This window comes from Oncorhynchus gorbuscha, linkage group LG01 (assembly GCF_021184085.1).
Source record: "Oncorhynchus gorbuscha isolate QuinsamMale2020 ecotype Even-year linkage group LG01, OgorEven_v1.0, whole genome shotgun sequence".
Classification (NCBI taxonomy): domain Eukaryota; kingdom Metazoa; phylum Chordata; class Actinopteri; order Salmoniformes; family Salmonidae; genus Oncorhynchus; species Oncorhynchus gorbuscha.
Window position 1 is genome coordinate 81,549,761 of NC_060173.1, and position 133,556 is coordinate 81,683,316.

Here is a 133,556-nt window from a genome sequence, read left to right on the forward strand (position 1 = left end):
TTTTATTTTACCTTTATTTAACCAGGCAAGTCAGTTAAGAACAAATTATTTTTTTTCAATGACGGCCTAGGAACAGTGGGTTAACTGCCTGTTCAGGGGCAGAACGGCAGATTTGTACCTTGTCAGCTCGGGGGTTTGAACTTGCAACCTTCCGGTTACTAGTCCAACGCTCTAACCACTAGGCTACGCTGCCGCCCCATTTTCTGTAAATGTACAGGATATTTTTTACACTGCAGGTTCTATCTTGGAGGCTGAAAATCTATCCAGGTCACCTGGGACATATTCTGTTGTTTAACTCATCAACACTGAAATAAGAAGACTTCCTAAGCTCGTTTGAAGTTAGTCATGAAAATAATTACACTTCCCCAAGGACATTTCTTTGATTGAATGATGGATGCTTTTCTTCCTTTAATAAAAATGTCAAATTTTCAATTGACAGTTCGAACAAAACTTTCTTGTCTCAAAGTAATGCATTTAAAAAAAAGTTATTTAACTAGGCAAGTCAGTTAAGAACCAATTCTTATTTATAATTACAGCCTACCCCGGCCAAACCCAGACGACGCTGGGCCAATTGTGCGCCGCCCTATGAGACTCCCAATCACGGCCGGATGTGATACAGCCTGGATTTGAACCAGGGACTGTAGTGACGCCTCTTGCACTGAGATGCAGTGCCTTAGACCGCTGTGCAACCCAAAAATCCCAAAATGAGTAGACTACGCATTGTGAACGGTACATACTGTATTTATTGGAACATAAAGCAACTGAAGTACTGGAAATGTACTTTAGCCATACAGGCATTAACTGATGATACAAGTCAAGGGCTGTGTCCAGCATCATTTGTATGGCATTGAAATAAATCTGTATCTTTATGTTAAATATCACTGGTGCTTTTCCCTTGCATGAAAAGAGGATTGTTCTTAATACCACTGGGGATTGAGTGTGCCAAGCATCCTTGTGGTTTTCCATATTAACACTAAGTAAGAATGAACTATGGCATAAATAATGTGATTACAAACATGATTACATAATTTGATTAGCAAATGATTTTGTCTAAACTAGCACAATATACTTGTTGCACACAATCTGTTTGCCATCATAATGGACCTTGCTTAGACGCATATTGATTCATTTTATACTATAAGCCATCATAAGTAACAAACAACATTATAATTGTTTGTTTATACACCTTATATATCATTTCACATGCTATATACAGTGCCTTCAGAAAGTATTCATACCACTTGACTTATTCCACACGTTGATGTGTTACAGTGTGAATTCAAAATGGATTACATTTATTTTTCTGTCATCCATCTACAACCCTGTAATGACGAAGTGAAAACATGTTTTCAGAAAATGTTGCACATTTATATAGAAATGTCTCTTTACATACGTTTTCACACGCTTGAGTCAACACGTTAGACTCATAGTGTATTCGGAAAGTATTCAGACCCCTTGAGATTTTCCACATTTTGTTACATTACAGACTTATTTTAAAATGGATTAAATAGTCCCCCCCCTCATCAAACGACACAATACCTCAATAAAACAAAGCAATATTTTTTTTGCAAATGTATTAAAAATAAAAACTGGAAATATAACATTTACATAAGTATTCAGACCTTTCACTCAGTACTTTGTTGAAGCACCTGTGGCAGCGATTACAGCCTCAAGTCTTCTTGGGTATGATGCTACAAGCTTGGCGCAACTGTATTTAGGGAGTTTTTCCCATTCTTCTCTGCAGATCCTCTCAAACTCTGTCAGGTTGGATGGGAAGCTTTGCTGCACAGCTGTTTTCAGGTCTCTCCAGAGATGTTTGATCGGGTTCAAGTCCGGGCTCTGGCTGGCCCACTCAAGGACATTTAGAGACTTGTCACGAAGCCAATCCTGTCTTGTATTGGCTGTGTGCTTAGAGTTGTTGTCCTGTTAGAAGGTGAACCTTCGCCCCAGTCTGAGGTCCTGAGCGCACTGGAGCAAGTTTTCATCAAGGATATCTCTATACATTGCTCTGTTCATCTTTGCCTCGATCCTGACTAGCCTCCCAGTCCCTACTGCTGAAAAACATTCCCACAGCAGGACATTTTACTTCTAACCAATCAGTTTCCACTGCTAAAATCACAACCTCCTAACCATTGCCTGGATTGTTCCATCAATCAAATTGCAGGAAGTATCTCCCTACATGAGCAAGAGAGGATGAGGTAAATGAAATGAAAGATCCACTTGAAAGTAATCCTTGAAAGTAATCGTCCCTTTTATCAGTGTTTATCCATTTGTTGTTGTTGTGAAAAGGCATGACAGTTTGCTTATCATGTGAAATATAATTGTACATATCAGACAAACTTCAGACAGACACTATTGCGTTCGCTAGCTGGCCTCTGACATTCATCCTAGCTTTAATATCAACTGGCTGGCTTTATCAGGCAGCTTTAGGTGTGAGGGGAAAACAAATATATTTGCTAGTTAGTTAACCATCTGATTGATGAAGTTCATTATGCCATTAGCTAGCTAGATAGCTAAATTGAAACTGCTAGGGGAAAGCTAGCTAGCTAACTCCCACCATCATCACTGCAGTGTAGCTAATGTTTGCTAGGTTTCTATTAAATAAAGAAAATATATGTTAAAGACTTGTTTCTGACTTTTGAACACTTGTCAAACTATTTAATTCCACTGCCTGTTTATTGATTAATTGGTGACTGAAAAGTTGCAAAGAAAAATGCCCCTCCCAATTTCACTGCAAATAGACTATTAGGCTGGTTGGGTATCACTTGGCTGATGTGCACATTTAGTGTTTAATTAGCCTAGTTAGCCAAGTTACTGATTAAAATGATTGTTATTCATGTTTTTGTTGTTATTGCATTTCAGGTGGAGAGGGAGTAAGATCACTAGAAAGGAGGATGCTGGCAGACCACCAAAGGACCCTAGAGGTATTACAGTCAACTGGATATTGTATCTGAATTGCCCATATATTTCACTGACACTGAGAAAATGGTTGGATTGTTCAGCAACGTGCAGTAAATGCTAACACGGCGTTGGTGGTGAAACGTACATCATGTATTTATCAGGCCACTGCATGCTGAGACAAGGGCCTGGATGGTGACACACATCTTGTTACTGACTTTAGAACACTTGTCAAACTGCATTCCACTGCTTGTTTATTGATTAATTGGTGACTGAAAAGGTTGTCTAGAAGAATGCCCCCCCTTCAATTTCAATGCAAATAGATTAGCTAGCTAAAGGTAAACTAGTGACAACTTGATGAAGCTTATGAAAACGTAAAACTTTTTACAAAATTATGGCACATTAGTTCAAGGTAGTTGGGGTTCTCAGCAACTTCAATCAGCACTGAAATTTGAGCAGTGAGGTTAATTTCTTCCCCCTCTACTCTTTTCCTCAGTTTGAAGCACGTCCCCAACACCCAGACAGATCTAAAGAACTTGGGAACTGCCCAACCACCAGGAACATCTTGTGTTCTTGGTGTTCATTCACAAGGTTAGATAGAAACAGATTCACACATGTTATTCTCTATCATGTAGGATTGTAACTTGGGAAGCTCATTCAATAATAGAGATGTGGGCGATTTCTGTCCCAGAGGACTGAACATTGTGCACGTTTTTGTTAAATTCAGGCCACAATTAGTGGAATGAGGCGTTAGTGAAGTGTAAAGTACCTACGGCTGTCATGACTTCAAATAACTAAATATAGTTACCATTTGTAAGATGGCGCCGGAGAAGAAGGCAGACGTTTTACTTGCCACCAGCCGATTGTGTTTTTTTGTTTGTTTATTTGCGTTGTTTGTAACTTATTATTTTACTTATTTTGTACATAATGTTGCCGAAACCATCTCTTATGACCGAAAATAACTTATAGACAACAGTACTGTGATTACTCACCATGGACAAGCAGAATCATTTTTTTCCTTTCATGACTCTGACAAGCCTATTGCTTCCTCGGGAACAGGCCCTGATCTCCGTGATCTGCGTGAAGAGGAGGCGGAGAAAGAGGGGTGGGCTGCCTCCTGAGATATCGTAGGCGATCGAATAAACCCCCCATTTCCCTCCTTTCTGCTCGCAAATGTGAAATCCTTGGAGAATAGAATTGGTGAGTTACGCTGAGATTAAACTACCAACGGGACATTAAAAACTAACATCTTCTGCTTCATAGAGTCGTGGCTGAACGACGACAATATCAACATACAGCTCGCTGGTTATACGATGTACCGGCAGGATAGACCAGCGGTGTCTGGTAAGACAAGGGGCGGCGGACTATGTATTTGTGTAAATAACAGCTGGTGCACGATATCTAAGGAAGTCTAGAGCTTTTGCTCGCCTGAGGTAGAGTATCTCATAATAAGCTGTAGACCACACTACCTACCGAGAGAGTTTTCATCTGTATTTTTTTTTAGCTGTTTACATTACATACCACCACAGTCAGAGGCTGACACTAAGACAGCATTGAATGAGCTGTATTCCACCATAAGCACACAAGAACACGCTCACCCAGAGGTGGTGTTCCTAGTAGCCAGTGACTTTAATGCAGGGACACTTAAATCCTTTTTACCAAATTTCTAACAGCATATTAAATGTGCAAGGCGAGGAAAAAGGATTCTGAAGCACCTACACTCCACACACAGAGATGCATACAAAGCTGTCCCTCGCCATCCATTTGGCAAATCTGACCATAATTCTATCCTAACGACTCCTGCTTACAAGCAAAAATTAAAGCAGGAAGCACCAGTGATTCAGTCTATAAAAAAGTGGTCAGATGAAGTAGATGCTAAACTACAGGACAAGCACAGACTAGCACAGACTGGAATATGTTCCCGGGATTCCCCCGATGGCATTGAGGAGTACACCACATTAGTCATTGGCTTCATCAATAAGTGCATCGATGACGTCATCCCCAAAGTGACTGTACGTACATACCCCAACCAGAAGCCATGGATTACAGGCAGCATCCGCAATGAGCTAAAGGGTAGAGCTGCCACTTTCAATGAGCGGGACTCTAACCTGGAAGCTTATAATAAATCCCGCTACGCCTTCCAATGAACCAACAAACAGGCAAAGCGTCAATACAGGCCTAAGATCGAATCGTACTACACCAGCTCTGACGCACGTCGGATGTGGCAGGGTTTGCAAACCATTACAGGTTACAAAGGGAAGCACAGTCTAGAGCTGCTCAGTGACACGAGCCTACCAGACGAGCTAAACTGCTTTTGTTGTCACTTTGAGGCAAATAACACTGAAACATGCATGAGAGCACCAGCTGCTCCGGATGACTGTGTGATCACGATCTCCGCAACCGATGTAAGACATTTAAACAGGTCAACATTCACAAGGCGGCAGGGCCAGACAGATTACCAGGACGTGTACTGCGAGCATGAGCTGGCCAACTGGCAAGTGTCTTCACTGACATTTTCAACCTCTCCCTCTCAGAGTCTGTAATACCAACATATTTTAATCAGACCACCATAGTGCCTGTGCCCAAGAACACTAAGGTAACCTGCCTAAATGACTACCGACTGGTAGCACTCACATCTTTAGCCATGAAGTGCTTTGAAATGCTGGTCATGGCTCACATCAACACCATTATCCCAGAAACCGTAGACCCACTCCAATTTGCATACCGCAACAACAGATCCACAGATGACGTAACCTCTATTGCACTCCACACTGCCATTTCCCAGCGGGACAAAAGGAACACCTATGTGAGAATGCTCATCACTAAGCTAAGGACCCTGGGACTAAACACCTCCCTCTGCAACTGGATCCTGGACTTCCTGACCGGCCGCCCCAATGTGGTAAGGGTAGGTAACAAGACATCCGCCACGCTGATCCTCAACACAGGGGCCAATCAGGGGTAAGTGTCCATTCCCCTCCTGTACTCCCTGTTCACTCATGACTGCACGGCCAGGGACGACTCCAACACGTCATTAAATTTGCCGATGACACAACAGTGTCACAACCTGATCACCGGCAACGACGAGACAGCCTATAGGGAGGAGGTTAGAGACCAGACCGTGTGTTGCCAGGACAACAACCTCTCCATCAACGTGATCAAGAGGAGATGATTGTCGACTACAGGAAAAAGAGGACCGAGCACGCCCCCATTCTCATCGACGGGGCTGCAGTGAGGCAGGTTGAGAGCTTCAAGTTCCTTGGAGTCCACATCACCAACAAACTAACACGGTCAAAGCACACCAAGACAGTAGTGTTCACCACAAAACCTATTTCCCCTCAGGAGACTGAAAAGATTTGGCATGGGTCCTCAGATCATCAAAAGGTTCTACAGCTGCACCATTGAGAGCATTCTGACTGGTTGCATCACTGCCTGGTATGGCAACTGCTGGGACTCCGACTGCAGGGCACTACAGAGGGTAGTGCGAACGGCCCAGTACATCACTGGTGCCAAGCTCACTGACATCCAGGACCTCTATACCAGGCGGTGTCATAGGAAGGCCCTAAAATTGTCAAAGACTCCAGCCACCCTAGTCATAGATTGTTCTCTCCGCTATCGCACGACACGCGTTAAAGTCTAGGTCCAAGAGGCTTCTAAACAGCTTCTACCACCAAGCCATGACTCCTGAACATCTGGTCAAATAGCTACCCAGACTATTTGCATTGCCCCCCCCCCCCCCTCTTTACACCTCTGCTACTCTCTGTTGTCATCTATGCAGGAGTCACTTTAATAACTCTTCCTACATGTACATACTACCTCAACGAATCAGTTCCCCTGCACATTGACTCTGTATCGGTACCCCCCTGTATATAGTCTCGCTATTGTTATTTTCCTGCTGCTCTTTAATTACGTGTTACTTTTATCTCTCATTATTATCCATATTGTTTTGAAACTGCGTTGGTTAGGGGTTCATAAGTAAGCATTTCATTTCACTATTAGACGCATGTGACTTATACATTTTTATTTTATTTTCATATATATGCAGATTTGATATCTGATTTCCAGGAGCCTAGTGGAGATGGCAGGACATGGAGTATGGTTGCTACCCATAGGAACATGGAGCAGGAACATGGAGCTCTCCATGTCAGTGTCTGTAAGTCATGAATACTTTTGACGTATATAGCCCTATGCACTGTAAAAATGTCTACTCCTGGAGTAACTCCCTGTCAGAGACACTGATTATAGGGTTTTGCCAAAGGCTCTGGGCCAATGAGAGGTCAGTGATGGGGGCTTAGGAGTCAGAGGGAGTGAGAGATGAGAGATATGAAGATACAACTTGAACTGCAGAATAAGGCTACCTTCAAACCAAAATGCATGAAACACATGTCCAACACAGCTGTTTGGTGGGGAAACACGCCCCCCTCCAACACACTCCTCCTATTGAAAACCATTGAGTTGCTGTGTCTTTTACTCAACCATTTGACTGATTGGACAGCACCCTTATTGTCCTCAATAATCAACAAAGTAAATGTTAACTCTCTTGTTCTCTCTCTCTCTTTCAAGAGTATTCAGTACATTATCCATTTCTCTACAGGTGCTACAGAGAATATTCCAAGGACCCCCAGAGGCTTCAGATCAACTACTCTCCAGAGCACAAAGAAGTAAGCTCCGCTGGTGGTATATACTTTATGCACTACGTTAACCTCCTTCGCTATGGTTGTCTTTCTGTGTGATGACATATAGCATATTATCCAGGGCCACTAGTTGGATTGGATTTACTGTACTCACTCAAAATCATGCTCTCCCATCCCTCTATTCCCAGGTGAGCATGCTGGGCCATGAAACTCTAGAGCAGAACATAAAAAACCTGGCAACATGTCAGCTATTGACAGTTCCCTGAGGAAGGATGCAGCTATCAAGGCTTTAAATGGTCAAATTTGGGGGATGACCACCAAATGTAATACATTTCTGTATAAACTACTCATTCATTTTTTATAGGTTACAAAACAATAACGGTTTCTTAGCCTGTTCTCATTTTTACTAACTATTACGGTAACTTAAACATCTGACAACATTCAGACTTTCTCCATCAAAACAACACCTAGCGCTTATGATTAAAAAAGGTCTAAAATCAATGCAAGTCTCATATCCAGGGTGAATACATTTTTATTCATGCATAAAGGACATCACACAGGTGTGCCAACTAAAATATACAGTACCAGTCAAACATTTGGACACACCTACTCATTAAATGTTTAAAAAACTATTTTCTACATTGTAGAATAATAGTGAAGACATCAAAACTATGAAATAACAGATATAGAATCATGGAGGAACCAAAAAAAGTGTTAAACAAATCAAAATGTATTGTATATTTGAGATTCTTCAAAGTAGCCACCCTTTGCCTTGATGACAGCTTTGCACACTCTTGGCATTCTCTCAACCAGCTTTATGAGTTAGTCACCTGGAATGCATTTCAATTGACAGGTGTGCCTTGTTAATTTGTGGAATTTCTTTCCATCTTCATGCGTTTGAGTCATTCAGTTTTGTTGTGACAAGGTAGAGGTGGTATACAGAAAATAGCGCTATTTGGTGAAAGACCAAGTCGATATTATGGCAAGAACAGCTCAAATAAGAAAAGAGAAATGACATTCTATCATTAGTTTAAGACATGAAGGTCAGTTAATTCGAAAAATTTCAAGAACTTTGGAAGTTTCTTCGAGTGCAGTCACAAAAAACATGAAGTGCTATGATGAAACTGGCTATCATGAGGACCGGCACAGGAAGGGAAGACCCGGAGGTACCTTTGCTGCAAAGGATAAGTTCATTAGAGTTAGCAGCCTCAAAAATGCAGCCCAAATAAATGCTTCACAGAGTTCAAGTAACATACACATCTCAACATCAACTGTTCAGAGGGGACTGTGTGAATCAGGCCTTCATGGTCGAATTGCTGCAAAGAAACCACCGCTAAAGGACACCAATGAGAAGAATAGCCTTGCTTGGGCCAAGAAACCAGAGCAATGGATATTAGACTGGTGGAAATCTGTCCTTTGGTCTAATGAGTTAAAATTTGAGATTTTAGGTTCCAACCACTGCGTCTTTGTGAGAAGTAGAGTAGGTGAACGGATGATCTCTGCATGTGTAGTTCCCACCGCGAAGCATGGAGGAGTAGGTGTGATGGTGTGGGGGTGCTTTGCTGGTGACACTGTCTGTGATATATTTTGAATTCAAGGCAAACTTAACCAGCATGGCTACCACAGCATTCTGCAGCGATACGCCATCCCAGCCGGTTTGCACTTAGTCCCACTATCATTTGTGTTGTAAACAGGACAATGACCCAACACACCTCCAGGCTGTGTAAAGGCTATTTGACCAAGACGAAAAGTGATGGAGTGCTGCATCATATAACCTGGCCTCCACAATCACCCGACATCAACCCAATTGAAATGGTTTGGGATGAGTTGGACTGAAGAGCGAAGGAAAAGCAGCCAACAAGTGCTCAGCACATGTGGGAACTTCTTCTAGACTGTTGGAAAAGCATTCCAGGTGAAACTGGTTGAGAGAATGCCAAGAGTGTGCAAAGCTGTCATCAAGGCAAAGGGTGGCTACTTTGAAGAATCTAAAATATAACATATATTTTGATTTGTTTAACACTTATATAGTTACTACCTGATTCCATATGTGTTATGTCATAGTTTTGATGTCTTCACTATTATTCGATAATGTAGAAAATAGTAAAAAAAACAAAAAAAACAAACACTGAATGGGTAGGTGTATTGACTGGTACTGTATATCCCAGACAAGACTGAAGTATTGGACAAATAGGCTATGTTTAGATAGGCTGCCCAAGTCTGATCTTTTTTTCACAAATTGGTCTTTTGCCAATCAGATCAGCTCTGAAAAAGAACAGTTGTGAAAAGATCTGATGTGATTGGTCAAAAGACCAATTAGTGGAAAAAAGATCAGAATTGGATTGCCTGTCTAAAAGCAGCCAGGGTCAAGAAAATATAAGTCAGTTCTTGTGTTCGTATCAGTTTCTATGAATCTAAGTGCTTACATACAGTACATGTTAAATGGCTACGAAACAGGGATAAGGAGACTCTTTCTGTAATAATTAAAAAAATATATGTAACTAGGAAAGTCAGTTAAGAACAAATTCTTATTTACAATGACAGCCTAAGAAAAGTGGGTTTAACTGCCTTGTTCAGGGGCAGAACGACAGATTTTTACCTTGTCAGCTCAGGGATTTGATTTAGCAGCCTTTCGGTTACTGGCCCAACACTCTAAGTACTAGGCTACCTGCTGACCCACCAAAAGGAAGGTACCACTGAAGGCAGGCAGCTTAAAGAAGATGTGTGTCACTATCCAGGCCCCTGTCACAGCATGCAGTGGCCTGATAGGGAGAAATGCATTTTGTACGTTTCACCACCAAAGTCGTGTTAGCATTTACTGAACGTAGCTGAACAATCCAACCATTTTGTTAGTGTCAATGACATACAAGTGCAATTCAAATACAATATCCAGTTCATTAGCATTGACTGTAATACCTCAAGGATTATTTGGTGGTCTGGAAGCATGCTGATCTTACTCCCTTACTTCCTCTCCACCTGAAATGCAATAACAACAAAAACATGAATAACATTAATTCTATTCAGGCAGTAACTTGGCTAACTAGGCTAATTAAACACTCATGTAAATGTGCACATCAGCCAAGTGATACCCAAACAGCCTATTTGCAGTGAAATTGGGAGGGGCATTTTTCTTGCCAACTTTTTCACTCCCCAATTAATCAAGAAACAGGCAGTGGAATTAAGTAGTTTGACAAGTGTTCAAAAGATAGTAACACGTCTTTAAAATATAGCTTCAAATACAGTAAATATGTTTTATTTTCGAGAAACATAGCTACCATCTCGCTAGCTTTTCCCCAGCAGTTTAAATTTAGCTATCTAGCTAGCTAATGGCATTTATAATCAACTTAATCAACTAACTAGCAAATATATTTGTTTTCCCTTTGCATCTAAATATGCCTGATAAAGCTAGCCCATTGATAGTAAAGCTAGGATGAATGTCAGAGGCCAGCTAGTTGACACAATAGCGGCTGTCAATGCAATGGCTGGTCTGGAGTTCGTCTGAAATGTACCATTATATTTCACATAATAAGTAAACTACTATCATGCCTTTTCACAACAACAAACAAAAAAAATTGATGAACATAGATAAATTAGTTGATTACTTTCAAGTAAATTATTTTTGTTTTATTTACCTTATCCTCTCTTGCTCATGTGGGGAGATTATTCCTGAGATTTGATTGATGGAGCAATCCAGCCAATGTTTAGGTGATTGTGGTTTTGGCAGAGGGAACTGATTGGTCAGGAGTAAAAGATCCTGCCCCTTGCAAATCTCTTTCTACAAATGTACAAACATTTGTACAGGTTTACACCATACCCAGACCGTACACGCACGTGAGCCATCTTGCGCAAATATATTTTTTCCCCCCACACCGAACACAAAACGCAGGTTGAAAATCAAAACAAACCCTGAACAAATTATAATAATTTGGGGACAGCTTGAAAAGCATTAAACATTTATGGCAATTTAGCTAGCTAGCTTGCAGTTTTCTTCTTTGGAATTTATATGGTGATTGGCATCTAACTTTCATAGTATTACCACGTCAACCGACCGACCTCAGTTCATAATTAAACCCCCACATGGGTATAACCAATGAGGAGATGCCACATTGGTATCTGCTTCTATAAACCAATGAGGAGATGGTAGAGGCAGGACTTGCACCTCGTTCAGCGTCACAAATAGAACTGACTTCTATTTTAGCGCTTGGCAACACAGACGCTTGTTGGCGCACGAGAGCAGTGTGGGGGCAATGACTGAATAACATGTATATGTACATTTATTTTGCAATACTCGCGCACGCGACCCGAGCAGTGTGGTCAGCATGTAACGAATGTCTTGGTAACATGACAGCAGTGACAGAACTACGAGCACACGCAGATTCAAAATCTGCAAGTGTGTTTTTGATTCACAGCAGTATATTCATACTCCTAAATGGTAATAATTCTGAAAATACCTTATACTTGCAAATCTTATTGAATGTATTCAAATGTCAATTCACAAGTTTGTGACCATCTTTCACACATCATGATACAAGCTTGCAAAATGTAACTACACATTTGCGAATCGTTCCTGCGACCATGAAATTCAAAATCCAAAATCATGTAGTTCTGTCATCATTATAATCCCATATGATTACAGCTGTGAGTCTTTTTGGGTAAAGAGTTTGCACATTTTCCTTTTTCAAATTATTCAAACTCTGTCGTGTTGGTTGTTGATCATTGCTAGACAGCCATTTTCAAGTCTTGCCATAGTTTTTCAAGCTGATTTAAGTCAAAACTGTAAGTAGGCCACTCAGGAACATTCAATGTCGTCTTGGTATGAGTATATTTGGCCTTGTGTTTAAGGCATTTGTCTTGCTGAAAGATGAATTTGTCTTCCATTGTCTGTTGGAAAGCAGATTGAACCAGGTTTTGCTCTAGGAATTTGTCTGTGCTTAGCTCTATTCTGTTTCTTTTTATTCTAAAACAAACTCCCTAGACCTTGCTGATTACAAGCATACCCATAACATGATGCAGCCATCACCATGCTTGAAAATATGAAGAATGGTACTCATTGATGTGTTGTGTTGGATTTGTCCCAAACATAATGCTTTATATTCAGGACATAAAGTTAATTTCTTTGCCACAATTTTTGCAGTTTTACTTTAGTGCCTTGTTGCAAACAGGATGTATGTTTTGGAATATTTTTATTCTGTAGAGGCTTACTTCTTTTCACGCTGTCATTTAGGCTAGTATTGTGGAGTAACTACAATGTTGTTGATCCATTCTCAGTTTTCACCTATCACAGCCCTTAAACTATTTAACTGTTTTAAAGTCACCATTGGCCTCATGGTGAAATCCCTGAGCGGTTTCCTTCTTCTCCGGCAACTGAGTTAGGCGTTCTTCCCATCTTTGTAGTGACTAGGTGTATTGACATACCATCCAAAATGTAATTATTAATTTCACCATGCTCAAATGGATATTCAGTGTCTACTTTTTTTGTTTTTACCCATCTACCTCTCTCGTCTTTGTGGTGTTAAAACCTTTTGAAATTCTCTACTCGACTGAGGGATCTTACAGATAATTGCATGTGTGGGGTACATAGATGAGGTAGTCATTAAAAAAATCATGTTAAACACTATTGCAAACATAATGAGTCCATGAAACTTATTAAGTGACTTGCCAAGCACATTTTTCCTCCTGAACATATTTAGGCCATAACAAAATGGTTGAACACCTATTGACACAAGGCATTTCAGCTTTTCATGTTTTATTAATTTGTAAAAATTTGTACAAACATATTTCCACTTTGACATTATGGCGGTAACACAAGGAAATGTGGAAAAAGTCAAGGGGTGTAAATACTCTGAAGGCACTATATATATATATATGGGTTAATGGGAAAGTCAAGCCCAGTGGGTAAAGAGAGAAAAGTCATGCTAAACAAGATGACAGGGAAAGGGTCTTATCTCATAAACAATTATGCACAGACTGTATCTCTCATTGTTTTAATATTGTGTTTACTCATAAAACAAACACCAATGTTTTTACCAATGTTCACACTATAAGAATATCAATATATACACAACTTACATCTTCACAATTGAATCAAAGAACATATACATCAGCTGTTTTCATTATGCATCAAGTCGCTTTCCTTTTCATACATGAAATGTCCATATGTCTATCAGTTTGACCAGTATCTGTAAAATCTAGTGAATACTGCAGTATCTATAAATAACCATCTGTATATTTACTTGGCAGTTTGTTTAAAAAATGGTGGCAACTTCAGATAAGGTTGCCACTGTAGTAATATCTTGGTTGTGCTCCTGAATTTCAGCAAGTCCGGCAGCAGATTGTCTCGTTCGATGGGCGAAGTAAGAGGGGAGTGTACCTGTGTGATGAGAGAACGTCTGCATGGTGTTTCTTGCTTTGGGAATGCTGGTGCTGTAGCCAAAGTCTTTCCAGGAGTGGGGATAGGCATGGGGATTGTTGTAGACCGGTGCTTGGGAAAAGCCAATTGTGTATGCATTGTCTAGTGGGGCCTGGAAGCTTTGGGTTGGTATTACACAGTAAGTGCCTTGACAATCCACAGTGAGGGTGTTAGCGGCGTGGAAGGAACCTGAAATGGAACACACACACACACACACACACACACACACACATACCGAATTACATTCCAAGCCCAAGGAGTAAAGAATGATAGTGACAGAGTCATTCATTGTTGCCGTGCTACATAGCCAGGTGGGTTTTACACTGGTGGTGGAAGGGGTGAGTAATCCCCACACAATGTAATCCGCTGCAGTTTGAGTGCTATAAAAATGCCAACTGTTATCTTCATCATTCTGCTATGAGGAACTCTAAAATCTCAGTATGAAATTGTGACTGTAGTAAACTCACTTTTGGCCCAGGGCTGGAAGGTGCTGAGGTTCCTCTTGCCTCCATCCCCACTGATGTCAGAGTCACTGTCATTGAAGTCACTGTCTCCCTTGCCACTGTCCTTTACGCTCTGCTGGTCAATGCCACTGCGAATAGAATCAAACATTAGCCACTGCACCGCTGTATCTGATTATTGATGTGTGCTTTTTCCCCCCTCTTATGAAGCCTTCCACCACGCAGCCCCTCTCTCCGGACAACCACCGCAATAACGTGTAAAGATACAGGATCTTAATTTGAGCCAGTTTAATACAGCAGGAAAATTATCCTGCAACAGGAAATGTGAATTATAATGTGGATTATAATTAATGACCTGATGATGATATAACTTGGATTGATATGTTCTTCTGTCCTGCACCGGATTAGTTGGATGTGCATATTTTTTATATTTTTTTATATTAGAATGAATTGATATTTTTTTTGTAGGTGTTGATAAATTTCTTGTTAGGGCAAATCAAGTCTGACATTTTAAAGTGGAAATTACACACTTCAGAAGCCTTTTTAAACCTTGAATGCACAATATACGTTTGCATGTCCTGCTGAGCAGGAAAATTCTAAGAGTGATTCAATTAAAATCCTACATCTGCTGTATGCATGTGGAATGTTAAGCACCTTCCAGTGTAAATGATTATGGTTATGTAAATGATTTCTCATGTAAAATAATAATTGTGATAAAAGAGCACATCATGCCAAGTAGGATCAATGTGGTGGTATTCTCACCTCATTTGCAGGCAGTATTTTTCCCCTTGCCACATAGATGTTGGTAGGAAAGGCTTAGGAGGCAGGAACATCTAAAGAGCAAACACAAGAGAAGAGGATGGGAAATGATTTCAGCTACTTGGATCAGGAGTAGTGCTACACTTGAATGTGTACAGTTGTATTTAAACACAACTGAAACCGAATGAAATATTTCACTCACCTGTGACTCCAAGTCTCCATTTTTCTCCTCATACAGGCTGGACTCATCGAGAGATGAAGAGGTCCTTTCATTGAGGAAACCCCTTGGTCCACCGTACATGTTGGGTTCTGCAGAGTTGAGCCTGGGATGATGCTTGGAGTCAAACAGGACGTGAGACACGTCTCTCTTGGAGTCTTGATCCTTCCCTCCTTGATTCAACTTGCATGTGATAACAACAATCACTATGGCAATCAGCAGCAGAGCACAACCCCCGCCGAGCATTATGATAACTACTACTGAAACATCCAAGCCTGCGTCTTCCTCATCAGTTGAACGTAGTACAATGACAACTTGGTCGTCTGAGAGCTGCGAATCTGTGACAACAAAGCGAATGGTGGCACTGCTGGAAAGGGGGGATCTCCCATTGTCACTCACTGCAATTTTGATTTCCAAAACATTTCCAATCGCAGAGGCCAGCCCCTGTTTTAGAGCTATTTCTCCAGTGTCTTTATTGATTGAAAATAGGTTAGAGTCACCTTGTACGATTCTGAAGCTGAGCTCACCATTCATGCCCTCATCCTCATCCTGGCCCTTGACCCATAGGGCCAGGTACCCCAGTGGTGCATTGACAGGAAGAGGAACTTCAGCAGAGTCATTCAGCATAACAGGAAAGGTGAAATAGGGATAGTTGTCGTTCTGATCAACGACTTTGATTCTGATCATGGATGTGGTTGACAGCTGAGGTGATCCCTTGTCATCAGCCTGGATGGTTAATTCAATCTGTTGGACGGTTTCAAAATCAAAAGATCTCAGACTATACAATGACCCTGACATTGGGTCTATAGACACATAAGTCAAAATGGAGGCCTCACCCACAACATCTGAATCAATTAGTTTGTATGATACTTTGGCATTTTTACCCATGTCAAGGTCACGTGCTACAACAGTAGTTATATATGACCCAGGGATATTATTTTCCAGGACAGAAACTTCATAAATGGATTTACTGAAGAGGGGGGCGTTGTCGTTCTCGTCGGTCACTCTGATGGTATACTGCTTCACTGTTTTGAAAGGTGGTGTTCCGAGGTCTTCAGCCACCACAGTGAGGTTATACTCTGGTATCTTCTCTCTATCTAAAGTGGTGGTTGTTACAATCATAAAAGTGTCCCCGTAGGCCTGTTGCAACTTGAAATGATCGTGGCCGTGTAGGCTGCTGCGCACGTAACCGTTCGAGCCAGAGTCACTGTCCGAGGTGCTGATCAGCGCAACAAAACTTTCCTCGGCTGCGGCCTCCGTGATGTAAGCTACACCATCACTAGTCGAGGTCATTGGCTTGATGGTGATTGCTGGTGCGTTATCATTTACATCTACAACATCAACAACAACTTTGCAGGTCGATGGAATAGAATTTCTGCCTAAATCGGATGCTTTAATGTTCAATTCATAAGACCTCTGCTTCTCATAATCAACCAATGTTTTTAAAGTCACAGCACCGGAAATTCGGTCTACATTAAAAATGCGCACTGCTTCAGATGACGTGTCTTCTACAAATCCATACACTACCTCGCCATTGATGCCAGCATCTGGGTCAAACGCATGCACGTTCAGCACTTGGTAACCTATGGGTGAATCCTCATAAAGTTCAACTTTTAGTGAGTTGTGCTCAAACTTTGGGCTGTTGTCATTAAAATCCAGCACTTTGATATGAACAGTCATTGATCCGGATCTGGGTGGCTCTCCCCCATCTGTTGCCGTCACTTCAATTGTGTAGGAATCTTCAACCTCTCTGTCCATTGCTTTCACAAGCACAAGTTCAGCATACTTCACTCCATCCTCCCTGCTACGCACATCAACTATGAAATGGCTGGAGGGAGAGATATGGTAACGTTGGATGTAGTTATTGCCGACATCATGGTCAACAGCGATGTCCAACGGGAATCGTGAGTCCACCTGCACATTCTCGGATATCTCAAGGGTCGTCTCTTTGTGAAGGAAGTGGGGTGAGTTATCATTGATGTCCTTTACCTCGATCTCCACGTGGATGAGCTGAAACTTTTCTTTTGAGAAGGCAACTATGTCGAAAGTGACAAAGCATCGCGGGGACCTTGGGCAGAGATGCTCTCGGTCAATCGTTTCCCCAACTGCTAAAAGTCCATCAATCTCCCTCATTTGAATCACAGACGAATTGGTCTCCTGCATGAAGCGGAAAGATGTTCCAGGGTCCTCTGCTGGGTCTATCTTTAAATCCTGAGACAGATTTCCAATCTCTGTCCCGGGCGCATCCTCTTCATAAGTGTAGTACCTCGTAGTTGTAGACTGAACCGAGTAGAACAGAACAGCAATCACCACGCACTCTCCAACTCCTCGAATCCAGCAGAATCCCATTTTAAAGGTCAATGAAGATGACGAAATAAAACGTAATAAAGAAAACGAGCTGGAAGTAAACTTGTTGTGATGTTGAGCTCGCTTGCCACGACCAACTAGATTGGATACAGTCCAAAGAGAGCATTGACCTATAAACCTTGATTTATGCAAATGAGTTGCCTAATAGACCAATGGCATTCAACTGGCTAGCCAAATGGGGCATGTTTGGTTTCCGGCTGGTGCCAATTACTGCAGCCCCTCTCATTGACTCTGTGCAAATGGTCTTTTTAAATACAATGGTAATGGAATTCTATAATGACAAGGAAAAACAGCCTCACATTGAAGTATACATATTGTCATATTGTTAATAGACTATTAATCCAGTTTGACTTTTTCTATCTGAACAAATTACTTTAATTCACAGGTTATTTGAGGCTGATGTGTTATTTGAGACTGATGTGTTGGTCTGTTTATGAATACAGAAAAACTATAATCACCAACACTGTTGAACAAAAATATACATGTACCATGCATTCACTATAAATACTGTGAACACTTTATTAACCATGTATTAACCATCCAATGATATTATGGCATTTAAGTACTTGTGAATGAATGAACCATGAACAAATTGTCACCAATTGTAGTATTTAAAGGCAAATTCCATCACTTTTCAACCTAAAATCCTTTATCTCCAGCACCACACCAGTGTCTCTATATGTGAAAATGAAATTTAGCGTTAAAAAGTAATGATGTAACTAAAAGTAAAAGCATTTTAAAAACAGTGATTTTCAAACACTATGAGACTCATGGGGATTTGGGGAGAAGGAACATGCCCTCTCCCTGCAGGTTTTGAAAATGTTTTTTCTTCTTCATGTAATCCTACTTGATTTTGAGCATTTCTTCTTATCGTTTTAACCAGAAGAACATATAAATACACAATGTTCACATATGTAGACACTTGTGCGGTGCTGGAGCTGAATTCATATGAGGTTCAAAATTGGTCAAATTGTCCTTTACACAACTTTGAAATGACCTTTGCTCAACCTTTTGTGCAGGCTTCGACTACATTTTGGTCAACATGCAAAAGTCACATGGTTACACTAGCCAACAACAGTGCTTGGGGGTGTAGCCTACTGGTACTACTCGAGTGTGTGTGTCCACCAGATTTAAGTTTGACACAAAATAACATGTGTACTAGCTTTTGGCAAACATATGGGTATTAGTGTGTGTTGATTAAAAATACAGTTTTGGGCTTCAAAGGGCTCAGGTCTGACTGACACCTTTCACAAGTTGGAGCTAAATCGGTTTGAGCCTCTGATAGAGCAAGCACAGGAAGGCGTTAAAAACGACACACTTAAAAATAGTCACTGGGGCACTAAGCATTTGTTGGTCTACTGACTCTGGTAAAAAAAGAAGTAAAAATAATTTAACATAAGGTATTCCACAATAGAGAATGTGATAGCTTGAGTCTGGTTTTAGCTGTGCCAAGAACAGTGCACCATCAATGAATTATAACTGTCTGGAATTCAATCAAACATGAACCTGCCATTCCAATGATTACAGCAGTGTCTTTGTTCACAAACCAGATCCACGATGAGAAGGTCCTAGCTAGTGTATCCCTCTGTCTTTCAACTCTTGTTGCTTGTAGATGTCCGGCTTATCAGGTCCCAGGCTCCCGTGACTATTATGATGATTTATTTACAAGTTCATTAGAATTAGCTTTTTGCTTTAGCGCCATCTGTACCTGATAGAGCAGATCTTGTCTCACATGCGGAAATAAGCCGTCTGGCGTGAAAGATTTATTGGGAGGGAGACTAGAGCAGATTCCGAAGTTCTGACTGGATGCACATTTGAGCGCACCAGGACGGTCCATTTACTTTTTGCTGTTATAATTTATGCTATGAAATCCTGCGATTTCATTGGGGCAGTTCACTCTCATAGCAAATAGTTGGCAAGACAATCCAAGCAATGTCCATCTTGAGACGCTGTACACCAGTATACACTTCCTCAAAATAGCCATAATTAATCTAAGATTAACTCAAGAAATCTGTCATTCATTTTGACGTTTTTGTCGAGAAGATCTTAGTGGCTAAATTTGACATCTAACTAACATGTTTGGTGCAGTATTTCACAAGTACAAAAATGTGGATGAAAACGAGTCATCTCTCGTTGAATGACAACACACATTTCATTGAAGAAACCCTACTGTTGACCAATCACCGACGAGGTGGTGTAGATTTCGACTACCGAACTTCGGCTTGCCTCGAGAAAAAGGTTGTGTGTACCTAACTGCTGGAAAAAACCTTGCCAAAGACCAAAACTAACTAAAACGTCACAAAATGTCATCATAATATATGCACAAACTGTTTCGGATGGGAAGCATGCCGATGTCTTAACACTCTTACTTCAACAAGTTCATAAAAATTATCCATCAATATTATAACCTGCCTTTTGCAAAGCTTTCCATTATATATATTGATCTATTACTTACATTAAACACACAGTCTTAGTCCAACAGCATCTTCTCGCAAGAGATACATGCTCTGTTGTATTTATACTGGCATCAAACCATCACATGGGACTGAACTGGAGCTACTAAGCCCAGTGCCTGATTCTCCATTATCAAATAATACCCTGAAAGATTGTCAGTAAGCTTCTGAGAAAAGTTAATGCACAGTCTTATCTGTGATTAGTGATGTTGTAGTATTGCGCTGTAGTCCAACTACTGAGGGTTCACACATAGTAACAGAGAGGAGAGGAACGCAATAACAAAAAGGCTGTATTAACTTGCTAATTGAACATATCGAATGTAACAGATTCAAGGGAATTGTTCTCGCACTACCACTGAAGCTATTTCATGAATAGGACAGGAGATATTTTGATAAACATGTGAAGAAATGTATAAGTTATATGATAAAGTGGTCCCAATTTATGTTTACTTGTGCAATGTGCAATTGCAAGTTATATCATAGTTCTACAGTATTAATTGAGTGTACAGTGTAAATTAAAGCATGTCTTTTCATTAATAATTAAAGTCCTGAATTATTAATGATAGTCAAAGAAAACATGTTCAGTAAACATATTTGAGATTCAGGAGCATTGGAAGATGGTGGCTCTCCAGGCAGACTGGGGAGACTAGGAGCCCTTTACCCAGAACTCTCTTTAGCCCCCCAGGCTGGCAGGGTGTGGAAATCCAGGATTTCATGGCTAATGTGAGTCAGTTTGATAGATAATACTAAACAATTAGGCCAAATTAGTTGTTTGTCAGTAATAAGCTTAGGAGTTAATCTTATCAACATGTCACGCACACGTGACATTTCGGGTGGCAAACAGAAAATTCTACAATCAACCTAATGCTTCATCAAAACCACTCAGAGAACAATTAGTTTCTTCTTATAAAATCTAAACAAGGAAACTGGTGTCTGAATAATACTATCAGTCATTGTTGAAAGACCCTATTTTACCTTGCAATTCTTTCAAAATACACATCATTCGCTCTGAGAATAGTAATAAAGAAAATACTGCAGGGTCATGTTTTTTCAGTCTGCGTTATTGTTATTGTGACCCAATGTAGCATGACACCAGACCGTGGCGTAAGTGCAATAGTCTCATCACTAATGATGCATAGCTAGCCTAGGAGTGATACTTGTTTGCCACTTAAGTCTGGTGATTAAGGCAGATCACAGCTTGATTAGGACCTGTGTGGTGACAGTAAGAGCATTAGAGCATATTAATGGGATGGGCCATATGCTCTAGACTGGGGAGATTTTAATTAAAGGTAAGAATAATGTTAATCTTCTTCTTGGCAGGCCATAACACAATAATCATAGTAGCAATTGTTTAGGAACACTCTCTCTAATAACATGCCTTTTATACTGATACTAATATGGACCATTTGAGGACAGTTTGGGCCCCAAAGAGCAAACCTCTTGTCGTCCTCCACCTTGTAACATGTTTTTGTTTTGCAATGTCCAAACAGCCAAGATGGCGTGGCACAGGATCAGGCTTTTGGTGACACTGTAGACTTTAGTCCTGTAGCATATGTCACTGGAAGCAAATGTCCCACAACAGAGCATAAAGAACAACCTTTTGGATAGCATTCAAGTCAGCTACGTGTCATGCTATAATGGTGTCCTTGCCAGGGCAAGGTGATGTAGAGCTACTACTACATCATACAAAATGAGACATGCTTAACATTGTCAGGTTTCCCTGCCGTGCTGGTTTGGTTTGGTTAAAAATTAATAAAACAATGTTTTTATATTATGCTTGTCTGTATTTGAGATTATGCACATTATACTGACATGACAGTATGCAAAATGACATGTTCTCAGTTCGCTGATTTGTATGAAATACGATTCTGTGGGGACTGTTTATTTAAATAAAATGTTAAAAATCACACAAAAAAATATTATTTTGTACGATTTGAAATAGGAACAAACATACATTACTCTATATTACTGATTATTCTGATTATGTTGATATATAATATATTATATATAGTCAGTTAATTCATTAATCTCAAATTATTCAAACGGCTTAAAACAGGCCAAGCCATCTCATCAGTTTCTTCATTTTACTTGTAACCTCAAGTGGTATATTAAGTGGGGGGTAGGCATGTCACTCTTCGGGCAATGGGGGGTCAAATGTTATGTGCAAATGCCATGTTTAATGTAAGCCATTTGGGCTGTCTGAAAGCCAGATAAAGCTTATCCCTCAGCCAGCTCAGGGTGTTGTAGCCTCACAGTGGGACAAATGGGCGGGTGTGAGGGAGCAACAGATGTGGAGGTGCCAGAAGATCAGACTGGCTAGTGGTCCCTGTGGCCTTAGCACGTCCTGTGGCGTGAGACAGGGCCCACATAGCCCCAAAACACATATCATCCCTGCCACCCTCAAACACATTAGGACTGGCCAAATGATTTAGCTCATCATATTTTCTCAGTAGCTTGGTTCCTCGCAGTAAATACGTAAGTTAGCTGGAATGGAAGAATCTACTTTATTATTTGCACACAATGTTTATATTTGTAAAACAAAGATCAATTATAGTAATAAAATGCATAACGTAGAAGTATGGAGTTATTGTATTATTTAGTGAAAAATGAACGAGTCTATTAGGACTCAATATCTCAGTAATTGGATGTCTACGGATTGTAGTTTGAAACAAATGCCACACATTAATTTGGATGCAAACATGTTTCTAGGATTTTCTTCATGTTTGCCACAGAAGGCTCCATCTTTTAATGAATTTAGAGAGACACAATTTGTTGTTCAAATCCTCTGAAAACAAAGACAGATCAAAAGAAAGATTAGAATTCTAGAACAAATCACACTTGGCAGAATTTATTGTACACATACCACTCCAGCCCCTTCTCGACCTCATCCCATTGTAAAACTTGTACATTCTTCTTCAAAGAATGATTCTAGTCATAATTAGATTTAACCAAGTTCTGAGTATTTTGTTGCTTTGGGAAATGATGTTCATTCAGATGACTGAAATGTGAATCTTCTTTGTTGAAAGGGCATTGATTCATACCACAGATTCAATCGTCAACTCAGACACATCCACAATGATGGCTGTTTAATTGCGATGAGCAAGTAATCACTGTCAAATATTATAACATTGTATTATCCATCTCTAGTTTATTTCCAGACACATTATTATTATATTATTATTATTATTACATGATTGTAGTACAAGTAATCCACAAAAACAAACTCTAAATTGTGGGCATTCACAAGAGGAGCAATGGTGTCAGAATCCTAAGGCCAGTATTTACAATCCGGGGAGAGAGCGCCATCTCCAGGCCACATGTCTCCCTGCTGCTGCATAGCCATTCTGGCTTATGACATCCAATGACATGCTTAGAGGGAGAGAAAATACTCCCAGTAAACCCCCCCCACCACACACACACACAACCCGCCCCCCGACCCCTGCCCCCCCCCCTCTAAAGTATAAATATCACGCAGCCTCTGATCAATATCCGGCCTGGCTAATGAATCATAAACAAGTGCGTGATGCACCTGTCTCAAAGTACATCTTCTCCTGGCAGATCATAGTAACACCAACCACAAGCTAATTAAAACGAGAGAGATAGGATTTTGTTTGGAGCCCCTGAACCTCAAAAGCATGTGATAAGCAGTCAAGTCTATTTGATAAACGTCGTGAGTGTGACGCATGGGGCCCTAGCCGTGTTGCCTTTCACTCCGTGTTGGTAGAGCTCTGTGCTGAATGTTGCAATCCAATTAGGTTCACCACTTTACATTTCATGGTTCACATTGAATTTCACCACCTCAAGGTACATGGCTGAGAACCTTGGGAAATCAGAGGTACACAGTACATATTTGTTTCTTTTTTACTCTCAATGATATTCCGTGGAATATATTTTGATCATTGTTCAGTACATATTCTACATGACAGATGACTATTCTAATTCCATTTTAATGTGGATTTTCCACATTTCCAAACTTGCATGGTCAGCTTGTATAAATCCTAGTCAAATTCCAAATGTCTATATTGCAATGTGTTGTATCTGAAGCTACAATGTTTATTTTTAACATTTATATTCCGTGTCAGTTATCATATCAGGCAGGGTAAATCACCATTTGTTTGGCAGTCCAGGCTGTGAATACATTTTATTCTTTGTGAGATGCTTGTATTATTCAACGTAAGAGTTTCAGTATAGCACGTGAGTGGGACTGTGTGTCTGTATGTGTGTATGTGTGTGTGTGTGTGTGTGTGTGTATGCATGCTAATTTGGATCTTTCAAGGACCAGGAATTCTTCTCCTTCCCACTGAATATATTCCATAGCTAGATATTACTTTCCTAAAAATGTTGCCTCTACTTGAAGCAATTTCCTGCTTAGTGTTATCTGATACTGGTGAATAGCCTCTCATTGGCAGGGCCACATGACACTCTGGCTGGGTAGGACTTGGCTCTCAGCCCCCTCCCTGGCTCTTCACCAATCCAGAGTCTGCCTGGGCCTGACAGTCCCTGTCGGACTGGCCACCGGGGGTGGACTCCTGGGCCAACTGGCCACCGGGGGTGGACTCCTGGGCCAACTGGCCATTGAGGGCTGTAATCAGTCCCTTTGACATATTTGGCACAAGGCTTGGGATTTGTAAAAACAACCTAGCGTCACGCCAGGAGATGGCAACATTGAGATGAGAGTTCCACACTGGAAACATGTATACTACCTTGTTATTACAGTTTTTCTCAATTGCTAAAACACTAAAACCCATTGGCTGAACAAAGTTCTCAGTTGCCTGGACTCATTTAGCTTATTATGCAGTCTGTTGTCAATACCTTCAACCATTTCACATGGTAAAACACCATTTGGAGATCTCACTTAGTCTTTTCAGCAAAACTCTAAACACATTCTCATTCTCAAAACACATTCTGCACTCTAATGCACATGTCATCCATACTGGTAAACACAAGTGGCAACAATCAAATACAAATAGAGAACATATGTCATTGATTGAACACAACCACTCAACATTGATTTAACCTGTTTCAAATGATGCGACACAACCAATATAAGCCAGTTCAGAGAGCAAACAGGTTGTTGAAGGTGGGAAGGAGAAAGTCTGAGAATGGATACTGTAGTACAGTGCATTGTAGGCTGTATACTGTACAATGGATGAATTGTATGGCCCTGAACATTGTGCTTTCCATTTATTAACAGTACTGACAGCTCAATAGATTTTGACTGGTTGCAGGCTCATATCAACAAAGAACAAGAATTACAGTATCACAGAGACAAAGGACAAGTTTGTGAGATGCAGGGTATAGTACTGTAAAAATAGGGGTACAAGGAGAAGGAAGAACAAAAAACAAAATTGCAAAGAGCAAAGCAGAGTAGTAATTTCTGATCAATTTTGAGCTACTATGATAGAACATGTTTTTGTTCATCACAGGACAATGACGGAAAAATATGATTAAAAAAACCTAATTTAAAAAATGTACTTCTCCCTGAGAATTGTATGTTTTGAACAATGTGTTTTCTATTTTTCGGTGTATTGTTTACTGACTGCTTGAGAGTGTATATCATTTTGATCACTTTGTTTATGATTTGAGAGCAGTGTTTGATTTTGAACACACAGGTAAAACTGTTTTGAGGCGAATGTTTCATTTTGCAAGAGGAGTCAGAGTTTATGTAAATAGTGCTTGAAGATGACGTTTTGTGTTTAATGTTTTCAGGAAATGGAGCAAGGTTTCAGAAATGGTGTTTTAGCAATTGAGAAAAACTTGAAGTCTTGTTGTGAGAAAGGAGAGGTTGGACTCAGGTTTTATGAAAATAGAGGTATGACACAAGAAATAGACCCATCGCAGAAAACATATTGCAGTATATGTTGCAGAATCATTCTTGATAATGACAATGTTAATTGCCTGGAATGTATTTATTTTACTGACCAAATAAGCCCCCTAAAGATGTTTCCATTGCAATTTGTTTGGGTACTGTGCAGGAGGTTAGCCTTTTCTGTCATGAATCTTGTTCTGGAGGCAACTCTGGAGAGTGGTCACTAGCTGGCACAGCAACAAAGTATTAAAACCCTAACTTTAACCCTAACTTTAACCACACTGACTGCTAACCCTAATGCCTAACCCTTAACCTCAAATTAAGACCAAAACGCTAATTTTTGTTTTCATGAATTTTTACAATATTGCCATTTTGACTTTTTGATCTAAGGGGAATTTTCATCTAAGGGGAAATCGCTCAGTTCTGCCTCCAGGATAAGACCTGCTACTGTGCACACACTTAAATCCCCTCTATAAGACTCAATGCATACATACATACATGCACTTACTGTGTATTAGGGAGGAAAATGGCAATGAAAGCAATGCAGAGAGAGAGAGGGAGAGAGAGAGAGCAGTGAGAGAGAGAGAGAGAGAGAGAGAGAGAGAGAGAGAGAGATGGAGAGGGAGAGAGGGAGAGAAAGAGAGAGAGAGAGAGAGAGAGAGAGAGAGAGAGAGAGAGAGAGAGAGAGAGAGAGAGAGAGAGAGAGAGAGAGAGAGATGGTCTCATACAGCAGAAGTATAGATTAAAGGCCCAGTCCAGGCACAAACTAGATTTTTCTGTGTTTTATATATATTACTACACCATGAGGTTGGATTAATACTGTGAAATTGTGAAAATGACTGTAATGCACTTCTGCTATAAGAGACGTTTTAAAAGACAGCCTGAAATGTCTGCCTGTTTTGGTGGGATGGAGTTTTGGCCTGCCTGGTGACACCAGGTGGTAAATTAGTTAATAGACAAATAAGAATGAGAGTTCCAAAGCTCTCTGCCAATAAACCACTCCCAGACAGTCCTATAAAAAGTATTGCTTGAGAAACTGCTCATTGCTAAGAAGCTATATATTTTTTGGGACCATTTTAATTGAAACAATCACAGTAAGGTACTTAATTGCTACCCAGAAATAATTTGATATTGAGATAAAAATGGCTGCATTGGACCTTTAATTGTTACTCATAAATTATTTGATATTGAGATAAAAATGGCTGCATTGGACCATTAACGTTGAGGGGCAACAGCAACTCCCAGGATTGTTAGTCTCCCCAGTGTGCACACAGCGCAGAGAGGAGTTAACGGATTCCAATCTGGCCGAGTCCTGCGGTGCGAGGAATGTTTGTAGTGTGCTTGGTGATAGCGGACTCCATTACGGCGCTGAATCTCAAGGTAGCCTGTCATTGTGCCGGCAAGCAGAGAGGTTAATCAGATCCCAACTCTATTATGAACGGCAGTTATTTCAAAGGGCTTCTATGAATAGGAGAAGCTTGGGTAAAAATGAAGCTCGTCTTAGTGCTTTCATGGAACGAGCGCAGATAAATGAGGGAGTCAGTGTACATTTTAAGAGATGCTCTGCAGTCCTGCAGAGCACAGCCAATGGGTGCTTTATAAAACCTCACTTATGAATTGTTTCAGATTAAGAAATGATCTTCTTTCTTTTCAACTCAGCTGTGAAAAATGTCCACGTCTGCTTTGTTTGCTGTCAGGGGCAGCAGAGTTTAATAGATTTTTTGAAGTATAGAATTAATTTCACATAGAGGTTTAATGAAATGGGATTTTTCAAATTGGTCACAGTACTAACACTATTTCCTCAGTCACACTCCTCCAAAACGGAGGTTGAATATTGTACAGACGGCACATTTTCCCTCTCTGGCAGTTGAGATTGCCATAATGAGTCCCAATCCAAGTCAGTGCAGTAATAGGAAATGAAAGTGAGGGAGATAGTTCATGTTGCTGTTGAGCTAAATTCAAGTCGGACTTAATTTCAGTCATAGGTAAATCTGATTCAGATATGATAATCCGATAATCTGTTTTCCAAGGTAGCAGAAGATGAAATTTGCTTAAGCTTGGAGAACAACACGATAGTTATAAGGGAGGATATTTGTTAACAGCCCAGACAATCCCCCTCACTGCTAAGAGGTATTTAAGCACTGAAGGTGAAGTGAGATGGAAAATCTAATTTCCATAGCAGGATGGGGGAAACAGTCGAGCAGAAGGTGGTTTTTTCTGTTCAAGTGTCAGAGTGATCATGGTCATGCCACACTGAGGGCAGCAATCCGGGTGGGGGGGTGAACTATCAACCCCTACCCCAGAATACCACACACACACACACACACACACACACACACACACACACACACACACACACACACACACACACACACACACACACACACACACACACACACACACACACACACACACACACACACACACACACACACACACACACACACACACACACACACACACACACACACACACACACACACACACACACACACACTTCGTAGTCTCATAGGAACAGACAGTGAACAAATTATGCAAACAGAGGATTTTACTGTTTTTCTGTGTATGGCTGTGCAAATGTGCCTTTGTGTTGGAGAGAGAAATTAGACTGATTAAAAATCAGGGCAAATTTGCAAACTGCTCAATGGTTCTCCTCGGGACTAATTAGCATGTTCACTGTGGAGGAAAAATACACTGTCTATAACAAATCTTTAAGTATTTCATTATTCAGATGATGTTTTGTGCATTTATATATAAGAGTGTTTATAATAATTAGGTGGGTGTTTACATTAGTCCTATTTTTTGCGCATTTCATTTGGAAATGTATATCCCCCTGAGAGTGGGGCCATAGCCAGCGATCAGCCATTATTGACAGTGACCCTGGAACAATTAAGGTTAAGTGTCTTGTTCAGGGGTACTTTGACAGATTTTTCACCGAGTTGGCTCGGGGATTCGAAACAGCAACCTTCTGGTTACCTTCCGGTTACTGGCCCAACGCTCTTAAAACCTGCTGCCCCAGTTGGTTTTCATTTGTTTGTTTGAGAGCTCCAAACATACCCATTTCTCACAGAAAACAATTGGTACTATACATTCTGCAGAGGAGAGAAAGAGAGTGCAAGAGCACAATACAATTCAGTTAGAGGGCTTTTTGATTATCACATCCTACAGAATGGTATTGAGGCCCAGAACCATTCATTCCTCAATTATATACTGGCTGATGTGAAATGCAATGCTCTTGTGATGAACTGACTATTTGTTAAAGGTAACATCATACCCTGAAGCAGAGGGTAGGGGTCAGCCAGCACCAATGAAACCATGTTTAATGGTCAAACCCAACCAACGGCAGAGTAAGTTTTGGTGCTTCGGGAGTTTGAAAACAAATGAACTGTTGTTGGCCTTTCCATTGTGAGTCATGCAATACAATGCCTGGAAAAGCCTGGAGGAACACAATTGAAATGACCCAACTTGCAAACACAATGAATATTTAATTAAAGTTCAAGAATAGACTGTCCCTGGATGCTTCATCCTTGACTGTCACTGTAGTCCTTACAATATCTGTACAAAAGATGAGAAGCGTAATCAGTGTAAGAGCTGTTTTCTATTCATCTCGTGTCGGGCGATTGGGAACCTGAACAATTCCCCCCTACTTCAATCTATCATTTATAAACTCTGGATTTTGTATGCACCTGCTATCAGTGCATGCAGTCTCTATCAGACAGTCAGACTGTATGAATATATTCAACAACATACTGAGACGGGGAACAGTGGGAAAACTGTTTTATGTTTTGAGCACTGAAGGACATTTAGTTTAATATTTAAACCCACTCTCTACAATGTAGAGTACAGCGCTCAGTGTGAGTTTGCTATACTTTTCTTCTTATCTCAACAAACAGGGCAATGGTCCCCTATAGGATGGATCTGTTGCCAGGCTAAATCAGACAATCAATTGGGTAGACATAGAAGCGAAGGGAAAATGTTATTGATTGGTTCACGTATTACACTCAAGCATTCTCTTTCAATTATCAAAGGGTTTCCTTTTAGTAAAAAGAAAGGTTGCTATCTGATGTAGGCCTACAAAAGACAAAAAACATAACAGTTACTATTGAGAGTACTTTAGTCGACCCAAAGCAGTCGTGCTTTCTCTGACGTATTATGAACATGTGTTCTAGATATTTCCGGACCATTTTAAAGCAGTGAGCCAAACAGTTACTCATTTACTTAATTTATCCTCCATGAGCTTTGGAGGCTAGCTGAGAGTTGTTTCTGAGCGACTTTGGTTCCTCTCGTTCTGTTGTCGCTGGGAGCTGGTGTCACCATGGTTCAGGCTGTCAAAAGCAAACTCAGTAAGGGCTTTTCTGTCAGGCCACATCACTCCTTTTTCCTACACTCACACGCTCTTTCTCTTGTTGTGTTGGTTTAGCGTTCTCCTCTATCTTTCCGGGTTTTTTTTCTTTACTATTTCTGCAAATACTCACCACAAACTACTAAGGACATTGTTGTAACTCGCCAGGGTGGACAATGGACACAGTTATGTGAAAAGAAACATCAGATACACTTGATTTATTAGCATTACCCTTTTTAAAGTCATTATACACGCTTCAATAAATGTCCAATTTCAACCTGTAATAGACACCCCCCACTAGACTATAATAGATCACCACAGTAACTGATGATTATGTATAAATGTAATTGCAAAGTCACTTTGTTCTATGTGGAGGATGGTTTTGTATGGAAGAGTTCTCTTCTTTGTGCACTGTACTCTTAACATTGTCCTTGTCGCTTTTCAGGGAGCTCGTGAATCTTCTCAACACCCAGAGACATTTCAAATAAATTCTTCATTGGCCTGTCATAATGCCTTTCCACTCCCATCAACACCAGTAAGAGACTCTCGTGATCCACTATGAAATGGCCTCATTGTGCGGGGCATGAAAGATTTCTCCAGCTCCATCTCCGGGAGAGCGCTCTGAACTGTGAATTCCTCTTTCAGACATCCAAAGACCCGGAGCAATGGGCCGCCAGCACTGTTGATGCACTCAGTTGCTTCACGTGTCTAAAACTGTCTGACATGTTTAGGTTCGCCATACCTTTGCTCAATATCTGGGTGATATTTCCCTGGCAACCGTGAGGTTATGCCCATTGGTTTAAGCAAGACCAATGATTAAAACGCTAATGTTCTAACTTTGAAGTATGAATATTCTGATGAGTTGATCATGGGAGACAATTCTATAACAATCTCATGTGATGTCTGGGCTGATGCTTATCTTCTATTGGTTGGACTCCTCTCTATCTAATCTGCATCTACTGGAAAGTTGCAGATGTAAAGACAGAACACAACAGAACCAAAAGGATACTTTACTCAGACTTGACTTTTAGGTTATTACACTTGTAATCTCCAAGGACTCTCTACTCTACTCTCTACTCTTCTCAGGACTACTGGGATGACTTCACAGAGTATTGCTTTACTCACCTCATTCTCAAGACAGGCACGGACTAAACATACACCTTACCTGACCTGGCAGCATGGTTGTACAGAAAGTCCCAGGCTAATGGCCCCGTTTATATCATGACATATTTAATTACGTCGTACATCATCTTCACGGAGTCTTGCCCCACTACTGAATAGACAAGTGGAGTGTTTGTAACGCAAGATGGAGGAGAGCTTGTCTATCACCAGAGATCGCATTCATTTTGGGAGATTGCAAAACATTGCATTTTCATTGAAATATGTTGTCTCAGTTGATAATAAAACTTGTTTTGTTTAGCTACTTTTTCCTCTGCTTGCTTCTTATAACTTTATGGCACTGCAGAGCAGCTAGCAAGCTAGCTAAAAAATAGGCTAGGTTGAAGATACCATTATAGCTAGCAACCTCCACCTAATAATTATAATCAAAAACAAACATTATTACCAAACTTAAATGGGAGGCAACAGTCATATAATATAATTGGCTTAAGAGCCAATGTGTATTACTTAACATTACTATTTCAATAGTACTCACGTATAAGAATGGGTAATTTTTATTTATTTCATTTATTTATTTCACCTTTATTTAACCAGTTAGGCCAGTTGAGAACAAGTTCTCATTTAAAACTGTGACCTGGCCAAGATAGAGCAAAGCAGTGCGACACACACAGTACAGAGTTACACATGGGATAAACAAATGTACAGTCAATAACACAATAGAAAAGTCTATATACAATGTGTGCAAATGTAGTAAGATTAGGGAGGTAAGGCAATAAATAGGCCATAGTGGCAAAATAATTACAGAAGATTAATGTGCAAGTAGAGATACTGGGATGCAAAGGAGCAAAAAAAACAAAAAACAATATGGGGATGAGGTAGTTGGGTGGGCTATTTACAGATGGGCTACGTACAGGTGCAATGATGGGTAAGCTGCTCTGACAGCTGATGCTTAAAGTTAGTGAGGGAGATAAGTCTCCAGCTTCAGTGATTTTTGCAATTCGTTCCAGTCATTGGTGGCAGAGAACTGGAAAGAAAGGCAGCCAAAGGAGAAGTTGGCTTTGGGGGTGACCAGTTAAATATACCTGCTGGAGTGTGTGCTACGGGTGGGTGCTGCTATGGTTACCATTGAGCTGAGATAAGGCGGGGCTTTACCTAGCAAAGACTTACAGATGACCTGGAGCCAGTGGGCTTGGCGACGAATATGAAGCGAGGGCCAGCCAACGAGAGCATACAGGTCACAGTGGTGGGTAGTATATTGGGCTTTGGTGACAAAACAGATGGCACTGTGATAGACTACATACAATTTGCTGAGTAGAGTGTTGGAGGCTTTGTAAAGGACATCGCCAAAGTCAAGGATCGGTGGATAGTCAGTTTTACGAGGGTATGTTTGAAACCCTGAGTGAATGAGATTTTATTTTGGATTGGAGATGCTTAATGTGAGTCTGGAAGGAAAGTTTATAGTCTAACCAGAAACCTAGGTATTTGTAGTTGTCCACATATTCTAAGCCAGAACTATCCAGGGTAGTGATGCTAGATGGGCGGGCGGGTCTGGTCAGCGATCGGTTGAAGAGAATGCATTTAGTTTTGCTTGCATTTAAGAGCAGTTGGAGGCCACGGAAGCAGTGTTGTATGGCATTGAAGCTCATCTGGAGGTTTGTTAACACAGTGTCCAACGAAGGGCCAGAAGTATACAGAATGGTGTCATCTGCGTAGAGGTGGATCAGAGAATCACCAGCAGCAAGAGCAACATCATTGATATATACAGAGAGGGTTAAATCTAAGAATTTAACCCTGTGGCACCCCCATAGAGACAGCCAGAGGTCCGGACAACAGGCCCTCCGATTTGACACACTGAACTCTATCTGAGAAGTAGTTGGTGAACCAGGCGAGGCAGTCATTTGAGAAACCAAGGCTGTTGAGTCTGCCGATAAGAATGCGGTGATTGACAGAGTCAATCACCAGAGTCTCTTATTGATGGCGGTTGATGGCGGTTATGATATCGTTTAGGACCTTGAGCGTGGCTGAGGTGCACCAGCTCGGAAACCAGATTGCATATCGGAGAAGGTAAGATGGGATTCGAAATGCTCGGTGATCTGTTTGTTAATTTGGCTTTCAAAGACTTTAGAAAGGCAGGGTAGGATGGATATAGGTCTGTCACCCCCTTTGAAAAGGGGGATGACCGTGGCAGCTTTCCAATCTTTACTGTTCTCAGATGATAAGAAAGAGGAGGTTGAACAAGCTAGTAATAGGGGCTGCAACAATTGCGGCGGATAATTTTAGAAGGAGAGGTTCCAGATTGTCTAGCCCAGCTGATTTGTAGGGGTCTAGATTTTGCAGCTCTTTCAGAACATCAGCTATCTGGATTTGGGTGAATGAGAAATGGGAGAGGCTTGGGCAAGTTGCTGTGGTGGGTGCAGAGCTGTTGACCGAGGTAGGGGTAGCCAGGTGGAAAGCATGGCCAGCCGTAGAAAAATGCTTCTTGAAATTCTCGATAATCGTAGATTTATCGGTGGTGACAGTGTTTCCTAGCCTCAGTGCAGTGGGCAGCTGGGAGGAGGTGCTCTTATTCTCCATGGACTTTACAGTGTCCCAGAACCTTTTGGAGTTTGTGCTACAGAATGCAAATTTATGTTTGAAAAAGCTAGCCTTGGCTTTCCTAACTGCCTGTGTATATTTTGTTTCAAGTTGCTAGCTATCCCATAAAGGCATCACCAAAAACACATATTCATCTTCTTCTGTGGTTTGGTATCTTCCTGTTCTTCAACTGACTCTGGCTGGACTGTTAGAAAAATGTATTGCAAAGGAGCCTTTAACATCAAGGGGGCATTGCATTTCCAGAGCATCATCCCACAAGCTGTGCAACACCTGAACCTCACTACACAGTAAAATCAAAAGGTTCTATATGGTGCCAATTAAGAGTTCTTTGGCTTTTAACCATAGGGGAACCTTTTTTGAAAGTCCTATAAAGAACCACACTCATAAGGGTCTAAATGTAACCTGTGTGATGCTATATCCCTTTCCTAAGGTTCTATTACGAACCATTAAAAAAGGTTCTACATACACTGCATTCGGTAAGTATTCAGACCCCTCGACTTTTTCAACATGTTACATTACAACCTTATTCTAAAATGATTTTTTTTTTTAATTCCATCATCAATTTATTATTATTATTTTTTGCTCTGACATGCACTGTCAACTGTGGGACCTTATATAGACAGGTGTGTGCCTTTCCAAATCATGTCCAATTAATTGAATTTACCACAGGTGGACTCCAATCAAGTTGTTGAAACATCTCAAGGATGATCAATTGAAACATGATGCACCTGAGCTCAATTTCTAGTCTCATAGCAAAGGGTCTGAATACTTATGTAAATAAGGTATTTCTGTTTTTTTATTTGTAATAGATTTCCAAAAATGTCGAAAAACCTGTTTTTGCTTTGTCATTATGGGGTATTGTGTATAGATTGATGAGGAACATTTTTAATTTAATCAAATTTAGAATAATGCTGTAACGTAACAACACTTAGAAAAAGGAAAGGGTCTGAAAACTTTCCGAATGCAATGTAGCAATAGAAAAGGGTTCCGCTATGGTCACAACCCCTTTCGGGGCTATATATAACACTTTTTATGGTTCTTTATAGAACCTTTATAGAGAATGGTTCTATAAAGAACCTTTCTCAATCTCAAAGGTTATTTGAAGAACCATACACTCATTTTTATTCTGGTTTAATAGCCATGTTATATTGTTCAAATTCCATATGTTTTATTATTGTGTTTATAAAAATTGTATTCAGTTGTCACAATCAGGTGTGACTCCTCTGCAATGGCTGGGGATCCCCGATGAAAGAATCAAGAACTACTGACTAAAGCAACCATACTCAATTGTCACAGGGAAAAGACATGAGTCTTTTCTAAGACATCATCACTAGCCATAGACATACATGACATGCAATAGAAAAACACAACCAATTCTATAAACTAGAATGACACTCTCACATGCCTCACCTCATGATACCCCTACAGCCAGTATGTAAAGGCCAGTCAGGTGGACCAATCTCCGTCCTTAGAAGACTTGGCTGGTCCCTTCCTATTAGTGTCTCACCTTCTCTTGAGCTATTGAGAAATGTGGAGTTCGAGCAAAAATAAAAAGATCAGTGGCCTAAAATGATTTCTGCTGAACCGGATTCTGGCAACAGCGAACTGAAGAAACCGACCTTCTGAGGACATGCGTTCGCTGATGGACGCATCAAGACCGCTGCCATCCAGGTCAAAGGTCAGACTTAGATTGGGTCAGTACGCGCACCTCCCAAGTTTCCACGATGAAGACGCAGGTGATCCTGCCACCTAGAACACATTTTCTCCTTGTTTAGAATGTCTTCAGGCGGCTGGGTAAGAAAGCCTGTCCCTTTAAGAGTGCCTGACGATGTCACAGCTTGCACGAGCTCACAGAGTGTTCATGCATTCCCATGTTCAGCTCGCCACCTGCGACTGTGGCTAAATCTCAGGTTTCAAACATTTATTTCCTACTGTTTAATCATTCACTGTTTGTGAATGCAAGAACTGTGAGTACAGTATTTGTTTCCTTATGTTTTTGTCATGTTCCATTATTATAGTAGAACTTATGCACTTGTTTTTATGCTAGCTAAGTAACTACTGTTAGCCACATTTTGCCTGTTATATTGGCTGGCTAGCTGGCTAAGTGTTGTTAGCCATTTGTACCTCGTTTTGAGTCATTGTATTGTCATTTCAGATGGGAAATGCTCAGTGCTGTTGTTTGTTATAGCTAATTAATATTAGCCTTATATCATGTCAAGCCATAGTATTGATCTTTTTCTATTTCATTGTTGAACGTTCAGACCAGACATTCCTATGGATAATTTATAACTTTATTCGACAATCACAGCTAAATGATCACAGAAAACTGAACTTCATGTTAACCCGCAATCAATATTAAAGAACCGTGAACTGAGAAAGTCTCTCTCCCATGTCTCTCTAACGGGAGCACAATCTCCCATGTCTCTCTAACGGGAGCACAATCTCCATATCTTTACCTACTCACACAGCTAATAATTCTCAGAGGTTCTCAGCCTGTTCAACACCTCTCTTCTCTTCTCTTTTTTCCCCTCTTGTTTTCTTCCTCTTCTCTACCCTTCTTCTCTCCTTCCTCTGACTCCATCAATTTATGTAAGCCCAACGTTTTTGTTGTGACCCACTGAGCCCACAGAAACTTTTTAACCCTCTTTCATGGGTCACAGAAGAGACAATGTTTAGTCAAAGTCTTCTTTTCTCCTCCAGAAAGAAGAGTCAAAGTAAAGGACAGCATCTCAGGGTGGGTCGATTAAGTCCAGGTCAGAAATAAACAAAAGTCAATCATTCCTGGAACAACCAAATAGGAACTTGGTTGCTCCAGGGATCTCTCCAGACTTGGTTATATATATATTAAGTGATCAGTTTTAATACTTGGGGTTTCAAACCAAGGATAGGCAGTTAACCCACTGCCCCTAGGCCATGATTGAAAATAAGAATCTGTTCTTAACTGACTTGCCTAGTTAAATAAAGGTATAAAAAAGTGCTGCATGCAAATCACACCAGCATGGAAAGGGGAAAAAACATTTAACTTCCAAGGCTCCTCAAAATCAGCTTGTACAGTTTTCATGGCCCTACCTTTTAAGATAGATGTCAGTTTGATTTATTGTTCGCCTGACAGTTATTGGACTTTGGTGTTTACCTCTTCCACATAAAACTGCATCACAAATTAAGAAGATCCTGGCGCCTTGAAAAATATTTTAAAAGCATTCCATGTATTTCTCTTTCAAGTGCTTAACCGATTACTTTCTTTTCAACTTTATGTTTAGCAGACCACAGACAATCTGAAAAAAAAGAAGATATTTAAATGTGACTAGGCAAGTCAGTTAAAAACTTCTCTAGGATAGGGGGCAGCATTTGGAATTTTGAATGAAAAGCATGCCCAAATTCAACGGCCTGCTACTCATCCCCAGAAGACATGATATGCATATTATTAGTAGATAGAAAACACTCTGACGTTTCTAAAACTGTTTGAATCATGTCTGTGAGTATAACAGAACTTATTTAGCAGGTGAAACTCAGAGGACAAACCATTCAGATTATTTTTTTGAGGTCACCCTTTTTTCAATGAGTTTTCATTGGGAATCCAGATTTCTAAGGGACTTGCTTCCTTTGTGTAATGAAGAAGTACGGCCATCTTGAACAAGAGTCACTTCATGTGTACTGTTTGATGGAGGCGCATGACCAGAAAGCATGCTTGAGTTTGTTTTCTTCCTGTATTGAACACAGATCATCCCGTCTTAAATTTTATTAATTATTTACTTTACAAAATACCTAAAGTTGTATTACAAAAGTAGTTTGAAACGTTTTGGCAAAGCTTACAGGTAACTTTTGAGATATTTTGTTGTCACGTTGCGCATGCTGGAACCAGTGTTTATCTGGATCAAACGCGCCAAATAAATGGACATTTTGGATATATATCGATGGAAACAATCGAACAAAAGGACCATTTGTGATGTTTATGGGACATATTGGAGTGCCAACCAAAGAAGGTCGTCAAAGGTAAGGCATTATTTATATTTTTATTTCTGCATTTTGTGTCGCACCTGCCAGGATTTAAATGTTTTCTCTCTTTTGTTTATGGAGGTCCTATCCTCAGATAATAGCATCCTTTGCTTCCGCAAAAAAGCCTTTTTGAAATCTGACATGTTGGCTGGATTCACAACACGTGTAGCTTTAATTTGGTATCTTACATGTGTGATTTCATGAAAGTTTGATTTTTATAGGAATTTATTTGAATTTGGCGCTCTGCATTTTCTCTGGCTTTTGGGCAAGTGGGACGTCCCACATATCCCAGAGAGGTTTTAAGAACAAATTCTTAATTACAATGATGGCTGGGGAGCAGGGGGTTAACTGCTTGTTCAGGGACAGAACCCCAGATTTGTACTATATCAGCTTAGGATTCAATCCAGCAACCTTTCAGTTACTAACCACTATGCTACCTGCTGCCCCAATAAAATTAATCGCTATTTTCTATATTTTCTGTGTGGAGTGATTTTTTTTCTCTCCCGAGGATTGTTTTTTATATTTTATTTCCCTCTCAGCTCAATCCACATATTCACTCACTCTCTGACATCTCTGTTGACAGCTCATGTTTGAGCAATGGATCTGCTGTCTACCTGGATGTTGTCATATTTATCAAATCAAATTTTATTGGTCACATACACATATGTAGCAGATGTTATTGCGGGTGTAGTGAAAGGTAACTGGCATTGTTGATGCTAAAAGTTTGTTTTTCATCTGATCAAATCTGCCATGAGAAAAAAACAGCAAGTTGCATTAAATAACATCATTTTAATGATAACGTTTTTGCTCAGGATCTCACTGGGTGAAGTCCATAGGGCTGAATATGGATGAATGCAACAACCATATCTCAGTCACTAGCAAATACATTCATGGGTGTTCATTTTACTATTCACTTGATAAGCAAGGCACTCTTGGAAATAAGGCTCTACACCAAGCAGTGTGTTAACTTAACACTGGCCAACATTTTCAGTGTTCATTTAACACGGTGTTGATTTAACACTGGAGAATTTGCTATGCATGAATTTCCCAGGTCACAACTAGCAGTGCTCAAGAACACTTGACATAGAGTATACATGAATGCTTTGGGGATTTGAACTTGCAACCTCTTGGTCGAGTGCATCGATATTAACACACACTCAAAAAATAGTGCTGTTCCCTGGGGTTCAAAAAGGTCAAAGGTACCCTTCACAGGTATACATATGAATTCACATTGTACTGTTTGCTACCTTGTGGGTATCATGGGACAATTTTCTACCCATTATTTTGAATATAAGGTACGCTCATCAGTGTACTTTGCTAGGTGGGGCCAATGTACTGATGGGGGTCATTAGCATATTTGGGGCTGTGGTCAATTATCTGTGTAGTTGTGCTAATAACCGCCAGTGGAACTGTGTAGTAGTACAAGTACTTGATTGTTATGATGATGAAAACCTACTTTGATACCAGCTGTTTTGGGAATTGTGCCAGGTGCTGGTGTGAACCCATTTTCAACCGGCTGGAAATGCTCAATGCTTGAAATAGTAAGCAGCTTTGTATGGCTTGTTTAAGAAAGAGTGATACTTTAAACAAAGTTTGATTTTCAATTTGTCGGAAATGAGAAGTTGGAATCTACAGTACCAGTTAAACGTTTGGACAAACATACTAATTCAAAGGTTTTTCTTTATTACTATTTTCTACATTGTAGAAGAATAGTGAAGAACTCAAAACTATGAAATAACACATGGAATCTCAATTGGATTGAGGTCGGGTTGATTGTGGAGGCCAGGTCATCTGATGCAGCACTCCATCCCTCCTTGATCAAATAGACATTACACAGCATGGAGGTGGGTTTTGGGTCATTGTCCTGTTGAAAAACAAATGCTAGTCCCACTAAGCGCAAACCAGATGGGATGGCGTATCGCTGCAGAATGCTGCGCTAACCATGATGGTTAAAAGGAAGTATGCCTTGAATTCTAAATAAATCACAGACCGTATCATCAGCAAAGCTCCCCCATGCCATCACACCTCCTCCATGCTTCAAGGTGGGAACCATACATGTGGAGATCATCCGTTCGCCTACTCTGTGTCTCACAAAGAAGTGATGGTTGAAATCAAAATCTCAAATTTGCACTCATCAGTCCGACCAATTGACAGATTTCCAACAGTCTAATGTCCATTGCTCATGTTTCTTGGCCCAAGCAAGTCTCTTCTTATTATTGGTAGTGGTTTCTTTGTAGCAATTTGACCATGAATGCCTGATTCACTCAGTCTCCTCTGAACAGTTTATGTTGAGATGTGTCTGTTACTTGAACTCTGTGAAGCATTTGTTTGGGCTCCAATCTGAGGTAAAGTTCACGGTAATGAACTTATCCTCTGCAGCAGAGATAACTCTGGGTCTTTCTTTCCTGTGGCGGTCCTCGTGAGAGCCAGTTTCATTATAGCACTTGATGGCTTTTGCCACTGCACTTGAAGAAACGTTCAAAGTTCGTAAAAATGTCCCGATATAAAATCTATTTTGGTTACTATATGATTCCATATGTGTTATTTCATATTTTTGCTGTCATCACCATTATTTTACAATGTAGAAAATAGTAAAAAATAAAGAAAAACCCTAGAATGAGCAGGTGTCCAAACTTTTGACTGGGACTGTAAATAAAAGCAAAAGGGCAATGGCTTCCACAAGCCACTGACGCTGACCTTTGAAACATCTACATTTTAAAAAGTCTAATAAATCCATGTAATATAGCCTACACCTTCACAATAAATCCATTATTTATTGCAGGCAGGTCTTAAGAAGCATGACATGAAGAAAATGTAGTCTATTTCAGAAGAACAGAATTGCATACTCTGAGTTGTCCTTATGTCAGGTCCTGATCTGGCTACGTCAAATGACTGTGGGCTACACTAGTTCATTTAGTAGACAACATTTGCTTAGAATTCCGTGGCATTATTATTATTTTATAGTATGAAGAATACAATTGAACAGCTGAATGGAATAGGAAGGATATTTTCTCTCCAAATGGTTTGAGGAAGTAGCTTTTCTGTGTTGAGTGGTTAACAAAGAAATAGGTATTCTTATATGCTTCATTTAGAGTTATTAATGCAACTTTAGTTGTGTTTTGATTTTGAATACATTGTAAGGCTGCATGATGTGACTTTAATGATGATTTGAAAGAAAGTCACTTGAAAGGCATGAGCTCTCTTTTTTTGTGCATGCTGTACACACTACAACAATCACTCATTCACAATTTGACAAGCACTTGATAATGCCTAGAAATTCACGGTGGCATCCCCCTAAAGAAAACCATGCTTTTTGCAGCCATTGGCGCTGTGCCCTTCTCCCTGAGTGCTTCGCACTCCATCACTCGATCGGGTCTTTCTCACAGGCTACAAGTGAAGATTTCGAGGTGCATATTGAAGATATTGGAATAACTCTCCACATTTACTTTTCATCAGCAAACAAGATGAGTAGGCCTAACGAACAGCAAAAGCACTAGCCTATGTCAATCTACTATCCCCTGTAGTACAAGGTATTGGAAGAACTCTCCACCTATTATATTCTGTGTGAGAAATAAATATTCCAAATATAGCCTGGGACAGTTGTGGGATGCGATAGATCTCAAATTAATACAAACCACTAGCAGCAAAAAAACCTACTTTTTTACACAATGTAGCTGACGCAACAGGTCAGAACATTGAGCTTAAAATGTTGATAAACTATTAGGCTATTTCTTCACATTTTAAGCGCAACAATGCACACATGGTAGTGGGATATACCCGTGAATGTTCCATAAGTGGAAAACACCATTATCAAAAGTGACTGCAAATGCATTTACAGTGTGCATGCAATGCTTTTATTATAAAGGTGCGTTTTTATGGTAAAAATGATCTCCCCCAATCTTGAAATTCACATGCACCTTAGGCAATAAACCCCTTGTAAAGTGGATTAATGTGCTTAATTTTAAGAAGTTATTTAGCCACTTTAGTTGTGATACAAACCTTATTAAAACATATAGACCTATGGGCCAGGTGTGCGACTATGATTCGAAAATGTCACAAAAAAAGGCGATGTTTCTTATGTTGGGCATCATTCACAAGTGATAATGTCATGTTTTGTCTTATATTCTCTTGTCATTTTGCTTTTCCCTCTGTTCGTTTTCCCCCTGCTGGTCTTTTTAGGTTCGTTCCCCTTTTTCTCTCTCCCTTCCTCTCTCTCTTCTCTCTATCGTTCCGTTCCTGCTCCCAGCTGTTCCTATTCCCCTAATCAATCATTTAGTCTTCCCACACCTGTTCCCTATCTTTTTCCCTGATTAGAGTCCCTATTTCTCCCCTTGTTTTCCGTTTCTGCCCTGTCGGATCCTTGTCTATTGTTCACCGTGCTGTGTCTGTGTATCGCCCTGTCGTGTCGTGTTTCCCTCAGATGCTGCGTGGTGAGCAGGTGTCTGAGTCTGCTACGTTCAAGTGCCTTCCCGAGGCAACCTGCAGTTCATGATCGAGTCTCCAGTCTGTTCTCGTCATTACGAGTGGAATTGTGCTTTATGATTGTATATTTACTTTACTGGATTAAAGACTCTGTTTTCGCCAAGTCGCTTTTGGGTCCTCATTCACCTGCATAACAGAAGGATCCGACCAAAGAATGGACCCAGCGACTACAGACGCTCGTAACACTGCCGTCGAGATCCAAGGAGCCATGCTCGGCAGACACGAGCAGGAATTGTCTGCTGCTCGCCATGCCGTGGAGAACCTGGCCGCTCAGGTTTCCGACCTCTCTGGACAGTTCCAGAGTCTTCGTCTCGTGCCACCTGTTACTTCCTGGCCGAGAGTGGGGCACAGCTATCTGGGAGGCAAGGGCTGATTGCTCTAACAATTACCAGAACTTTAAAGAGGAGATGATTCGGGTTTTTGACCGTTCAGTTTTTGGTAGGGAGGCTTCTAGGGCCCTGGCTTCCCTATGCCAAGGTGATCGATCCATAACGGATTACTCTATTGAGATTCGCACTCTTGCTGCCTCTAGTGAGTGGAACGAGCCGGCGCTGCTCGCTCGTTTTCTGGAGGGACTCCACGCAGTGGTTAAAGATGAGATTCTCTCCCGGGAGGTTCCTTCAAGTGTGGACTCTTTGATTGCTCTCGCCATCCACATAGAACGACGGGTAGATCTTCGTCACCAGGCTCGTGGTAGAGAGCTCGCGTCAACGGTGTTTCCCTGCTCCGCATCGCAACCATCTCCCTCCTCTGGCTCAGAGACTGAGCCCATGCAGCTGGGAGGTATTCGCATCTTGACTAAGGAGAGGGAACGGAGGATCACCAACCGCCTGTGCCTCTATTGCGGACTTGCTGGACATTTTGTTAATTCATGTCCAGTAAAAGCCAGAGCTCATCAGTAAGCGGAGGGCTACTGGTGAGCGCTACTACTCAGGTCTCTCCATCTAGATCCTGTACTACTTTGTCGGTCCATCTACGCTGGACCGGTTCGGGTGCTACATGCAGTGCCTTGATAGACTCTGGGGCTGAGGGTTGTTTCATGGACGAAGCATGGGCTCGGAAACATGACATTCCTTTCAGAGAGTTAGACAAGCCTACACCCATGTTCGCCTTAGATGGTAGTCATCTTCCCAGTATCAGATTTGAGACACTACCTTTAACCCTCACAGTATCTGGTAACCACAGTGAGACTATTTCTTTTTTGATTTTTCGTTCACCTTTTACACCTGTTGTTTTGGGTCATCCCTGGCTAGTATGTCATAATCCTTCTATTAATTGGTCTAGTAATTCTATCCTATCCTGGAACGTTTCTTGTCATGTGAAGTGTTTAATGTCTGCCATCCCTCCCGTTTCTTCTGTCCCCACTTCTCAGGAGGAACCTGGCGATTTGACAGGAGTGCCGGAGGAATATCATGATCTGCGCACGGTCTTCAGTCGGTCCCGAGCCAACTCCCTTCCTCCTCACCGGTCGTATGATTGTAGTATTGATCTCCTTCCGGGGACCACTCCTCCTCGGGGTAGACTATACTCTCTGTCGGCTCCCGAACGTAAGGCTCTCGAGGATTATTTGTCTGTGTCTCTTGACGCCGGTACCATAGTGCCTTCTTCCTCTCCGGCCGGGGCGGGGTTTTTTTTTGTTAAGAAGAAGGACGGTACTCTGCGCCCCTGCGTGGATTATCGAGGGCTGAATGACATAACGGTTAAGAATCGTTATCCGCTTCCCCTTATGTCATCAGCCTTCGAGATTCTGCAGGGAGCCAGGTGCTTTACTAAGTTGGACCTTCGTAACGCTTACCATCTCGTGCGCATCAGAGAGGGGGACGAGTGGAAAACGGCGTTTAACACTCCGTTAGGGCATTTTGAGTACCGGGTTCTGCCGTTTGGTCTCGCCAATGCGCCAGCTGTTTTTCAGGCATTAGTTAATGATGTTCTGAGAGACATGCTGAACATCTTTGTTTTTGTCTATCTTGACGATATCCTGATTTTTTCACCGTCACTCGAGATTCATGTTCAGCACGTTCGACGTGTCCTACAGCGCCTTTTAGAGAATTGTCTCTACGTAAAGGCTGAGAAGTGCTCTTTTCATGTCTCCTCCGTTACTTTTCTCGGTTCCGTTATTTCCGCTGAAGGCATTCAGATGGATTCCGCTAAGGTCCAAGCTGTCAGTGATTGGCCCGTTCCAAGGTCACGTGTCGAGTTGCAGCGCTTTCTAGGTTTCGCTAATTTCTATCGGCGTTTCATTCGTAATTTCGGTCAAGTTGCTGCCCCTCTCACAGCTCTTACTTCTGTCAAGACGTGTTTTAAGTGGTCCGGTTCCGCCCAGGGAGCTTTTGATCTTCTAAAAGAACGTTTTACGTCCGCTCCTATCCTCGTTACTCCTGACGTCACTAGACAATTAATTGTCGAGGTTGATGCTTCAGAGGTAGGCGTGGGAGCCATTCTATCCCAGCGCTTCCAGTCTGACGATAAGGTTCATCCTTGCGCTTATTTTTCTCATCGCCTGTCGCCATCTGAACGCAACTATGATGTGGGTAACCACGAACTTCTCGCCATCCGCTTAGCCCTAGGCGAATGGCGACAGTGGTTGGAGGGGGCGACTGTTCCTTTTGTCGTTTGGACAGACCATAAGAACCTTGAGTACATCCGTTCTGCCAAACGACTTAATGCTCGTCAAGCTCGTTGGGCGTTGTTTTTCGCTCGTTTCGAGTTTGTGATTTCTTACCGTCCGGGTAGCAAGAACACCAAGCCTGATGCCTTATCCCGTCTTTTTAGTTCTTCTGTGGCTTCTACTGATCCCGAGGGGATTCTTCCTTATGGGCGTGTTGTCGGGTTGACAGTCTGGGGAATTGAAAGACAGGTTAAGCAAGCACTCACGCACACTGCGTCGCCGCGCGCTTGTCCTAGTAACCTTCTTTTCGTTCCTGTTTCCACTCGTTTGGCTGTTCTTCAGTGGGCTCACTCTGCCAAGTTAGCTGGTCATCCCGGTGTTCGAGGCACTCTTGCGTCTATTCGCCAGCGCTTTTGGTGGCCGACTCAGGAGCGTGACACGCGCCGTTTCGTGGCTGCTTGTTCGGACTGCGCGCAGACTAAGTCAGGTAACTCTCCTCCTGCCGGTCGTCTCAGACCGCTCCCCATTCCTTCTCGACCATGGTCTCACATCGCCCTAGACTTCATTACCGGTCTGCCTTTGTCTGCGGGGAAGACTGTGATTCTTACGGTTGTCGATAGGTTCTCTAAGGCGGCACATTTCATTCCCCTCGCTAAACTTCCTTCCGCTAAGGAGACGGCACAAATCATCATCGAGAATGTGTTCAGAATTCATGGCCTCCCGTTAGACGCCGTTTCAGACAGAGGCCCGCAATTCACGTCACAGTTTTGGAGGGAGTTCTGTCGTTTGATTGGTGCGTCCGTCAGTCTCTCTTCCGGGTTTCATCCCCAGTCTAACGGTCAAGCAGAGAGGGCCAATCAGACGATTGGTCACATACTACGCAGCCTTTCTTTCAGAAACCCTGCGTCTTGGGCAGAACAGCTCCCCTGGGCAGAATACGCTCACAACTCGCTTCCTTCGTCTGCTACCGGGTTATCTCCGTTTCAGAGTAGTCTGGGTTACCAGCCTCCTCTGTTCTCATCCCAGCTTGCCGAGTCCAGCGTTCCCTCCGCTCAAGCGTTTGTCCAACGTTGTGAGCGCACCTGGAGGAGGGTGAGGTCTGCACTTTGCCGTTACAGGGCACAGACTGTGAGAGCCGCCAATAAACGTAGGATTAAGAGTCCAAGGTATTGTTGCGGCCAGAGAGTGTGGCTTTCCACTCGCAACCTTCCTCTTACGACAGCTTCTCGTAAGTTGACTCCGCGGTTCATTGGTCCGTTCCGTGTCTCCCAGGTCGTCAATCCTGTCGCTGTGCGACTGCTTCTTCCGCGACATCTTCGTCGCGTCCATCCTGTCTTCCATGTCTCCTGTGTCAAGCCCTTTCTTCGCACCCCGTTCGTCTTCCCTCCCCCCTCCCGTCCTTGTCGAGAGCGCACCTATTTACAAGGTACGTAGGATCATGGACATGCGTTCTCGGGGACGGGGTCACCAATACTTAGTGGATTGGGAGGGTTACGGTCCTGAGGAGAGGAGTTGGGTTCCGTCTCGGGACGTGCTGGACCGTTCACTTATTGATGATTTCCTCCGTTGCCGCCAGGATTCCTCCTCGAGTGCGCCAGGAGGCGCTCAGTGAGTGGGGGGGTACTGTCATGTTTTGTCTTATATTGTCTTGTCATTTTGCTTTTCCCTCTGTTCGTTTTCCCCCTGCTGGTCTTTTTAGGTTCGTTCCCCTTTTTCTCTCTCCCTTCCTCTCTCTCTTCTCTCTATCGTTCCGTTCCTGCTCCCAGCTGTTCCTATTCCCCTAATCAATCATTTAGTCTTCCCACACCTGTTCCCTATCTTTTTCCCTGATTAGAGTCCCTATTTCTCCCCTTGTTGTCCGTTTCTGCCCTGTCGGATCCTTGTCTATTGTTCACCGTGCTGTGTCTGTGTATCGCCCTGTCGTGTCGTGTTTCCCTCAGATGCTGCGTGGTGAGCAGGTGTCTGAGTCTGCTACGTTCAAGTGCCTTCCCGAGGCAACCTGCAGTTCATGATCGAGTCTCCAGTCTGTTCTCGTCATTACGAGTGGAATTGTGCTTTATGATTGTATATTTACTTTACTGGATTAAAGACTCTGTTTTCGCCAAGTCGCTTTTGGGTCCTCATTCACCTGCATAACAGATAATATATAAATTACATTTACATTACATTTAAGTCATTTAGCAGACGCTCTTATCCAGAGCGACTTACAAATTGGTGCATTCACCTTATGACATAAATTCACAAGTAATAGGCTAATATTGTTACCCATCAGACTACTCTTGATTTAATCTTTACGTATACTAAATAGTATATGTGTGTGAAATTTACCATTATCATGCACCTGTATCGAAACGGGAGCAGCAGGAAAAAATACATGTCATCTTTGCACTTAAATAGCAAATGGAGGACACTTTTCCCCGTGGTTTATTTTCATGCCAGTCAGTTAGGCCATACTCCTGTTGTAAATATAAGCAATGTTCATAAAATTAGGAATGTTGAGAAATAAATATAGTAGGCATAACCTATAGAAAGCTGATCCTCCTCTTTTTAGTAGAGGTCATCACTTTGTTTTCTCGCGCAATTGCCTATTGCCTAAAATGTTGCGCAACATGAGCTCATGAACACTCATGAAGTGTTTGATTAGATTTTAGAATACATGTGCATTAATGTCAGAATGATTGGTGGGACAATAGCGCTGAGTACCAGGCAGTTAGCAAGTTTGGTAGGCTACTAATGACCATCAGCAGCATAATAGCTTGGAGAAGCCTAATTACCGTGACTAAAGGGTCATATGGAATTTTACTGCCTTCAAGACTCGTGACCACGGTAATACGGTCACCGCAACAGCCTTACTCCAAATCAAAAGGTTCAAATTCTGAGAGCATTTACGCACACTAAATGTCATTGTCCCTGGGCACTGTTACTTTATCATTGGTTTTGTCAGATAAAAATCACACAATCATTGAATTGATTCTGGCCAACTTTTAGCAATGCAGAAATGTATTCTTGCCAATAAATCTGTGGCCGATCTCATAGCCTGGTGGCGTAGCAGGAATTTGACATTGCTGGCATCCTGTGGTTTTGGAAAACTTCACATGTGACATTTCATGTGTAAAATCATGTGATTTTCCAAATGTGAAATCATGTTTTTTTTCCAGTGAGGGTACACTAAAGGATCTTTATACCATAAAGATAATGTTACATTGCTCTAGATATTACTGTTTACATAAGCAGAATGTGTGATCTTGATGCCGGTTTTAATTAATAGTGAATGTAATAGTCAAAATAGCCTGGTACATTGTTTGTTTCCTCCTCATTCGCGCTGTACTGTTTCAGTTTAAATGACTCAATATTTTGAACAAAAACGGACGACTGTAACTAAGGCTGGGAATGTCAATACAATACATCTGGCAAGGGCAATGATCACAAGTCAGTTATAACGTGGCTAATAGGCTAGCGTACGTGTCAAACACAATGCCCGCGGCTGAATAGGGCACAAGAGTGTATAAATGAGTAAACAGTTGAAGTTCTACTTTATAAAATTACAGCCTGATGCACTCGGTGAATTCTTCCTGGGGGTGTATATGAACAGATTTTAAAAATATTTCATGTTGTTAAAACACTGTCAGTTCCACTTTAAAGGATTGAATAAACTGTTTTTCCTAGAGAGCATAGCATACTGTAGATGAGATGAATTCAATAAACTAGACAACAAAAATTGCCTTTTTTTCCAGTTTATCTCACACTGCTAAAATTGCAGAAGTGGTCTGTATCCAGTTATAGAAAAGAGATTGTCTCTTAGACATGGTGCACATACTTATCGCCATGGAGAACGAGGCAGAGGAGAGTCGTCACCAGTAGTTGTCAATTGTAGTCAGAGCATGTGAGAGAGGCTGAATGCTGAGACAATTAATAGGCGGGAGACAAAGTGCTTAGAGAGCTTGTGAGCGACACTTGAGCTCTGGCAAAAGAGAGGGAAAGACTATACGTTTTTTTCCTCTTCTTGCGTTTTCCCAAGATGAATGGCCTTTTCAGATTTAAGAAAGTGCATGGTTGAAATACAAAGAGAGGCTCATCTATCAATGCTGAATAGTGGGAGAAAATCATATTGCTGTGTCTAAGTGGGGGGGGGGGGGGGGGGTGTTGGTCTCTGATTAGACCCAGGGCCAGTTACGCTCAGGGTTTGAAGCGCTAACATCAATCCTCTCTTCTCCCCCTCCAAAGCCCTTGAACCACAGGAGATAATGTCTTCACTGTAAGCTCTGTTTTAAAGATTCTCTCAGAAACCAGCAAACACGTGTGTTATTGAACATGCAATTACGACACTTTTCTGCAGTCAAATGACCAATTCACCCTCTAGTGTCCTCATGGGTGGAATGTTTTCATAATTTCATAATTAGTAAGCAAAAAAAAAACCTCTGGAAATCCGGTGTTTCTATGTCAAAAGGTTTTGATGTATATACAGTGTAATATTGGGATGTATATACAGTATAATTTTGGGATGTATATAAAGTGTAATATTGGGATGCAAACTAAAAATGGAATACATTTCATCTGACATGGTACAGGTGTCTTCTTTGTTTTTTTTTTACTATAAGATGTGTGTGAGGTTTATACGTTTGTTTGAGGTAGATGTGTTTAAGACTACCAAGAAACACTGTGTTACCCTGATTTAGCCCACTGCAGTAAAAGGTTAACCATCAATTGAGTTTTCAATCACCTTCATGCTGGCTTGACCAAGCAGCTGGGTATTTAAAAAAAAACAATTCATAGGTTATTTTCAGAAGGGGTGGTTTATTAGGGGCATGGGTATTACACTAGTTATTTCTGGCCAACCATGAGAGTAAATGTGACTTACCACCGTTTCACTCTCGGGGCACACACTTGACGCTCTGGCCGATGACTTGTTTACCTATGGATAACATGAAAACACAGTGTTCAACACCCGTGGAATATGGCCGGTGTCAGTAAATGTCTGCAAAAAAGTGTAAGGAAATTGTGTGCTGGCAACAATTTCATTACGTTTTTTGTAGACATTTACTGACACCGGCCATATTCAACAGGTGTTGAACACACAAATATTAACGTCAGCTAGGGAGCCAGCCAGTACACTTTAGCTTAAGACATGTAGCTAGCAGGCTAGGTAAACAATGACCCTAGCTAGGTAAACAAAGTGTAAGATCACATATGTCATGTAATGTTAGCTTACAAGCCAGCCAGCTAACGTTAGCTAGCTAGCTAACAGTACACTTTAGCTTGAAATGAAACCACTTTCTGTCAAAATTAGAAACGTGTAATATCTGAAAAAGTAGCTGGCTATCTTATACATCATCATGCATGATGGACGCGTCTTCCTGTCAGGAATGCCACACCACCGTTGCCCTTAGTTTGAAGGTGTAATCCAGAGACAGTTGTCTCCATCTCTTTAGCTATCATACTCTAATTCCACTGATTTCAGAAGGTAGAGACAACACTTATGCAGCTCCACTACACAATACATTTTTAAAAAGCCGCGTTTTACAGGATTACCAACACAGACTGACGAGCTCAATAGACAAAATCCTTATATATGGCAGACCAATCCGAAATCATTGCTCGGCTTGTCAAGCACACTCATTATCTCAGTCAATCATGGCTAGTGGTAAGGTTGCTCACTTATTCTGTTGCTTAACCAATAAGGCTTGTAATTTTAACAATTGTATTCATTTTTACAGATGGCATACACATTTGTTATTAAGGAAGATGAAAGTTCACATGTTCGAGAAGGCATTTCTGCCAAAAAACACATTTTGATAAAACATTTATTTTACGTTCAAACGGCTCTCCGGTGAAGTCATGACTTGCAACATACACCTAGGTTCCTGAATCAGGTCACAAATGTAATTCCTGTTGGTCATGTTAAGTTTGTACACCTCAATGCAACATTTTACTTGAATATTGTTACACATTATATATTCTAATACAAACATATTGTTAGGTGCCTCCTAAGAAGAGGTTGTTGCAGGAGTCAGGAGCAGGAGAGCAAGAAATTCCAGTTTGCACAGTCGTTTATTATAAGTCCCAACCCACCAACAACAGGCGGGGAAAATCACAAAACACACGGAGGAGAAACCTCTACTCCTAACACAGTACCAACGGTACAACGACTGTGAGGGAAAAAAAACCTGTGGCGCAAACACGCACCCCTAACAGAGCTAACACAGCAAAATAATCCCACACAAAGACTAGCAGGCAGCGGAGGTTAATAAACCCACCGATCACTAATCAGACACAGGTGATAACAAAAATTGAAAAATTGATTGGTGGCAGCTAGTAGGCCGGTGACGACGACCGCCGAGCATCGCCCGAACAGGGAGAGGAGCCACCTTCAGTGGAAGTTGTGACACATATTCAAGTTGCTATTTACATATTGCAACAAAGTGGTTATTAACCCATTGGGGATATCACATTGGGATTTGCATAGGCTTTTAAGGAACTCCTACAATTCTGTAAGCTTCATTAAAGCAACAAAATGGTTGGTGTTCAACTGTTAGGAGATAACAATTCAACAGAACAGATTAATCGGAATGACATTTACTCTCACTGGTGGGCAAAAATAACTTCCTGAAAGCCACACCCCTACTATGCTAAACCTCCAGTCTTCTGATCTGACCGGCTGGTTAATATCTCAATAACCCAGAATAAAAAAAACTACCTTACGGTTCAAAAAACCAAAACAACAACTAAGTGACCAAATGCCTGGAACCCAGCAGTTGGGTCATCCAAACAACCCATATTTTTTTCTATAGAAAACACTTCAAAATAAGACCTTATTACAATGTATTTCATCTGTTCAATAATAACATTTTAATGATGACATATTCACTTATGGACTTCACCGAGTGAGATCCTAGGACTGAAAAATGGATGAATGCAACAAGCATCTATCTGTCACTAACAAATGCAGTCATGGATAGTAACTCGACAATTCACTCGAAAGGCAAGGCACTGCGAAATATCCAAATAAAGCTTTATTTAATTCCACACTGTTCAGTGTCTATACGGGTCCACACTTTCAGTGTTATTTTAACACTGGGGAATTTGCTGTGTGTTGCTTTTAGGTAAGGGAACTGAAGACAAGTTTCTCTTCCTGAAAGGGATAGTTCACCCAAATTGCAAAATGACACATTGGTTTTCTTACCCTGTAAGACGTCTATGGACAAGGTATGACAGAAATCCATGCTTTAGGTTTTATTTCCATGGCACTGTTTTCAAATGCTAACATTTGTGGCGCAAATCCCAGGTCACTGGACCGATTTTTATTTGGTTTTGTGCATCATGTCCATATCGTCCAAAATAATCTAAAATAGATTCTGAAGCGCATCAAAGTCACTTATTAATTATTTGAACATGATGCACAGAAAATGCTAATATTGGTCCCATGACTTGAATGTGATTTGTGCCACAAATGCATTTGGAAACAGTGCCAGAGAAACTATACCAAAGCATGAATTGCTGTCATACCTTGTCCATAGACTGCTTACAGGGTAAGGAAACCAATATGTAATTTTGTAATTTGGGTAAACTATCCCTTTACTACAGTAACTGCAATACAGTAGCACAATCAAAGCCTATTTTTCAGAGCAGATTATCTTCCAGTTCTGGAGTCTGGCAATACAATGTCCTCTTCTGTAGTTTTATCCCAGAGTGTGAGACTGTATGCTGCCCAGCAGTTGGGCACTTCCCATTTGCTAGGGAAGAAATAGTGTCATGTGTAATTAACTAAATCTGCCAGTGATTGTGAACACCTTGTTGACATATTCATTCCACATGAGCTATTACAGATTTCTTTTGACTCCAATTTGCATAATTGTACTTCTTCCTTCCTTCTGATGCCTCTAATTCTGCATTGTTTTTAGCAAAGAAAAAGGGAGAAATCTCCACATTTATCTGTACTGACTATATATATTGAACCTTTTTGCACAAACTATTTTGACTCATTATATACGCTGCTGCTACTCTTTATTATCTATCATGTTGCCTAGTCACTATCCCTACCAATATGTAAATATCTATCTCAATTACCTCATACCCCTGCACATTAACTGGATACCCTGTGTATTTAGCCAAGTTATTGTTACTCATTGTGTATTTATTCCTTGTGTTATTATTTTTCTCTCTGCATTGTTGGGAAGTGCTCATAAGAAAACATTTCACTGTTAGTCTACACCTGTTTGTTTATTTTGTATTACTTTTGACCGCTTTTTCTCCCCAGTTGGGAATTACAATAATGTCCCATCGCTGCAACTCCCGTACGGACTTGGGAGAGGCAAAGGTCCAAAACAAAACCCTGCCAAGCCGCACTGCTTCTTGACACATCGCTCGCTAAACCCGGAAGCCAGCTGCACCAATGTGTCAGAGGAAACAACGTCTGGTCCCCATGTCAGCACCTTACCCGCCAGAGCGCAATGGGACAAGGACATGCCGGCCAACCAAATCCTCCCCTAACCTGGATGGCACTGGACCAATTGTGTGTTACCTCATGGGTCTCCCGGTCACGGCCTGGAAGCGACACACAGCCTGGGATCGAACCCGGATCTGTAGTTACACTGCGAGCACTGCGATGCAGTGCCTTAGACCGCTGCACCATTCGGGAGGTCCCTTACACCTGTTATTTACAAAGCATGTTACAAATAAAATTGGATTTGATCTTTAACCCCTGTGGCAGAAAAAAACTTGATGAGAACACTTCTCCCATCTGTACCATATTTATGGCAAGATGGTTTACTAAGATGGAAGTATTAAGATGGTTTACTTAGATGGAAGTACGCCTACAAGATAAATGTGGATCAAATATTATTCAAATCATGGGTATGTTGCTTTATCTCTTATTCATATTTCAGCTAATTTGGTTACCAGTATGTAAATATGTTATCAGAAAGCTGTATGGCTTGGAACATGACCCAGATGTACAGTATATTCTTCGTATTTATGCTGTAAATACAGACCGTAGTGTCAGAGTTCCTTCGCATCTGTAACACTATGGTTTTCCCTCTGAATCGTCATCTCGCTCATATATAATAATCACTTTGTTTAAAGCTGCTGAGGGACACCTCTAACAGACACCTTGAACATTGGGAGATAGCTCTCAGTGCAAACATAAAGAGAGAGAGAGAAATGAAATATTCAAGCACTTTATTGTCTCCTGGGTCTTGGAGAAGAATCAATAAAACATCATACCGGCTCCTTTCTGAATTTGTGGTTTTCAGTGGGGTTTGAACCCCTCGTGATGGCACAACCTTCTATTCTCGCACCAAACACAAAAACACCACCAGAGTTTCATTTTGATGTTTGAATTAATCAGTTGAGAGTTATTTCTGAACAAAAAATACTGATGTTGCCTATGGGATCTGTAGCCATTCGGGAATTGATGGCAAGTGTTTAAAAGTTTTTGGTTAATGCATTTCAACATTTATAATAAGCACATAGAGAGTCACACAATCTAGGGACCCTCCTATATGTGGAGTACAAAACCCAGCTAATCGCATTGTATTGCTCTACTACATATTCTCATTAGTTAAATCTCACCCTGTAGAGAATAGCCTAACACTCTCTTCAAAAAGTAACACAGAGAAAAATGAAAACACTAAACCTATCATCTGTTCAAGTACATACATTTAAAACCATAACATGACCTAATTGTTGTAACCCTCTTAGAAATGTGTCTAAATGCTGCCAGAATGATGACAATAGGCAATTATGCAGACGGATCAAGAGATGTTGATGTTTACTTGGGGAAAACTAAGGGGACAGCTGAGAGGAAGGGTAGCATGATCCCATTATTATGATCTTTCAATAAGACCATAAAGATCCCTATTGGGCCCTATACTTCATCTGAGATGAAATGGCTTAATATTATTATGTTGAATCTTAATTTGAGCCAGTTTGCTACAACAGGAAAATAATCCCGCAGCAACAGGAAATGTGAATTATTATGTGATGTAATAATTCACATTTGATGTACAGTTCCAGTCAAAAGTTTGGACACCTACTCATTCAAGGGTTTTTCTTTATTTTTACTACGTTCTACATTGTAGAATAATAGTGAAGACATTACAACTATGAAATAACACATGGAATTATGTAGTGTCCAAAAAGTATTAAACAAATCCAAATATATTTCAGATTCTTCAAAGTAGCCACCCTTTGCCTTGATGACAGCTTTTTCTCCTAACAGGAAATCCGTATGGCGGTCATCTTATTACAATGGTTGACTGACAGGCTTCCCAGACCGTCTCTAATCTTTCAAATGTTTTTTATGGTATCTAGTATAGTTTACTAAATTTGTATCATAAAATGGAACAGTTATTTCACTTATCCACTGGACTGTTTGAGCTTTAATCAGTCCAGTTGAGCTCCAACGCCATGTGATTTGCCTTTTGATTTCTAATCTTTGTAAAAGACTGAGAAGCTAAGTTCCTTCCACAAATGCAGACAATCATGGTATTTCTTCAAGCATGTTATGAACCAAAGTGATTAGTGAACTTAAAATGCAAAGGCATCCGCTGAAACTGAATGACTGACCCATGGTTGACTGACATGCTTCCCTGTCTGTCTCCAATGTTTCAAAATGTTCCTCAATGTATCTAGTATTAGTGTACCACGTTTTATACTTTTATACAATCTTGGGCATATTTGGTTCTTATCTGCTGTTCTCCAATGGGAGATCTTTTCTTGCTTTAAAGAATTCAGAAGTAAATTATTTAAACTTTTTAAAGCAAGAATGTCAATATCCGAGTTGTCATTTCTTCACTGGCACTGCCCCCACCATGTCAGAGCCTCATCCCATAACATTTTACCAGATGTTATGTATTTGCAGTAATGTAAATATATGTAAAATATGTCCCAAGTAGTCACACATGTTCTTCAGAATAATGCAGCATTTACTCTTTTGTTGCTCTTTAAGTTTATTTTATGGCAACGCACCTTACATTGATATTAGCACTGCACTTTATGGTAACAAGGTCATTGGTTTACAGATTTGATCCCCTGTTGCAGTAGAACTTTCCTGCAATGCAGGACATTTGAAACTTCTAGTGTATTTGAGGGATAAAAAGGCTTCTGAAGTTTGTAATTTCCACTTAGAAATTTCAGACTTTTTTCCCGTAAGAAAAATATACACAGTACCAGTCAAAAGTCTAGCTATAGTGCCATTGCAGATTTAAGCTATTATACTCAGTCGTCTAGTGCTACTTTTTTTTGATGCCGGATATCAAAAGTAAATAAGAGACAATTTCTCAATCAACGTTTGCACTGTAGCCTGTTGAATAATATCACATGCATAAAACACATCAACCAAATGCAATGTCTGCCTATGCCCACACACATTGACTTGAATGAATGTATTTTTGTAATACCCACAAACACCAAATTAGGCCTACCTAATTTCAAAATAGGCTATCCTCAATGTCAATTGTGAATGATAATTATTTTTTTTTTTACGGGTGAAACGTCCAAGCTGCATCTGAATGCCGACCATAACCATTCTCACTCATTTTCATGAGATTATGCATTTATATCTTCTGGAGTGTCTTCATAACAAATGACATTGTGTTTTTTCTATTGTATGCAAGCTGAATGCAGAATAGTAATTAATAATTAATTAAGTGATCTTACGAGACATTGATTGGTCACTCTTGTGCGCACCGGCAGCACTACATCCGTGATTATACTCCGTTTTTCAAAATTACCATCAAACAGCTCCATAGGGCCATGTTGGACAGTCTTGACATGGTCATATCTCCATAAATAATTGGTACATACAGCCCAATGATGGCTTAAAATGTTTGGCCCAAGTATGCCATATGAATCCTTTAAATATTTTGTCGAAAAGTGGTGAAAAAGTGCGAAAGAAATTCCCTTTCATCCTCATTTTCCATATTTTACATTAAAACACTTAAGTATCAAATAGATGTTTCTTAATGTTAAATACTGCCAATCTAAGTAACATAATTTTAAAAATCCCCATTTAAACTAGAGATATAAATGGGTTATGCCTCAATCGGCCTTCTGCATCTGCGGTGGAAGGTAGCTGAGCTACAGCGGTGTTTGTCAGACTAAGAGACGTCCCAAAAATCGTTCTTCTCATGAAAACGTCTGTAGCATCCAAAAAGTTTGGCCTACAAACTACTAATATGACCACTCTCGTTTTTCTCTACGACCCCCACAAGCCCCACATGACTCGTCTGAAGTCTGTAACGCTGATGTGCCAATTTCTGTCAGTAGCGTCCGAACCATTTGGACTACAAACTAATATGACCCCACTATGACCCCACGGTGTTCTTCTATGAAGCCAGCTGCACCAATGTGTCGGAGGAAACACCATTCAACTGATGACCGAAGTCAGCCTGCAGTTGCTAGAGCGCAATGACCCAAGTAAAGCCCCCTCCAGCCAAGTTCTCCCCTAACCCAGAATGACACTGGGCCAATTGTGCACTGACCTATGGGACTCCCGGTCACGGCCGGTAATGACACAGCCTGGGATTGATCCCCAGGCTGAAGTGATGCCGTAACACTGTAACGCAGTGCCTTAGGCAGCTGAGCCACTCGAGCCCCCCCACAAACATTTTAAGCCATCATTGGGCTGCATGTACCAATATGATTCCTGTCCAATTAGACCCAATGTAGCTCTTTTGCGGTCATTTTGTAAAACTGGTCTTTCAGAGTATAATATCTTATTAGTTCTGCAATGACACTATAGCTCTACATCTTTATGTAGTAGTTTACTCAATGTGTATTTATTCAAAGGTCTCGTCATTAAGGGTTACCTATCTATGTGCTGGACATAATATATTCCTATGGGATTTTACCTAAAGTGACGTGTACAGGGTAGGTTTGCTGTCACATTTCTTAAAATTGACACAAAACAGAATATCACATTATACAGTTGAAGTCGAAAGTTTACATACGCTTAGGTTGGAGTCATTAAAACTAGTTTTTCAACAACTCCACAAATTTCTTGTTAACAAAAACTATAGTTTTGGCATGTCGTTTAGGACATCTACTTTGTGACACAAGTAATTATTTCAAAAATGGTTTACCAATAGATTATTTCACTTATAATTCACTGTATCACAATTCTAGTGAGTCAGAGTTTTACATACACTAAGTTGACTGCACCTTTTAAACAGCTTGGAAAATTACAGAAAATGATTTCATGGCTTTAGAAGCTTCTGATAGGCTTATTGACATAATTTGAGTCAATTGGAGGTGTACCTGTGGATGTATTTCAAGGCCTACCTTTAAACCCAGTGCCTCTTTGCTTGATGGGCAAATCAGAAGAAATCAGCCAAGACCTCCACAAGTCTGGCTCATCCTTGGGATCAATTTCCAAACGCATGAACGCATGAAATAATACGCAAGTATAAACACCATGGGACCACGCCGCCATCATACCGCTCAGGAAGGAGACACGTTCTGTCTCCTAGAGAAGAACATACTTTGGTGCGAAAAGTGCAAATCAATCCCAGAACAACAAGCAAAGGACCTCGTGAAGATGCTGGAGGAAACAGGTACAAAAGTATCTATATCCACAGTAAGACGAGTCCTATATCAACATGACCAGAAAAGCCACTCAGCAAGAAAGAAGCCACTGCTCCAAAACCACCATTTAAAAAGCCAGACTACGGTTTGCAACTGCACATGGGGACAAAGATCATACTTTTTGGAGAAATGTCCTCTGGTCTGATGAAACAAAAATAGAACTGTTTTGGCCATAATGACCATCGTTATGTTTCGAGGAAAAGGGGGCGGCTTGCAAGCCGAAGAACACCATCCCAGCCGTGAAGCACGGGGGTGGCAGAATCATGTTGTGGGGGGTGCTTTGCTGCAGGAGGGACTGGTGCACTTCACAAAATAGATGGCATCATGAGGGAGGAAAATGAGGTGAATATATTGAAGCAACATCTCAAGACATCAATCAGGAAGTTAAAGCTTGGTCGCAAATGGTCCTCCAAATGAACAGTGACCCCAAGCATACTTCCAAAGTTGTGGCAAAATGGCTTTAGGACAACAAAGTCAAGGTATTGGATTGGCCATCACAAAGCCCTGACCTCAATCCTATAGAAATTTGTGGGCAGAACTGAAAACACTTGGGCGAGGAAAGAGGCCTTACAAACCTGACTCAGTTACACCCGCTTTGTCAGGAGGAATGGGCCAACATTCACCGAACTTATTGTGGGAAGCTTGTGGAAGGCTACCCGAAAGGTTTGACAAAAATTAAACAATTTAAAGGCAATGCTACCAAATACTAATTGAGTGTATGTAGACTTCTGACCCACTGGGAATGTGATGAAAGAAATAAAAGCTGAAATAAATAAATAATTGTCTTTACTATTATTCTGACATTTCACATTCTTAAAATAAAGTGGTGATCTTTAACTGACCTAATACAGGGAATTTTTACTATGATTAAATGTCAGGAAATGTGAAAAACTGAGTTTAAATGTATTTGGCTATGGTGTATGTAAACTCCGACTTCAACTGTAGGTACAGTGCCTTGCGAAAGTATTCGGCTCCCTTGAACTTTGCGACATTTTGCCACATTTCAGGCTTCAAACATAAAGATATAAAACTGTATTTGTTTATGAAGAATCAACAACAAGTGGGACACAATCATGAAGTGGAACGACATTTATTGGATATTTCAAACTTTTTTTAACAAATCAAAAACTGAAAAATTGGGCGTGCAAAATTATTCAGCCCCCTTAATTTAATACTTTGTAGTGTCACCTTTTGCTGCGATTACAGCTGTAAGTCGCTTGGGGTATGTCTATCAGTTTTGCACATCGAGAGACATTTGTGAACAGCAGTTTTCAGTTCTTTCCACAGATTCTCGATTGGATTCAGGTCTGGACTTTGACTTGGCCAGTCTAACACCTGGATATGTTTATTTTTGAACCATTCCATTGTAGATTTTGCTTTATGTTTTGAATCATTGTCTTGTTGGAAGACAAATCTCCGTCCCAGTCTCAGGTCTTTTGCAGACTCCATCAGGTTTTCTTCCAGAATGTTCCTGTATTTGGCTCCATCCATCTTCTCATCAATTTTAACCATCTTCCCTGTCCCTGCTGAAGAAAAGCAGGCCCAAACCATGATGCTGCTACCACCATGTTTGACAGTGGGGATGGTGTGTTCAGGGTGATGAGCTGTGTTTCTTTTACGCCAAACATAACGTTTTGCATTGTTGCCAAAAAGTTCCATTTTGATTTCATCTGACCAGAGCACATTCTTTCACATGTTTGGTGTGTCTCCCAGGTGGCTTGTGGCAAACTTTAAACAACACTTTTTATGGATATCTTTAAGAAATGGCTTTCTTCTTGCCACTCTTCCATAAAGGCCAGATTTGTGCAATATACGACTGATTGTTGTCCTATGGACAGAGTCTCCCACCTCAGTTGTAGATCTCTGCAGTTCATCCAGAGTGATCATGGGCCTCTTGGCTGCATCTCTGATCAGTCTTCTCCTTGTATGAGCTGAAAGTTTAGAGGGACGGCCAGGTCTTGGTAGATTTGCAGTGGTCTGATACTCCTTCCATTTCAATATTATCGCTTGCACAGTGCTGGGATGTTTAAAGCTTGGGAAATCTTTTTGTATCCAAATATCTTCATGTTTGAAGCCTGAAATGTGGCAAAAGGTCACAAAGTTCAAGGGGGCCGAATACTTTCGCAAGGCACTGTAACACTACAAAGTCATTTGGGTATTGTTTGGAATGATTTTACTCTTTTGTTTTCAAACAGGAAATCTGAATGGCAGACATTTTATTAAAAGATGCTTGAGAAAAAAAAAACGAAATCCGCACAATCTCTGACAAAGGCCTTGAGGCCGATACGTAATGCTTATTAAAACTTGTTAGGGCCGTGGTTCCGAGGTGGGAACATCAATCAGTGGAAATTTCAAGTGCGCCACATATAGTTTTTGATAAAACTCAAACTTTCATTAAAATGCACATACAATGTTCTGAATTAAAGCTACACTCGTTGTGAATCTAGCTACTGAGTCAGATTTGTAAAATGCTTTTCGGCGAAAGCATGAGAAGCTATTATCTGATAGCATACACCCCCAAAGTACTGCAACGCTACTTAAAACGACAGATTTTGCGATAGCCGGGGGCTACTCAAAACGCAGAAATAAAATATAAAACATTCATTACCTTTGACGAGCTTCTTTCTTGGCACTCCAGATGTCCCATAAACATAATTTGGGTCTTTTTTCGATTAAATCGGTCCATATATAGCCTAGATATCGATCTATGAAGACTGTGTGAACAACGGAAAACAATAGCGTTTTCTAACGTAACGTCATTTTTTAAAATAAAAAAAGTAGACTATAAACTTTCACAAAACACTTCGAAATACTTTTGTAATGCAACTTTAGGTATTAGTACACGTTAATAAGCGCTAAAATGGATCACGAAGCGATGTCAATTCTATAGGTGTCCGTCTGGAAATAATGTCCGGATAAATCTCAACCAAGATATCCGGTCAGATACCTGAAGAAATGGCTTGTCTCTTCTTCGTTTGACCAAGAAACAAATCGTAGGCAAATGACAAGACTGTTGACATCGTGTGGAATCTGTAGGTATTGCAACCTCGACCTCATTTAATCTGGTTCACCTTTAACAAATCTTGGAAGTGGCGCATGGATATTTTTTTCCATTTTCAGTGATCAGATTTTCCTGCACTTTTCGATGAAACGCACTTTCTGTTATAGTCACAGCCGTGATTTAACCAGTTTTAGAAACGTCTGAGTGTTTTCTATCCACACATACTAATCATATGCATATACTATATTCCTGGCATGAATAGCAGGGCGCTGAATTGTTGCGCGATTTTTAACAAAAAGCTGCGAAAATTCGCAACATCCCTAAGAGGGAGCAGTGATACTAGCAAGAGCAGTGTGCGGGTTTCTTATTTTATCTCATCTTATTCAACTGTTACCATGCCCCTGCAAAAAGGATCACTCAGATGTTCATTTAGAATATTAAAACATGCTTCCCAGCCTGCCTCCAATTTGTTAAATGTTTCTAACGTTATCTAGTATTAGTGTACCATGTTTAATACTTGTATCATAAAATGGAACAATCTTGGGTATATTTGTTTACTTTACACTGGACTAAAATGGGAGATCTCTACTTCTATAATAAAATGGAACAATTATTTCACCTATCCGCTGGACTACTGGAGCATTAATCAGGCCAGTTGAGCTCCAACGCTGTGTAATTTGCCTCTGATTTCGAACCTTTGTAAAAGACTGAGAAGCTAAGTGCCTTCCACAAATGCAGACTATCATGGTATGTCTTCAGGCATGTTATGGACCAAAGTAATTAGCAAACGTAACGCAAAGGCATCCCCTGAAACTGAATGAATTTACAATCCCATTAAAAAGGGAATTGTGTCTATGGGCCAACTGTAAATGTTAACTCCATATCTTCCCAGAAACAGTCCTCCACTGCTTTACCTCTTTTCTCTGTCTTGTGGAATCCATTCAAGGCCATGAAAGATTTGCCCCCAAACTTTCACAGAAATAACACTTTCATACATATAAATCACAGCATTAAGCATAAACTGTTATCATGGGCCAATGGAGCCCAGGCCATGCCGTTATCTCACAACTCAGAAAGAATTCTCTGTAGTTTTATGGAAAAATGTCATGCAGTGGATGGCAGACAGCATAGAATTCAAACGTTGGAACTAACTGTAAACTGAAGTTGAATAAGTTGCTGCTACTTAGAGGTTTCAAGATGGCATTTTGTTTTAATGAGTATTCTCCCCCCGCCCCCCCAAAAAAGAATGTTTGAGTGAACTGATCAATTAGGACAAAAGGTGAACTTCTCTGTTGAATAAGTGCATTGTAAACACATGAGAACGGGTGTTCTTTGTTTTCACCCTTTGTTCTCGCTGTGTATCATTTGCTATCTACAAGAGATACACGTTGCAAGTCAGCAGTACAGTCCGGGTGCCATAAGACTGATGTAATTCACCAGGTTACCATACAGCACAAAAACAAGCATGCGGTATGTTACTTTATTGCGTTGTGTTGCTTAGATAGTCTCACACACACTCATAACCTGGCCCATGTAAACGGATCCATCCTGACCTATAACTTCCCCATATCTTCCTTCTCACACACCCATAGTGACCCGCAGTCTAGCTGAATACCCCAAAGCCAATCTTAATCTCTCGTCTACTTTTATTTAACCTTTTTTTTCTACCTACAAAACCTATTAGAGGAACGTGTACAATAGATGACAACAACAACATAAATCATTAGCAATGCAATTTTATCGTAATAAACATATAACAACAAACACAATATCAACCAAAGACAGTTGCAATCAGATGATACAAACCAATGCATGAGGCTTGACTCCAAGCAGAGCATATCCTTTTTATTTTGCTGCTTTAGCTCTATGTACATTGAAAACAGGCTTAGAGGTCTTTCATGAGGGCTATTTTTAATTCTAAAGCGGAGGATTGGTCACACTTCGACTCATTAGCATGCGTAGCTGTATAAACCTCCTCGCCACTGCAGGATTTGGAGCTGTGTGGAAGGCGGCAGGCAACAAGCGCGCCTGCTTGACTGGCTGCAGCGCGCAATGAACAACGGACTTTCAGCACAGTTCAGAGAAGGTGCTGTTGTTGCTGTAGACGGCAGGCATTTTCACCAGGTGAAGTGGTCAAATCGGTTGAGTGAAAGTGAAACGGCTTGGCTCTGTTAACTAACAAACCCACCGCGGCCTTGAACATGATGTGTGGCATTTTAACAGGGTGGCATGGGTGGATTTTTGGATTACAAATGTTATTTTTTTCACTAGCCGAGTCTGAGGGAAATACTCTGAAATACCAGACCAATGAGGAGGGAAGTCCAGGAACAGTGATCGGTAACCTGGCCAAGGACATGTCCTTGAGTCCCTCTTTTGGCTCCAATACTAATTTCAGGATGATGAAACAATTCAACGATTCTTTTATCCGGGTGAGAGAAAGCGACGGGGAGCTTTCTGTCTGGGAGAGGATTGACAGAGAGAGAATCTGTAGGCACACTTTACAGTGTCTCATCACTTTTGATGTTGTCAGTTTTTCAAAAGAGAGGTACAAATTGATCCATGTCGAGGTGGAGGTAAAAGACATCAATGATAACTCTCCGGAGTTTCCAAACAAGGAATCTACAGTTGAGATCTCTGAAAATGCCGACGTGGGGTTCCGTATTCATTTGGACCCAGCCGAGGACGCAGATGTCGGTTCAAACTACATCCAAAGCTATCAGATTTCTGTCAACAGTCATTTTTCAATTGATGTGCTTTTGAGAGCAGATGGGGTTAAATATGCGGAGTTGGTGCTAATGAAAGAGCTAGACAGGGAGACTCAGTCATCTTATGCGGTGGAGCTTATTGCCACAGACGGAGGAAACCCTTATAGGTCGGGTTCAACGAAAATAACAATAAAAGTGACAGACTTTAATGACAACCGTCCTGTTTTTGACCAGAATAATTTCTCGGTAACTTTGCCCGAGAACGCACAGGTTGGATTCGTTTTATTGAACTTAAATGCAGTTGATCCAGATGAGGGTTTAAATGGAGAGGTGGGCTATGGGTTCGGAAAACAGGTTTCTGCAGAAATCAGAGAACTTTTCGAAGTGGACAGTAAATCCGGGAGCGTGAGACTTAAGAACCCAGTGGATTTTGAGACCAAGAAAACATATGAATTAGACGTTCAGGCGACTGATCTAGGATCCAACCCGACCCCCGCCGTCTGTAAAATAATAATTCATATCAAAGACGTTAATGACAATGCCCCAGAAATCAGTATTACGCCAATGACCTCCATCTCAACAGGCATCGCATATATCAGCGAGACAGCAGACAAGGACAGCCTAGTGGCGCTGATCAGCACCTCGGACAGGGACTCGGGCGTCAATAGCCAGGTCCACTGCACTTTATATGGGCACGATCATTTCAAACTTCAACAGGCTTATGAGGACAGCTACATGATTGTCACCGCAGCATTCCTAGACAGGGAGAAGATTAGTGAGTACAATTTAACAGTGATGGCTGAAGATTTTGGGTCACCTCCATTGAGAAAAATCACACAATACACCATCAGGCTAAGCGACGAGAATGACAACGCCCCACACTTTACTAAGCCTATCTATGAAGTTTCTGTGGTGGAAAATAATGCACCAGGGGCATATATAACCACGGTTGAAGCCAGAGATGCAGACTTGGGGACTAATGGCAAAATTACATACAGACTTTTAGACAGTGTTATAATGGGATCACCTGTCAACACGTTTGTATCTCTGAATGCAATCTCTGGTTCAATATATGCACTGAGAAGCTTCAACTATGAAGTCATGAAACATCTGGAGGTACACATCCAGGCAAGCGATGAGGGGTCACCCCAGCTTCAGAGCAGTGCCATCATCAATCTAAAAATATTGGATCAGAATGACAACGCTCCGTCTATCATAGAGCCCATCCTTAATAAGGGATCAGCTGAGATTTTCCTGCCCAAAGACGCACCTGCAGGCTATGTTGTCACCCAGATAAAGGCCACAGATGCTGAAGAAGGCATTAACGCGCAGATGTCCTACAAAATCACAGAGGGGGGACACTTGGGTTTCTCTATCAATAAGGTTACTGGGAAGATACATGTGACTCATGAGCTGAACTATGATCCGTCTGAAACACTGAGAGTCCTAGTGGCTGTCAATGACAATGGGACACCTTCTCTGACCTCCACAGCCACTATACACCTCACTCTCATCGAAGGGACTCCTCCCAGTGTTCCTGCTAGGGTCCAAAACGACAGTGTGGAGGTCTTTGAATGGGACATAGCCATTATCATAGTCCTATCAGGGAGCTGCTCCCTCCTCTTGCTAGCCATCATCTTAATCACTACCACCTGCAGTCGACGCAAACGGGTTAAGAGAGAGGCGGGATACAGTGAAAATGAAGACATGCCACACGTGGAGAAGGGGGAGAGCAGACAAATTGATTCATTGATCACCAACCACAAAAGCAATGTGTTTGATGTGCACCCTTTCCCTGGGAAAGCACCGTTGGCCTCAAGCAACACAATAAAAACAGCCCCCGATGATGGAAGACAAGTAAAAGAGTGTGTCTTTGACAACAGAATAATGGAGGGTAATTCGGAGGTAAGTCATTTTGGCTCGCTGTATGGAATGGCTGTCAATTGTTTTGCTGTTGGCTTTTCCATCACAACTAATGTGTGTGTGTATTGTGTTTGCTTCCTCACAGGGTTATTCGACACTGCCTGGCTATAGGAAAGAAACCCTCAGACCCATAACCATATGGAAGGGTAATTCATTCACAACCATCTCCGCGCGAGATCCTCAGTTCAGTGGGAAGGACAGTGGGAAAGGAGACAGTGACTTTAATGACAGCGACTCTGACATCAGTGGAGATGGCCACAAAAAAGACTCCCCACCGATAAACAGTAAGGACTACTAATCAATCACAGGATGTTCATGTGATTTCAGACACAATGATATGTCACAATGATGACACATTATTAAAAATTCAATGAAAGGCATTATTCTCTGTGATGTTCTCAAGGTCTTTATGGCAAGATATTAAATGATAATGGTGTATCATAAAATGAAGGCTATAATACCCCCAACATTTGCAGCATGGTTCATCAAGGTCTAACTGTTTTGGCTGGTGTGTTGTTTCCACAGGTCTCTGGGCCTGCACCAGTGAGTGTAAAACCCTAGGCCACTCAGACCGATGCTGGAGCCCCTCTGCCACTAGAGCCAAGACCAGCCTCTCCCATGGACCACACCTCTCAACCTTCTCCAAGACAGCCTCTCTGCCGCGAAACACTCTGCAAAGAGACTCCTACTACCAACAGGCTCACCTACCCAAAATCAATGGTCTGCAAAGTGTCTATGAAAAAGTCCAGCACCAAGAATTGGATTATATTCTGGTATGTCCACCAACACCAGCCAGGATACTAGAGACTGATGAGATATCCCTCCCAGAATATGGACAGTCCTAAAAGATCTGGACAATGAACAATAATCGAAGCTCATCTGGGTCGTTCCACCAATTAGGTGCCTTTTGAGTTGTGGAACTTGGTGCAAAAAAACTTTTGATTTCACCTTATTGTTACATTCTGTCATAAAGAGCACATGTTTAACTTAATTTTAAAAAACACATTTACCCATCTCAAGAGGTTGAATTCTAAAAAATACTACAGTAAGTGCCAAATAAATGAACAGGGTTGACTGTAAAATGGTTGACAATTTCATCTTAAATTAGCTATAAATCCCCTTGTGACGGGTCCCTGCTAGCTCAGTTGGTAGAGCATGGCGCTTGTAACGCCAGGGTAGTGGATTCGATCCCCGGGACCACCCATACGTAGAATGTATGCACACATGACTGTAAGTCGCTTTGGATAATAGCATCTGCTAAATGGCATATATTATTATTTATATATTGATGGGGAATGGATGCTTGTTGTGTGCAACAGGAGGGGCAATTGAATGCAAGCTTCACAAACAAAATGTAATTATTAAAAAATGGCTAGCCTGTCTATGGGTAACAGGGTTGACGTGTTATTCTAGCCTGTCTATCTATGGGTAACAGGGTTGACGTGTTATTCTAGCCTGTCTATCTATGGGTAACAGGGTTGACGTGTTATTCTAGCCTGTCTATCTATGGGTAACAGGGTTGACGTGTTATTCTAGCCTGTCTATCTATGGGTAACAGGGTTGACGTGTTATTCTAGCCTGTCTATCTATGGGTAACAGGGTTGACGTGCTATTCTAGCCTGTCTATCTATGGGTAACAGGGTTGACGCGTTATTCTAGCCTGTCTATCTATGGGTAACAGGGTTGACGCGTTATTCTAGCCTGTCTATCTATGGGTAACAGGGTTGACGTGTTATTCTAGCCTGTCTATCTATGGGTAACAGGGTTGTCGTGTTATTCTAGCCTGTCTATCTATGGGTAACAGGGTTGACGTGTTATTCTAGCCTGTCTATCTATGGGTAACAGGGTTGACGTGTTATTCTAGCCTGTCTATCTATGGGTAACAGGGTTGACGTGTTATTCTAGCCTGTCTATCTATGAGTAACAGGGTTGACGCGTTATGCTTGACCCGCTCAGTTTTCCACCACAAAACACGAGAAAATTGCCAAAAAGAGTAAAACCAGCTCACCTGCTTTTACACTTTCATTTGACTATTAAATGTTCAATATACTTTTAAAACATTCACGTAACAGGGTTGACCTTTTTAAAAAATCTTAAAATAAATCCCTATTCACATGAAATAAATAATAATCTTCAGAAATGATTTTGTATAAGCAACAAAATAACTTGGGCTTTACAATGATGGTGAAAACTTGGAGAAATGTTGGGGTTAAGTGGGTTAAAATTTTACTAGAAGTCACAGAGGATGCTTAGAGGGACATGTCAATATGCAGATTGTTTTTCATATAAAATAAATCTGATTTATTTGATTTTCCATGTGGACTAAATTAAAGTGCACTTCATTTTAATATAACAGGCTTTTAGAATTGACGTATCTGCACAATTTCTACTTAAAATATCAAAGGGACGCAAAAGACACACATTTCGTGGAACGACCCATCTAATGAGTATTATGCATCTTTATATACTGTATAGCCAATTGTTGCGATGTTAGAGTGTTAAAGTAAGTGTTTAGTGTCTTCAGTCTCCTTATATGCTCTATGACTGTTTATTATATTATGTGTAATATGCAAGATTTTGTACATTAAGAATATATTTTTCATAATGATTCAATGTAAACTACAATTTTATTATGAACTTTGAAGAGCATGTTTGACATTTTAATATTTAAAGGGGCATGACCATTGGACCTTTTGGCTAAACAGGCCCTTGATCAAGTGGAAAACAATCTGTATCAAATATGACCATGTTTGTAGTAGATTTTGTCACTACGTTGCAGAAATAAATATTAAAAATCAAATGATGTGTTTTTTTTCACATACAGAACAAACTTAAAAATACAGTGGTTTCATACATCCTTTTTTTATTGAGCGAGAACTTTGCTCACATAGCCTAGCACAAAAGGCAACATCATGCCTGATAGCAACATTTTAGAAACATTTAATCATTATTTATAACTATATTATGTTGCTTAACTTCATCCAAAATAGATAAGGCAGGATTTCATCAGAGGTGGCTACATGAAAAGCTAAATGACCAACATGACATGCCTGCTGCATGGTATTGCACCTTGCCTTATAAGTCTCAGAGGCATTGTGTAGCCTATCCTCGTCAGAAAATATTTATAAAGCACACAGAATAACCTCAATTAGCCAGCTCAGTGCTTCCCTAAAGTTACCCTTGAGGGCTAATGCATACGCTCAGCACAGGATCATACTTGAAACAGTGACATAGGCCAAATAGTGTTTCAAACAAGTAAATCATGTACAAGACTACATAACATTTGCATACCCATTATGCATTGCTAATGGGACAGTCACAATCACTTCACCTCTCTGATTGGCTATTGGCTTACCAATCGTCCTATAAGAGATTGCGTGAGCCAGCCTCTACCTGTTTCTAAGCAACTGTGGCCGTTCACATCCAAATCCCCCGAGGTCTCAGGTCCACTTTCTCACTTAGTCATGATTAGGAGCACACAGACAAGGAGATGATGGCTCTAGTTATCACCTCTGAGGGAGCAGGATGGCCATAGGGACTGGCCAGTCATCTAATCACATGAACTTCCAATCTACGATTTTGGAGACTGACACATTCTTCTGAATCACAATAAGCCATGTCTGATTAGAAGGCCAAATGAAGACCAATCTCTGACAGCATTTCGGTAACCCCAATCATCTAACTACAATGTAATGATGAAAGGCCAGCTAGGGCTGCTTGAACCAGCTATCTGGTTGTAACAAAGCAACGTTCTAACCTCCTGTGCCCCCTGTGGTAAAGTTCACCAATGCTCCTGGACTTCTTGTGAATCTATTCCATGAACACCTGTAAAAGTAACAAAATCCACATTTCTCACTGAGAAATTAATTAGTGCAGAAGACAAATTAAAATGTACATTCTAACCGTAACAAACAAAATATGAAACTAGTTTAGTAGCCTATAGCCTAGCTATTTTAGACATGCTCCATTTTCACCAACCTCCAACGTGGAACTACGGAGTGTAAATAAATGGTAGAATGGTAAAAATGGACTAAAACCAGTCTTCAAAAAAAAACATGCTAAATTCCATTTTGGCGACCACCGGAATTCCTCGTGCCCTCCGTCAGTGGCACGTCATTCACACTGAAGTACTGAAACTGGACATTTCGACCAAAAGAATCCACACCGGTGGCCATACGGACGTGCGCCATCACCATACAGACGTGCTCCATCATGGGAGAGACTTCGGAGAAAGTCCCAATTGCAGAGGACTTTGAACAATGCCTACCACCTGTAAGTAGCCTAAATTCAATAATTCAAATGCATATTCCCGGGAGCTGTAGGCCTAGCCTATTACATTGTCTTTGGTGTGCAACGTTTGAATTGCAAATGAAATCGTGGCACTATGCTTTGACATTGACTGTGTGCATTGTTGCTCACTTAGCATTCTGACCTTTCTAAAGGCATACAGTACGTCAGCCACGAAGACTCCCGTTGCTGTTGGTCGTCTCTTGAGATTTGGGGCTGCGGCTCTCATTGCCGGGGCAGTGCTGATGCTTTGCGGATCTATTGGAGCTTTCTACCTCTGGAAAGCCAGTGACAAAAATGTAAGCCTTAATTTGTCGTTCATTTGATGGGTCATTATATGATGTAACTTAATGCAGACGAGACAGGTAAATCTACCTTCAACTTGTGGGAGATGATTTACCTGTAACCCTGGGAACGAGAAATGTAGGCTGAATCATCTGCCACCTTTAACCATGTCACATTTGTTAAATTAAAAAAATGTGTTATCTTGGTAAACAAATCTCTGCACATAATAAATCATTCATCATAAAACAACCATCTACTACATTACCAGTGGATGTTGGGTATTGAAAACGGCATTTGGATTTGCTGGTCGAAATCTTATTAAATGTCTGTTAAATAATGTAATTAATTCTATATCAACCTTTCCAATTTCACATAGTGTTCATGTGAATATTTTGGGCATGTATCTAAGGCTTGGTGGTGGTGACTGTCTCATTAGTGATACTTCAATATTTATTTGTGATATAATGGGCTCACCTATAGGGCAAACATCTCAAGATAGATCCATGTCAAGGCCCTGCTGCCCTCCTCTGAGACATTATATTCAAATCAGCTGTGTGATTGGACGACACATCACACAGTATTTTAAGTGTTGCACATGAGAATACAAGGAGGGGAGGTATTTTGAAGCATTGTGTCATGGTAGGATTTTGCAGTAAAGGCTATTGTTAGAAAGCTTGCTGGCCTATCTCTGGCTATTATAATTGTAGGCTTGGGTACTACACATAGAGCTTTATAACATTCTATTGAGCACTTGTAGCTCATAGCTGGCAAGTTAAATATTTCAATAATTATTATGATTGTTTACTGTATGTATTATGCATGACCTTGAATATCATTGTAACTTTCAATTTTAAAATCTCATTAGGTGTACAATGTACACTACAGTATGAGCATCAATGGAAAGGTGGAGCAGGGTTCCATGGAAATCGATTCCGATAATAATCTGGAAAGGTTCCGAACTGGGAGTGGAAATGACGAGGCGTTGGAGATTCACGACTTTCACATTGTGAGTTGCACTTATTTTCTCTCCGAAGTAGTTCAACGGAGAGTTGGCATGTGCTTTAGGAAAGTAGCAAAGATGTGAGTGTAAATATCCCATCTCTGTGACTCCTGCTTCAGGGAATTACAGGAATCCGGTTCTCTGGAGGGGAGAAGTGTTATATTAAATCGCAAATCAAGGCCAACCTTCCAGAGGTGGAGACGCTCAACAAGGAGTCATTGATGTTTGACCTGGTACAGTAAGCTACACTCTTAGAAAAAAAGGTGCTATCTAGAACCTAAAAGGGTTCTCCGGCTGTCCCCATAGGAGAACCCTTTGAAGAACCCTTTTGGTTGCAGGTCGAACCCTTTTGGGTTCCATGTAGGACCCTTTCCACAGATGGTTCTACATGGAACCCAAAAGAGTTCCATGTGGAAAAGGAAAGGATTCTCCCTGGAACCAAAAATGGTTTTCCTATGGGGAGAGCATTAGAAGAACCATTTTGGAAACCTTTTTTTTCTAAGAGTTTATGTACTAAACATAACTAGCCATAATGGTATAACTGACCGTATTAGACTAACTTTATGTGAAAATATAGACACCCCCTTCTTTTCTAGATTTTCATTCATATTACGCAAGGATATGTCAATGATTCATTACAGCTTTACATAAACACATTCATTTGTTTACATACATTTTTTTATAGAGTGACATGGATGTAAAATACATTATAAATGGTGATAAGCCTGTGGCCATACTGTATTAATAATGGCCTCATGAGGTGTCTTTCACCCTGTCAGGAAGATGAGATCATGCCAGTGAAGTTTGATGAGGAGTCTCTGATGTGGGTGGCTGCTGACCAGCCCCTGAAGGACAGCAGCTTCCTCAGCACCAAGATCCTGGACCTCTGTGGAGACCTGCCCATCTTCTGGCTCCAACCCACCTATCCTAAAGGTTCCTCTGTCTTGGCTCTTGCTTATCACATGGCTTGGTGATAGAATGAGAAACACAAAGTTAAGTGTAGAATAGGTATTGGCTGTTCTAGAATGAGATATGTAATTGTTATAGAACGAGATTATAGATTGCAAAATAGATAAAGTTGTTATAGAATGAGAAGTGATAGACTGTAAACCACAAGACAGGAAGTGTAGAACTGGTTTTCCCAATTTACAGTAGAACTGTCCTCTACCCAATAATAAACACAGACCAGTCAATGGCCATTCATCTGTAAACGTAATTTACATGCTTTAACCATTCTGATTTGTCTTTCAAAAGTGAGCAAGACAACCTGAACATTCTCAGGATGTACATTATTTGGAGACTTAAACAAGAGTCCCCTATTGTCTTACATTAAAAAAGAATGATCTTGAAATATTCAAGGAATCCTTGATATCACTGTAACTAATTCAATTATTCAGCATGACAGAGAGACCGAGTAGATGTAAGAATTTTGCTCGGAGGACATTTGTGGTGTGCCTTGTGGTTATTGACCCAATACCTATGCCTCCTGTGGCTTCATGGAACAGATGGAGAGAGGAGAAAGAGAGACACCCAGAGAACCAAGCGTCAGTTTGACATGGAGGAGTTTGAGGCAGCTGCTGGGGAGAGGAACACAGTGAGCCGTGCAGAGAATAGCACCTCCAAGAGAGCCACAGAGGAGGAGGCGGAGGCCACGGGCTCAGCAGCCACCGGCTCTGCCTACAACCCAGAAAATCCCTACCATGTGAGTACTGAGAAGTCGGTACACTTTAAAGAGGAGTTGTTTTCTTCAAGCTTTGATATTATTTTGGCACCCCAGGTTTCCTTTGTAAGATACTTCACTGAACGGTGAGCTTCCAAGTCTGTGTTAGGGCAAAACATGTCATAACATCCTTGACAAGGAGTTCTACAGTGGGGAGGGGATCTGTGCAAACCCACACTCAATGCTCACTAAATTAGTTGGAAAGTGCCATGGGTAGGTAGGTGTTAGATGAACAGCTGCCATCTAAGGTCACTAGCAGTAGGTGATAACTTTACACCCCGTGTTTATGGCCCTGCGTTTCACAAACGGAAGTGAAAATCATCACCTCCTTTGCCACTGCACGTTGATTCAGCTTGTTAGAACCGTAGGCTATGCCGAAAAGGGGACAGTTGGACAACTGAAAAGAAATGGTGTGCTGCATATGAAGTTAATTTGAAAACATTGAACAGAAACATGAATAACTTACCTCCCACTCCACAGCGCAATCAGGAGGGAGAGGAGGGCACCATGACCTTTGACCCAATGCTAGACCACCAGGGGATCTGCTGCTCAGAGTGCCGACGCAGCTACACCCACTGTCAGAGGATTTGCGAACCGTTGGGCGGCCACTGGCCCTGGCCCTACAACTACAGAGGCTGTCAGGTAGCTTGTCGAGTGATTATGCCTTGCCGCTGGTGGGTGGCCCGCATATTAGGTATAGTGTAAGTAGGAGACCCATTTTCTCAAGCCAAATATACCGATTATGCCAAATACACCAAATGTCTGAAAGGTCATGTTCTGTAAGCAATATTGTAATTTCTATGCAGATATTTATTTTGTAACTTTTAATTTGGTTGTAAATACCTGATCGCAGCAGGCGAGCGATGCTTGCTAGGATGAAACGGGGACCTCAGCCGCACGATTTAGTAAGAAAAGGCCAGCCAAGCCACATTTCCACCTGGACCCTCGTGGCAACATTTAGCATATACAGCACGTACACCTTCTCTGCAGGCAACACTTGAAAAAACAAAAAGGCCAAAACAAATGAAGCACAGCAGTAGCTTTTGATTTAGGGAATAAACATAACCTAATATCTGTCTTTTCTTTTCAACATATCTTTTCAGTAAACATATTATAGCCTACCAATGCTTTTTTGCACTACACTGTCTTTGATGGAATGTATGGAAATGTATACAGTGATCATTATAAATGCTTAATAAAGATAATGTACAGTTTCTATGACGGTATGGTGTAAGTTTCCCCTGAAACTAATGACAGTGCTAATCACATCTTCGTTGAGGTGAACAAATGTGATCTAATGTGAAATGAGTGTCAGGGAAACTGACTTTTCATTTCGGTAAAGGTGACACTTCAGTAAAAAGCAAAGAGACAGGTGTGGAGGGAGGTTAAGCAGCCACATGACATGATCACAATGTCCTGCCAACCCATTTTCCACCAAAACCGAGAGTGGAGTTTAAGTGTAAATCCCCCCCCCCCCTCCCATCTGCAAATCAAAGGAAATCAGACCAGCATATCTAAAGCCATATTGCAACTTCCTAAATAATTGAAAAGGGTCACACTGAGATCGAGTCGATTTCACATGGAATGATCCCTGCTCGTCAAATTACAACAAATGTGAAATTGCACCCGTTTTGTCTGTGAAGCGCCATTGAAATCATGTAGCAGTGTGAAGGCGAAACACAAAGAGATGCTTGTGTTGATGCAGAGATCTTTCCTGGTTTTTCATGGGGTCGAGGTGCTTATCACATCTGCAGTGCTGATAAGACAGTACGTTTGCCTCCGTAGGCTATATAATATTAATCCCCCTCCCACGTCTGCAGATACACTTAAAGGAAGGTGACAAGCGTGACATATCCAGGACCTCCTGATGGCTCGTGCTCTGAAGTGCAACCGCTAAAAGAGCCCCAAGTACCCTGAAGTGATGTAAATTTGCAGGGGGAGTCCAATTTCCATCACTGCGCTGTCACTGTCATGGTCATTAAACTAAATCAACCCGCTGTGTGTCACATAGCTCCCAATTTAAAGTCCTCTCAATAATGGAGTTATACTTGGACTGTAGATTGCAGCGCTGTATTGTATCTCTGACCTGACAGCAGTAAGAGCAAGAGTAGACGAGGCTGCCATTTATTTTGTCTCTTAGAAATGACAGCCTGACAGTGCGTGTGAATATGAGAGGTAGCATAAAATAATTAATTGATCATATTGACCCCATTGGATTTCAGAAGTAGTATGAACTTCAGTTCAACTAAGTCAGACACTCTATGTATGTAATTTGTGTAATTGGAAGGTCAATGAAGAAGATAGAGTATATTTAGGCCACTAGGTCATCCTTTTGGCACAGTGTGGATATATCACGGTTAAAGAAACAACACTCAGGAAAACATTCTGACTCTACAGACAACCAGGAAAGAGGGAAAAACTCAAAGCCAAGGAAAAAATCTCAATCACCACAAAGCAAAGCCCAAAAAAACTATTTACACTGAGAGAATTCCATTGCCCAGAACAACAGAAGTTATCGTATCCCCGGGCCACATTCTAAAAAATGTGTTTCCTTTCGCCATCCCTCCCTAGAAGAGAAATGTACCCCTGTAGAGGGTGGAAGAGACAAATGTGTTGGAGGAGCAGCATCCCCAGTGTGTTTGTCTCCCCTCTGGAGCCATGCTTACCTAGGGAGCCCTTCAGGCCAGGGAACAAACAGGCCTTTGTGAGCACTGACCCGCTGTGCCCAGCAGCCAGACTGCAAACCTGAACTCCCTTGCTAATGGGAAACCATAGACACAGAGTCCAACTCAGCCCACTACAGCCCAGGGCGGGGGAGTGCCAGGCTTTTCATCATCGTCCATCAAAACAAGGACAGGCTGGCAGGGTTCTGACTGCAGCTGTGTGAAACTGCAAGAACGCAAGCTCAAAAGGTTATTTTTTTTCTTTCACAGGCACCTGCATACCTCAATGTAATACAATGTAGACACTTGTAACTAGTAACGATTTTATTTGATACATGGGGGCTTACTAATCAAGCTTTTGCACTTTCTAGAATATGCCGTGAATACATGAGTTGGTCTGTTGGAAAAGGCTTGTTGTTGCCTCTAACACATTAGTAGTGTGAGCCACACTGGCAGGCATTCCCTGCATTTGATTGCATGTTTTCCATTACATTCAGACATTAACAGAATAAGCGGTAGTGACAGTCCGCTTTGCATCTAACCCAGTACACAGAAAACCTTTTAGACCTGCTCATTATGTTTTTCCGCAAGAGAACACTGAAATGCTTTCATTGTCAGTGGCATTTTCAGAAAAGAGCGCGTAACATGACTTGATTTTTTTCTCCCATGGAAATATCAACACCTACATGTTTCTTTTATTTTCCCCGTGTATGGTGAGAATGATTTTGGAACATGGATTAAAAGCTTTTTAATCCCATGGTTGAGTGACCACTAGCCCAGTGGTCTGACTCCCCCCTTCTGTTAGCAGGTCTCTCTGAAGTTGTCCTGCCTTAGGCTGTAGTGGCAGCCTTCCCTCTCACTTATTTAGTATGCAAGCCCCAAATGCCCATTAATTAAATGCCTGCTGGTTCTGTACAAAAAGGCTTGCCCTGTTTATTCCAGTACGTTCAAACTGTAAATTGCTTATTTAGATCTGTTTGCATCTAACGAAACACTAGTACTTAATGAAAATGTTGAAAGGCACCAGCATCTCTCTACACGCACTGTTCACTGTCTACTTTGCCTCTCCATGTATTGCACACAGTTGCCTTCTTTTACTTGAATTTCAAACCTGTGTGTAGGTGGAGTGTAGGTGTAAACTGGCCATTATAGGGGACTGTATGATTGGTTCTTGGTTCAAAAGAGATGGTTAGTATGGTGGGTGTTTCCATATTGCATCTGACTACAGAGAAAGCCACAATGATGGAGGTGGGTTATCTTTATAGTACAGAGAGGGATTGTATAGACTTGCTTTGAGAAAGGTTTTACTACCCCTAAGGACTAAGACATTCTGTTTCCAGACCACCTACTGTACATTTACCTTGTTAGTAAATGCTTTGAGATTAAGGCAGTACTAAAGTCTATGTAATACAACGGGATTGTTTCCCAGGCTTTCCCGATGTGTTTTGCAGAAACCTTTCCACTGGTTTTGTACTCCAATTCTAGACGAGCTTTAGCAGAGCTATAGATACCTCAAGGCACAAATCAAGACTTCACATTTGCAAATTGTAAAGTTAGTAGCTCCTCCGCACAAATGTCAAGAGGCTTACAACATGAAAGAGCAAGTTGTCCAAAAGTGTTGCTGGGAGTACTGACAAAGTTTATGGAGAAGAAAGTAAATGTGTTTTTAATCCTCTGCAGCACGTGCAACAATGAGAGCCTGAGCGCTTAGATATGCCATCCCTGGGGCAGGCTCTATACTTAAGGCTTACAACAGCCTCATTATCTCCCTCCACTCACATCAGATCCTAGCAGCAGTTTGTCACAGGCAGACTCCTTCTGCCAGTAGGCATCAGACCAATACTCCTGCAACACTACTGTACATAATTACCATATGGACAGCATTTTGAGCCAGATGGAAGAATAAAAGCTCTCCAGGCAGATTCCCCAGATAACTAAAAAATTTTTTTTTACAAATCTAATTTCCATCTAATTTGCAGCAAATTATTATACAGAAGTATTTTTTTTACATTAATTTATAGAACAGATCAAACAAAGGTTCATACTTTGATTTCTGGAGAGTTGTTATTTTGATATACTTTATTTGGTGTATTTTTAATCTCCCCTGCTCTTCCTCGGATCTCCATATATATATATATTCACACACTATAATAAAACATACAGCAAACGAATAACTGTCAGTACACATGAAATGCTTGTCTGGGTTGTGTGAGCACTTCCAGTGAGAAGTCCCTTTACCTGCCGCCCCACTGATTAATTAATTTCACACTGTTTAATTAAATCCACAGTCTGGGGAGTCTCGGTGCCACCATGGGAAACCGTATCTGGGTCTTGTGTGCACAGAGATTACTTCGGGAAGGTCTCAGACAACTTCTCTCTCTCCCTCTCTCGCAGAAGTTGACACCGACGTCACAGTCTCTGGGGACGTAAGGCCATGATTGTCTCAATGTCATCTGCCAGTCATGACACAACTGCGGGGAACAGGATAGCACACACAATTTGTTTCTGTGTGATTTGCCGTTAATTTGCTGTGACAGGAAAAGGTCCAGCAATAATTGAGAATATGAGAGAAAAGTGGGGATTAGAAAGAAAACACAAAGTTAACAAGACAAGGAAGATTTCTTAGCTAAAAAAAAAAAAAAAGGTGATGATTCTAAAAAGATGTATAGAGAGACGAACCATTTCACACTGTGCATTGTCTAAGTATAGCCGGTTATTTGAGATGTTCCCTGTGATATTCCGCTCGGATGAGTTGCTATACCAGATCGTCTCCTAGATCAAAACAACACAAATTGGTTGTGTTGTAAAGGAGTGTTCCATGACCCCAGTGTCTGTGCCACAGCATCACTTTGTGTGCCAGGCTGTCAAAGCACTAGAGCAGCTCCGAAAGATGAAGTGCATGAGTGTCTGTAACACAGCAGGTATCAAAGCAGTGTGGGTTGGAAAGCACGCCCCCCCGCCCTTTATTCACTACGAAGGAACATATTTTAGGAGAAATATCATGCACAGATTGAATAGGATGGTTGTTCAAATGAGCCTGTAATTGCATGATTATGATAGCGTTTGTCTGTACATGCATCACGATTATATCATTTAGGGGATTATGATTATGAGTTCGTACTAACGTTGGAGGAGAATATATCTGGTCCATTTCATTTTGGCACTTGAAAGTCACTCCTTTGTGATTGATTCCGTTAAATCTTTAGCGCAGCCTACTGGTGAAATGTTGTATTCTGATACTGGAAAAGGAAAAGGGGATTACAATCATACATAAACAGGAATGTGTTTGACATTTACATGAATTGAAGATCGAAAGAACAACCAAGAACCTGCATGGGGCCATAAGAGTGACTTTGAGCAATATCTTACACATATCACAATTTTATCCATGATTTGATTCATGGATGCTATTTAATATGTCTGGGCATAAATCATTGTATCTCCCAAAACATTAAAAAAATGCAACTATTTACATCTTTATAAATAACACACACATACTTTACAGTCTGCCAGGTACAGGATGTAACGTTGGAGTACAGAAATTCTCGTTCAGAACATTATTATATTGCATTAAAATGATCTGGCCCTGACAGCTAATTACGATCTTTTCATAACAGGTTGAAAGTCAGCTTCTCGCTCCAGAAGTGACACTTCACATACACTATGGGAAGCAATAGAATTCCTGCTGAAATAGTTCAGTCGATTGATAAGGTATTGAATAGACGAAATCCTTCCTATCTGCGCTTGCCTTGTCCTGGTGACAGAACCCATCAGGTGCTCAAACCCCCCTTCCCCTTTCTGACCCCATTCTGCCACCTCCGTTTTCCACTCGCAGGTCTTTTATAAAGTGTCTCCATGCATTACACATTTAACAATGCATTAAAAATAGGCCACCATCAGTCATTCAGCAGGGAAGGCAGAACCCACCGGTGTCTCAGATTTGATAGGTTTCTCTAGGATTGGGATGTAAAAAGGATCAACACAAACGTTTAAGTCGATGTGAGAGGAAGGCTTTCTCTCAGACTCTCTGAGCGACGGAAATATACATTTGTGTCCTAATAATTTGTCATGCCCTCTCTGACACTGTCTTGATATTAAATAGGAGAACTAATTTGGCTATAAGCTCTTTCAAAATTCTCATTAAATCCTCAGTACATTGCTGAGGTACAGCAGCATTTGTAGAAACTGAGCACTATTCTCTATGTATCTGGGTAATCTCTTTCCAGGTGGTAAGAGCGTGTAATGCTGGATATGTGCCAACACTAACTGCCTTAAGGCCAGCTTTTCCAGGTAAACATCTGAAACAATAGAGTCATTTTACGGGCTGAGGCATATCAACCTATAGTGTGTATGATGTAGGTTGTCGGTGAAACATGGTGTGATGGTCGGGAGTGAGCCAAGGCCTGAGGTCTCACTCTCTCTGTCGGAGTGTCACGTGCCAAAAAGAAGATGTTCAACTGATGACCATCTAACAACAGACAGTGCCACAGGTTTTGTTACTAAAACAGCAGTATACCACTAACAGTAAATGTCACGCCTAGAGTAAGACGTGAGACTGAGCGTGCAGAACCAAGAAAGTCAATGAGGAACAGCCATAAGCTATTTGTCATTTACAGAAACGCAGACATAACTCTAGTCATCATCAAAAATAACATAAGAAGAGGACCTCTTGTTACTGTAAAAGGCATTTCATCACTGGTCAAAATAAATCAGTCTTGGAATTACATTCATAGAACAACACTGAATCGGACATCTTGGCAACACAGCAGCTTGCGAAAGTATTCACCCCCTTTGGCATTTTCCCTATTCTGTTGCCTTACAACCTGAAATTATTATTATTATTATTTTTTATTTTTTTGGGGGGGTGTTGTATCATTTGATTTACACAACATGCATACCACTTGGAAGATGCAAAATATTTATTGTGAAACAAACAAGAAATAAGACCCCCAAAAAATGAAAACTTCAGCGTCCATAACTATTCACCCTCCCTAGTCAATACTGTGTAGAGCCACCTTTTGCAGCAATTACAGCTGTAAGTCTCTTGGGGTATGTCTCTATAAGCTTGGCACATCTAGCCACTGGGATTTTTGCCCATTCTTCAAGGCAAAACTGCTCCAGCTCCTTCAAGTTGGATGGGTTTTCGCTGGTGTACAGCATTCTTTAAGTCCTACCACAGATTCTCAATTGGATTGAGGTCTGGGCTTTGACTAGGCCATTCCAAGACATTTAAATGTTTCCCCGTAAACCACTCAAGTGTTGCTTTATCAGTCTGCTTAGGGGCGTTGTCCCACTGGAAGATGAACCTCCGTCCCAGTCTCTCATCTCTGGAAGACTGAAACAGGTTTCCCTCAAGAATATCCCTGTATTTAGCACCATCCATCCTTCCTTCAATTCTGACCAGTTTCCCAGGCCCTGCCGATGAAAAACATGGTATTCTCGGGGTGATGAGAGGTGTTGGGATTGCACCAGAAATAGCTTTTTCCTTGATGGCCAAAAAGCTAAATTTTAGTCTCATCTGGCCAGAATACCTTCTTCCATATGTTTGGTGAGTCTCCCACATGCTTTTTTGGCGAACACCAAACGTGTTAGCTTATTTAAAAAAAAAAATTCTGGCCACTCCTCCGTAAAGCCCAGCTCTGTGGAGTGTACGGCTTAAAGTGGTCCTATGGACAGATACTCCAATCTCTGCTGTGGAGCTTTGCAGCTCTGTCAGGGTTATCTTTGGCCTCTTCTTTGCCTCTCTAATTAATGCACTCCTTGCCTGGTCTGTGAGTTTTGGTGGGCGGCCATCTCTTGGCAGGTTTGTTGTGGTGCCATATTCTTTCCATTTTTAATAATGGATTTAATGGTGCTCTGTGGGATGTTCAAAGATTCTGATATTTTTTATAACCCAACCTTGATCTGTACTTCTCCACAACTTTGTCCCTGACCTGTTTGGAGAACTCCTTGGTCTCCATGGTACCACTTGCTTGGTGGTGTCCCTTGCTTTGTGGTGTTGCAGACTCTGGGGCCTTTCAGAACAGGTGTAGATATACTGACATCATGTGACACTTAAATAAAGTCTACCAGCGTGCAATCTAACTAATTATGTGACTTCTGAAGGTAATTGTTTGCACCAGATCTTATTTAGGGGCTCCATAGCAAAGGGGGTGAATACATATGCACACACCAATTTTCTATTTAGAATTTTTTGAAACAAGTTATTTTTTTCACTTCACCAATTTGGACTATTTTGTACATGTCCAATACATGAAATCCACATAAAAATCAACAAAATAGGCAAAACGCCAACAGGGATGAATACTTTTGCAAGGCACTGTAATTACAGGCAAACGTCCAGAGACAGATAGACAGAAAAACAAGAACATAACAAAATACAACGCAAGAAAAAAAAGTACATATGTCAAAGTCATTTATTGTGTTAAGTTGCCAAGTGTCCTCTTACTCAAGTGGAGGTGGGCTTTCAGCTCTAATGTTGCTCAGCTTGCTCCTGTAACTTTGACTTCAATATAGACTGCACCTCTTAAAGTGGCAAAACTTGAGGCGGATATTTTTAAATTTAACCTTTATTTAACCAGGTAGGCTAGTTGAGAACAAGTTCTCATTTACAACTGCGACCTGGCCAAGATAAAGCAGTTTGACACATGCAACATAGTTACACATGGAATAAACAAACATACAGTCAATAATACAGTAGAAAAAGTCTATATGCAGTGTGTGCAAATGGGGAGGTAAGGCAATAATTAGGCCATGGTGGCGAAGTAATTACAATATAGCAATTAAACACTGGAGTGATAGATGTGCAGAAGATGATTGTGCAAGTAGAGACACAGGGGTGCAAAGGAGCAAGATAAATAAATAAATACAGTATGGGGATGAGGTAGTTGGATGGGCTATTTACAGATGGGATATGTACAGGTGCAGTGATCTGTGAGCAGCTCTGAAAGCTGGTGCTTAAAGTTAGAGAGGGAGATATGATTCTACAGCTTCAGTGATTTTTGCAGTCTGTTCCAGTCATTGGCAGCAGAGAACTGGAAGGAAAGGCGGCCAAAGGAGGAATTGGCTTTGGGGGTGAACAGTGAAATATACTGGCTGGAGCGCATGCTACGGATGGGTGCTGCTATGGTGACCAGTAAGCTGAGATAAGGTGGGGCTTTACCTAGCAAAGACGAGTAAATGACCTGGAGTCAGTGGGTTTGGCGACGAGTACGAAGCGAGGGCCAGCCAACGAGAGAGTACAGGTCGCAGTGGTGGGTAGTATAATGGGGCTTTGGTGACAAAATGGATGGCACTGTGATAGACTACATCCAATTTGCTGAGTAGAGTGTTGGAGGCTATTTTGTAAAGGACATCGCCGAAGTCGAGGATCAGTAGGATGGTAAGTTTTACGAGGGTATGTTTGGCAGCATGAGTGAAGGATGCTTTGTTGTGAAATAGGAAGCCGATTCTAGATTTAATTCTGGATTGCAGATGGTTAATGTGAGTCTGGAAGGAGAGTTTGCAGTCTAACCAGACACCTAGATATTTGTAGTTATCCACATATTCTAAGTCAGAACCTTCCAGAGTAGTGATGCTGGACAGGCAGGCAGGTGCAGGCAGCGATCGGTTGAAGAGCATGCATTTAGTTTCACTTGCATTTAAGAGCAGTTGGAGGCCACTAATGAGAGTTGTATGGCATTGAAGCTTGTTTGGAGGTTAGTTAACACAGTGTCCATAGAAGGGCCAGAAGTATACAGAATGGTGTCGTCTGTGTAGAGGTGGATCAGAGAGTCACCAGCAGCAAGAGCAACATCATTGATGTATACAGAGAAGAGAGTCGGCCCGAGAATTGAACCCTGTAGCACCCGATAGAGACTGCCAGAGGTCCGGACAACAGACCCTTCGATTTGACACACTGAACTCTATCTGATAAGTAGTTGGTGAACCAGGCGAGGCAGTCATTTGAGAAACCAAGGCTGTCGAGTCTGCCGATAAGAATGTGGTGATTGACAGAGACGAAAGCCTTGGCAGGTTGATGAATATGGCTGCACAGTATTGTCTCTAATCGATGGCAGTTATGATATCGTTTAGGACCTTGAGAGTGGGTGAGGTGCACCCATGACCAGCTCTGAAACCAGATTACATTACGGTGGGATTCGAAATGGTCGGTAATCTGATTGCTAACTTGGTTTTCGAAGACCTTAGAAAGGCAGGGTTGGATAGATATAGGGCTGTAGCAGTTTGGGTCTTGAGTGGCTCCCCTTTGAAGAGGGGTATGACCGTGGAAGCTTTCCAATCTTTGTGAATCTCAGATGATACGAAAGAGAGGTTGAACAGGCTAGTAATAGGTGTGGCAACAATTTCGGCAGATAATTTTAGAAAGAGAGGGTCCAGTTTAGCCCGGCTGATTTGTAGGGGTCCAGATTTTGCAGCTCTTTCAGAACATCAGCTATCTGGATTTGGGTGAAGGAGAAATGGGGGGGGGGGGCTTGGGCAAGTTGCTGTGGGGGGTGCAGGGCTGTTGACCGGGGTAGGGGTAACCAGGTGGAAAGCATGGACTGCCGTAGAAAAATCCTTATTGAAATGTCCAATTATAGTGGATTTATCGGTGGTGACTGTTTCCTAGCCTCAGTGCAGTGGGCAGCTGGCAGGAGGTGCTCTTATTTATTCTCCAAGGACTTTACAGAATGTTTTTGAGTTTGTGCTACAGGATGCAAATTTATGTTTGAAAAAGCTAGTCTTAGTTTTCCTAACTGCCTGTGTGTATTGGTTCTTAACTTCCCTGAAAAGTTGCATATCATGGGTGCTATTCGATGCTAATGCAGTATGCCACAGGATGTTTTTGTGCTGGTCAAGGGCGTCAGGTCTGGAGTGAACCAAGGGCTATATCTGTTCCTGGTTCCATTTTTTTTGAACGGGGCATGCTTTTTTAAGATGGTGAGGAAGGCACTTTTAAAGAATAACCTGGCATCCTCTACTGACAGGGTGAGGTCAATATCCTTCCAGGATACCCGGGCCAGGTCGATTAGAAAGGCTTGCTTGCTGAAGTGTTTTAGGGAGCGTTTGACAGTGTTGAGGGGTGGTCGTTTGACCACAGACCCATTACGGATGCAGGCAATGAGGCAGTGATTGCTGAGATCTTGGTTGAAGACAGCAGAGGTGTATTTGGAGGGCAAGTTGGTTAGGATGATATCTATGAGGGTGCCCATGTTTACGGATTTGGTGTTGTACCTGGTAGGTTCATTGATCATTTGTGTGAGATTGAGGGCATCAAGCTTAGATTGTAGGATGACCGGGGTGTTAAGCATGTCCCAATTTAGGTCACCTAGCAGCACAAGTTCTGAAGATGGATGGGGCGTAATCATTTCACATATGGTGTCCAGGGCACAGCTGGGGGCAGAGGGTGGTCTATAGCAAGCAACAATGGTCAGAGTCTTGTTTCTGGAAAGGTGGATTTTTAAAAGTAGAAGCTTGAAATGTTTTGGTACAGACCTGGATAGTAAGACAGAACTCTGTATGCACCAACAACATAGGCATTTCTAAGGGACATAGACAAAAAGACACAGTCAACCACCAAACTATCAATTAATATGTTGTGGACAGACTTAATATAGCTGGCTGGAGATTTGGGTTCTGGGATGCAGAAATTACTATCAACAGATTCAGATTTCCAAGATTTGCTTTGCTGTAAATGTTCTTTAACATGCAAACTAGCACTGTGAATGCCCTTAGATTAAACCTTTGCTATGAGTGTACGATGATTCCGCATTGACCTGTTCAGCTTTGGTCACTGTTTTCCAGGACTGTATTCTTCAACTATCACCTCCTCAAGTCATTGCCCTCACACATGTAGTGGTGTCAGTCAGTGAGGCAGGAATGACCTTAAACAGAGTCCATACAGCATCCATCACACTGTCAGCCTATACCTCTTCTGTCTCATGTGTAAGAACTGAAATAGCAAATAATGAGGAAGATTATATTGTATCTTACCTTAAAAACAGGTTTCAAAAAGTTTGCTGGCCATGTACAGAGCAATAGGGTTGATACAGGAGTTCAGCTATGCTATATTAATGCCAATATAGTACAGGACAAGAAATGCACTAAAAAGTATGAGTGGATCAAGTAAGTAACACATACCACAATTAAAAACAGCAGTGACAATTGTATGTATCCTTTTACCTTACCTCAGTAGCTGACACCTTTTGGGCTCCTTCGCATCATACATGGTGAGTTTAAAGACTCTGCTCAGGTAGAGCGGTAACCACCAGAGGGCAAACACAAGCACTAAGCAAAACACTGCCTTGGCCACTTCTCGTCTCCGTGAAAACAGATGAGATTTATGTCAGACATTTTAATGTCATCATATGAATAAATATATTATGGAGGGAGCTGACTTGTCTACACCATGGGTCGCTAAATCCTGTCTTGGAGAGCTACTGGATGTGCAGGTTTTTAAAATTAATTTCCACCCCCATTTTGTTGGGGGGGGGTATACATTTTTTGGCATTGTTGTTCTGAACCCATTAACTCCTCATCTATGTTTCAGAACCAAAAAGTTGCAAGTCTTGATTATTGATCAATGACCAGTCATCAGCATTGGCACGCAAAGGCGCGTACACATCGATTAAAGCCATAAATAACTTGTTTAATTTCCTCCAATTTTGCCAAAAACTGAGTAGGCCTACGTTTATCATCCATATGAAATACACTTCAGCAAACTACAACTGACTCATCTCTGATTCATAATTTTCATATTTCAGGCCTAGTTTGGGAGCCAACAGGCTATATGTCTAAAGATAAACAACAGTAACTTCGTAGTGCTTTCACTATTACTCTAGCGAATTTATAAAAATATTTGTCAGGAAGAACAGGGCTACCCTTGCCTGATGACTCAAATGTAATTATTCTGCTGCTCTATGTTCTCTAAATACTTCAGTCTGAGACTGCCATTGTTAAAATCATCTGTGGGACTGCCGTCATTGAAATCATTTGTTGTGACATCAATATGAGGGGTGTTGTACAAAACAAAGTCATCAGCGATTGGATCATCTCTAACCAATCAGAAAATTAAAGCCAGTGACGAATTTTCAAAGCGCCACTTACCCACGTGTTCTGGCTCTGGGCCATCCCATCGGTTTCTTGGACCAATCAGCACAGTTAGAATGTATTTTGGCTTTCAGAAATCGTTGGGGAGGTACTCAGATCCAGACTCTATGAGGGGATTTGATTAATCTAGCCTTTTGCACCGGGTGTAAATTGATTGCATTTGTTTTGGAACTGGGCTACCTTCCAGGCGTGAGCCAGGTGCCTGCCCTGCTCTGTCAGATGGCGAAGTCGGCTCAAAACAAAAGTGATGTAATTAAGCACATGTAGTAATTTGCAGTATTCTGTTTTCCCATGCAAAAGTGATTGCTTTTGATAACAATATATATATATATTAAAAGGTAATTTACCACCTTCACAAGTGCAGTCTCAGTGCTATGATGGGGTCTAAAACCACACTGAAGCATTTCGAATACATTGAGTATCATAGCAAAGGGTCTGATTATGAATGTCAATACATTTGTAAAAAAACTGTTTTAGCTTTGTCATTATGGGCTATTTTGTGTAGATTGATGAGGGGAAAAAAACAATTGAGTCAATTTTATAATAAAGCTGTAATGTAACAAAATGTGGAAAAATAATGAATACTTTCTGAATGCACTGTATCCCTAGTTTATATTGGCTCTTAACATGAATTACGTTCAGCTTCAAATATAGGTGCAAACCGCAGTTTATTTCTGTAGCCTTTCTTGTTCTTGAAAATGCATCATCGTTTATGGCTGTAATGACAGGCTACATTTGCACGGGGGGGGGGGGGGGGTTGCAAGTTTTGTACTGTGATAAATGGAGTTTGTAGACATACTGTATGGCCACACATTGATTAATTCACCTGCGTGCAAGTAACTGCGCGGGAACTGCACACGTGCGAGTGGGACAGGACTCTGTATTGAAGACTGGGTAGGAAACCCCATTCTCTGGTGTTGGGGAGCAATTGCGTTGAGGATACGGCATGAGTTCGCCAGGCGAGGAATGGCGGTGAGAACTACTTTGTTTTGGTAAAGCTATGACATGAGTTGGTTCTTTGCCTAGGGATAGGTTTCTACCAAGAACCGTTTTAATCAGAATAATCATTTTTGTAAGAAAAGCGTTCTTTGTAAATCAAAGGGTTCTTCTACCTAGAACATTTAACATCCTAAGAACCGTTTTTGGAAGAAATAGTTATTTGATGATTCTTAGAACCATATATAATATTTCCCAGAATGCTCTATTGCAGTGAGATTTTCAGAATTGTTTGTTTTAATGTAATATATGTGGTTTTGCATTTACATTGATTGGTCACTACATTTTATGCTACACGAAAATAAATAACACATTTTTCTAAACTAATCCAATCTGTTGGATATATTGCACCCGCTACTTAGAGGTTGTTCCAGGTTGTCTCAGTAGTCAACGTTCCCTACCCTGGCAGTCATTCTGAATGCAGGTTGAGGGTGATTAATAATCCCACTTGTTGTCTATCCTAACTCATAATGTAATAATGTAATTTTCAGGCCTGATGTGGCCTGTAAACCAGGCGATTCCTAACACCAATGTGTTAGTGTATAACTAAGCCCTTAAAGAAAGGCCTTGTGATTTAAGTAATGTATTGTCATAAATAATGACATTTTAAATTCTAATAAGGCTGGCGGAACAGTTCATAGGGGGTTCTAGGAAGAACCCTGCAAAGATAAAAGGATTCTCAGTAGAAGGGTTCTCATAGGCAGTTCTAGGAAGTACCTTTAGATGATAAATGGTTCTTTGTAGTACCCTTCCTAGAGGGTTCTAGGTAGAACCATATACAAGCTGTTCTTTGAGGAACCCTACATAGGGGGTTCTACCCAGCAACAAAAAGAGTTTCCCTAATGTGACAATCCGAAGAATCCTGTATGGTTCTACTTAGCACTTTTTTTTCTAAGATTGTAGCTTGGACAGAGCCTGAAGAACAATGGGTGTATAGATGCAGAGACTGAGTGTTGGGCATTAGGCCGAAGAGTATCGAGCTAACATAGCTTAGCCTGACTTATCCCGAAGACGGGAGTGTGCGAGGGATGACAGCGTTTGGCATTTGGCTGAAGATTAGGAGCAACATAATCATTTCACACAGACTGTGTTTCTGGCCTCGGCTGAAGACTTGTGTGCGGGTGATTAGGACTATTTTGGCACCGGCCGAAGAGGAGGGGTGCTCAAGTGAACTTTGTCAGGACTTTGGTCTGAAGAAGAGCACAGTTTGCACTGTTCAATAAGAGATTGAGCCTGGCTGGAGCCAAATAATCACTGCCTAACAGATACAAACATTGGTGAGCAAAATAGTTTAGCAAAATACTTTACTCATCAGATTGTGCTCCTTTCCTTCTTGTAATAATTGCTCAACGGGCCTGTGACCCGGTTTATTTGGGCGTGACATTTTTGTTGTTGTTGAGCACGTCGCCCAAAAGTTCTGTGCCCGGATATGACTGCTGGGCTGGAGCAGAAAACTACACATCTATTAGCACTCCAGTTCTAGAGCTGGAGATTTCTGGTCTGTACTCACCTGTTCGGTATAGTTGCTCAGTGCATTCTCATTCCTCCTCAGAATCTTCCAGGTCATCAGAGTGTAGAAGACAGCCGTGCAAGCCAGCGGCATGCTGAAGTAGAAGCCGGAAAAGCCACCAGTCTTTTGCTGATTTATAAAACTGTTATGAAAACATAATAAAGAACAGTATTAGTGTTGCTGTTTCAGATTTGATCTAACTACTGGAATGTGATGATAAGCACACATCACTGGCCTCATTATATAATCAGTGTAATTTTCATTTATTATCAAAAGAAAACAAAATCAAACATATTATTGACCTTGTTTTCTATATTACTCAATTTTGTCTGGATTCACAAATTACCTGCAAGAACGGATTTTTGTTGTTGGGATGAAGACATATTGTCAGATGCTGTCCTCTGTGGTCCATTATTATCGTATCAAAACCGACAACTTCAGGCACAGCCAAGATTGTTGATATAACCCATATCAAAGTTATTTCTACTGCTGTGCACGTTGAAACCCCAATGCCTTTGATTCGATTCCAGGATGCAACAGCTCGATACCTAGGAAATCAATAGGGAAATTATGTGGCTGGGGAGTGTTTTGTTCATTTTTTAATTTTTTTATTTATTCGTTATTTTACCTGGTAAGTTGACTGAGAACACGTTCTCACTTACAGCAACAACCTGGGGAATAGTTACAGGGGAGAGGAGGGGTATGAATGAGCCAATTGTAAACTAAAGAACAATGAAAGAACATATTAGAATTTCAAGGCCTACTACAAAGATAATTAACTTTTGACATGTAGATATCAGCCAACTTTCACAATATTACTCTTCATATAACAATATTATTCAATCTCTGGTTTTGGCATGTTAAATGGAAGTAATACAGTTATTTCCAACTGCACTACATGACCAAAAGTATGTGGACACCTGCTAGTCGAACATCTCATTCCAAAATCATGATCTGCCCCTTTTATCAATTTTTGCCTAAAATGACATACCCAAATCTGTCACGCCTTGGTCATTGTATTTTGTGTTTTTGTTATATGTTTGGGTAGGCCAGGGTGTGACATGGGTTTATATGTTGTGTTTCGTATTGGGGTTTGTATTAATTGGGATTGTGTATGATTAGGGGTGTGTCTAGTTAGGCTTGGCTGCCTGAGGCGGTTCTCAATTGGAGTCAGGTGATTCTCGTTGTCTCGGATTGGGAACCGTATTTAGGTAGCCTGAGTTCGCTTTGTATTTTGTGGGTGTTTGTACCTATCTCTGTGTTGTAGTCACCAGATAGGCTGTAATTAGTTTCACGTTCCGTTCTGTTGTTTTTGTATTTAGTTTCAGTTATTTCATGTACCGCGTTTTCATTCATTAAAGGCATGAGTAACCAACACGCTGCATTTCGGTCCGACTCTCTTCATTCAACAGACGAACGCCGTTACAAAATCTAACTGCCTGTAGCTCAGGACCTGAAGCAAGGCTATGCATATTCTTGATACCATTTGAACTGAAACACTTTGAAGTTTGTGGAAATGTTAAGTTAATGTTGGAGAAAATTAGGAGAACATTGGATCTAGTAAAATATGATACAAAACCTGTGTTTAGTTGTTTTTTAAATAAAAAAGTATCTTTGAAATGCGAGAAAGGCCATAATGCAATGTTTTAGACTGATCCAATGAACCATTGCATTGCTGTTCAAACTTTTGTATCAAGACTGCCCAAATGTGCCTAATTGGTTTATTAATAGATTTTCAAGTTCATAACTGTGCACTCTCCTCAAACAATCGCATGGTATTCTTTCACTGTATTAGCTACTGTAAATTGGACAGTGCAGTTAGATTAATTTAAGCTTTCCGCCAATATAAGATGTCTATATCCTAGAAAATGTTCTTGTTACTTACGACACTGATGTTGGGCGATTAGACCTGGCTCGAAGTCGGAATTCCAATTCATCCCAAAGGTGTTTGATGGAGTTGAGGTCACGGCTCTGTGCAGCCAGTCAAGTTTTTCCACACCGATCTCGACAAACCATTTCTGTATGGACATTGCTTTGTGCAAAAACAGGATGCTGAAACAGGAAAATAGCTTCCCCAAACTGTTGTCACAAAGTTGGAAGCACAGAATTGTCTAGAATGTCATTGTATGCTGTAGTGTTAAGATTTCACTTCACTGGAACTAAGGGGCCTAGCCCGAACCCTAAAAAAATAGCCCCAGACCATTATTCCTCCTCCGCCAAACTTTACAGTTGGCACGAACAGTTATTGTGCTGACGTTGCTTCCAGAGGCAGTTTGGAAATCAATAGTGTGTGTTGCAACCGAGGACATACAATTTTTACGCGCTACGTGCTTCAGCACTTGGCGGTCCAGTTCTATGAGCTTGTGTGGCCTACCTCTTTACGGCTGAGCCGTTGTTGCTCCGAGACGTTTCCACTTCACAATAACACTTACAGTTGATCGGGGCAGCTCTAGCAGGGCAGAAATTTGACGAACTGACTTGTTAGAAAGGTGGCATCCTATGTCTGTGCCACGTTGAAAGTTACTGAGATCTTCAGTAACGCCATTCTAATGCCAATGTTTGTCTATGGAGATTACATGGCTGTGTGCTCAGTTTTATACACCTGCCAGCAATGTGTGTGGCTGAAATAGCCGAATCCACTAATTTAAACTGGTTTCCAGATACCTTTGTATACGCGTATATAGTGTAACTTGGAACAGAAATGTGACTTGAATGTGCAATCCTCTTACCTGTCAATGCTCAAGGCACATAAACTCAGCTCTGTAATTCCAACAGATATTTTCTGGACGAAGGGAACTAGTTTACAGAGCACCAAACCAAATGACCAGTCCTCAGCCATGAGCTGCAAAGACATGTCAACATTTAGGTCAGGAAAAATAATTTGTAACCAACACAAACACACAAAAAAAAACGCTTTTATAAAACAATCAGATGTTGACCATTTTGATAATCAAATCGAAATCTATATTTTATGTCAGAATAGACAGTAACTGTACACCAAATTGCAAATAATTCACCCTGTAAGCGTTGATTGGAAAGTCTATCATGATATGCAGCACGTCCCCCAAAGCAACTGGCAATAAGAATGTTAGGTCCACTTTTGTTTTCATATATGATTCTATTCCAATGATGAATACAAGAGCAGACATCACAGTATTGATGTATTTGAATGTGTCTCTGATTCCAGTTGACACTAAGCACATATGATGGGGTGGGGTGTTTTGTCCTGGCATTTTGAACGAGGGAATGAAGCTATTGGATTTGTGGAGAGGATCTTTCAAAGAGTTGAATAGTAGGAGCTGGTTGTGGATTCTGATCTTTGGTCCCTGCACTGATTATGAAAACCATTCCATTGACGAGCAGCAGAGACAGAACTACAAAGCTACAATTTCCACTGGAGATGATTTCTTCAAAAAGCCCGGCAATTTATCCTCAGGCAGCAATCTGCAAATGAGAATGTAAACCATTACTTGACACATTAGAACCTGGAGAGATACCAAAAACAAATCAAATTGGTATGAAGTCTATTTGATTACAACAAGAAGCACGAATGATTGTCTGTGAAAATATAGATAACGTTGAAATATGTCAGTTTACTAATCAATCCAACATCAAATTGTTCTCCACAATCAGATAGCCAATTGTAGCCTAAACAAGCAGCAGTCTGTGGCCTAACTCACACTCACACAACTCACACAGCTAAGGCAGATGAAGGTTTTTTAGAATATTTTATTGGCAAGGTTAGTCATCAATCTGTCACCACAATTACTCCTCATACACTGAAATCTTGTCCTCGGCTTAGATCATACTCCACACAGGATAGAGCTGTGCTCTAAATCCAATGGGGGTTCTACCCATAGAGATCCTATTAAAATAGCATTTTCATTTCTAATTCTATGGTTCTACCATTGTAAATCCCATTTCAAAAACAGCAAAGGTCAAAGGCTTTTAGGGACATCTGACCCAGTATTTGTGCCAGTGTGTGAATCCTATGATGATCTTTGTGATTGAAACAAGTGTCCGTCTTGAGAGGCCATGGCCGTGTTCCTTAATAGGCAGCCCACGGGGGATTTTTATTTGCCCCCCCCCAAAAAAAGTTTTCTGAGCAAGATAACAATATATTTTGAATTTTTGTCATTTTGGTTGTTGGACATAAAACACTGTAAAATCACTAGGAAATCAATTCAAAGTTATTTTAATTTGGGAAGTATTTCCACACATAAATAGAGACGCACACAGTATGTGATCATATCCCAATGTAATAAATGTTGAAATTATTTGGTTTTGGGGATTCTGTTTGGGATTCTTGTGGTCAATTTGCAGTGTACAAATGATTTATAACTATGTTCCAGCCGCCAACCACCCGCTCAAGGAAAAATCGGCCCATGACTGAATGTAATTGGGGACCCCTGGGCTACACTCTCAGAAAACAGGGTTCCAAAAGTTTTTTGGGTTGTCCCATAGGAGAACCCTTTTTGGTTTGAGGTAGAACCCTTTTGGGTTCCAGTAGAACTATTTTGGGTTCCATGTAGAACCCTCTGTGGAAAGGGTTCTACAGTACATGGAACCCAAAAGGGTTCTTCAAAGGGTTCTCCTTTGGGGACAGCCAAAGAAGCCTTTTTGGTTCTAGATAGCACCTTTCTTTCTAAGAGTGTAGTAAATTACTAGAGGGGCAAGGTAATGAACCCTGAAGTTCCAGTATTCTAGTTCTTAATTCTATGGGCTAGGGACGTAGGACTAATGGGCAACACTGAATTCTAAATTTTATATTATAATAAAATGCACACTAAACTGTTGCCATGTGTTTTATCAAAGATTCTCTCTGATGAGTCTGGGGATGCAGACGGATTCCAGAGAGTCTGGGGGTGCGCAATCATCCAAGATTCTGGACACGAGTGACTGCCCATCGGATCTTTCCGGAGAACGTGCAAATCCCAGGGGGCCAGTTGACCTGTGACAATCAGGTCAAGACCCAGTGGTAACTCTTGTGATGGAAAGTTTATCTGCCAAAATTGCCCACCTACGGCGTTGGATGACATTTGGAAAGTCTGTGAAGAGGACAAAATACTTCGACCTCTTGGAAAGAGAGAGTACTGAGTATGTCAATGCATAATCGTTGTATTGTAATTGTTTTGTAACAGTATAGATTTTGAAGCAGATAGCCTTCATTGTGCAATGCTAAGTGAGAAAAGATGAAAGAGCCATTTGCGGACTTTGCACAAAGATGAAGAATGTATAATGTGAGACATTTTTATTGTTTTAAGTTCGAGGTTTGCCTAAAATCTTCAAAGCAGTCTGATCCGATACAAAAGTATCAAGGCTTGTATCAAAGTAAAATTACCGTTGATGAAGTTTGAAGCTTTGGACATCACATAACCATCTTAAGGCCGTCATATACTCTCCAGTTGAAAAGTGTAATGCCGTTTCACAGATGTATTATGACAACATTTTGTGATGTTTTGGTGTTCGGCTGTTCGCATTATTCTTCAGGCCAGTTGAAGTTCGGGAGCCAACGTCTACACCTATTTGTCCCTGACTGGTCGACTGGTCGTTTTCATATAAAGGTCTTTAAAGGCTCATTGCAGTCAAACGTGATTAGCCTGTTTTTTTACATATATTTCCACATTATGAGGTTGGAATAATATTGTGAAGTTGTGAAAATTATGAAAATGCCCTTTTAGTGTAAGAGATGTTTGAAAGGACCGCCTGAAATTTCAGCCTGTTTTGGTGGGATGGAGTTTTGGCCTTCCATGGCAACATCACTATGCAGTCAATTATTTAGTAGATCAATGAGAAAGAGAGTGCCAAACGCCTCTGCCTGTAACTCATTTTCTGTTTTTCCCTCCCCACTAAGACCACTCCCAGACAGTCCTAGGAAAATTCTTACATTTTTTTGTGTGCTATTTTTTGTTTATTTTGTTAGCATTGTAATTGAAAAGAATTACAGTACGATACTTAATTGTTACCCAGAAATAATTTTATATTGAGACGAAAACGTCTGCATTGGACATTATAAGGGAGTATGCAAGCACAGTCGTGCTTATGCTAGGAGCAAACATAACCCAGTCTGCAGTGGCCTTTACAGGGTGTCGGAACTGCTGGACAGAGAGAGCTGACCTCTTTTTATTTTTATCTAGATATTTCATCTGCTTGGCAGGTAGAAAGATAGCTCGGGGCGTAGAACCACACGACAGAGGAATCTTAAACCACAGCACACTAGTACCCCCCCCCATTAATAACCCCCCATGTAGTGACTGCCCATTACTGCACTGTAAACCATTTTCTGTCAAATGTACAGTAACTTACTGGCAGCAATTGGATTACAGCTAAAATAATCCATTATTTTACGGTACCGAAAATGTTACTGCAATCAAATTTACAGTATATTACTGGAATTGCCCATCCAGCGACATATTACCCAGAGTACATTGCAAGTTTACATTTGGGTAATTTAGTGGGTGCTCTTGTTCTTAGCAACTTACAGTCAGCGCACTCGACAAAGGTTGATTTAAAAAAAAAACGCATATCAAAAGTTAAAGCAAGTAAAATGTGGCTTTAACAGTTAGTGAAAATGTTGTTGTAGTTAAGGATACATTGGTCTTCAAAATGATTGTAATATCTACCTACAGATCTTATAATATATCTCTGACTAGATAGTGGCAGTACAATACTGAGACAATCACACTAACTTGATGCCAGAGCAATAGAACACAATACAGTAAAGGTGACTATCAAAATGTAAGAAAATTATTTCTACAGTGTTTTGCAGTAATTACAAGGGATTTAGAGCAAGCGGGTTGGCTGTCATGAATTTGCATATTACTGAATACGTGTTATATATGCACACATGACTGTAAGTCGCTTTGGATAAAAGCGTCTGCTAAATGGCATATATTATTATTACAAGACGCCTAAAAAAGGCTTCCAAGCTGGGCGATTACAGGACAAAACACATCAAACAGACATGGGTAAATATTTACCAACTCATTTAACATCCTCTACCACTCTTTCTTGTTACAAAACAACTACCACATATCACCTAATTGGTACAGGACTCTCACTAATGGGTGCAACAAATATAGCCACTTACAAGGCATGCCTGTAAATATGTTAGTGAGCCAGTTATTCTTTCTCCTCCCACAATACTTCTATACAATGTGCTATACTTTACAGTATGCTGCAGTAAATACTTAGCATAACAGCAATACACTACTTTATTGTATTGAAAATAGTGAAATTGTACTTAATAGTACAGCGTACCAACAGCATACTACTAGATGACCCTTCAATAGAGGATGAAACCGGCTGTTCATAGCAGAACTGGAACAAAACATGATCATTTCAAGCAACAGCATACGTTTCCAACAACTGCAACAACACATCATCACTGACAACACAACATTCAGTAACATAAATAGTGTGAGTTTATCCGCACTTGGCCGTCTCCTGAAACGCCATCGTATGAAGCAGCTCTACAGAGTACCATTTGAGCCAAATTCTGACAGATTGAAACGACTACTCTATGAATATGTACAAGTAAGCTATACTATCCTGTCGTTGGTACTGTATTCCAATATTGTGCTACATATTGACTGCTCTGTCTATTCATACTGTCATGCAATAATGTCTTGTCTGTTTCAAAGAGTTACGGAACTAGATTCTGCTGCAGAGCATTATGATTTTGTCTACGTTGATGAGGTCAGCTTTAACCTAGCCAAAACAAGACGCAGGGGGAAAAACCTCAGAGGACACTGCGTCATCGTCAATGTCCCTGGACAGCGTGGTGGCAACACCACAATGTGTGTAGACATTAGTCAGAATGGTGTCCTTCGTCGTCATGCCACTCTTGGTCCTTACAATACTGCCCACATTATCACCTTGCTTGACACTCTGCATAATATCCTCATTCCAATGACCAGAGGAATGGGCCAGAGCAGTACGTTTGGGAATGGGCCCAGAGCAGTATGTTTGGGAATGGGCCAGAGCAGTACGTATGGGAAAGGGCCAGAGCAGTACGTTTGGGAATGGGCCAGAGCAGTACGTTTGGGAATGGGCCAGAGCAGTACGTTTGGGAATGGGCCAGAGCAGTACGTTTGGGAATGGGCCCGAGCAGTATGTTTGGGAATGGGCCAGAGCAGTACGTATGGGAAAGGGCCAGAGCAGTACGTTTGGGAATGGGCCAGAGCAGTACGTTTGGGAATGGGCCAGAGCAGTAAGGACAACGTAAGTTTCCACCGGGCTGCTCTGGTCCGCAATTGGTTCATTGAGCATCCGCAAGTTTTGATGCTCAACCTGCCACCATATTCTCCATTCTCCATCACGATGGAGGAGGCCTGTGGTGACATAGAAAAGGGGGCATGCCTGGGCTGGATACGCCACTCCAGACGATGGAGGAGGCCTGTGGTGACATAGAAAAGGGGGCATGCCTGGGCTGGATACGCCACTCCAGACGATGGAGGAGGCCTGTGGTGACATAGAAAAGGGGGCATGTCTGGGCTGGATACGCCACTCCAGACGATGGAGGAGGCCTGTGGTGACATAGAAAAGGGGGCATGCCTGGGCTGGATACGCCACTCTAGACGATGGAGGAGGCCTGTGGTGACATAGAAAAGGGGGCATGCCTGGGCTGGATACGCCACTCCAGACGATGGAGGAGGCCTGTGGTGACATAGAAAAGGGGGCATGCCTGGGCTGGATACGCCACTCCAGACGATGGAGGAGGCCTGTGGTGACATAGAAAAGGGGGCATGCCTGGGCTGGATACGCCACTCCAGGCGATGGAGGAGGCCTGTGGTGACATAGAAAAGGGGGCATGCCTGGGCTGGATACGCCACTCCAGGCGATGGAGGAGGCCTGTGGTGATGGAGGAGGCCAGCTCAGGGATTCAATCTTGCAACCTTTCAGTTACAAGTCCAACGCTCTAACCACTAGGCTACCTGCCATCCCAATAAAGCTGAATACTTTATTGAGTCATCATCTCATCTCTATAACTCTGCTGCCTATGATGTCTTCCAAAATCACTATTTCACTAGTTCAAAGTAAATAAGGGACGGATCTAAATTTACAAAATGGTTACCTGAATGAAAATGGGGGAGGAGCATGCTTTTTAAATTTCAGTCAGGGGGAGGGTTTAGTCCTTTAAACAAAATCTAGTTCAGGGGAGGGTCATGTACTTTGTAATTTATGAAATTTCTAAAGTTCTCAGTGTTTTAGAATAAGTTGTTTGTTAGGCTGTATACAACGAGTGGGTCTAATCCTAATCAAATCAAATCATCTTTGTCGCGTGCGTCGAATACAACAGGTACCTTACAGTGAAATGCTTACTTGCAGGCCTAATCAACAGTGCAATGTTTAAGTAAAAAATAGGGAAAGAAATAAAAACAACAGTAAAAAGACAGTGAAAAATAACAGTAGCGAGGCTATAACAGTAGCGAGGCTATAACAGTAGCGAGGCTATATACAGTAGCGAGGCTATAACAGTAGCGAGGCTATATACAGTAGCGAGGCTATAACAGTAGCGAGGCTATATACATTACATTTACATTTAAGTCATTTAGCAGACGCTCTTATCCAGAGCGACTTACAAATTGGTGCATTCACCTTATACAGTAGCGAGGCTATAACAGTAGCGAGGCTATATACAGTAGCGAGGCTATAACAGTAGCGAGGCTATAACAGTAGCGAGGCTATATACAGTAGCGAGGCTATAACAGTAGCGAGGCTATATACAGTAGCGAGGCTATAACAGTTGCGAGGCTAGGCTATAACAGTAGCGAGGCTATAACAGTAGCTATAACAGAGGCTATAACAGTAGCGAGGCTATAACAGTAGCGAGGCTATATACTATATACAGTAGCGATAAGAGCGTCTGCTAAATGCTATAACAGTAGCGAGGCTATATACAGTAGCGAGGCTATAACAGTAGCTATATACAGAGGCTATATACAGTAGCGAGGCTATATACAGTAGCGAGGCTATAACAGTAGCGAGGCTATATACAGTAGCGAGGCTATAACAGTAGCGAGGCTATATACAGTAGCGAGGCTATAACAGTAGCGAGGCTATATACAGTAGCGAGGCTATAACAGTAGCGAGGCTATATACAGTAGCTATAACAGTAGCGAGGCTATAACAGTAGCGAGGCTATATACAGTAGCGAGGCTATAACAGTAGCGAGGCTATAACAGTAGCGAGGCTATAACAGTAGCGAGGCTATAACAGTAGCGAGGCTATATACAGGGACCGGTTAGTCAGGCTGATTGAGGTAGTATGTAGATATGGTCAAAGTGACTATGCATATACGTATGATAAACAGAGAGTAGCAGTAGCGTAAAGGAGGGGTTGGTAGGTGGTGGGTGGCGGGACACAGTGCAGATAGTCCGGGTAGCCAATGTGCGGGGGCACCGGTTAGTTATGCTAATTGAGGTAGTATGTAGATTAATGTATAGGTAAGTGACTATGCATATATGATTAACAGAGAGTAGCAGCAGCGTAAAAGAGGGCTTGGGGGGTAGGGGGGTGCAAATAGTCTGGGTAGCCATTTGAATCCTGTGTGCTGAATGCTGGTTAAAACCGCATTCCAGCCCGGTGTCTATTCCACAAATTACCACCAGCTAAATCTATGGCGGTAAAATGCCTATTTACTCTGTTCCATCTGACTGCGCAATCCACAACTATAAAAAGCATCTAGACATTATTTCACATGTCCTTTAGACTATAATTTAGTTTTCAACAGTGGAGATTTGTATAAACCTTGCTGTCTGTCTCTCCGACATTTGCAACATTGTTTCAATAGTCAAATTTGATCTCCAGCTGTCTCGTAGTAATGAACAAGTGGGGACGAGAGACAGGCAGATGGCGTTTCTCAGCCAGGCGAATTCGTGAATCAGCTTGCATAATTTGTATGTGTATATATACAAATAATTGTCAATAGAAAAGTCAGTCTTTTGCAGTCATTCCAGCTTCAGTTTGACGTGATTGTGTTAGCTGTGTTGTTGGCTAGCTCCTCTGAACAAGTGTCCTGATAAGTGAGCACATTTTCTATGCCAGGCGAGATCGTGCTTCATTAGCTCTTTGTTATAGACGTATCCAAATAAATGTCACTAGAAAACATCATAAAGAAATGCAAATATGACTACTGTTGTTATTCTGTCTGCACCGTTTGACGTAAATGTAAATTAGCAGTGGTTGGCTAGCTAGCAAGCAAGGGATAAGAACGTTGCCAGTCAGAATGGTAATGGCCCATTTAGAACGAACGACTGGGTCGTCGTGTCCATAGATACAGAACATAAGGACTGAACGACTGGGTTGCGTCTCTGGCAACCAAACCAATAGAACTAACGACCTGTCGGCTTGGGTAGCAACCCTAGATTTGTGTCGGGACTATACATTGTGGAAGGATGAAATAGTATGAATAAATGTCTTTAAAAAAAAAATAATGAAAATATGTCAATTATTATTTGAATATGTTGATAACCCGTTGTATAAAAGTGATAATACCCCCGAAGCCGGTGTTTGGAAGATATATTGGCACGACTTAACTACACTCATGCCAATACATCCTCCAAACACCGGCTTCCCGGGCATTGTCACTTAAATGTATCAATGTGCGTCCAATGCCGCCCCTCATCTCTGATTCTCCGCTGGGCGCGCAATATCAATTGCGCCTATAGGATATTTAGTGAAGTCTCAATCAAATGATCCATAGCCTATAAGCTATAGCCTACAAAGTGCATACTCGGAATACCACAGAGCAAAGTTGCATTTCTAAGATAGCAGCTGGGACGGTGTATATACAATTAGGCTGCATTACACACTGCAATGGACATTCCAACCCTGAGCCCCTGCCTGCTCTACTGATGAAAACATTTAGTTGAGTACTGCTTAACCAATGGCTGTGCTGTGTAGTGCTACAGTGGCAGTTCAGGAGGAGAGTCAAAGGTTTCATCAGAAAATACCTTTTGATGAGGCCTAGTCCAAACATCTTGAGTGCGGACTAGCCTATAGCCTATGTTCAAATCAAATCAAATGTTATTTGTCACGTGCGCCGAATACAACAGGTGTAGACCGTAAAGTGAAATGCTTACTTACAAGCCCTTAACCAACACTGCAGTTTTAGAAAAATAATATTTATGTAAAAATAGATAAAAAATGAAAATAACAAATAGCTAAAGAGCAGCATTAAAATAGCAGTAGCGAGACTATATACAGTACAAGGGGACCGGTACAGAGTCTATGTGTGGAGGCACCAGTTGGTTGAAGTAATTGAGGCTGACTGAGAGTTAATGTAGAGTTAATGTTCTGTTCAGTTTGAGAAGGAAGAGTGCAAAGATGAGAAGGAGGACCGGAGGTCAACTTTGATGGCTTGCTACTACTATAGTTTAATTTGACAAAAACAATATGTTTCTTGCCCATGATGTCTTTATTAGAATTATTGACCTCACAATAAGCCAGATTCGAGTAATTTACATTGTGTTGCTGAAAATTGAAGCAGCAGCTGCGGCACAATCAATCGGAAATGGACAGCTCATGGTGCTGAAAGCAGTCAAATTCGAGAATGAATAATTCATTTAAACCATCTTCATTTTAATTATACTTTACTAACAACAAAGGGGCTTCGTGTTGGAGCCTACACTGCATTCAGAAAGCATTCAGACACCTTGACTTTTTCAGGATTTTATTACGTTACAGTTAAATGAAATAAATTGTTTTTTTCCCCCTCATCAATCTACACACAATACTCCATAAAAGCAAAAAAAAAGTTTTTTAGACATTTTTGCACATGTATAAAATATAAAAACAAAGAAATTTCACATTGACAAAAGTATTCAGACAATTTACTCAGCATTTTGTTGAAGCTCCTTTGGCAGCGATTACAGCCTTGAGTCTTCTTGGGTTTGATGCTATAAGCTTGCCACACCTGTATTGGGGAGTTTCTCCCATTCTCTGCAGATCCTCTCAAGCTCTGTCAGGTTGGAAAGGGAGCGTTGCTGCACAGCTATTTTCAGGTCTCTCCAGAGATGTTAGATCAGGGCTCTGGCTGGGTCACTCAAAGACATTCAGAGACTTCTCCCGCAGCCACTCCTGCGTTGTCTTGGCTGTGTGCTTAGGGCCGTTGTCTTGTTGGAAGGTGAACCTTCACCCCACACTGAGGTCCTGGGCCCTCTGGAGCAGGATTTCATCAAGTGTCACTCTGTACTTTGCTCCGTTCAGCTGTCCCTCGATCCTGACTAATCTCCCAGTCCCTGCCGCTGAAAAACATCCCCACAGCATGATGCTGCCACTGTAGGGATGGTGGCGGGTTTCCTCCAGACGTAACTCTTGGCATTCAGGCCAAAGAATTCAATCTTGGTTTCATCAGACCAGAGAATCTCGTTTCCTTTAGGTGCCTTTTTGCAAACTCCAAAAGGACTGTTATGTGCCTTTTACTTGAGAGGGGCTTCTGCCTGGCCACTAAACCATAAAGGTCTGATCTGATTGGTGAAGTGCAGCAGAGATGGTTGTCCTTCTGGAAGGTTCTCCCATCTCTCAGAGGAACTCTGGAGCTCTGTCAGAGTGACCATCAGGTTCTTGGTCACCTCCCTGACCAAGGCCCTTCTCTCATGATTGCTCAGTTTGGCAGGTGGCCAGCTCTAGTAAGAGTCTTGGTGTTTCATTCTTCCATTCTTCCATTTAAGAATGATGGAGGCCACTGTGTTCTTGGGGACCTTCAATGCTGCAGACATTTTTGGTACCCTTCCCCAGATTTGTGCCTCGGCACAATCCTGTCTGGTAGCTCTACGGACAATTCCTTCGACCTCATGGCTTGGTTTTTGCTCTGACATGCATTTTCAACTGTGGGACCTTATACTGTATAGGCAGGTGTGTGCCTTTCCAAATCATGTGTAATCAATTGAATGGAACAGGATGCACCTGAGCTACATTTCGAGTCTCATAGCAAAGGGTCTGAATAGTTATGTAAATAAGCTATTTCTGTTTTTTTTAATGACATATCTGCAGAAATGTCTAAAAACCTGTTTTCGCTTTGTCAGTATGGGGTGTTGTGTGTAGATTGACGAGGAAACTTGAGGAAGTTTTATTTAATCCTTTTTGGAATAAGGCTGTAACATAGCAATATGTGGAAAAGGTCAAGGGGTCTGAATACTTTCTGAATGCACTGTATTTTTTCCTACTTAAGAAATAAGCAGTAGGTCTTCCTGTTTGCCAGACAAAATTAGGCTACAGACTGGTATATCCATAGATGCGTTGGTCAATTCCTTCACCCACCATGCCCACTTTAAATAACCTACCTGCGTGTCAGTGAAGGGCTGTTAAGTTAAAACCAAGACTCTAATTGGGAAGGTATGAGCGGCTATGCCATAGTTCTACCTTTTATTAAAGAAAATGGCAAAAAGCACAAGCCTATCTCTTGTTAGCCTGAGAATTTGTAGAAAATAAAAAAGTCAAATTATATAGTGATCTGTTAAATCAGTTGTACACGAGTGGGCGTGCTAAATTACTTTTTTAGCACGGCTGTGCTGCGGTCATAGGTATGAGGCGGAGCCAAATACCGTAGAGTAGCACAGACGTAATGAGCTAAAGATGCACCATTTCGCCTGGCATAGAAAATGTCCTCTCTCGTCAGACCACAGTTCAGAGGAGCTAGCCAACTACAGTAAACTGGAAAGACAGCAATCTAACTGCATTTCATGTTGTTTGACCTGTTTTTCTAATAACATTTCTTTGTATCCATAAAAATGATGCTGATTCATGACTTTGATTTGCTGAAAAAAAACATGTCAGTTCGTTATATCAGTTAGGCTGCGAATGGATGCGACCCCAGTCGTTCATTCTAAATGTTGCTGGCTGGCAACACTCTTATCTCTTGCTTGCTAGCTAGCCAACTAAGGCTAACACATTCACGTCAAACCGTGCAACTAGAATAACACTAAAGTAGCTGCATTTGCATTTGTTTGACCTGTTTTTCAATTGACATTTCTTTGTATATTTCCATAAAAATGATGCTTATTCATGATTTCCACTGGCTGAGAAAAGATGTCCGTCTCGTCCTGACACATTAATTCTCAATAGAACAGTGGAGATCGATTTCAATTTTGAAACAATGCTGCAAATATCGAGAGACAGACAGAAACGTTTGTACAAACCGCCATTGTTGCAAACCAAATGTTAGGCTAGAAGCAAGAGGAAATCATGTTTCAATGGTTTTTATAGTGGATATCAAGTTAATAAATTGGCTGGCTGGGCTGATGGGACACTGGATGTGCAGGGATTTCTCAGATGGAGCATAATAGGCTTACCCGTGCTAAACGGGTTCTTTAGTATGGCTTAGAACGCGTCTCAACCAATCACAATGCTTGTTTTGATCAACCCGTTGTAGAGAACAGTGCTTTGGTCCGTGATGCTTTATGCTAGAAACAAGCTGTAAAATACCTGGGAAAGACGTGTGGCCCGTTGTAGAGAACAGTGACTGATATCACTGTTATGTTTCTTTGACATTCAGAGGCTGACTTTGCTTGGGAAGTGATCTAATTCTGTCACTATCAATTGATTAAGCTATTCACTTTCTATACAATAGAATATATTTAAACCCAGACAGCTTTTAGGGAAAAACTTGTGACCTTCTCTCATTGGGTTAAGCCCTGGAAGGAGAGTAGCCAGCAGTTAAAGGTTAAATTTTTCTGCGTCTGTAGGCCTACTCTGTCTGGGTTGGGAAGGTAGGCCTACTCTATCTGGGGTGGAAAGGTAGGCCTACTCTGTCTGGGGTGTAAAGGTAGGCCTACTCTATCTGGGGTATAAAGGTAGGCCTACTCTGTCTGGGGTGGAAAGGTAGACCTACTCTGTCTGAGGTGGAAAGGTAGATCTAATCTGCCTGGGGTGTAAAGGTAGGCCTACTCTATCTGGGGTGTAAAGGTAGGTCTACTCTGTCTGGGGTGGAAAGGTAGATCTAATCTGCCTGAGGTGGAAAGGTAGGCCTACTCTATCTGGGGTGGAAAAGTAGTTCTACTCTGTCTGGGTTGGGAAGGTAGGTCTACTCTGTCTGGAGTGGAAAAGTAGGCCTACTCTGTCTGGGTTGGGAAGGTAGACCTACTCTGTCTGGGGTGTAAAGGTAGGCCTACTCTGTCTGGGGTGGAAAGGTAGGCCTACTCTGTCTGGGGTGGAAAGGTAGGCCTACTCTGTCTGGGTTGGGAAGGTAGACCTACTCTGTCTGGGGGGGAAAGGTAGGCCTACTCTGTCTGGGGTGGAAAAGTAGGCCTACTCTATCTGGGGTGGAAAAGTAGGCCTACTCTGTCTGGGTTGTAAAGGTAGACCTACTCTGTCTGGGGGGGACAGGTAGGCCTACTCTGTCTGGGGTGGAAAAGTAGGTCTACTCTGTCTGGGGTGGAAAAGTAGGCCTACTCTGTCTGGGTTGTAAAGGTAGGCCTACTCTGTCTGGGTTGGGAAGGTAGACCTACTCTGTCTGGGGTGGAAAGGTAGGCCTACTCTGTCTGGGGTGGAAAGGTAGGCCTACTCTATCTGGGGTGGAAAAGTAGGCCTACTCTGTCTGGGTTGGGAAGGTAGACCTACTCTGTCTGGGGGGGACAGGTAGGCCTACTCTGTCTGGGGTGGAAAAGTAGGTCTACTCTGTCTGGGGTGTAAAGGTAGGCCTACTCTGTCTGGGAAGGTAGACCTACTCTGTCTGGGGGGACAGGTAGGCCTACTCTGTCTGGGGTGGAAAGGTAGGCCTACTCTGTCTGGGGTGGAAAGGTAGGCCTACTCTGTCTGGGGTGGAAAGGTAGGCCTAACCTTTGAAAGTACCATGCTCAGATTCCTAATGGGGTTCCACTTGCAAGAGAGTTCCGTGGAGTTTTATGAACATCAACGCAGACGCATTGAATTTGGATCCTAGATCTCATTGGTGTGATGATGAGGTTCATGCAGTGGATCAGTTTGTCTGCGTACGCGATAAGAGGTGGGACATCTCTGTAAGCTAACCACTCGGACAGTAGTGTAAGTTCAAGTGCATCATACATGAGCCCCAAGTCCATAACAAACTGTTTTGAGGACAGCCGTTAAATCGGATTTGACCAGCTCAAAGTAGTCAAGCCTCTGACCGATGGGCCTTTGCACACAAGCCTACAGATATTCATATTTCGCACCACTGCCATAGATAGAATACAGGGAGCAAATCACCATTTACCTACCTATTGGCTGCTGTAGCCTACATATTTATTTAGTTTGTCATTCTATAATTTACATAACATTTTTGTGGTAATTAAATATAATTGATTTAGAATTGATCAGAAATACATTTCCAGAAAAGTATTTTTTACCAGCTCTGTTTATTCACAAATTGAAAGAGGCGAGAGAGTGCTGCTCCCTCGTGCTACGGCAACATTACATCCCTGCGAGCTATTCAGATCCAGACTCATTGCAGAGAAGAAACTGGTCTGGGGGCGTGGTGTTTGGCTGGTGCATAGGCAGCTCAGTTTATTATTGTATTATCATTCTAAATCATACAATATTTTATAAATGTGTAATCTTTAGGTAGAAAGTAGGTTGATCACTTCAACGTTACATTACCATGTGATCAATGACGTCAGATGCTTTGTTTTGATAACTTTTTTGAGACGTGTTGTAAAATGTGAGAAAAAAAGATTTCGCTATTGTGATGGTGATTTCTTCGATGCCAAGTTGCTTTCAAACACCGACCTCTACTGGACACCTTATACAGTTGAAGTCTGAAGTTTACATACACCTTAGCCAAATACATTTAAACTCAGTTTTTCACAATTCCTGACATTTAATCCTAGTAAAAATTCAATGACTCAGAAGTTTACATACACTCAATTAGTATTTGGTAGCATTGACTTTAAATTGTTTAACTTGGATCAAACGTTTCGGGTAGCCTCCCACAAGCTTCCCACAATAATTTTTGTGAATTTTGGCCCATTCATCCTGGTGTAACTGAGGCAGGTTTGTGGGCCTCCTTGCTCGCACATGCATTTTCAGTTCTTCCCACACATTTTCTGTAGGATTGAGGTCAGGGCTTTGAGATGGCCACTCCAATACCTTGACTTTGTTGTCCTTAAGCCATTTTGCCACAACTTTGTAAGTATGCTTGGGGTCATTGTCCATTTGGAAGACCCATTTGCGACCAAGCTTTAACTTCCTGACTGATGTCTTGAGATGTTGCTTCAATATATCCACATAATGTTCCCTCCTCATGATGCCATCTATTTTGTGAAGTGCACCAGTCACTCCTGCAGAAAAGTACCCCAACACATAATGATGCCACCCCCGTGCTTCACTGTTGGGAAGGTGTTCTTCAGCTTGCAAGCCTCCCCCTTTTTCCTCCTAACATAATGATTGTCATTATGGCCAAACAGTTCTATTTTTGTTTCATCAGACCAGAGGACATTTCTCCAAAAAGTATGATATTTGTCCCCATGTGCAGTTGCAAACCATCGTCTGGCTTTTTTATGTTGGTTCAGGAGCAGTGGCTTCTTCCTTGCTGAGCAGCCTTTCAGGTTATGTGGATATAGGACTTGTTTTACTGTGGATATAGATACTTTTGTACCTGTTTCCTCCAGCATATTCACAAGGTCCTTTGCTGTTGTTCTGGGATTGATTTGCACTTCTCTCACCAAAGTACATTCAGCTCTAGGAGACAGAATGCATCTCCTTCCTGAGTGGTATGATGGCTGATCTTTTTATGAGGGTGTTTGTACTTGCATACTATTGTTTGTACAGATGAACGTGGTACCTTCAGGCTTTTGGAAATTGCTCCCAAGGATGAACCAGAGTTGTGGAGGTCTACACATTTTTTTCTGAGGTCTTTCTGAGGCTGATTTCTTTTGATTTTCCCATGATGTCAAGGAAAGAGGCACTGAGTTTGAAGGCAGGCCTTGAAATACATCCACAGGTACACCTCCAATTGACTCAAATTATGCCAATAAGCCTATCAGAAGCTTCTAAAGCCATGACATAATTTTCTGGAATTTTCCAAACTGTTTAAAGGCACAGTCAACTTAGTGTATGTAAATCTCTGACTCACTATAATTGTGATACAGTGAATTATAAGTGAAATAATCTGTCTGTAAACAGTTGTTGGAAAAATGACTTGTGTCATGCACAAAGTAGATGTCCTAACCGACTTGCCAAAACAATAGTTTGTTAACAAGACATTTGTGGAGTGGTTGAAAAACTAGTTTTAATGACTCCAAATTAAGTGTATGTAAACTTCCGACTTCAATTGTATTTTAACTACATGCCACCTGAACGGGAGCTCAGCAGGTCGGTTCAAGCATTAGGAAACAACCAGACACCATAGGCACAGGATCGAATCCTGGCAAACTTTGGACAATTATTTTCCGTGAAACCACATTATCAGCACATTGTTGTTCAAATGATTTGTTCTATTTAGTATGGCCTCTGATAATTTTTTGTCTTCAGCGTTCTTAATAATACCACGGATGCACAGTTTTTGTGCAAAAAATATTGAACTGCCGGGAGACGAGCATTCAACTGACTTTTGTTTATTCGAATTCACACCTATCCATTGAACCACAAAGTTTTGATGGATGCAGAGTGAAATAATTTCTATATTTCCATCAAACGTGTTGATATTTATTTTGACCGTTAGGTGTCCCTAATGTGCATTGTGTTAAAAGCTTTGAGTAATGAATTTTTTTGGGGGCACAATTTGGTGAAAGCCCCAAAGGCTTCAGAAAGCTTCAGTTTCCCATCACTAGAAATTAGACAGATAAGTATAACTGAATTAAAATTTAGCCAATGTTGCAGTAGCCAAAGTATTCCTGGAGCAACAGTGGAACTGGATAAAAGTGCTTCTTTATTCTACAAAAAAAACAACTGAGCTTCAGCACTTTGCATTCATTAAGTTCATTTACAGATAATACAATTGAGATTTTAATATACACTCAGTGTCAGTTTATTAGGTAGACCACTCCATTCACAAAAATGTTTTTTCTCCTATAGACATTGAGTCAGGTGGCCGCGACTTCCTATATAAAGTAGGCAGATAGGTGTGGTACGATCGTAGGTTCCACTCCTATCAGCTAAAAATAAAAAATGGACACACGATCACCAACACCGGACAATTGATGAGTGGAAAAATGCCCGGTCTGTCGAAACCCAGTTCCTGTTGCGAGTGAGGATTTAGCGTAAGCAGCATGAGTTTATTGCCCCATCCTGCCTGGTGTCAATGGGACAGGCTGGTGGCTGTGGTGTAATGGTGTCAGGAATATTTTCCTGGCACACCTTAGGTCCCTTGATACCAATTGAGCAACATTTGAACCCCACACCTTGTAGAATCCATGCCACAAAGAATTCAGGTTGCTCTGGAGACCAAAGGGTCCAACCTGGTACAAAATGGGTGTACCTAATAAACTGTATTTGAAAAATGACCCAGGGACCAATCACAATGGGCATACAAAACAAAACATGATGTGATTGGTAAATGAGTTGCACACATAATCTATTGTTCAGATATTTGCGACTCATTTACCAATCACATCCTGCTTTTTTTGTAGTCCCATTGTGATTGGTCCCTGAACCCATAGAAGGGCATTTTGAGATGTGTAAAAGTCTCCATGTTTTATTTGTAAAGTTAGTAGGCTGAACACGGACACTGATGAAGTAAGGGCAAAAATATGGTGGTTTTACTTTTAACAATGAAAAGGCACTTTTTATGAACTTCCATTGTCCACCGAGAGTTGCTGAATTCCCTCTTCACTTCAGTTTGCTCCTCAATTCATGGCCTTTGGAGAGCAAGTTAGCAGCATTGTTCCCTTCCTCCTGTAGTCTATCCTAAGTAATTAACCCTAAAAGCGCCAACATATTTTTTGCTTAAAAGTGCCAACTGGGGTCATTTTTAACCCCAAATTGGTAATGATTGCAAAGAGACACTGTCAAGAAGTAAACATTTTCTATTTTATTAATCTTTTGCGACATAAGCAAATGGTTTAAATTCCCCAAATAAGCATATATTTCTTACATTTTCACATATTTACAGTCAAATTTGATGTTTAAAAATAAACGTTTGTGTGTTTCAAGATTTGAACAGATATGTTGATACATTTCATCCATATCCATGTGATGAACATCTTGAGTTATTATTTTGTTATTGTGGCTGCCATGTCCCCCAGGGAGCAAATCTGGGGTGGCTCCATATCTGTACATTGTGCCAAATCACAAAGTTTACTATTGAGTCCACAAATTGAGTCCACATATTGAGTCCACAAATTGAGTCCACATATTGAGTCCACATACTGAGTCCACAAAGGAGAGATACTTTTTCATTCCTCCATATTAACACAGGAATCATGTTCATTGGTATATTTTTGTTGTCAGTAACTATTTGCTTGACAAAGTCCAAACATTTGAGAAGGACCCCATTGGGGAAACATTTACCTCTGTTGGAACTTGAATTATTAATACGAAATAAAAACATTGTCATAGCCTACAATTATTATTACAACTATTGCAGTTCGGCACATGCTTGAAACTATTTTGCCGTACAGTCTGAACATGAAGACCACACACTCTTCTTCCCGCCCTATCCAGTGCACCGCCAAACAGTGATTCTACCACACCGGCTTTCATAGAGGTCCATGCGCTGGATGGCAGAGCCATCACCATAGTGAGCAGCTGACCACCAAGACCCAGACAGACTGGGAGTGGGTGGAGCAGACACTTCACAGACAGCTGTCAAGGTAGTCAGACTGTCAGACTTTTGGGTTCAAATGGGTCACACTTTTCTGCTGCTCTCCCCCTCTGATGACTCAAACACCTGTCAGGTCCTTCCTGCAATTATTTCCTCTCTCCTAGTTCAAAGTGAAGTGGAGAAGGTTAAGTCCAAAGCCTTCTTGGGCCAGATAAGGTAGGCCAATGTAGGTGATTAGTTATTAGAAATGCAATCGTAATGTAGGCTAGCCTATTCTAACAATAAATTTACCACCAATCCAACAATCAGAAAATAGATAATAACAAAACTGAAAAATCTAATGGTATGGTGGTATGAAAGGAACTTTTGTGTCCTTTTTCAAAGAATGTAGAGACAGATATGGAGAAGGAAAATTATTTGTATGGTATACCTATTGTGGGGCCACCTACCCTGTTGGCCTCCCAACCAGAGTTGAATCAACCTCTTGTTCAGTTTGAAAAGGTAATCAACCTCTCTTTCTCAACCTTTTTCCTCTATACCAACAGTGTGTCCTGCGTTCATGATGACGTATTTCTCATTCACAAGTTACGTACATAATATAGTATGGTACAATTGAGAGGAGTAAATGAGTGATGATGATGGTGAAGATTCCCTACTCTCGGTCCCAGTGGTGTCCAGCTCTTGATCCTCTGGGGATCAGTCCGAACAGGAAATAGTGCTTGTTCTATGTGACTACTGCCAGCAACCCAGTAAGCCCTTCATATGCCGTGAACAATTGGAAAATAATCCTGACCTGGATTTGAGTGTTGCTGAAGATTATGTTTTTCTTCAGACGATCAATTCAAAGCAAACCAACGCAAGTAACAATGGGCCAGTCTAAGCCTTTTGGTGCTCTTTTCAGAGAGAGGAATGATTGCAGTCTCGGGTTCCTTTATGGCTCCTGGCGTGGACAACATGCTTCTAAGATTGTAGATATGGGTTTGAATCCAGATCCCTTCTACACCCGTAGAAGAGGCTTGATTTGATGTTGTGTGTTTGCCTTATTTTTCAACTCCAACAAATGCAATAGTTTCTCCTGGAATTGGAGTGGGCCTTAGCTGCCGTGGAAGGTGAACAGGAAGATTGATGTGGGTCCTCACCCACCCTTTATGAGCAAACCGTAGAAGAGAGCTGCAAAGAAGTGGACAGAGCAGAGGTGAGAGCGAATTTAATTGATGTTATACCCTGTCCAATTGATGTTATACTCCTGGTGCCAGCTACTTCAAACCCATGCAGTCAGTTCCTCTAATGGAATGATGATGCACCTCAATCACCTCTGACCGTACGTGTGCAATTGGACCTTCTTAGACTTAAAAGCTAAATATGGCCAAAAGAAACCACTTTTCTGTCAAAGTCTTGAGTTTTGGAGATGGGAGGGTGGTTTGGGATTTCGATATTCAAAGAGATTTCCACTTAACCTCCCAGTGTCCGTCACTCTAACATTTTCTGATGGTGCACTCTGAGGAAAACCAACCTCTGTTTTAACCAATTTTAACTTCAGGTTGCTGGAATGGGGACTCCAGAATACCTCCAATCAGAACAGCTTTTTCTCAAGCTGTCACATAAAAAACCTTGATACATTAAATTGTAATTTTTTGAATAATCTAACTGATAAATGAGATGCAGTATATTGACTTAGTACTCTCCAAGTCAATACTAGGTTATTTTCCTGTGTTTATAAAGGTGATGGTCTGATTAGTGTAGTGTCAACAACGCAGCCACTGCCAGCTAGCCTACTTCAGCAGTACTGTATCATTTTAATCATTTTAGTCAATAAGATTCTTGCTACGTAAGCTTAACTTTCTGAACATTCGAGACGTGTAGTCCACTTGTCATTCCAATCTCCTTTGCATTAGCGTAGCTTCTTCTGTAGCCTGTCAACTATGTGTCTGTCTATCCCTGTTCTCTCCTCTCTGCACAGACCATACAAACGCTCCACACCGCGTGGCCGCGGCCACCCTAATCTGGTGGTCCCAGCGCGCACGACCCACGTGGAGTTCCAGGTCTCCGGTAGCCTCTGGAACTGCCGATCTGCGGCCAACAAGGCAGAGTTAATCTCAGCCTATGCCTCCCTCCAGTCCCTCGACTTCTTGGCACTGACGGAAACATGGATCACCACAGATAACACTGCTACTCCCACTGCTCTCTCTTCGTCCGCCCACGTGTTCTCGCACACCCGAGAGCTTCTGGTCAGCGGGGCGGTGGCACCGGGATCCTCATCTCTCCCAAGTGGTCATTCTCTCTTTCTCCCCTTACCCATCTGTCTATCGCCTCCTTTGAATTCCATGCTGTCACAGTTACCAGCCCTTTCAAGCTTAACATCCTTATCATTTATCACCCTCCAGGTTCCCTCGGAGAGTTCATCAATGAGCTTGATGCCTTGATAAGCTCCTTTCCTGAGGACGGCTCACCTCTCACAGTTCTGGGCGACTTTAACCTCCCCACGTCTACCTTTGACTCATTCCTCTCTGCCTCCTTCTTTCCACTCCTCTCCTCTTTTGACCTCACCCTCTCACCTTCCCCCCCTACTCACAAGGCAGGCAATACGCTCGACCTCATCTTTACTAGATGCTGTTCTTCCACTAACCTCATTGCAACTCCCCTCCAAGTCTCCGACCACTACCTTGTATCCTTTTCCCTCTCGCTCTCATCCAACACCTCCCACACTGCCCCTACTCGGATGGTATCGCGCCGTCCCAACCTTCGCTCTCTCTCCCCCGCTACTCTCCCCTCTTCCATCCTATCATCTCTTCCCTCTGCTCAAACCTTCTCCAACCTATCTCCTGATTCTGCCTCCTCAACCCTCCTATCCTCCCTTTCTGCATCCTTTGACTCTCTATGTCCCCTATCCTCCAGGCCGGCTCGGTCCTCCCCTCCCGCTCCGTGGCTCGACGACTCATTGCGAGCTCACAGAACAGGGCTCCGGGCAGCCGAGCGGAAATGGAGGAAAACTCGCCTCCCTGCGGACCTGGCATTCTTTCACTCCCTCCTCTCTACATTTTCCTCCTCTGTCTCTGCTGCTAAAGCCACTTTCTACCACTCTAAATTCCAAGCATCTGCCTCTAACCCTAGGAAGCTCTTTGCCACCTTCTCCTCCCTCCTGAATCCCCCTCCCCCTCCCCCCCTCCTCCCTCTCTGCAGATGACTTCGTCAACCATTTTGAAAAGAAGGTCGACGACATCCGATCCTCGTTTGCTAAGTCAAACGACACCGCTGGTTCTGCTCACACTGCCCTACCCTGTGCTCTGACCTCTTTCTCCCCTCTCTCTCCAGATGAAATCCCGCGTCTTGTGACGGCCGGCCGCCCAACAACCTGCCCGCTTGACCCTATCCCCTCCTCTCTTCTCCAGACCATTTCCGGAGACCTTCTCCCTTACCTCACCTCGCTCATCAACTCATCCCTGACCGCTGGCTACGTCCCTTCCGTCTTCAAGAGAGCGAGAGTTGCACCCCTTCTGAAAAAACCTACACTCGATCCCTCCGATGTCAACAACTACAGACCAGTATCCCTTCTTTCTTTTCTCTCCAAAACTCTTGAACGTGCCGTCCTTGGCCAGCTCTCCCGCTATCTCTCTCAGAATGACCTTCTTGATCCAAATCAGTCAGGTTTCAAGACTAGTCATTCAACTGAGACTGCTCTTCTCTGTATCACGGAGGCGCTCCGCACTGCTAAAGCTAACTCTCTCTCTTCTGCTCTCATCCTTCTAGACCTATCGGCTGCCTTCGATACTGTGAACCATCAGATCCTCCTCTCCACCCTCTCCGAGTTGGGCATCTCCGGCGCGGCCCACGCTTGGATTGCGTCCTACCTGACAGCTCGCTCCTACCAGGTGGCGTGGCGAGAATCTGTCTCCTCACCACGCGCTCTCACCACTGGTGTCCCCCAGGGCTCTGTTCTAGGCCCTCTCCTATTCTCGCTATACACCAAGTCACTTGGCTCTGTCATAACCTCACAAGGTCTCTCCTATCATTGCTATGCAGACGACACACAATTAATCTTCTCCTTTCCCCCTTCTGATGACCAGGTGGCGAATCGCATCTCTGCATGTCTGGCAGACATATCAGTGTGGATGACGGATCACCACCTCAAGCTGAACCACGGCAAGACGGAGCTGCTCTTCCTCCCGGGAAAGGACTGCCCGTTCCATGATCTCGCCATCACGGTTGACAACTCCATTGTGTCCTCCTCCCAGAGCGCTAAGAACCTTGGCGTGATCCTGGACAACACCCTGTCGTTCTCAACTAACATCAAGGCGGTGGCCCGTTCCTGTAGGTTCATGCTCTACAACATCCGCAGAGTACGACCCTGCCTCACACAGGAAGCGGCGCAGGTCCTAATCCAGGCACTTGTCATCTCCCGTCTGGATTACTGCAACTCGCTGTTGGCTGGGCTCCCTGCCTGTGCCATTAAACCCCTACAACTCATCCAGAACGCCGCAGCCCGTCTGGTGTTCAACCTTCCCAAGTTCTCTCACGTCACCCCGCTCCTCCGCTCTCTCCACTGGCTTCCAGTTGAAGCTCGCATCCGCTACAAGACCATGGTGCTTGCCTACAGAGCTGTGAGGGGAACGGCACCTCAGTACCTCCAGGCTCTGATCAGGCCCTACACCCAAACAAGGGCACTGCGTTCATCCACCTCTGGCCTGCTCGCCTCCCTACCACTGAGGAAGTACAGTTCCTGCTCAGCCCAGTCAAAACTGTTCGCTGCTCTGGCCCCCCAATGGTGGAACAAACTCCCTCACGACGCCAGGACAGCGGAGTCAATCACCACCTTCCAGAGACACCTGAAACCCCACCTCTTTAAGCAATACCTAGGATAGGATAAAGTAATCCTTCTCACCCCCCCCCTTAAAAGATTTAGATGCACTATTGTAAAGTGGCTGCTCCATTGGATGTCATAAGGTGAATGCACCAATTTGTAAGTCGCTCTGGATAAGAGCGTCTGCTAAATGACTTAAATGTAATGTAATGATTAAAACCATCTCCTACAGACAGCCCAATGAGGTTTGAAGCTTTGCTTCCCTCAGATGGATATCAGAGACTCCTCAGACATCTACAGCCTTACAGGATGAGACAGGAAGGCAGAAGGTACACCAAATCAAATCAAATGTATTTATATAGCCCTTCGTACATCAGCTGATATCTCAAAGTGCTGTGCCGGGTGGAGATTATAACAGAACATGGCCAAGATGTTCAAATGTTCATAAATGACCAGCATGGTCGAATAATAATAAGGCAGAACAGTTGAAACTGGAGCAGCAGCACGGTCAGGTGGACTGGGGACAGCAAGGAGTCATCATGTCAGGTAGTCCTGGGGCATGGTCCTAGGGCTCAGGTCCTCCGAGAGAGAGAAAGAAAGAGAGAATTAGAGAGAGCATATGTGGGGTGGCCAGTCCTCTTCTGGCTGTGCCGGGTGAAGATTATAACAGAAAATGGCCAAGATGTTCAAATGTTCATAAATGACCAGCATGGTTGAATAATAATAAGGCAGAACAGTTGAAACTGGAGCAGCAGCATGGCCAGGTAGACTGGGGACAGCAAGGAGTCATCATGTCAGGTAGTCCTGGGGCATGGTCCTAGGGCTCAGGTCCTCCGAGAGAGAGAAAGAAAGAGAGAAGGAGAGAAATAGAGAATTAGAGAATTAGAGAACGCACACTTAGATTCACACAGGACACCGAATAGGACAGGAAAAGTACTCCAGATATAACAAACTGACCCTAGCCCCCCGACACATAAACTACTGCAGCATAAATACTGGAGGCTGAGACAGGAGGGGTCAGGAGACCACCACACCACCACACCACCACACCACTAGAGGGATATCTTCATCCACCAACTTACCATCCTGAGACAAGGCTGAGTATAGCCCACAAAGATCTCCGCCATGGCACAACCCAAGGGGGGGCGACAACCCAGACAGGATGACCACATCAGTGAATCAACCCACTCAGGTGACGCACCCCTTCCAGGGACGGCATTTGAGAACCCCAGCAAGCCAGTGACTCAGCCCTTGTAATAGGGTTAGAGGCAGAGAATCCCAGTGGAAAGAGGGGAACCAGCCAGTCAGAGACAGCAAGGGCGGTTCGTTGCTCCAGAGCCTTTCCGTTCACCTTCCCACTCCTGGGCCAGACTACACTCAATCATATGACCCACTGAAGAGATGAGTCTTCAGTAAAGACTTAAAGGTTGAGACCGAGTTTGCGTCTCTGACATGGGTAGGCAGACCATTCCATAAAAATGGAGCTCATTAGGAGAAAGCCCTGCCTCCAGCTGTTTGCTTAGACATCCTAGGGACAATTAGGAGGCCTGTGTCTTGTACGGCAGGACCAAATCAGAGAGATAGGTAGGAGCAAGCCCATGTAATGCTATGTAGGTTAGCAGTAAAACCTTGAAACCAGCCCTTGCTTTGACAGGAAGCCAGGGTAGAGAGGCTAGCACTGGAGTAATATGATCAAATTTTTAGGTTCTAGTCAGGATTCCAACCCTGTACTGCCATTGACACCAGCTTCTCTCTTCACTCTACACCTATCCCATTACTGTTCAGGTCCATGGACTGTACCATTTTATTAGTGACTTATTCGTTTGGTAATGTTTTGTATCCTTCTATTAAAGGCTGAGGCTGTGGATCCGTAGTCCTGCCCCCATGGATCCATTTTCTCCAGAGTTGAACATTCTAATCACGTTCTGCACATGTTTCTTTACCTCTACTTTACTCACAAATGTTGTTCTTCTTGCATGGGCTGTGTCTCAATCCCCCGCATCCGCCAATGTCGTCCTTCAGCACCTGCGGTGGTTTGTCAGACTATGAGACGTCCCCGAATACCCCGGTGATTGAGATTTTAGTGTATTGATATTCGAGAGAGAGAGAGGAGAGAAGGCTGCCTAGATAGATATTTCTCTGGTTGGAAGGCCTTATATGCAGCCTTCTCAGGGTCCAGGCGAATCTTTTACATAAGAACATACAAACCAAACATAATGAAAATGCGGTTAGGATCACTCTGACCGGCACTCCTATAGTCCCAGTTGATGTTAGATAGATTGTGTGGTCACCGTGTTTACCCTATTGGCTCACAGCAAAAACTTGATATTTTTCAAACACAATTTTATTGTTGTCTGCTTGTCTTAGTCAATGACCAACTACATTTAAGAAGAGTACAACATGTCTAAAGAATACTTTTCAGCATTGCCTGCTCCCAAGCATTCCCAAAACGTAATATTGTAGAGCTCCCTCGCCCCTTTTCGCCACGTGAGTAAGTGTATTACTCTAGGCTACCTGGGGGCGGCAGGTACCCTAGTGGTTAGTGTTGAACTAGCAACCGCAAGGTTGCAAGATCGAATCCCTGAGCTGACGAGGTAAAAATCAGTTGTTCGGCCCCTGAACAAGGCAGTTAAACCACTGTTCCTAGGCTGTCATTGTAAATAAGAATTAGTTTTTAACTGACTTGCCTAGTTAAATAAAGGTACAAAAAAAATATGCTATCTACCAATCAAAACAGGAATCTAACCAAGATAAACAAATGGACTATAATGCTAGTGAGTGGAATTACGAACAAACTATACTACACACGTTAAATGTCTTACCTGAGACTAAATGTTTTCCACACGTGTAGCCTACTTGGACACTGGGTCCCCACAATTTTCCACTGTCACAGTCCAAATAGCCTGAAGCCACAGGGCTCTGCATTACGAACCACAGGTTGGGGTTTTTGACCTGGTACATTTAATTAACACACCACCTTTTTGGAATGTTTTGTTATTTCTGTATGACAAAAAAAAATTGATGATGAAGTTGGCTCTTTTACACTTGGGGTCAATGGGAAAGAATGTTTGTTTTCCCCAATTTGTGGGCGTGGTCATTTATTACGTGAATATCGACTCGGAGTATTCCTGTTCATAAGGTTTTGGAATTTTGGAAGGTTCAACAATCTTTAGTGAACTGACAGTTGATGCAAGACTCAAAACAACAGTCTGTCAAACCTGGAGGATTTATAAACTGTTTTTCAACTTGGTGTACGCAAGCAAAGCATTTTAATGTCTAATGTATGTCATTCCAGATTCATATTTTGTCAATATGAAGAAATATGTTATTGACATCTTGTTTTAGCACTACCAAAATGTTATATTGAAGACTCTGTTTAATTAGCTATCTAACAACTTGCATGAACTTAATTTTGCTAAATTAGCTAAATATATATTTTTAAATTAGCCTAGAGAATAAAAAATATTTAAAAGCAGGTTGTTACATTGTTTCAGTTGCCTATGGAGTCCATGGGGCTCAGAGACAGGGGAAGGGATCATGTCAAATGTTTCAACTTCAATGAAATCTCAGCTCCATCAACACCTTCCTCTTAAGATGTCCCAAGACAGATCTTGATACATAAAGTTGATATTCTCTTGCTGAACAGGTGAGAGTGTAATTCTGGGCTTTCCTTGACAGTTTTATCAACCTTTTACTGCATTGGGCTTAATCAGGGTCACACAGTGTGATTCTTGTTGGTCTCAAAGAAATCTGCTTTGAAACAAAAGTATACACCTCACACACATGGTTATGGGCTTAAACAAAATAAGTGACATGTACCGTGTCGGATAGAGTTGAAATGTATTCCGTTTTGAGTTTGCATCCCAATATTACACTATATACATCACAGAAGACTGAAATATAACAAAACTGTTTGACATTGAAACACTGGATTTTTGTTGTAAATGTTTTCAATATACTGTATATAATTATTATTTTTCAAAAATATGAATAACCTTCCACCCATGAAGCCAAAGAGGGTGCCTTTGGTCATTGAGTGCAGGAAAGTGCTACATAGAGGATACATCAAATATATCCCAAACATAAATGATAGAGAAATGTCTGGTCCATGTATTGATTGTTTTGTTTTGTCTTATTAATCAGGGATGCCAACATCACATGCTGCAGAGTAGATAGAATGTATTTGGATGAACTGATGAAGTAAGTTACGACTGTGCATGCATCTGACATTTTTTAAACATGATAGTTATTGTGTTTTGAACACAGACTATTTTTTTATTTTGTTAGGATACAAGGATGGAAGACTACATGTCAGCAACTCAACTCAAGGTAAGCTGTCACCTAGAAAATACATGTGAGAACACGCCATTGCAAAATATAACAGGCAATGTTATATTGAAGGGAACACAGAAGTGAACACAGGCAATGTTCATTTCTTCCAATGAAAAGTGCTTAACTGATTCATTCTATTTTCTGACTTGACATACGATAAAGCTAGGGTCCTAACTGGTGTCAAACATTAAGCCCTTATGGACGGTAGGGCTTTCTGCTTAAGGTGAGCTATTTATAATTACAAGAAAATTGCAGGATAGATGTGATGTTGTTATTGATGTTACTGTATTTATTATATGATAGCTAATTACTTTATTTCTTTCCAGTTAGAATTTCATAAGGAAGCTTTTTATGTTTGTTCTCTAAGCATCATGATGAATAGACACAGTGATCTACTTTTGTAATTTGTCTTCAGATTTGACATCAAAACTAGAATGATGGGGTCCTACCTCACCGCCAACATTGAGCCGTACCCCACAGGAAGACAGAAGGCTACCAAAATATGGGAATCTGCCTCAGGTGGTACTGCACAGTGTTGTTAATCTCATGGACAAGCTCCATCCCATGTGGTCTGACTGTTTTCTGTTTTGTTTGTCTCTCCCAGCTCACCCATCCAGAAGGCCTTGTGATGCTGGGGCCAGACATCCTGCAGAAACATCTCCAAATGAAAAGCCTGGAGATATAATCTCTGCTGGACCGGATTCAGACCAGCGTGGCCTACCAGCATTCGGCCAATCCCCACAACATTAAGCCCCCGTACAGCCTCATTGCCCAGATGCATAGACTCAGAAGCACATGGAATAACAAACCTTGCCCAAAAAGACCAAAGCACCCATGGCCTCTAAATAAATATAGTATTAGTAACAACCCAAAGCCTGTGTTGTTTTTGTATAAATCTCGTTGCTATGGAACCAAGGCAATTAGCATTTTGCTAACTAGAAAGAACTACAGACCTGTGTTGTTGTGTTAAAATGTTACAAAGAAAAGGCAGTTTATGCTTCTTGTCTGATGCATTTTGAATATATTTTTCTGGCCTACTGTAAATTAAATAATGAGCCAACAGTCCCCCGAAAAAGAAGATGAGGCACCTCACTCTACACAATCACAAGTATGCCTAGAAGATGAAGCTGAGGTGCCAACCACCTTTGAACTCACAGTTGAAAACGTGCAGAGGTTGGAGCAGCAGTTTGAAGGCACAGAATGGCTGTACAGCAGCAGTCGCAACTTGGAGGGGTATGTGGAGCAATGCAGCCAAATGGACTGGGAGGCCGGGAGAATCGAGGAGATCTGTGAGCAGAATGATAATGGTAGGACTACTAGTATTATGTACAGTGCCTTCAGAAAGTATTCCCACCGCCACATTTAGTTGTGTTACAGCCTGAATTTAAAAAGGGTTACATTTAGATGTTTTTGTTACTGGCCTACACACAATACCCCATAATGTCAAAGTTAATTTTCCAAATGAAAATCTGAAACGTCTTGAGTTAATAAGTATTCAACCCCTTTTTGGCAAGGCTAAATAAGTTCAGGAGTAAACATTTGCTTAACAAGTCACAATAAGTTACATGGACTCAATAATAGTGTTTAACATGATTTTTGAAGGACTACCTCATCTCTGTACCCCACACATACAATTATCATTAAGATCCCTCAGTCGAGCAGGGAATTTCAAACACAGATTCAACCACAAAGACCAGGTGGGTTTTCCAATGCCTCACAAAGAAGGGCACCTATTGGTAGATGGGTAAAGAAAAAGCAGAGATTGAATATCCCTTTGAGCATGGTGAAGTTATTGATTACACTTTGGATGGAGGATCAATAAACCCAGTCACAACAAAGATACAGGCCTCCTAACTCAGTTGCTGGAGAGGTAGGAAACCGCTCAGGGATTTCACCATGATGCCAATGGTGACTTTAAAACAGTTACAGAGTTTAATGACTAAGATAGGAGAAAACTGAGAATGGATCAACAAACATTTCATAACTCCACAATACTAACCTAATTGACAGAGTGAAAAGAAGGAAGTTTGTACAGAATAAAACTATTCCGAGACATGCATCCTGTTTGAAAGAAGGCCCTAAAGTAATGCTGCAAGAAATGTGGCAACACAATTCACTTTTTATCCTTAATAAAAAGTGTTATGTTTGGGGCAAATCCAATACAACACATTCCTGAATAATTATGTAAATGAGATGTTGCTGAATTTAATTTTCAATAAATTGGCTAATTGAATCAAATATATATATATGTTATTATAGGGTATTGTATGTAGTAGATGGGTGAGATTTTGTATTTATTTAATCCATTTTGAATTCAGGCTGTAAAACAATAAAATGTGGAATAAGTCAAGGGATATTAATTATTTCTGAAGGCATAGGTGCAGGTATATAGCCATGAGATAGCTAATAAGATCAGAATTTTCAATGCAAATAGGCCATGACAGGTAGATTGCTGTGGTAGACAGATACTTAATTGCTCATATGTGCAGTAGCCTCTGGTTAAATTGATAGGCTAAGACATTTCTGAATAGTCTCTTCAGAGGAGCTGGACAGGCGAGACCACATGAGGACAGCTTCTCAGGATCTGTGCCCACGGTATTTACATAATTTATGTTAAAAGGAATCTTGTGACTTAATTTAAGAGTTGGCATATTATGATTTTTTTTTGCTGAATAATTAGAAGTTGAAGGAAAAACTTACAGTGCAAGGAGTTTTCAAGTTGTGATATTATTTTGGTTGAACTGAATGCCCTGAACACCATCTACAGTAGGTTTGACTCTCCTGAATATGTGGAGGTCTATGCATTCGATGGCAGAGTTATATCCAGAATCAGCACGAGGACACAAACAGACTGGGATTGGGTGGACCAGAGGAGACATGAGGAGCATAGCCAAGGTAAGAGAAAAATGTCATTTTACTTTACAGTGGAGTAACGTCGTAATTACTAGGGGAGAGATGATTGGTGATTGTTATAGGTCAGACCCCACAAATTATGATGATCTTTAAAGTGGAGCATGTTGCTTCCTTAGTCTCCTACTTTATTTTCTCTTGACAAATTCTTCCTTTGCAGTCAACATTCAGTCAGAAGAAGTGACACCAAAACCTGCAGAGGAATCAGGGAGCCCCTTGGAATGTGTGGATACAACGCTTGACTCCACAATGCTTGCGGTAGATGGGCAAAACAAGGATGTTTTAAAAGAAGGCACTCACTTTGACCAATGTAGTACATTCCAATGTAGTACATTTAACTTTAAATGTGATCCAATAAATTGCTATTGCCTGTCTCTGAGTCCCTGAAGTGCTCAAGAGCGCGCTTTGTGTTGAGGGGAAAAGTCTACATCTTCATCTAGGGCCATTTGAATTGTTACTAATCTAGCAGGCATCCACATCAAAGATTAGCATAACTGTAGATACAATATCCTGAAATCTGGAGTTTCTCAGTTCTCAATGATTCATGATGAGCAATGTGGGCACTTCTGTTGAGAGTTTAATAAATGATGAGCTGCCTTTGTTGTCTCTCTTTAGAGTCTTCCTAAAAACGAGGACCTGGAGATAGACATGTCCCTCGATAATGAAGTATTGGAAACTCTGAGCAAGCCTCCCCAACCTCCCACAGCTTGTAGAGAAGAAACTAAACAGTCACCAACACATTTTGAGATGGTAATGTTTTATATTGTCACTGTTGTATTGTTTTATGTAACTTCCTCAGCACAGTTTTTTCTAAGGACGTTATGACTTAGCCTATTCAACTTAACACTGTCGCGACACGGATAACTGCATTACACATATCATCAATTCTTGCAGCAAATTGGCATAACATTTTTGGGGGAAAATAGCGTAACCTTGGTACATAGGCCACTGGCTTGATGGACATGCCTAAAAGGCACAGGTTTAGTGCACTGTACTGGATGTTGTCAGCCGAACTGAATGTCTGGTCTGCTTCTAGATCAGAAGGGCATCCAGCTCAGACTCATCAGGGGAGATGCTGGAGAGTGAGATGGACTCTATTCCCTGTGAGTACTGCCTGCAGCCCAGGAAGCCCACTGTGACCAGTGACCAGATAGTCAACAATATGGACCAAGAGGCGGTGAGGCCTTCGCAAACCACATAATGCTCTCACACAAATCTTATACTGCCAATAAGGACAAACGTTTTGTGTGAAACTGAAATATTTGTCACAATGGAAATAAGATCCATGGCTTGATACATTTATATCTCTATTAGAGGCAGAGCCACATCATCACCTATCACTTATTTTATTTTACCTTTATTTAACTAGGCAAGTCAGTTAAGAACACATTCTTATTTTGAATGACAGCCTAGGAACAGTGGGTTAACTGCCTGTTCAGGGGGAGAACGACAGATTTGTACCGGTTACTAGTCCAACGCTCTAACCATTAGGCTACCCTGCCGCCCCTTAGATTGATAAACGAATCACTTCGATAATTACATTATACATCAATCATGTTTTTTTAAATATGACTTTGTGTATTTATATTATACAGCTTTAATTCGAGTGAAAAGGCATTTCAACAAACTGGATCTTAATTTCTGACAGAGACATGTTTGGATATCCCTTCCTCTGATGGGTTTGACATGGGTTTTTTTTCTTTTTCTTTTTTCTTTATTTAAACTTTATTTAGCTAGTCACGTCAGTTAAGAACAAATTCTTATTTAAAATGACGGCCTACCAAAAGGCAAAAGTCCTCCTGTGGGGACAGGTGCTGGGATAAAAACAATTAAAATAAATATATATATATAAATATAAATATAATGACAAAACACACATCACGACAAGAGAGACAACACTACATATAGAGAGACCTAGGACAACAACATAGCAAGGCAGCAACACATGACAACACAGCATGACAACAACATGGTAGCAACACAACATGGTAGCAGCACAAAACATGGTATAAACATTATTGGGCACAGTCAACAGCACAAAGGGCAAGAATGTAGAGACAACAATACATCACGCTAAGCAGCCACAACTGTCAGTCAGAGTGTCCATGATGGAGTCTTTGAATGAAGAGATTGAGATTAAAGTGTCCAGTTTGAGTGATTGTTGCAGCTCGTTCCAGTAACTAGCTGCAGCGAACCGAAAAGACGAGCAACCCAGGGATGTGTGTGCTTTGGGGACCTTTAACAGAGTGAGGGAGAAGCATCGGGGATAGTCGCATTAGAAGGGGTGGGAGATGAGGAAATGTTGGACAGGCAAGGAGGCATAGCTGAATCAAATAGGAATCCTGACTTAATGAAGTGGTGAATAAAAAACTCTTAAGGATCCGCCCCTTTTTTTCAATTTTTCGCCTAAAATGACACTCAAGTCGAACTGCCTGTAGCTCAGGCCCTGAAGCAATGATATGCATATTCTTGGTACCATTTGAAAGGAAACACTTTGACGTTTGTGGAAATGTGAAAGGAATGTAGGAGAATAGGAGAATGCTGATGGAGGACGATAGCACCCGGCAACAGTCAACAAAGATCTATTTGAAAGTTGAATGCTTAAAACCAGCAAATCAAATTGTTTGGGGACAGACTTGGTGGAGACAACCGAGCACTGAAGGTGATCCTTGGTAAAGGTTGTCACTCCCCCATCTTCGGAGGATCTGTCTGCTGAAAAAGGTTATAATAAGAAAAGTTAACATCAGAATTCAAAACACTCTTCCTCAACCACGTCTCAGTAATGACCAGCACATCTGGATTGAAGCTGTGAACCCACACTTTCAATTGATCTAGTTTAGGTAATAAGCTTCCAGTGTTAACGTGCAGAGGGGCTAGCAACAGTAGATGGGCCAGAGTGTACATGCACATTTCCAAATTTCATTAACAATAATACAATCAAGGCACGGCATAGGACAGAGAGAGCTTTGCAGTGCTGATTTATGACATCTGAACGTGCATCAGATGGCAACAAGATCATATTGTACAGCAATTTCATCAGGTAACATGAATACAAAGCCGGCGAGAGAGGGTTAGAAATGGTATGGGAGGCCAAAAGTCTGTGTAACCAATAGAGTCAGAGTCCCGAGTGTGGGAACAAACATAGTCTGTCCCACGGTTGGCTAAAGAAAGTTCGTAGTCAACAAAGCACAAAGGAGTCATTAGGCAATTAGCAAAATAGCTAAACGCACAAGAAAATAATTAAATATATAACGACTTGGGGCTAGCCATTGTAAGACCCGTGTCACTTGCCCCAACAGTGTGGTGGGGGAGACAACCAGGGCAGACAGTGAACAGATCGCCAGGTGGAACCCATAGCAGCAGTGCAGCAGGCAACGGGAGTAGGTTGGGAGAAGCTTTCATTTCTGGAGGCAGAGTTCTTGTAGAAAATGCCAGTGTGTGGTCTCTGAACAGCAGGGGGGGCTTCAAGGTCTCTGGATTTGGGTGGGGTAGCCTGCCATTTGTTGGGCTCAAAGGCTTCGACACCTCTCACTTCACACGTCAGTGCTAATTGAAGTTGTATCTTCCTGTCAGTTGTTTTGTTGTGAGTTGGCCTGGAAGATGACTACGTTTCTGATGGAGGAGAAGGAGGAGGCTGCATTCGCTGCGATCCAGGGGAGCAGGAAGATTGATATAAGCTCTCACCCATCCTTCAAGAAGGCTGCGAAGGAACGGGTGGAGCAAAGGTCATGACCAGACTCTCGTATGATTGACGAGGCACTAAAAAGATCCCAATATAATGCACTCTTAATTTACTGTAACTTTGATATGATATCCCACAGCACTACTTTAAAACATCACTGAAATCTTAATGGTACTATTCTCAAACACCAGGTTGAAAGAATGGGACGACCAGAATTGCATGTTTTCAACTAAACAAAGTAAGTCTACTCACAAGGCCACCACCCCTTTGTTACATGACATGTATTATCTCATTCTTTAAGATACTGAAAGTTGTTTGGAATCCACTGATTAAAGTGAAAAACTTTTAATATAGTAGAGACAGACATCTTAGGCTGGTGGACTTTACTGACTCATTGTGTTGATGCTTTTAACATTGCAGGATCTAAAGTTAACTTGCGTAACACCATTTGCTATCGACTTTCAAATGAGGTCTGGACTGCAGAGAAGGAAGACTCATTCGCCGAAATGGAAATCATTGATTCTCCGAACACTCTCACACTTTATGGAGAAGAACAAGGACATAAGGTATACTAACTGAACTTTTAATGACAATTTTCAGCACGGGGGATGTTAACAAATAGATTAGCTCACTCAATATACTTCAGTGAAGGCCAATGGCTATGCTTGTGCAGTACATGTCAATTCATGATTGCTGTTTGATTTTATAGGTAAAGCACACACTAATCAAGCTCTATGAGAGTGGTCAATCATTTGTCACCATATTTCCAGATGGAACAGGACAGGTTTTGTATCCTTTTGGAGAGAATATTCAGAAAATGTATTCAAAATATACAATATATTGATTTTGAGTTATATGTTTTTATAACATTTGTAAAAGTATCGTTGATCAGAGAATATGCAGGATGGTCAGATCGTTTACCTTAATGGAGTGAAAGCTATCCATCAGGAAGACTTGCCGTGCTCATATTTGCTGTCCATGGTGCTGATTACACCTATGTGATCCTGGAGGACAAAGATCTGGTACCCAACATCCAGGCCATCTTTACATCCAGGGGTCAGGCCACCTGCTATCATCCCAATGGTCTTATATGGTGTGTATAATATAGTATTATGCAAATGAAGAACAAAAATGGTACCCTGTAGATTTTTCGCTTCCTTGGTGGCTGTGTAGGCCTATATTTGGTAACTTGACATCTAGGGTGTTTCTGAAAATGCATGCTACCGTGCTCCGAGCACGCAAATTCGAGCATGGGAGGGTGGGAGTATGAGTCCAAATCGATTTTTCAAATGTGTACTCCGTTTGTACATATTTTGAAGCATGCATCAATGCAAGTTTAAACAGAAAGTATGCACAGAACATGATGCTTGAAATCAATTGCGGCCATTATTAATTAAATGGCTGAAACGAGAGAAAATACACTCCGACTTCGGAATGACATGTTGACAATTCACATCTCATATGTTACCAGACTACAATATTTGATCTTCATACAAACATTAATAAATAAACACTGTGTTCATTTTGGAAGGTTTACCTGCCTACAATACCCACTGTATGTAAGTAAGTCAATAGGGTTAAATGTCTAGCTACTACTGTTGGTTAGCCATATAGCCACGAAGAATTGTTAGCTAGCTAGCCACCTACGAATATTTGACATCTACCATGCATCAAATCAAATCAAATTTTATTTGTCACATACACATGGTTAGCAGATGTTAATGTGAGTGTAGCGAAATGCTTGTGCTTCTAGTTCCGACAATGCAGTGATAACCAACAAGTAATCTAACTAACAATTCCAAAACTACTGTCTTATACACAGTGTAAGGGGATAAAGAATATGTACATAAGGATATATGAATGAGTGATGGTACAGAGCAGCATACAGTAGATGGTATCGAGTACAGTATATACATATGAGATGAGTATGTAGACAAAGTAAACAAAGTGGCATAGTTAAAGTGGCTAGTGATACATGTATTACATAAGGATGCAGTCGATGATGTAAAGTACAGTATATACGTATGCATATGAGATGAATAATGTAGGGTAAGTAACATTATATAAGGTAGCATTGTTTAAAGTGGCTAGTGATATATTTACATCATTTCCCATCAAATCCCATTATTAAAGTGGCTGGAGTTGGGTCAGTGTCAATGACAGTGTGTTGGCAGCAGCCACTCAATGTTAGTGGTGGCTGTTTAACAGTCTGATGGCATTGAGATAGAAGCTGTTTTTCAGTCTCTCGGTCCCAGCTTTGATGCACCTGTACTGACCTCGCCTTCTGGATGATAGCGGGGTGAACAGGCAGTGGTTCGGGTGGTTGATGTCCTTGATGATCTTTATGACCTTCCTGTAACATCGGGTGGTGTAGGTGTCCTGGAGGGCAGGTAGTTTGCCCCCGGTGATGCGTTGTGCAGACCTCACTACCCTCTGGAGAGCCTTACGGTTGAGGGCGGAGCAGTTGCCGTACCAGGCGGTGATACAGCCCGCCAGGATGCTCTCGATTGTGCATCTGTAGAAGTTTGTGAGTGCTTTTGGTGACAAGCCGAATTTCTTCAGCCTCCTGAGGTTGAAGAGGCCCTGCTGCGCCTTCTTCACGACGCTGTCAGTGTGAGTGGACCAATTCAGTTTGTCTGTGATGTGTATGCCGAGGAACTTAAAACTTGCTACACTCTCCACTACTGTTCCATCGATGTGGATAGGGGGGTGTTCCCTCTGCTGTTTCCTGAAGTCCACAATCATCTCCTTAGTTTTGTTGACGTTGAGTGTGAGGTTATTTTCCTGACACCACACTCCGAGGGCCCTCACCTCCTCCCTGTAGGCCGTCTCGTCGTTGTTGGTAATCAAGCCTACCACTGTTGTGTCGTCCGCAAACTTGATGATTGAGTTGGAGGCGTGCGTGGCCACGCAGTCGTGGGTGAACAGGGAGTACAGGAGAGGGCTCAGAACGCACCCTTGTGGGGCCCCCGTGTTGAGGATGAGCGGGGAGGAGATGTTGTTGCCTACCCTCACCACCTGGGGGAGGCCCGTCAGGAAGTCCAGTACCCAGTTGCACAGGGCGGGGTCGAGACCCAGGGTCTCGAGCTTGATGATGAGCTTGGAGGGTACTATGGTGTTGAATGTCGAGCTGTAGTCGATGAACAGCATTCTCACATAGGTATTCCTCTTGTCCAGGTGGGTTAGGGCAGTGTGCAGTGTGGTTGAGATTGCATCGTCTGTGGACCTATTTGGGCGGTAAGCAAATTGGAGTGGGTCTAGGGTGTCAGGTAGGGTGGAGGTGATATGGTCCTTGACTAGTCTCTCAAAGCACTTCATGATGATGGAAGTGAGTGCTACGGGGCGGTAGTCGTTTAGCTCAGTTACCTTCAGTTACCCCTCTTGAAGCATGTGGGAACAGCAGACTGGTATAGGGATTGATTGAATATGTCCGTAAACACACCGGCCAGCTGGTCTGCACATGCTCTGAGGGCGCGGCTGGGGATGCCGTATGGGCCTGCAGCCTTGCGAGGGTTAACACGTTTAAATGTCTTACTCACCTCGGCTGCAGTGAAGGAGAGACCGCATGTTTTCGTTGCAGGCCGTGTCAGTGGCACTGTATTGTCCTCAAAGCGGGCAAAAAAGTTATTTAGTCTGCCTGGGAGCAAGACATCCTGGTCCGTGACTGGGCTGGGTTTCTTCTTGTAGTCCGTGATTGACTGTAGACCCTGCCACATGCCTCTTGTGTCTGAGCCATTGAATTGAGATTCCACTTTGTCTCTGTACTGACGCTTAGCTTGTTTAATAGCCTTGCGGAGGGAATAGCTGCATTGTTTATATTCTGTCATGTTTCCGGTCACCTTGCCCTGATTAAAAGCAGTGGTTCGCGCTTTCAGTTTCACGCAAATGCTGCCATCAATCCACGGTTTCTGGTTAGGGAATGTTTTTATAGTTGCTATGGGAATGACATCTTCGACGCACGTTCTAATGAACTCGCACACCGAATCAGCGTATTCGTCAATATTTTTATCTGACGCAATACGAAACATGTCCCAGTCCACGTGATGGAAGCAGTCCTGGAGTGTGGAGTCAGCTTGGTCTGACCAGCGTTGGACAGACCTCAGCGTGGGAGCCTCTTGTTTTAGTTTCTGCCTGTAGGCAGGGATCAGCAAAGTGGAGTCGTGGTCAGCTTTTCCGAAAGGGGGGGCGGGGCAGGGCCTTATATGCATCGCGGAAGTTAGAGTAACAATGATCCAAGGTTTTACCACCCCTGGTTGCGCAATCGATATGCTGATAAAATTTAGGGAGTCTTGTTTTCAGATTAGCTTTGTTAAAATCCCCAGCTACAATGAATGCAGCCTCCGGATAAATGGTTTCCAGTTTGCAAAGAGTTAAATAAAGTTCGTTCAGAGCCATCGATATGTCTGCTTGGGGGGGGGGGGGGGGTATATACGGCTGTGATTATAATCGAAGAGAATTCTCTTGGAAGATAATGCGGTCTACATTTGATTGTGAGGAATTCTAAATCAGGTGAACAGAAGGATTTGAGTTCCTGTATGTTTCCTTCATCACACCATGTCTCGTTAGTCATGAGGCATACGCCCCCGCCACTCTTCTTACCAGAAAGATGTTTGTTTCTGTCGGCGCGATGCGTGGAGAAACCCGTTGGCTGCACCGCATCGGATAGCGTCTCTCCAGTGAGCCATGTTTCCGTGAAGCAGAGAACGTTGCAGTCTCTGATGTCCCTCTGGAATGCCACCCTTTCTCGGATTTCGTCAACCTTGTTGTCGAGAGACTGGACATTGGCAAGAAGAATACTGGGAAGTGGTGCGCGATGTGCCCTTTTTCGGAGTCTGACCAGAAGACCGCCTCGTTTCCCTCTTTTTCGGAGTCGTTTTCTTGGGTCGCTGCATGTGATCCATTCCGTTGTCCTGTTTGTAAGGCAGAACACAGGATCCGCGTCGCGGAAAACATATTCTTGGTCGTACTGATGGTGAGTTGACGCTGATCTTATATTCAGTAGTTCTTCTCGACTGTATGTAATGAAACCTAAGATGACCTGGGGTACTAATGTAAGAAATAACACGTAAAAAAAACAAAAAACTGCATAGTTTCCTAGGAACGTGAAGCGAGGCGGCCATCTCTGTCGGCGCCGGAAGTTCAATCATAACATTAGTTTTAGGTAATTTTGCCTGTTAAACTATCTGGTTAGCTACATTATTACAATTCACATACAGCTAGTTGATAGTTATGACGTAAAATGTTTGCTTTGTGTATATCTTGTTTGTTGTCTCTATTGTTGCCATTGTCCTAGCTGAGAAGGTTCAGTGAATGGGAGGTGCAGCGGAGGTGATACAGTAGGGGGAGTGCGAGTGCTTCTCAAACAGGGTTGGAAATGTTACTTTCTAAAACTGAATGTTGCCAATTGAACGACATCTATTGCAGGATAAATCAATGTTAAAGTTTACATAGCTAGCAATATATGGATGTTAAAATGCACTTTATGGGTTGCTTATGTTTGCTTCTTCTAACCCATCGCCAGGGTTGGGTATGTTACTTCTAAATGTAATCCGTTACAGTTACTAGTTACCTGTCCAAAATTGTAATCAGTTATGTAATTTTTGGATACCCAAACTCAGTAACATAATCTGATTACATTCAGTTACTTTTAGATTACTTATGTAGGCTTCTTAACCCATCGCTCTCGACCTCATATAATAATACGATTAAATGTTATCTTTACATTAAAAACAATAATTCCAATAAATATTATACTCCTTGATCTTCAAGAACAGTACTTGGAAATATGGAAGTATAGATTTTCCAAATAGTTTTACCTGAGCATAACCCCAGAACGAAGGACTTACTAGCCAGCCCTACTCTGTTGTTTATGCTTTTGTTGTCATGAAGGTCTGATTGGGCTCATTGATTCGAGTTGGAAATAAATTGCTGCGCTCATGGAATGGCATGCTTTAAGCACTACTGAAAAATGAATGTCATATGCTGCATTTGCTATAGGCCTATTGTTTTTGTTGGTGACACTTTGATATCTTGATAATATGCAGCTGTTTAAAGGGCAAATTTATTTAAGTTAAAAAAATGTAAGCCCAAAAATGGATGTAGCAAATACAGATTGCCCCTTTAAGTCTATCAAAAGTGTGCGAGTTCAAGAATGTGTCCTGTAGGCCAATGGATTAGATTTTTTTATCAGCATGAATTAAATTGAGCAATAAAAGCCCCACTTTTATTCCACAGGCTGGGATACGCACTATGCAGCTGGTTGCAAGAGCAT

General features: G+C 41.7%; 3 protein-coding genes, 2 long non-coding RNA genes and 1 pseudogene across 7 annotated transcripts; 4 read left to right on the forward strand and 2 right to left on the reverse strand.

Annotated features, from left to right (window-relative positions):
* Positions 1-2,156: 2,156 nt before the first annotated feature.
* LOC124043541 lies at positions 2,157-31,641 on the forward strand. Of its 3 annotated transcripts, none has more exons than XR_006840339.1 (7): positions 2,157-2,198; positions 2,863-2,924; positions 3,395-3,489; positions 3,958-4,098; positions 6,941-7,048; positions 7,490-7,556; positions 30,789-31,641. It is a non-coding gene; the product is annotated as an uncharacterized LOC124043541 (long non-coding RNA). The 3 variants fall into 3 exon arrangements; XR_006840338.1 differs by lacking the exon at positions 30,789-31,641 and adding an exon at positions 7,718-8,122; XR_006840340.1 differs by lacking the exon at positions 30,789-31,641 and adding an exon at positions 7,718-8,122 and having other exon boundaries at positions 6,961-7,048.
* Positions 13,277-17,930, reverse strand: pcdh8 (protocadherin 8). The gene is made up of 4 exons (XM_046362216.1): positions 15,358-17,930; positions 15,159-15,229; positions 14,403-14,527; positions 13,277-14,124 (listed from the first exon to the last, which is right to left on the reverse strand). Exons 1-4 carry the CDS (start codon positions 17,719-17,721, stop codon positions 13,772-13,774), a joined length of 2,913 nt encoding a protein of 970 aa, XP_046218172.1. The 5' UTR covers positions 17,722-17,930; the 3' UTR covers positions 13,277-13,771.
* Positions 31,642-63,731: 32,090 nt separating the features above from the next.
* Positions 63,732-67,853, forward strand: LOC124019933 (protocadherin-8-like). The gene is made up of 3 exons (XM_046335404.1): positions 63,732-66,335; positions 66,439-66,637; positions 66,879-67,853. The coding sequence occupies exons 1-3, from the start codon at positions 63,927-63,929 to the stop codon at positions 67,196-67,198; spliced, it is 2,928 nt and encodes a 975-aa protein (XP_046191360.1). The 5' UTR covers positions 63,732-63,926; the 3' UTR covers positions 67,199-67,853.
* Positions 67,854-70,565: 2,712 nt separating this feature from the next.
* On the forward strand, positions 70,566-74,648 carry cnmd (chondromodulin). The gene is made up of 7 exons (XM_046368476.1): positions 70,566-70,625; positions 70,796-70,939; positions 71,791-71,931; positions 72,045-72,158; positions 72,705-72,858; positions 73,431-73,627; positions 74,126-74,648. Exons 1-7 carry the CDS (start codon positions 70,566-70,568, stop codon positions 74,348-74,350), a joined length of 1,035 nt encoding a protein of 344 aa, XP_046224432.1. The 3' UTR covers positions 74,351-74,648.
* An 11,633-nt stretch (positions 74,649-86,281) lies between these two features.
* On the reverse strand, positions 86,282-98,845 carry LOC124048117 (annotated as a pseudogene).
* A 13,698-nt stretch (positions 98,846-112,543) lies between these two features.
* On the forward strand, positions 112,544-121,395 carry LOC124020039. The gene is made up of 4 exons (XR_006835898.1): positions 112,544-112,758; positions 120,649-120,690; positions 121,109-121,212; positions 121,298-121,395. It is a non-coding gene; the product is annotated as an uncharacterized LOC124020039 (long non-coding RNA).
* Positions 121,396-133,556: the final 12,161 nt, after the last annotated feature.

Excerpts from the sequence above, each read along its gene's own strand:
- cnmd (XM_046368476.1), top strand. The coding sequence starts at position 70,566 with ATGGGAGAGACTTCGGAGAAAGTCCCAATTGCAGAGGACTTTGAACAA. Across the intron at positions 70,626-70,795 it reads TTGAACAATGCCTACCACCT|GCATACAGTACGTCAGCCAC; the intron begins GTAAGTAGCCTA and ends ACCTTTCTAAAG. Across the intron at positions 72,859-73,430 it reads CCAACCCACCTATCCTAAAG|ATGGAGAGAGGAGAAAGAGA; the intron begins GTTCCTCTGTCT and ends TTCATGGAACAG.
- pcdh8 (XM_046362216.1), bottom strand. The coding sequence starts at position 17,721 with ATGGGATTCTGCTGGATTCGAGGAGTTGGAGAGTGCGTGGTGATTGCT. Across the intron at positions 15,230-15,357 it reads ATGGAGACTTGGAGTCACAG|ATGTTCCTGCCTCCTAAGCC; the intron begins GTGAGTGAAATA and ends TTTGCTCTTTAG. Across the intron at positions 14,528-15,158 it reads AAATACTGCCTGCAAATGAG|TGGCATTGACCAGCAGAGCG; the intron begins GTGAGAATACCA and ends TTCTATTCGCAG.
- LOC124019933 (XM_046335404.1), top strand. The coding sequence starts at position 63,927 with ATGATGTGTGGCATTTTAACAGGGTGGCATGGGTGGATTTTTGGATTA. Across the intron at positions 66,336-66,438 it reads TAATGGAGGGTAATTCGGAG|GGTTATTCGACACTGCCTGG; the intron begins GTAAGTCATTTT and ends GCTTCCTCACAG. Across the intron at positions 66,638-66,878 it reads AGACTCCCCACCGATAAACA|GTCTCTGGGCCTGCACCAGT; the intron begins GTAAGGACTACT and ends TTGTTTCCACAG.